This window comes from Ammospiza caudacuta, chromosome 25 (assembly GCF_027887145.1).
Source record: "Ammospiza caudacuta isolate bAmmCau1 chromosome 25, bAmmCau1.pri, whole genome shotgun sequence".
Lineage (NCBI taxonomy): Eukaryota > Metazoa > Chordata > Aves > Passeriformes > Passerellidae > Ammospiza > Ammospiza caudacuta.
Genome location: NC_080617.1, coordinates 6,068,333 through 6,204,257, shown reverse-complemented (window position 1 = coordinate 6,204,257; position 135,925 = coordinate 6,068,333). Strand labels below are relative to the sequence as shown.

General features: G+C 49.7%; 11 protein-coding genes across 13 annotated transcripts; 8 read left to right on the top strand and 3 right to left on the bottom strand.

Annotated features, from left to right (window-relative positions):
• Positions 1-955: 955 nt before the first annotated feature.
• On the top strand, positions 956-26,624 carry KPNA6 (karyopherin subunit alpha 6). Of its 2 annotated transcripts, none has more exons than XM_058819949.1 (14): positions 956-986; positions 11,353-11,462; positions 12,635-12,730; positions 13,575-13,674; positions 13,940-14,034; positions 14,610-14,741; positions 14,910-14,998; positions 16,459-16,558; positions 19,356-19,519; positions 20,935-21,013; positions 21,105-21,230; positions 22,037-22,164; positions 24,372-24,550; positions 26,091-26,624. In XM_058819949.1, exons 1-14 carry the CDS (start codon positions 983-985, stop codon positions 26,273-26,275), a joined length of 1,587 nt encoding a protein of 528 aa, XP_058675932.1. In that variant the 5' UTR covers positions 956-982; the 3' UTR covers positions 26,276-26,624. The 2 variants fall into 2 exon arrangements, with proteins under 2 accessions (XP_058675932.1, XP_058675933.1); XM_058819950.1 differs by lacking the exon at positions 956-986 and adding an exon at positions 10,744-11,018.
• Positions 26,625-28,295: 1,671 nt separating this feature from the next.
• TXLNA (taxilin alpha) lies at positions 28,296-40,405 on the top strand. Of its 2 annotated transcripts, XM_058819951.1 has the most exons (11): positions 28,296-28,465; positions 29,397-29,530; positions 31,368-31,682; positions 33,045-33,136; positions 34,299-34,469; positions 35,718-35,912; positions 37,090-37,209; positions 37,380-37,454; positions 37,780-37,872; positions 38,050-38,145; positions 39,738-40,405. In XM_058819951.1, the coding sequence occupies exons 2-11, from the start codon at positions 29,422-29,424 to the stop codon at positions 40,020-40,022; spliced, it is 1,551 nt and encodes a 516-aa protein (XP_058675934.1). In that variant the 5' UTR covers positions 28,296-28,465; positions 29,397-29,421; the 3' UTR covers positions 40,023-40,405. The 2 variants fall into 2 exon arrangements, with proteins under 2 accessions (XP_058675934.1, XP_058675935.1); XM_058819952.1 differs by lacking the exon at positions 34,299-34,469.
• Positions 40,406-43,932: 3,527 nt separating this feature from the next.
• CCDC28B (coiled-coil domain containing 28B) lies at positions 43,933-46,124 on the top strand. Its single transcript, XM_058819628.1, has 5 exons — positions 43,933-44,151; positions 44,236-44,390; positions 45,368-45,522; positions 45,634-45,888; positions 45,981-46,124. The coding sequence occupies exons 1-5, from the start codon at positions 43,997-43,999 to the stop codon at positions 46,122-46,124; spliced, it is 864 nt and encodes a 287-aa protein (XP_058675611.1). The 5' UTR covers positions 43,933-43,996.
• Positions 46,121-51,898, top strand: IQCC (IQ motif containing C). The gene is made up of 6 exons (XM_058819627.1): positions 46,121-46,286; positions 46,582-47,033; positions 47,119-47,178; positions 48,049-48,298; positions 50,138-50,247; positions 51,690-51,898. Exons 1-6 carry the CDS (start codon positions 46,121-46,123, stop codon positions 51,795-51,797), a joined length of 1,146 nt encoding a protein of 381 aa, XP_058675610.1. The 3' UTR covers positions 51,798-51,898.
• A 2,732-nt stretch (positions 51,899-54,630) lies between these two features.
• Positions 54,631-58,177, bottom strand: TMEM234 (transmembrane protein 234). The gene is made up of 5 exons (XM_058819626.1): positions 58,148-58,177; positions 56,992-57,327; positions 55,639-55,705; positions 55,422-55,514; positions 54,631-54,881 (listed from the first exon to the last, which is right to left on the bottom strand). The coding sequence occupies exons 1-5, from the start codon at positions 58,175-58,177 to the stop codon at positions 54,820-54,822; spliced, it is 588 nt and encodes a 195-aa protein (XP_058675609.1). The 3' UTR covers positions 54,631-54,819.
• A 21-nt stretch (positions 58,178-58,198) lies between these two features.
• On the top strand, positions 58,199-66,143 carry EIF3I (eukaryotic translation initiation factor 3 subunit I). The gene is made up of 11 exons (XM_058819979.1): positions 58,199-58,219; positions 58,441-58,533; positions 58,616-58,703; positions 59,172-59,237; positions 60,804-60,953; positions 62,470-62,597; positions 63,843-63,953; positions 64,229-64,318; positions 64,723-64,796; positions 64,880-64,972; positions 65,789-66,143. The coding sequence occupies exons 1-11, from the start codon at positions 58,217-58,219 to the stop codon at positions 65,868-65,870; spliced, it is 978 nt and encodes a 325-aa protein (XP_058675962.1). The 5' UTR covers positions 58,199-58,216; the 3' UTR covers positions 65,871-66,143.
• Positions 66,144-66,882: 739 nt separating this feature from the next.
• LOC131568071 (myotubularin-related protein 9-like) lies at positions 66,883-74,629 on the bottom strand. The gene is made up of 11 exons (XM_058819946.1): positions 74,349-74,629; positions 73,675-73,865; positions 72,853-72,961; positions 72,542-72,667; positions 72,284-72,457; positions 71,113-71,330; positions 69,186-69,347; positions 68,969-69,110; positions 67,685-67,905; positions 67,411-67,562; positions 66,883-67,102 (listed from the first exon to the last, which is right to left on the bottom strand). Exons 2-11 carry the CDS (start codon positions 73,854-73,856, stop codon positions 66,957-66,959), a joined length of 1,632 nt encoding a protein of 543 aa, XP_058675929.1. The 5' UTR covers positions 73,857-73,865; positions 74,349-74,629; the 3' UTR covers positions 66,883-66,956.
• Positions 74,630-75,615: 986 nt separating this feature from the next.
• FAM167B (family with sequence similarity 167 member B) lies at positions 75,616-77,004 on the top strand. The gene is made up of 2 exons (XM_058819995.1): positions 75,616-75,932; positions 76,672-77,004. Exons 1-2 carry the CDS (start codon positions 75,648-75,650, stop codon positions 76,933-76,935), a joined length of 549 nt encoding a protein of 182 aa, XP_058675978.1. The 5' UTR covers positions 75,616-75,647; the 3' UTR covers positions 76,936-77,004.
• Positions 77,005-79,274: 2,270 nt separating this feature from the next.
• Positions 79,275-94,297, top strand: LCK (LCK proto-oncogene, Src family tyrosine kinase). The gene is made up of 14 exons (XM_058819954.1): positions 79,275-79,364; positions 80,471-80,632; positions 86,539-86,645; positions 86,765-86,846; positions 86,951-87,041; positions 87,133-87,231; positions 87,567-87,670; positions 87,745-87,894; positions 89,136-89,288; positions 90,281-90,460; positions 91,545-91,621; positions 91,722-91,875; positions 92,317-92,448; positions 94,065-94,297. Exons 3-14 carry the CDS (start codon positions 86,544-86,546, stop codon positions 94,265-94,267), a joined length of 1,527 nt encoding a protein of 508 aa, XP_058675937.1. The 5' UTR covers positions 79,275-79,364; positions 80,471-80,632; positions 86,539-86,543; the 3' UTR covers positions 94,268-94,297.
• Positions 94,298-95,479: 1,182 nt separating this feature from the next.
• HDAC1 (histone deacetylase 1) lies at positions 95,480-117,188 on the top strand. The gene is made up of 14 exons (XM_058819959.1): positions 95,480-95,550; positions 102,695-102,807; positions 103,150-103,267; positions 104,659-104,733; positions 106,495-106,633; positions 107,808-107,949; positions 108,923-109,015; positions 109,802-109,910; positions 110,770-110,910; positions 112,539-112,647; positions 112,735-112,865; positions 114,225-114,371; positions 114,572-114,641; positions 116,352-117,188. The coding sequence occupies exons 1-14, from the start codon at positions 95,502-95,504 to the stop codon at positions 116,377-116,379; spliced, it is 1,464 nt and encodes a 487-aa protein (XP_058675942.1). The 5' UTR covers positions 95,480-95,501; the 3' UTR covers positions 116,380-117,188.
• Positions 117,189-130,141: 12,953 nt separating this feature from the next.
• On the bottom strand, positions 130,142-131,780 carry MARCKSL1 (MARCKS like 1). Its single transcript, XM_058819993.1, has 2 exons — positions 131,636-131,780; positions 130,142-130,922 (listed from the first exon to the last, which is right to left on the bottom strand). The coding sequence occupies exons 1-2, from the start codon at positions 131,696-131,698 to the stop codon at positions 130,386-130,388; spliced, it is 600 nt and encodes a 199-aa protein (XP_058675976.1). The 5' UTR covers positions 131,699-131,780; the 3' UTR covers positions 130,142-130,385.
• Between the last annotated feature and the right edge of the window lie 4,145 nt (positions 131,781-135,925).

The following is a 135,925-nucleotide window of genomic DNA, read 5'->3' as shown; positions in this document are numbered from 1 at the left end:
GTCCTCAAACTCTGTCCTTTACTTTTCAGGGCTCTGAGTGACCCCATAAAACCAGCCAGTCCTCAAATTCTGTCCCTACTTTTCAGAACTCTGAGTGGCCCCATAAAACAAGCCAGTCCTCAAACTTTGTCCCCCAGTTTTCAGGGCTCTGAGTGACCCCATAAATCTACCCAGTCCTCAAAGTCTGTCCTTCACTTTTCAGTGCTTCGAATGACCCCATAAAACCAGTCAGTCCTCAAACTCTGCCCCCCAATTTTCGGGGCTCTGAGTGACCCCATAAAACCAGTCAGTCCTCAAACTCTGCCCCCCAATTTTCGGGGCTCTGAGTGACCCCATAAAACCAGCCAGTCCTCAAACTCTGCCCCCCAATTTTTGGGGCTCTGAGTGACCCCATAAAACCCTCAGGGATCTGCCCGGGGCAGTGCTGGGCTGCAGCAGCTCCTCCTTCCTGCAGGCAAGGGAACGGGACACGAGTGACAGGGCAGAGGGGACATGAGAGGGAACACGAGTGACAGGACAGAAGTGACTGAACCCGTGTGAGGGGACATGAGTGACAGGACAGAGGGGAAACGAGGGAAGGAACATGAGTGACAGGACAGAAGTGACAGAACGCGAATGACAAGACATGAGTGACAGGGCACAAATGACAGGACACAAGTGGCAGGACAGAGGTGACAGAACCCGAGTGAGGGGACACGGGTGACAGGACAGAGATGACAGGACACGAGTGAGGGGACACGGGTGACAGGACACGAGTGAGGGGACACGGGTGACAGGACGCGAGTGAGGGGACACGGGTGACAGGACGCGACAGCCCCTGCAGTTCCCCTCCCGCTCGCTGGGGGCGCCCTAGAACCACAGCCGCCCGCTCCGCGCTCACAGCTTTGGGCCCTCGCGGCCGCCGTCCAGCCCGCGCCCCGCCCGCCGCCGCCATATTTTGGCCGCCGCCGCCAGCCCCGGAGCCGCCGCCGCAGCCGCCGCGATGGGTGAGGGCCCCGAGGGGCGGGCGCGGCCCGGGGAGCTCCGGGCACGGCCGAGGGGTTAGGGTGGAGCCGGAGAAGCCGCCCCGAGGTCGAGAAGCGCGCACAGCCCGTCAGCACCGCGCTGCCGCCGCCCTCGCCTCTCACCGGCGTCCCGGGCGCTGCCGGGGCTGAGGGCGGCGGGGCCGGCGCGGCCGCTGAGTCATCCCGGGGCCGCTCCGGGGGCCGGGGGCGTCTCTGGGGACTCCCGGTGAAGGCGGCCCGGGGGTTGTGGCCGCTTCGGGCAGCGCCTTTGGGGAGCTCCGGGGTGGGGCGGGAGCTGCGGGGGGAGCCGGGGTGGGATAGCCCGGGTTTGGGGTGGGGTACCCCGGGTTTGGGGTGCCGGGGTGGGGTACCCCGGGTTTGGGGTGGGGTACCCCGGGTTTGGGGTGCCAGGGTGGGATAGCCCGGGTTTGGGGTGGGGTACCCCGGGTTTGGGGTGCCAGGGTGAGATAGCCCGGGTTTGGGGTGGGGTACCCCGGGTTTGGGGTGCCAGGGTGGGATAGCCCCAGTTTGGGGGTGCCAGGGTGAGATACACCGGGTTTGGGGTGCCAGGGCCCTGGGTTTTGGGGGTGCCAGGGTGGAATACCCCGAGTTTGTGGTCGCCAGGGCTGCATTACCCAGGTTTGGAGGTACCAGGTAGGAACACCCCGAGTTTGGGGGTGCCAGGGTGAGATACCCCGAGTTTGGGGGTGCCAGGGTGAAACAGCCCGGGTTTGATGGTGCCAGGGCTACAGTGCCCAGGTTTTGGGGGTACCAGGTAGCAATACCCCGAGTTTGGGGGTGCCAGGGTGAGATACCCCGAGTTTGGGGATGCCAGGGCTGCATTACCCAGGTTTGGAGGTGCCAGTGTGAGTTACCCTGGATTTGGGGGTGTAAGGGTGAGATAACCCAGGTTTGGGTGTCAGGGCTGTAAGAGCCCAAGTTTGGGGGTGCCAGGGTGAAAAACCCCGGGTTTGGGGGTGCCAGGGTGAAATACCCAGGTTTTGGGGTGTCAGGGCTGCAGTGCCTGGATTTGGGGGTGTCAGGGCTGTAAGAGCCCAAGTTTGGGGGTGCCAGGGTGAAATACCCCGGGTTTGGGGGTGCCAGGGTGAGATACCCCAGGTTTTGGGGTGTCAGGCCTGCAGCCCCCCGGCTCTGGGATGTGAGAGCTGTAAGAGCCCGGTTTTGGGGTGTCACTTTGGGGTGTTTGGGGTCTCACCTGGCTCTCAGGTCCCTGCTCCATTTAAATTCTTCCCCCAATGCTGGATTTCAGTTCTGAGCTCCCCCAGAGCTCGGGGTTCAGGGCAGCACCCCACAAACCTCTCCTGGGTTCTGGGTGATGGGGTTTTTATTAAAACCCCATGCTGAGCCCTCAGTGCCACCCTGGTGTCCCTGTGCCACCCTGGGTGACACCACACCAATGGCATCTGCTGCAGACAGGTCTCTGTCCCCTCGAATAAATCCCAGCTCTGTGTTTCCTCTTCAAAAAATGTTTTAATTCCAGCAGCTTTTAGTTTTGGTTTGCTTGATGTGGGAGGGCCCAGCTCAGGGAGGAAAGGTTGATTTTATTTTATTTATTTATATATTTTTTGAGGATCTTCTGAAAATAAAGATTAAAATGTTTCCGTTTTCCACCTGCAATGTTGTCTTTTAACCAGAGCTGCTTCAGAAGATTAATGGCTTTGAAGTGACAAATTTAGGTTGGATTTTGGGAAGAAATTCTTCATTTTGAGGGGCTGGGATGGATTTCCCAGAAAAGCTGTGGCTGGAATTATCCCAGGCCAGGCCTGGGACAGTGGAAAATGTCCTTGCCCATGGCAGGGGTGGCACTGGAGGAGTTTTTATCTCCTTCCAAACCAGGGAACCTTCAAAAATGCTCTGTAATAATTTAAAAATGATCATTAAAAATCATCTTACTTGTCCAGGAACTTTTCTGCCCCCTCCAAACCCTCCTGTGGTGCTGCAGGAGAAATCAGTGACCAGCTCTGTGTGTGGCTGCTGCCCTGGACAGCTTGGAAAAATTCATTTATGGCGTCAGATGTAAAACCTGGAGTGGCAGCTCTGAGGAGAAAAATGTCCTGAGGCCTGCTGGGAATGTCTGGAAATTCTTGGGGCAGTTTGGTGTGGAGCTGAGAATTTTAGTTTGGTGTGGAGCTGAGAATTTTAGTTTTATGTTGAGCTGAGAATTTTAGTTTTCTGTGGAGCTGAGAATTTTAGTTTTATGTTTTATGTGGAGCTGAGAATTTTAGTTTTATGTGGAGCTGAGAATTTTAGTTTTATGTGGAGCTGAGAATTTTAGTTTTATGTTTTCTGTGGAGCTGAGAATTTTAGTTTTGTGTGGAGCTGAGAACTTTGTGCACAGGAGCTTCCCACCCCATAAGAATTGAATCTCCCCTTGTTTAAATTATCCTCATGTAACTTTATTATTTTTAAACAAGCTAAGGCTGGGGTTTTTTTTCATTATTTCAAGTTAATGATACTTTTGGAAATTATCATCAGTTCATTCAGTTTGCCATGCAAATGACCCCTTTAAATGCCATTTTTAGTGCTGTTTAACCCATGGAGCAGTGGAGTTAATGCTCAATTCTCAATAAAACCCCATGGCTGATGAATTTCCCAGAGAATTGGCTGCTTTGCTTTGTTTGTTTAGTTCAGCACAGCAAACGTGAACTTTGGCAAGGGGGAGAGTTTGATCATTGAAATCCTGCAAGAGTGAAAGTCCTGATTCCTTCAGGCTTTCAGTCCTGCTGAGCTCCAGGTAAATCTGCATAGCAAATCACACAGAACTGCTTGGTTCTGAGGGAAAGCACATGTTGGGAAGGATGGATTTACTGGAATTTCATTTTCCCCTGGATTTACTGGAATTTCATTTTCCTCTGTAATTATCTCTGCTTGCTTTTAATCTGGAACTCTCCTGGCTTGAGTTTGAGTGGATTCAGTTGAAGTTTTTCCCTTTTTTAGGGGCTGTTCTCAGCTCACACTTGTGCCTGATCAGTCAGTTTTGGAGGGAAATCTGAATGGATAAACCAACTAGAAAAGAACTTACAACCCTCAAATTTTGGGATGAAAAAAATCCAGTTAGGAGTGGGAAACTGAGAACTGGACTGAGGAGTTGCTGGGTTAGCAGGGAAGGGACATTCCAAAAAGATTCCTAATCTTGTTTTAACCCTGGGACACAAACCAGCTTGAAGAGAACTTAAAACCCTCAAATTTTGGGATGAAAATATCAAATCAGGAGTAGATTAGAGAACTGGACTGAGGAGTTGCTGGGTTCTGGAGCAGGGATATTCCAAAAGGATTCCTAATCTTGTTTTAACCCTGGGACACAAAGCAGCTTGGAGAGAACTTAAAACCCTCAAGAAAACATAAATCGGGGATAGGAAGCTTTGAGAACTGAACTGAGGAGTTGCTGGATTCCTTTTCCAGCAAGGCAGAGACATTCCAAAAAGATTCCTGAGATCATTTAAAATGATCCTGCTTGTCAGGATCTCACCAGGATCCTTATAATAATATATTACATGTATATATATTATAATATATCTTAATAATCTTGTTTTAACCCTGGGACATCAACCAGCTTGAGGAGAACTTATAAACCCTTAAATATTGGGATGAAATGATAAATCAGGAGTAGAAAGCTTTGAGAACTGGACTGAGGAGTGCTGAGTTCTTTTTCCAACAGGTCAGGGACATTCCAAAAGGATTTCTGATCTTGTTTTAACCCTGGGACACGAACCAGCTTGAGGAGAACTTCAAACCCTCAAAATTTGGGATGAAAAGATAAATCAGGAGTAGGAAACTTTGAGAACTGGACTGAGCAGTGCTGGATTCTGGGGCAGGGATATTTGAAAAGGATTCCTAATTTTGTTTTAACCCTGGGACACGAAGCAGCTTGAGGAGAGCTTAAAGCCCCCAAATTTTGGGATGGACTGAGGAGTTGCTGGATTCCCCAGCAGATCAGGGACATTCCAAAAGATTCCTAATTTTGTTTTAACCCTGAGCGATGAACCAGCTTGAAGAGAACTTAAAACCCTCAAAATTTGGGATGAAAAGATAAATCAAGAGTGGGAAACTTTGAGAACTGAACTGAGGAGTGCTGGATTCTGGGACAGGGATATTTGAAAAGAATTCCTAATCTTGTTTTAACCCTGAGCAACGAACCAGCTTGAAGAGGACTTAAAACCCTCAAGAAAAGATAAATCAGGAGTTGGAAGCTTTGAGAACTGGACTGAGGAGTGCTGGGTTTTTTATCCAGCAGAGTAGGGACATTCCAAAAAGAATCCTAATTTTGTTTTAACCCTGGGACACAAAGCAGCTTGAAGAGAACCTAAAGCCCTCAAGAAATGATAAATCAGGAGTAGGAAACTTTGAGAACTGGACTGAGGAGTGCTGAGTTCTTTTTCCAACAGGTCAGGGACATTCCAAAAGGATTTCTGATCTTGTTTTAACCCTGGGACACGAACCAGCTTGAGGAGAGCTTAAAGCCCGCAGTTTTTGGGATGGAGTGAGCAGTGCTGGATCCCCCAGCAGATCAGGGACATTCCAGAAGATTCCTGATTTTGTTTTAACCCTGAGCGATGAACCAGCTTGAAGAGGACTTCAAACCCTCAAAATTTGGGATGAAAAGATAAATCAGGAGTGGGAAACTTTGAGAACTGGACTGAGGAGTGCTGGGTTTTTTATCCAGCAGAGTAGGGATGTTCCAAAAAGAATCCTAATTTTGTTTTAACCCTGGGACACGAAGCAGCTTGAGGAGAGCTTAAAGCCCGCAGTTTTTGGGATGGACTGAGCAGTGCTGGATCCCCCAGCAGATCAGGGACATTCCAGAAGATTCCTGATTTTGTTGTAGCCCTGGCACAGAGCAGCGAGCTCTGCCTGCCCTGAGCTTCCCCCAGAGAACTTTCTGTCCCTTCCCTGTGAGCGCTGCACATTCCAGGCCGATAGCACATCCCCGCTGCCAGGGGTTATTTAACAGCATTTTTATTTTTGTGTGGCTGTTCTCCTGTTTAGTTTCGTTTGTTGTGTCTTCTGAGCAAACAGAGTGAATTTTTCCTTTTAATTTTTTTTCCTATTAATTCCCTGCAAAAGTCTTGGTGACCCTAAAAAAAGTGATTTTGACTGATTTCCGCTCGAGCTGTTCTTTCACACATTATTTTTATGGAGTTATTCATTTGATTTGTATTTAAGCAGTCCAGATGATTTAGTCTTCTTTTTCTAGGGTTTCAGTTCATTTAATAAATTGATTTTTCTTTCTAGAAGAGTCCTCTGGAGATGTTGATGATGGGAGGATCCTGTGGGATTTCAGGGATTGGAGATAAATGAGGAATGAGGTGAAACTCATTTATTTCAGTTCATCCATTTATTTTACTGCAATTTGTCTACGAGTTTAAATAGTTTAAAATTTATTTTAAAATTTAAAATCAAGTTTAAACTTTTAAAGATTATATTATTTTAATTAAATAAATTAAATAAGTAACTTTTAGACTTTATTTTAAAGTTTAAAATAAGTTAAAATACATTTAAAATCAATTTTTCTAGGAATTTAAATAGTTTAAAATAAAGTTTAATATAAATTTTAAAGTTTATTTTATTTTAATAAAATAAAGTACTTAAATCAATTTTCTTTTATTTTACTTTATTTTGAAGTTTAAAATAAGTTTGAAATAAATTTGTCTAGGAGTTTAAAATAAAATTTAAGCTTTATTTTATTTTAATTAAATAAATAAAATAAATTTTCTTTTATTTTTACTTTATTTTAAAGTTTAAAATAAGTTTAAAATTAATTTGTCTAGGAGTTTAAATAGTTTAAAATAAAGTTGAAAATAAAATTTAACGTTTAAAATTTTCAAGTTTATTTTAATAAAATAAATCTTACGTTATTTTAAAGTTTAAAGTAAAGTTTAAAGTAAGTTTAACTAGGAGTTGAAATAGTTTAAAATAAAGTTTCAAATAAAGTTTAAAGTTTAAAATTTTCAAGTTTATTTTATTTTAATAAAATAAATAAATAAATTGTGTTTTATTCTAAAGTTTAAAATAAGTTTGAAATAAATTGGTCTAGGAGTTTAAATAAAGTTTCAGATAAATTTTAAAGTAAGTTTAAAATTTTAAAAAAATATATTATTATAATAAAATAAATACATTTTGTTTTACGTTAAAATAAAGTTTAAATTTTAAAGTAAGTTTAAAATAAATTTGTCTAGGAATTTAAATAGTTTAAAATAAAGTTTCAAATCAATTTTAAAGTTTAAATTTTTAAATTTCATTTTATTAAATATATAAATGAAATACATTTTATTTTACTTTATTTTAAAGTTTAAAATAAATTTATGTAGGAATTTAAATTATAAATCACCAACTTTATCCCATCCCAAGGGAAGATTTGAGTGAAAGGTCCTTTGGAGGTCCCTGAGATCTGGGGATGTCCCCATGTCCCAGTGGGCAGATTGGTGCTGCTGGAGCTCCTCAGGTGGATTTATTTCCACATTTATTAAATAAATGATTATTTATTAGTGCCAGCCCTGCTGTGGGCTCAGAGCCACCTCGGGAAGGTCCCTGTGGGGCATTCCTGGAATGTCCCCTGGGAAGGGACATTGGGCTCCAGAAGGGCCAGGTCAGGTCTGGCACTGCCTTGGCCCTGACTCAGCTCCCAGCGCTTCACAGGGAAGGAAATGTTGAAATCAAATTTTTCTTGTCTTGAAATAAAAAAAATTCCCCACCCAGGAGCATCCAGAAGCTGTTGGGAGTAACAATTCTGGAATTGTTACTGAAAATACCAGTTTCCTGCTGCAGCTTGTGCTGCATTTACAGGGATTTGATTTGAGTGCTCTGCTGAGCGTTCCAAGTTGAAATTTCACTTCATTTTTTCTTTATCTTAAGTGGGAAATACCTTCTCATCCTCCAGTTTGTGTGGCATCTTGGAATTGTAATTCTTTGGCAGCTGGAGGAATTTTGGAATTTTTTACCCTCAATGAAGACAAAATCCTGTGGTGACTCAGCTGCCAGGGCTTCACAGTGAAGAAAACATAAAAAGCAAATTTTTCTTGTCTTGAAAAAAAAAATTCCCCCCTCAGGAGTATCCAGAAGCTGTTGGAGTAACAATTCTGGAATTCCGGTTTCCTGCTGTTCTTTGTGCTGCATTTACAGGGCTTTGATTTGAGTGCCCTCCTGAGCCTTCCAAGTTAAAATTTCACCTCGTTTTTCGTTTTTTTTAAAGTGGGAAATACCTTCTCATCCTCCAGTTTGTGTGGCAGCTTGGAGTTGTAATTCTTTGACAGCTGGGGGAATATTTTACCCTCAGTGAAGACAAAATCCTGTGGTGACTCAGCTGCCAGCGCTTCACAGTGAAGGAAATGTTGAAATCAAATTTTTCTTGCCTTGAAAAAAAAATAAATTCCCAACCCAGGAGCATCCAGAAGCTGTTGGGAGTAACAATTCTGGAATTCCAGTTTCCTGCTGGAGCTTGTGCTGCATTTACAGTGATTTGATTTGAGTGCTCTGCTGAGCCTTGCAAGTTAAAATTTCACCTCATATTTCCTTTTTTTTAAGTGGGAAATACCTTCTCATCCTCCAGTTTGTGTGGCAGCTTGGAGTTGTAATTCTTTGGCAGCTGGAGGAATTTTTTCCCCTCAGTGAAGACAAAATCCTACAGTGACTCAGCTCCCAGGGCTTCATAGTGAAGGAAGATTTGCTTTCAAGGTTTTCTTGTCTTGAAATAAAAAAAATTCCCCCCTCAGGAGCATCCAGAAGCTGTTGGAGTAACAATTCTGGAATTGTTACTGAAAATACCAGTTTCCTGCTGGAGCTGGTGCTGCATTTACAGGGGTTTGATTTGAGTGCCCTCCTGAGCCTTCAAAATCAAATTTTCTCCTCGTTTGCCTTGTTTTTAAGTGGGAAATACCTTCTCATCCTCCAGTTTGTGTGGCAGCTTGGAATTGTAATTCTTTGGCAGCTGGAGGAATTTTTTTCCCTCAGTGAAGACAAAATCCTGCAGTGACTCAGCTCCCAGGGCTTCACAGTGAAGGAAATGTTGAAATCAAACTTTTCTTGTCTTGAAAAAAAATAAATTCCCAACCCAGGAGCATCCAGAAGCTGTTGGAGTAACAATTCTGGAATTCCAGTTGCCTGCTGGAGCTTGTGCTGCATTTACAGTGATTTGATTTGAGTGCTCTGCTGAGCCTTGCAAGTTAAAATTTCACCTCATATTTCCTTTTTTTTAAAGTGGGAAATACCTTCTCATCCTCCAGTTTGTGTGGCAGCTTGGAGTTGTAATTCTTTGGCAGCTGGAGGAATTTTTTCCCCTCAGTGAAGACAAAATCCTGCAGTGACTCAGCTCCCAGGGCTTCACAGTGAAGGAAATGTTGAAATCAAATTTTTCTTGCCTTGAAAAAAAATAAATTCCCAACCCAGGAGCATCCAGAAGCTGTTGGAGTAACAATTCTGGAATTCCAGTTTCCTGCTGTTCTTTGTGCTACATTTACAGAGATTTGATTTGAGTGCTCTCCTGAGCCACCAAAATCAAATTTTCTCCTCGTTTTCCTTTCTTTTAAGTGGGAAATACCTTCTCATCCTCCAATTTATGAGTGGAGCAGCTTGGGCTTGTAATTCTTTGACAGCTGGAGTGATTTTGGAATTTTTTACCCTCAGTGAAGACAAAATCCTGTGGTGATTCAGCTCCCAGGGCTTCCTGCTGGAGCTGGTGCTGCATTTACAGGGATTTGATTTAAATGCCCTGCTGAACTATCAAAGTCAAAATTTTACCTCATTTTTCCTTTATTTTAAGTGAGAAATACCTTCTCATCTTCCAATTTATGAGTGGGGCAGCTTGGACTTGTAATTCTTTGACAGCTGGAGGAATTTGAGGACAGTCCTACAGTGACTCAGCTCCCTTCAGCAGTGAAGAAAACATTGAAAGTGAATTTTTCTTGTCTTGAAAAAAAAAATTTAAAAAGAGGCAGGCTTGGATTGTGACGAGCAGCCCTAAGGGTTTTGGGGTTTCCCTGCAGGATGAGGGTTATGGGACAAAAAAAAAACCTTAAAGGATGAGGTGCTGAGTGTTCCTGAGCTGGGTTTGGAGGCAGCTGAGCTCTCATGTGTCCCTTGGCTATTTATGGCACTCCTGGGGATCCTGGGCTTCCTCACTTCTCTTCCTCCTCTTCCTCAAAACCACCTTTTAATTGGAGGCTTTGCTTTCCTAAAGGGGGATTAAAATTCTTAATTTGTTTGGAGAACTCAGCTGTCAGCTCTTCCTCTTCCCTGTGGCTGCATGAAATACAAACAAAAACATAACAATGGGGTGGAAATACGAATAAAAACATAACAGTGCTGCTTAAATACATTTCTAAATGAAAGTTGGCACCTGGCTATTGTATGGTCAGCTATAAACTCCTAAAGTCTGTAAATTTCTCTCTTTTTTGGTGTGTTTTTAGCTGGTTTTGGGAAATCAAAGAACTGAAAGTGTTTTGTTTCCTCTCCTGTTAAAATATTTTTTTTTTTCCCAGTTGTTTTCTCTCTTCTTAGTAATGAAAAGCTGGATATTTGTATTTAGGTGTTTTTTTCTTGTGTTGGCTGTGGACTTTTGGGTCTGACACTTGTGCAGTTGATCTTGGAAGGGCTCCAGAGTGGCTGGAGGTTGTTGATAAGTGAGACTGAAACTTTCTGTGAGCCACAGGGCTCAGGGTGCCTCAGGCTTGAAATGAGGAGGAGATAAAACTGCAAACTTCCTCCTTGCAGCTGGGAAAAAAACCCAAAAATATTGCTTTTCAAATGAGTTCTGAAGGAGTAACTCGGTTCAGGGCTTGTTGAGCCTCTGAGGTTTATCCTGAGAAAGGCAAAAATGTGGAAAAATTGTGAGAAATGGGAGAGTTTGGGGAATTCCTGCCAGGCTGGGGCAGTCAGGGGTTGCCGTCCTCAGTTACAGCTTGGCCCTGGCTGCCTTCAGCTGTGCCAGAAATTGGAGTTTCCCTTCCCTGGCTGGGAGGAAGAAAAAACAAACTTGGAGGGAAATTCTGTAGGAATCAGGTTGGAATTGCTGCATTTGTCAGAATGCAATTTGGAATCTGCATTTGTCAGAAATGGGTCAGGTCCTGAACACCTGGTGGGACACAGGGGCTGTCCCTCACTGTAGCTCTGCTCTGGGGTTGTTATAAACTCCTTCATGTTATATATTCCTTAATTTTGCTCTCTGGGAATAAATATCTGTGGAAAATGCTGTGCTGCTAGCAGGGAAATAGGAATTTCTCTGAAAACCAAGGAGTAAATAAAGGTATTCCATCGGTTTATCCCATGGGAAGGACACAGAGAGGCGGTGCAGGAGCCCTGAGGCAGAATTGCAGAATTGCTCCTGTTTTCACAGAAAACTATCGAATGAAGAGCTACAAGAACAAAGCCCTGAACCCCGAGGAGATGCGCAGGAGGAGGGAGGAGGAGGGGATTCAGCTGAGAAAGCAGAAACGGGAGCAGCAGGTAAATCACCCCCTCAGCAGCCTGGGTCAGCCCTAACTGCTGCAATCTTCAGCATCCTGTCCATAAAAGTTTTTGTGGAGTAATTTTTTCTGTTCTGAGATCTTACAGTAGGTAACTCACCCACCTGAGCAGGCTGGGTGAGCCCTAACTGCTGGAACCTGCAAGTTTCTGTGCATTAAACTTTATTTGCAGTCTTTATGTTTTCTTTTTTGACTGAGATCTTGCAGGTAACTCACCCCCCCCTCAGCGAACTGGGTCAGCTTTAACTGCTGGAACCTGCAAGGATCTGTGCATTAAACTTTGTTTGCAGACTTTATTTTTCCTGTTCTGACTGAGATCTTTCAGGTTACTCACCTGGAAAGGCTGGGTCAGCCTTAACTGTTGCAATTTTCAAGGATCTGTGCATTAAAGTTTGTTTGCAATCTTTATTTTATTGTGTTCTGAGATCTTGCAGCAGGTAACTCACCTGGAGACGCTGTGTCAGTCTTAACACAGCAATTTTCAAGGATCTGTGCATTAAACTTCATTTCCAGTCATTTTTTTCTGTTCTAACCGAGATCTTGATTTTTTCTCTTTTTTTTTTTTTCCTCTGGGCCCAGTTCACATAGAAAGCTTCCCAAGCATTTTGTTCTTGGGCTATTCGAGTTGTTTTTTGTTTGGTTTGGGGTTTTTTGGTTTTGTTTTTGGGTTTTTTTTCCACAGATCTTTGATTTTAAACGTGGTGGTGGGTTTATTTTAGCTATAATTAGTAAATGGGATTATTTCCTGGAAAAGCAGGAAGAGCAAGTGCAAGTATGGACTTAACCCTGGGTGCATTTCTTTTTTGGCAGCACGAGGTGATTCCCAAGTGATATCTCTGGAACTAAATATTTCCTTTATTAGCACCTATCCAAGCTACTTTTTTGCCCATTTTTCCTGATTTTGGTCAAGTTCTGCACTTGCCTTCCCTGGTGGCTCAGTGATTTGGATATTTTCATATCTGAGAGCAAGAATTACCATTTAGTTTGTGTGCCAGACCAGCCCTGGGAGTGCAGAGCTGCTATTAATGACCCCTTTTTATTCAGGTTACCTCAGTCCAGGAGGAATCTTGGTTGAGGAACAAGAAAATCGAGTTGTGGAGCCTGTTCATGGTTATTTTCTAATAACAACCCCTGTGTTCTGCTCCCCACCAGCTCTTCAAAAGAAGGAATGTGGAGCTGATCAATGAGGATGACTCCATGTTTGACACTCTCCTGGTGGATTCCTATGTCACTTCCACAACGTGTGGGGTAAGATGCCTTCAAACAGATTTAATTAATTAAATTAAATTTAATTTCATGTTTTGGGGCTCTGCAGAGAATTCCACACAAGCTGTGGCTGCCTCATCCCTGGAATTATCCCAGATTTGATGGGGTTGGAGCACCCTGGGGTAGTGGAAGGTGTCCCTGCCCTTGGAACGGAATTATTTTTAAGCTTCTTCCACCCCAAACCATCCTGGGATTCTGTGCTTGCATGGAACTGCCAAAATCCAGTGGTTTTATTCCCTTATTTTCAAGAATGTTTGTGTAAATTGGTGCTGGCAGCTGGAACAGCCATAAACCCTTGGCTAAAATGCGAAGAGGAGATTTCTTCCTGAGGGGGGAAATTCATTCCTGAGGGGGGAAATTCATTCCTGAGGGGGGAAATTCATTCCTGAGGGGGGAAATTCATTCCTGAGGGGGTAAATTCATTCCTGAGGGGCAAAATTCATTCCTGAAGGGAAAATTCATTCCTGAAGGGAAAATTCATTCCTGAAGGATGCAGAGGGACACCAATGGATCCATGAGCCCAGCAAAGCTCAGACCATGCCAGGAAATCCTCATTCCATTACCCACTTTGGTTTATCAAGGGTTATTTCCAGCTGCAAAATTCTCAAAATCCTCCTCCAGTGTTCTTTTATTCCATTTTATCCCCTCTTTCCCTTTTATCCCATTCCCCCCAGCATTGCAAATGTGAACTGGGGGATTTCTGCTGTGCTGGCATCCCCAGGTTTGAATCTTTGGATTTCTGTTTAAGCCCAAATTGTAGGATGTGATGTCTGGAATAATCCCAGTGTGAAATGAAACAATTTCTGTTTCCTCTGCCTCTTTCCAGGAGGGATTGATCACAGGAGAGATGGTGGAGATGCTTTTCTCAGATGACCCTGACCTCCAGTTAGCAACCACTCAGAAATTCAGGAAATTACTTTCCAAAGGTAAAAATAATTCATTCCTACCCAAGATCCAACAGAGCCTTTTACAGGGATTTGTGCACAAAACTTTGCAGGTTGGGAGAAAAAATGTCCATAATTGAGAAATATGATAATATTTTGTATTACTGATGATTGCCAGTTGTGATTTGTACAGAAAATAATTCTGCCAAGCTGCCCTGATGAGTTCAGCCCAATTTGAGATAATTAAATTAACATTTCAGGTTTGTTAATCCCCTGTTCACTCCCTGACACTGCCTTGTTGTTTCAGAGCCAAATCCTCCAATAGATGAGGTGATAAACACTCAGGGAGTGGTGGAGAGGTTCGTGGAATTCCTGAAAAGAAGTGAAAATTGCACATTACAGGTAAAGGAAATTCTGTTATCAATTCTTCAGGGTGTGGAGCTGTTTATCCTGTGAACCCACAGGTGCTGTGAGGGGAAGCTGATATTTTGAACCCCAAAAATGTGATCTATGGGAGAAGACAAAACTGTAATGCTGTAATGCTCAGGCAAAATAAATAAATTGTAAATTGCTCTGAATTAAATTATTGGAAAAATAATTTAATTCTGACCAAAAAAAAAATTAATTCTGGCAAGAAAATAATTTAATTCTGGCAAAAGAATTAATTTAATTCTGGCAAGAATCACCTAATTCAGCTGATTTTATTATCTATTTTTCTGAATCACGCTTATTTTATTCTTTTATTTTTCTGAATCAGGCTGCTTTTATTTATTTTGCTGAATCAGGCTGGTTTTATTCCTTTATTTTTCTGAATCAGGCTGATTCTATTCCTTTATTTTTCTGAATCAGGCTGCTTTTATTCCTTTATTTTTCTTAATCACACTGATTTTATTCCTTTATTTTTCTTAATCAGGCTGGTTTCATTCCTTTCTTTTTCTGGATCAAGCTGATTTTATTCCCTTTTTCCCTCCTTCCAGTTTGAGGCTGCATGGGCTCTGACAAACATTGCCTCAGGCACCTCCCAACAAACGAAAATCGTCATCGAGGCTGGGGCAGTTCCCATCTTCATAGAGCTCCTAAACTCTGACTTTGAGGATGTTCAGGAGCAGGTAAGATCCCTCCTCACTCTGGGATTTTGAGAACCACAAATTCAAAATGCACTGTTTAAATGGAGTGATCCCAGCTGCCTGGAGATGCAGGAAAATTGCTTTTTCAGCGCACTGCCTGTGTGTCCCTGTCAGAAATTGGGTGCTGAAGCTGTTGGTGTTTCCTTCCAGGCTGTCTGGGCGTTGGGGAACATTGCTGGAGACAGCTCTGTGTGCAGAGATTATGTCCTGAACTGTGCCATTCTCCCTCCCTTGTTAATGTGAGTAGCCATGAGCAGTTCTGTACCAGGGAGCAGGGTTGGAGCTGGGCCATGGATAGGGGATCAAACCTGCTTCAGAAGGGTGGGATTGTGTGGAGAACATTCCTCAAAGATTCCCTGGCAGTGCTGGCATCTCTGGAAATCAAACCTGGTTCAGAGGAGTGGGATTTTGTGGATCACATTCCCTGCAGAGTCCCTGGGAATCAAGACTCTGGTTTTAGGTGAAATTCTGTGGCTAACATTCTTTAGAGATTCCCTGGTAATCAAACCTCAGATTCTGAGTGTGATTCTGTGGATAGCATTCCTGACAGAGTCCCTGGCACTGTGGGATCCCTGAGAATCAAATCTGGTTTAGAGGAGTGGGATTCTGTGCATAATATTCCTGACAGAGTTCCAGGGAATCAATCCTCTGCTTCAGAGGAGTGGGATTTTGTTGATAACATTCCTGACAGAATCCCTGGCACTGTGGGATCTCTGGGAATCAAATCTCTGGTTCTGAGTGAGATTCTGTGGATAACATTCCTTAGAGATTCCCTGGTAATCAAACCTCAGATTCTGGGTGTGATTCTGTGGATAGCATTCCTTACAGAGTCCCTGTCACTCTGGGCTCCCTGGGAATCAAACCTCGGCCTCAGAGGAGTGGGATTGTGTGGAGAACATTCCTTACAGATTCCCTGGCACTGTGGGATCCTTCAGAATCAAATCTGGTTTAGAGGAGTGGGATTCTGTGGATAATATTCCTGGACAGAGTCCCAGGGAATCAATCCTCTTCCTCAGAGGAGTGGGATTTTGTGGAGAACATTCCCTACAGATTTCCTGGCAATGCTGGGATCTTTGGAAATCAAACCTGGTTCAGAGGAGTGGGATTTTGTGGAGAACATTCCTGACAAGAATCCCTGGGAATCAAACCTCTGGTGTTCTGAGTGGGATTTTGTGGATAACATCCCTGACAGATTCCATGGGAATCAAACCTCTGGTTCTGAGTGGGATTTTGTGGATAACATCCCTGACAGATTCCATGGGAATCAAACCTCTGGTTCTGAGTGGGATTCTGTGGATGAAACTCCTTCATGCTGGAGTCACAGGTGGCCCTCAGCTCCTGCTCTCTGCTTGGCTGTGGGTTTTTGGGATTGGAGCAGGATCAGGTCTCTCACACCACCTCCCTCACAGTAATGATAATGTAATTGTGTCAGGCCTGGGCTCTTGTTCTCTGACAAGAATTAATCTTCATCCCACCCTGGAAAAGTGAGGTTTTGTCGCAATATCTGATTTTGCTGCTTGGTGTCAGCCTGACTCCTCACCCCACTGAGCTCAGACTGAGCAGTTTGTGTCACTTGATTTGTGGTGATGACTGGGAATGTTCTCCTGGGCTGAACTGGAGCTAAATATTTTAGTTTTAATTCTTTTGCTTCCCTCTATTCCACATCAAGGCAAATAATCCCTGCTAATTCTGTGTTCAGGCTCCTCACCACGTCCACCAGGCTGACAATGACACGAAATGCTGTGTGGGCCTTGTCAAACCTGTGCAGAGGGAAGAGTCCTCCTCCTGAATTTGAGAAGGTGAGAAGAAATGCTCTGATGGCAGCCAGGAGATGGGGAAAGACCCAACTGGGAGCTTTGGCTGGGTTATTTTGGGCTGTGGAACAGGATGAGGTTTTTCCTGCTGAGGTTTTTCCTGCATATTTCATTTTTCCCAACCTTTCTTCTGCATCCCTCAAATAAGGGACAGGCCCAGGCTTCCCTAGAAAATTTCTCTAAATAATTTCCATATGAACTCTGGAATTTTGAGACTTCAATTACAACCAACAACTATTCTGAGACCTGGAAATGCTAAAAACCAGAATTCCTGTGAGAATTCCTGTCCAGGGAACCTAACTAAAGGTCCTGCTGCCTTTTCAGGTATCTCATCCTCCTTTGGCAACACAAAAATATTTTTAAGAAGTGAAAACATGCTAATTTAAGTGAAATCTCACATATCAAAGCTGGGAAGCCTTTGGTGAGGGCTGAAATCTGAATTGAGTGTAAATATAAACCCACTTATAAATGATTGTGGTGAACACTGAGAGGCAGAAATGGAGCAGAACTCTTTAATAGGAGCTCCTAAAGCTCACTGTAACTTTTCAATGTAATCTAAGTGTAGCAACCAAGCTGAGGTGGCTTCAGTGAGGGATGAAATCTGAATTGAGTGTAAATATAAAGCCATTTTATATTTACATATAATTGAGATTGAAATAATTGAGATGAACTTTGAGAGTCAAACGGAGCAGAACTATTTAATAGCAACTCCCACTGTAACTCCTCAGTGTAAATTAAGTGTAGCAACCAAGCTGAGGTGGCTTTGGAGCTGTGCAAGAAGGGCTCTGTGGCCATGCAGGGCTTGCCCTGAGCAGTGAGCAGGAGCAGGTATCTCATTCTCCTTTGGCAACACAAAAGTATTTTTAAAAAGTGAAAACATGATTTAAATGAAACCTCACATATCAAAGCTGAGAAGCCTGTGGTGAGCAGTGAAATCTGAACAATTATAAATAATTGAGGTGAACATTGAGAGGCAGAAGGAGCTCCCAAAGCTCAGTGTTACTCCTCAGTGTAAATTAGGTGTAGCAACGAAGCCGAGGAGCCTTTGGAGCTGGGCAGGAAGGGATCTGTGGCCATGCAGGAGCAGGTATCACATCCTCCTTTGGCAACACAAAAATGTTTTTTAAAAAGTGAAAACATGATTTAAATGAAACCTCACATATCAAAGCTGAGAGGCCTTTGGTGAGGGGTGAAATCTGAACAATTATAAATAACTGAGGTGAACATAGAGTCAGAAATGGAGCAGAAGGAGCTCCCAAAGCTCAGTGTTACTCCTCAGTGTAATTTAAGTGCAGCAACCAAGCCGAGGTGCCTGTGGAGCTGTGCAAGAAGGGCTCTGTGGCCATGCAGGGCTTGCCCTGAGCAGTGAGCAGGAGCAGGTATCACATCCTCCTTTGCCAACACAAAAGTATTTTTGAAAAGTGAAAACATGATTTAAGTGAGACCTCATATCAAAGCTGAGAAGCCTGTGGTGAGCAGTGAAATGTGAACAATTATAAATAATTGAGGTGAACATTGAGAGGCAGAAGGAGCTCCCAAAGCTCAGTGTTACTCCTCAGTGTAATTTAAGTGCAGCAACCAAGCTGAGGTGCCTTTGGAGCTGGGCAGGAAGGGATCTGTGGCCATGCAGGAGCAGGTATCACATCCTCCTTTGGCAACACAAAAATGTTTTTTAAAAAGTGAAAACATGATTTAAATGAAACCTCTCACAAAGCTGAGAGGCCTTTGGTGAGGGGTGAAATCTGAACAATTATAAATAATTGAGGTGAACATTGAGAGGCAGAAGGAGCTCCCAAAGCTCAGTGTTACTCCTCAGTGTAAATTAGGTGTAGCAACGAAGCTGAGGAGCCTTTGGAGCTGGGCAGGAAGGGATCTGTGGCCATGCAGGAGCAGGTATCACATCCTCCTTTGGCAACACAAAAATGTTTTTTAAAAAGTGAAAACATGATTTAAATGAAACCTCACATATCAAAGCTGAGAGGCCTTTGGTGAGCAGTGAAATGTGAACAATTATAAATAATTGAGGTGAACATTGAGAGGCAGAAGGAGCTCCCAAAGCTCAGTGTTACTCCTCAGTGTAATTTAAGTGCAGCAACCAAGCCGAGGAGCCTTTGGAGCTGTGCAGGGAGGGATCTGTGGCCATGCAGGGCTTGCCCTGAGCAGTGAGCAGGAGCAGGTATCACATCCTCCTTTGCCAACACAAAAGTATTTTTGAAAAGTGAAAACATGATTTAAGTGAGACCTCATATCAAAGCTGAGAAGCCTGTGGTGAGCAGTGAAATGTGAACAATTATAAATAATTGAGGTGAACATTGAGAGGCAGAAGGAGCTCCCAAAGCTCAGTGTTACTCCTCAGTGTAATTTAAGTGCAGCAACCAAGCCGAGGTGCCTTTGGAGCTGGGCAGGAAGGGATCTGTGGCCATGCAGGAGCAGGTATCACATCCTCCTTTGGCAACACAAAAATGTTTTTTAAAAAGTGAAAACATGATTTAAATGAAACCTCTCACAAAGCTGAGAGGCCTTTGGTGAGGGGTGAAATCTGAACAATTATAAATAATTGAGGTGAACATTGAGAGGCAGAAGGAGCTCCCAAAGCTCAGTGTTACTCCTCAGTGTAATTTAAGTGCAGCAACCAAGCCGAGGTGCCTTTGGAGCTGTGCAGGAAGGGATCTGTGGCCATGCAGGGCTTGCCCTGAGCAGTGAGCAGGAGCAGGGGGTATTGTCCTGCAGCTGTGGAGCTCCTGGCCTGCTGACTAACCCTGGGTGGTGGCTGTTGTTGCAGGTGTCCCCCTGCCTGCCAGTGTTGTCCCGATTGTTGTTCAACAGTGACTCTGACCTGCTGGCCGACGCCTGCTGGGCTCTGTCCTACCTGTCTGATGGTCCCAACGAGAAGATCCAGGCTGTGGTGGACTCTGGGGTCTGCAGGAGGCTGGTGGAGCTCTTAATGTGAGTGACAATCCATCTAAATCCCATCAAACACGGGATCCAGGCACCTGAGCTGGCCCACGAGGGTCTGGAGCAGGTTCACAGCTGGGATTTGCTGGTTTGGCTTCCTCAGCTGAAGATTTTCCACTATGAAAAGATACCTGTGTTGGTCTCAGCATCTGCCCCAAAAATTACAAATTCACTGTTAAAACAAACATTATGTCTACAAATTCATTGATAAAGCAAACATATCCCTATAAATTTCTGACTTGACTTCCTGAGCTGAAGATTTTCTAGTTCTGCTCTACACTATGAAAAGATATCTGTGTTGGTCTCAACATCTGCCCCAAAAATTACAAATCATTGATAAAACACATATTATCCCTATAAATTTCTGAAATTCAACCAATTTTTGAGTGTGGGCCAACTGCACAGACAACTGGGAAGAACATTTTCCTTTCCCAGATTTCCTCAATGATTGCAGAGTGTTGTGTGCTCTCAAACTTCAAATGGAAGCCTGTCACTGAGTGACAATCCATCTAAATCCATCTGAATCCCACCAAACCTCCCCTGCTCACAGGATCCAGGCACCTGAGCTGGCCCAGGAGGGTCTGGAGCAGGTTCACAGCTGGGATTTGCTGGTTTGGCTTCCTGAGCTGAAGATTTTCTAGTTCTGCTCTGCTCCATGAAAAGATATCTGTGTTGGTCTCAGCATCTGCCCCAACAACTACAAATCATTGATAAAACAAATATTATCCCTATAAATTTCTGAAATTCAGCCAATTTTTGAGTGTGGGCCAACTGCACAGACAAGTGAGAAGAGCTTTCTCCTTGCCCAGATTTCCTTAAAGATTGCAGAGTGTTTTGTGCTTTGAAATTTCAAATGGAAGCCTGGTTATGAGGGAAATCAAAAACAGTGGCTACGAGAAATCAGCTTGGCTTTGTTTCTCCAGAATCTCTGTGGAAAAGGAGAGGGGTGGAATTTGAATTGAGTGTAAATATAAAGCCAACTTAGAAATAATTAAGATTAACTTTGAGAGTCAAATGGAGCAGAACTCTTTAATAGGAGCAGGATCCAAAGGATCAAACAATATCCAGGTGCTGCAGCTTTGTTTTCAGTGGCTTTATGCTGTGTTCTGTGTGCCAGGGGATGGAATCCTAAGGAAATCCTGCAGATGGGATCTTGGGGAGGGAACATGGTGAATATCCCAGTGATCTGATGGAGCTGGGTTTGTCTCTGCACACTTTTCCTGCAGGCACAACGATTACAAAATGGTTTTGTTTTCAGTGGCTTTATGCTCAGCTCACCCTGTGTTTTGTGTGGCAGGGGATAAAATCCTAAGGAAATCACACAGATGGGATCGTGGGGAGGGATCATGGTGAATATCCCAGTGGTCTGATGGAGCTGGGTTTGTCTCTGCACACTTTTCCTGCAGGCACAACGATTACAAAGTGGCCTCTCCAGCTCTGAGAGCAGTTGGCAACATCGTGACAGGGGATGACATCCAGACCCAGGTGAGAGGAGAGGAATTAATAATTAATTCCCTGCAGGGAGTGCAGTGCCTGCCACTGCTGATCTCACCTGTGCTTGCTTTTCCCCCCAAAGGTCATTCTAAACTGCTCAGCCCTGCCTTGCCTCCTCCATTTATTGAGCAGTCCCAAGGAATCCATCAGGAAAGAGGCGTGCTGGACCATATCCAACATCACAGCAGGGAACAGAGCACAAATCCAGGTACAGTCTTCTCCAGCCTGCATGCAGTGATCCCACATTCCAGGCTCAGCATTAAGGATTTGCAGCTTTTCCCTTTTTCTGACCCTTAGAGGCCGGATTGGTTCACTTCTCTTACTCTGCAGCCAAATGAGCTAAAAAATGGGAATAAAATTGGGAATGGCAGCAGCACATGGACTGAACCCCAGAGGCTGGATCATTGGAATTAGAGGAGATCCAGCTCCTAATTGTCCATCTTCAATCCCTTGGAAGAGCTGGAGCTCCTTGAGGTTTAATTACTGAGCAGAGATTTCAGAATTCCCCCAGTGTTGCTGCAATTCCAGGGTGCTGGTTATGGAATATCTGCTTTTAATAGGATTTGGCTGAGGAATAAACCACAGCAATCCCTTCAGCTTGGGAAGTTCTTCACATGGGGACATGGAAATGAAGGTTTCTGTCAGGAAGCCTTTTGGGATAATAAAATTGGGAATGACAGCAGCACATGGGCTGAACCCCACAGGCTGGATCATTGGAATTAGAGGAGATCCAGCCCCTGTTTGTCCATCTTCAATCCCTTGGAAGAGCTGGAGCTCCTTGAGTTTTAATTGTCCTTTTCCTGACCTCCACAAGCAGAGCTTTGAGCATTGCTGCAATTTCAGAATTTGTCTGCTGTGGTTATAGAATATGTGCTTCTAATAGGATTTGGCTGAGGAATAAACCCTTCAGCTTGGGAATTTCTTCACGTGGGGCTATGGAAATGCAGGTTTCTTTCAGGAAGCCTTTTGGGAAGTGCTGCCAATGCCAAGGCCTGTCCTGCCCTCTCTTGCCAGGCAGTGATTGATGCCAACATTTTCCCGGTGCTGATCGAGATCCTGCAGAAGGCGGAATTCCGGACCAGGAAAGAGGCGGCCTGGGCCATCACCAACGCCACCTCAGGAGGGACCCCCGAGCAGATCAGGTACTCCTGAGCCCCTCCTCACCTCCTGGGAGCAGGGCAGGTACTCCTGAGCCCCTCCTCACCTCCTGGGAGCAGATCAGGTACTCCTGAGCCCCTCCTCACTGCCTGGGAGCAGATCAGGTACTCCTGAGCCCCTCCTCACCTCCTGGGAGCAGGGGAGGTACTCCTGAGCCCCTCCTCACCTCCTGGGAGCAGATCAGGTACTCCTGAGCCTCTCCTCACCTCCTGGGAGCAGATCAGGTACTCCTGAGCCTCTCCTCACCTCCTGGGAGCAGATCAGGTACTCCTGAGCCTCTCCTCACTGCCTGGGAGCAGATCAGGTACTCCTGAGCCCCTCCTCACCTCCTGGGAGCAGATCAGGTACTCCTGAGCCTCTCCTCACCTCCTGGGAGCAGGGGAGGTACTCCTGAGCCCCTCCTCACCTCCTGGGAGCAGGGGAGGTACTCCTGAGCCCCTCCTCACCTCCTGGGAGCAGATCAGGTACTCCTGAGCCTCTCCTCACCTCCTGGGAGCAGATCAGGTACTCCTGAGCCCCTCCTCACTGCCTGGGAGCAGGGGAGGTACTCCTGAACACCTCCTGGGAGCAGGGCAGGTACTCCTGAGCCCCTCCTCACCTCCTGGGAGCAGATCAGGTACTCCTGAGCCCCTCCTCACTGCCTGGGAGCAGATCAGGTACTCCTGAGCCCCTCCTCACTGCCTGGGAGCAGATCAGGTACTCCTGAGCCTCTCCTCACTGCCTGGGAGCAGATCAGGTACTCCTGAGCCCCTCCTCACCTCCTGGGAGCAGATCAGGTACTCCTGAGCCCCTCCTCACCTCCTGGGAGCAGATCAGGTACTCCTGAGCCTCTCCTCACTGCCTGGGAGCAGATCAGGTACTCCTGAGCCCCTCCTCACTGCCTGGGAGCAGATCAGGTACTCCTGAGCCTCTCCTCACTGCCTGGGAGCAGATCAGGTACTCCTGAGCCTCTCCTCACTGCCTGGGAGCAGGGGAGGTACTCCTGAGCCTCTCCTCACCTCCTGGGAGCTTTGCCTGCAGGGGAATTGCCAGGCAAAGCAGGGATTTGGAGGGAATCCAGAGAGTAATTGAGCCAGGCAGAGCTGGGTTGTAATTTGTGATTTCCTTCTGGATGAGGATAATTTAATCCCAAATTTTCTCCATCCCTCTTTGGGTAGTTGAGGCTAAATATCTAAATTTAGTGACAGGTTAAATTCCAGTGTGGGCCTAATTTGAGCAGCACCCAGATTTCAGAAGGGGTAGTTGAGTAGTTTAGGTAGTTGAAGCTAAATGTCCAAATTTAATGACAGGTTAAGGTCAAGTGTGGACTTGACTTAATTTGAGCAGCACCTGGATTTCAGAAGGGGTAGTTGAGGCTAAATATCTAGATTTAAAGACAAGTTAAATTCCAGTGTGGGCTTAATTTGAGCAGCACCTGGATTTCACATGTGGCAGTTGGATAGTTGAGGATTTGGGTAGTTGAGGCTAAATGTCCAAATTTAATGACAGGTTAAATTCCAGTGTGGATTTGACTTAATTTAAGCAGCACCTGGATTTCAGAAGGGGTAGTTGAGGCTAAATGACCAAATTTAATGGCAGATAAAATTCCAATGTAGGCTTAATTTGAGCAGCACCCAGATTTCAGAAGTGGCACTTGGGCAGTTGAGGATTTGGGTAGTTGAGGCTAAATGTCCAAATTTAATGACAGGTTAAATAAATTCCAGTGTGGACTTAATTTGAGCAGCACCTGGATTTCAGAAGGGGTAGTTGAGGCTAAATGTCTAAATTTATTGACAGATTAAATTCCAGTGTGGATTTGACTTAATTTAAGCAGCACCTGGATTTCAGAAGGGGTAGTTGAGGCTAAATGTCCAAATTTAATGACAGGTTAAATTCCAGTGTGGATTTGACTTAATTTAAGCAGCACCTGGATTTCAGAAGGGGTAGTTGTGGCTAAATGTCCAAATTTAGTGACAGGTTAGATTCCAGTGTGGGCTTAATTTGAGCAGCACCTGGATTTCAAGTGGCTCCTTTCCTTAGAAAAAAAAATAAATCTGAAAATAGGGTTGCATGCAATGCAAATAAACGGATCAAAATGAACCTTTAAGGTAAATTTCTGGATTTTAGTTGGACTCATCTCCTGTGCTTTCCCATGGAGCAAAGGTGATTCTCCTGGGCAGGCAGTGATGCTGGTGCTGCTCTCCCCCTGCAGGTACCTGGTGAATTTGGGTTGTATCAAGCCCCTGTGTGACCTGCTGACTGTCATGGACTCCAAGATTGTTCTGGTGGCACTCAACGGGCTGGAGAACATCCTGAGGCTGGGAGAGCAGGAGGCCAACCAGAGTGGGACTGGGATCAACCCCTACTGCAGCCTCATTGAGGAGGCCTATGGTAGGTGGGGTTTTGGGTGATTTTCTGCTCTCTCCAAGGGTTTATTGTATTCCAAAATAGCCAATATTTGTCCCAAAATCTTTTCAAACTCATGTAGTGGGTGAGGAGAAAATACCTGGAAGTAAAAACTCTGGCCTGGAGTCCAAGCTGAAATCTGTGGCTTGCACCAGGTGGGAATATGAGCCAGAAAAGAGCTGAGCTAAGTAAAAGTGACAGCACTGGGTCTAAAATTGCTCTGACTGTACCCAGATTTACACTTTCAATCCAGGGAGACTTCTCCCTGGAGTGACTTAATTTGGTGCTGATGGATTTATTTTTTTTTTTTGTTCCTCCTCAATGCTTTGAGGAGGAACAAGTTCCTATTTTGGTCTGGAGCTCCCTGGGAGCTGGCAGTGGCTGCTGTGCCCTCTCATTGCTCTGAGTGTCCTGGTTCTGCCTGCAAGGACAATTCCTGGAGTCCCTCAGGGTGCAGTGTGTGTGTGCTGGGATGTTTGGTGTTCTCCCTGCAAGGACAATTCCTGCAATCCCTCAGGGTGCAGTGTGTGTGTGCTTGGATGTTTTCTGTGCTCACTGCAAGGACAATTCCTGCAATCCCTCAGGGTGCAGTGTGTGTGTGCTGGGATGTTTTCTGTGCTCACTGCAAGGACAATTCCTGCAATCCCTCAGGGTGCAGTGTGTGTGTGCTGGGATGTTTGGTGTTCTCCCTGCAAGGACAATTCCTGCAATCCCTCAGGGTGCAGTGTGAGTGTGCTGGGATGTTTTCTGTGCTCACTGCAAGGACAATTCCTGCAATCCCTCAGGGTGCAGTGTGTGTGTGCTGGGATGTTTTCTGTGCTCACTGCAAGGACAATTCCTGCAATCCCTCAGGGTGCAGTGTGTGTGTGCTGGGATGTTTTCTGTGCTCACTGCAAGGACAATCCCTCAGGGGGGCTCGGAGGTCCTGGGATGTTGCCAGAAGTGTCTGGTGGCTGGACTTTGATCCTGCACAGGAGACAACACCTGTATGAGGACGGGAGGGTTTCACTGGGTAAATGGTGAAGGGATAAGTTAATTAGAGAGTGAAACACAGGGTTTAGGATTTCTGTACAGGGGGGTCTAGAGAAGTAAGATGGAGGAATTTGGGCGTGTCCTGTCCTTCTTCTTCTTGGCCTCCATCTTCTGTGGTGGTGGCACTTTGGGATTGGTTCTTGCTAAAAGTGCACTGGTTAATAAGGGTGAAAGGTATTGGGGAAAAATGATAAATATTGTATACGTAGTTTTGAGTATAAAGATAAGTGACTGCCCCGGGGGCTCTCAGTGTGCTCATGGCTGACATGCTGTGCTCTGTCGGGCTGAGAGAAAATCTTTTAGATAAAAAACTAATAAACACTGAAGACTGAGAAAACACCTGAAGCCTCTCCTCGTCCTTTGGAGCGCGAGCTGCCCAAGGCCATCCCGAGCCTTTCCAGGCCATAAAACAGCCGAGACAGCCACAGAACGCTAACAAGAGGACAGACAGCGAATTTCTTTCTCTCATCCCATTCCATTTTCTCCTCCCCAGGTCTGGATAAGATGGAGTTCCTGCAGAGCCACGAGAACCAGGAGATTTACCAGAAAGCCTTTGACCTGATCGAGCACTACTTTGGGGTGGAGGAGGACGCGGCCGTGGCGCCCCAGGTGGACGAGAACCAGCAGCAATACATCTTCCAGCAGGCTGAGGCTCCCATGGAAGGGTTCCAGCTATAATCCTGGGGGAAAAAACTCAAACAACCCCCCAAAAAACCCACCACAAACTCTCTGGAAGGTTTGGGAGAGCAGCTGCTGGTCCTGCCTGGGAAGGTTGGACACACACTGCACCTGTGTAGGAAAACTCTGCAAAAAGCCAAGAGCTCCTGGAGAGAAGGGGAATTTCTGCTCCTGGTTCCTTTGGGTGCTGCTCACCTTGGCTTTGGAGGCAGGAAGGACACTGAGGTGACACGTGGCACCTCTTGGTGGCTTCTTCTTTGTGGTGGTGTCTCCCCAGTGCAGATTTGACCTCGTTGGGTGAGGACACAGAGAGGAGGGAGCTGTTCTGGCCACAGTAATTCTGCAAAACCTGGCTTGATCTATTTAAATTTCCTTTTTTATTTTTTTCCTTTTTTTTTCTTTTTTTTTTTTTTTTTTTTTTTTTTTTTTTTTTTTTTTTTTTTTTTTTTTTTTTTTTTGCACATGTTACTCTTTATTATAGACTCTTTAAATATGCCAAGAGCAACAATTTAGCCCTGGCCTTCCTCCTTCAGGTGGACAGTCCTGGTGAAGCCAGGGCCAGTTCCCTGATGAAAAATACTGAAAATGGACAGAAAAAAATGAGAAGTTCTCTCACTGCTGGGAAGTTTGGGGTTTTTTTCTGCTGCTTCCCTTTGTCTAGATTTTTTTGTTTGATTTTTTTTTTCTTTTTTTTTGAAGAACTGCTAGTGGTATTTCCAAGGATTAAAAACAAAAACAAAAAAAAAAAAAAGCAACAAGAGCCCAAAGATGGGAACTGGGGTGGATTTTTTTGGAGCAGGAAGCACAGCTGCTGTTGCACAGGTTTGGTTTGCATTGTACTGACTGAAATGCTGAAACCCACCTTCATCTTTACTTGAAATACTTTATTTGCCATGAGAAACATGGGCTGAATTTTGGGGTTTCCCTGCCTTGGGGTGGTTTGGGGTGGAGGAAAATCCCAGTGCTGATGGGAGCTCCAGCAGCACCAGGTTTTCAGGTTTACCTCCTGCTCACACTCAGCTAAATGCACATTTCCCTTCCAAAACCAACAAATTTCTGTATTTTTTATATTCTAGATAGGGAGATATTTGTCTAATTGGGCCACAGAGAGAATTCTGTATGAAATTGCTGTGATTGCTGTAGATGAGCACTGTGAGGCAGGCACACCTGCAAACCCCCGGGGCTCGGCGCTGCCCCCGCCGCTGCTCCCGGTGCTCACGGAGCTCCCCGAGCCCTCACGGCGCTTTTTGGGTCACTTTGCCACGATTTCGGTCAAAGCCCCGCTTCTGGGGTGTCCCTTGTTGTGGAACGAATAAATGCACCTGTGCAGGTGTCCGGCTGGGCTGTGCTGTACCGGGGCTGATCGGTGACCTTGCGGGGGCTCCCGGTGCCCGCTAACGGGGGCGTGCTGGGAATTGTAGTTTCCGGGGTGGGCGTGCGCAGGGCATGCTGGGAGTTGTAGGCCACGCTTTTCCCTCCTCCTCTAACCCCTTCCCTTCTTCCTCTTCCTCCTCATCTCCTTTTTCTTCCAGAGCGGGGCGGGAATTGTCCTCAGGGCCGCCATGCGCGAGGCATGCCGGGAGTTGTAGGCCGCGGTTTCCCTTCTTTCCCATCTTCTTCTTTCCCAACCGCGGGGCATGGCGGTAGTTATAGGATAGAATTTCCTTCCTCCTTCCCTTCCTCCTCCTCTTCCTTCCTCATCCTCTTCTCCTTCCAGTCCTACAGAGCTGCAGTTCCTGTGCTGGGTCCCCGCGCTGAGCATGCCGGGAGCCGTAGTTCCTATGCCCGCTCTGTCGCGGAGCATGCCGGGACCTGTAGTTGCTATGGGGAACCCCCGCGCTGAGCATGCCGGGAGCTGTAGTTGCTATGGGGACCCCCGCGCTGAGCATGCCGGGAGCTGTAGTCCCCTCAGCGCCTCCCGCCGCGCTTGCCGCGTCTCCCCGGTGCTTCCCGGCAGCCCCCGCGCGGCGGGCGCTGATTGGGCGGCGGCTCGGGCGGGCGCAGGCGCGGCCGTTGGAGGCCCCGGGCCGAGCCGCTCCCTCAGCGCCGGTACCGCCGGAACCGCCACAACCGCCGCCACAGCGGCACCGGCCGGGCACCGGCACCCAGCGCCCCGCCGATGCGCCGGGCCCCCGTTGGCTGAGGAGCGAGGCGATACCTGCGTCAGACCGCCGGCGCTGACGTCACGGGGTGCGCGCGTGACGTCACGGCGGTTCGGGGAGGGGGCAGCGCGGGGCCGCTTTAACGGGGGGGCGGAGGCGGGAGCTGGGCCGCGCCCGGGGCTATAACGGGACTGGGGGTCGTTGGAACGCGGGCAGCGGGGGCTGGGCTAGGCTGGGGCTGCCGGTGCCGAGCGAGCCATGGGCCGGGGGCTCCCGGGGCTGCGGGGCTGGGTCACCGCCGAACCCCGTTATCCCCCCGTACCCCGGTTATTATCACCTCCGTACCCCGGTTATTATCGCCCCCGTATCCCGGTTATCGCCCCCATATCCTGGTTATTATCACCCCTGTATCCCTGTTATTATCGGCCCCCGCTTCTCGCCCCCGTGGCCGGTTCTGGCCCCGGTGCAGCAGCAGCAGCGGAAAAGCAGCGCCCGGGGCGCGGGGCAGGTGCCGGTGAAGGCGAAGGGCGCTGCCCCGGACACCCACACGTGGGTGCTGCCCCGGGCCGGGCTCTGGCGCCGCTGTGCCCGCGGGTTTGCCTTCCCGGAGCCCCGGTAACTCCCGGTATAACCGGGGACTCTTCTCTCCCTCGGGACCGGCAGCATCAGCACCCCCAGCTCCTCATTAGGAGGATAAAGGGAAGGCTGAGAACATCCAAACCCCTCCGGGGATGAGGATGAGCTGGGATTTCAGGCAGGGAATTCAGCAGGAATTGAGCTCTGTGTTGTGCCAGCTCTGATTTCTGGGTCAGGTTTGAAATCCCAGATTTGGGAAGGACAGAAAGGGTTGAGGGGGATATTCCCAGTGGGACAATTCTGTTATCTGTGGGTTGGGAGATTCCACCAGGAATTATCCTGACACAACTGAGAATCAAGAGATGCTTTCCTCAGCACTGAGCTGCTCCTGACTCCTAAAATCCTGCAGATGTCCTCAAAACCTCTCCCTTGTGTCTCTGCAGAGCCTGAGAGGGTGCAAAGGCTGTGATGAAGAACCAGGGAGTGGAGGCCAAGGCAGCTCCACGTCCTTCCAGAACGAGCAGCGGGATGGGGCTGGAAGAGGGAGACTCACCAGAGGCTGCAGCTCCCCCAGAAGGTGGGGAGAAAATCCTGGGGTTCCAGCCCAGAAAATCCTGGTTTTCCAGCCCAGAAAATCCTGGGTTTCCAGACCAGGAAATCTAGGTTTTCCAGGACAGAAAATCCTGGGTTTTCTGGGAAAAAAAAAATGTGGTTTTTCAAGGGCAGGAAATCCTGGGCTTCCAGGCCAGAAAATCATGGATTTCCTGGGCATAAAGTTGTGGTTTTTCAAGGCCAGAAAATCCTGGTTTTCCGGGCAGAAAATCCTGGTTTTCCAGGCAGAAAATTATGATTTTTCAAGGGTAGGAAATACTGGTTTTCCTGGGCAGAGAATCCTGGTTTCCCTGACAAAAAAATCCTGGGCTTCCAGGCCAGAAAATCCTGGTTTTCCTGAGCAGAAAATCCTGGGTTTCCAGGGCAGAGAATCTTGCTTTTTCTAGGCCAGAAATTCCTGGTTTTCTAGGGCAGAAAATCCTGGGTTTCTTGGGCAAAAAAATCCAGGTTTTTCTGGCCAGAAAATCCTGTATTTCCAGGCCAGAAAGTCCTGGTTTTCCAGATCAGAAAATCCAGGTTTTCCTGAGCAGAAAGTCCTGGTTTCCCTGGCCAGGAAATTCTGGGTTTCCAGGGCAGAAAATCCAGGTTTTCTTGGGCAGAGAATCCTGGGTTTCCAGTGCAAAAAAATCATGGTTTTCTAGGCCAGACAATCCTGGTTTTCCAAGGCAGAAAATCCTGGGCTTCCAGGCCAGAAAATCCTGGATTTCCAGGACAGAAAATCCTGGTTTTCTAGGCTAGAAAATCCCGTTTTTCCAGGCAGAAAATCCTGGTTTTCCAGGGCAGAAAAACCTTGTTTTTTCCCTATTTCTGTGTGTGTGCATCCTGGAGGAGCTCCCCTCTGCCTGCTGCCAGGATCCAGGATTCTGCCTGCTCCATCCCTGTTTGATCCCAGCTGCTCCTACCCAGGTTTCAAATCCATTCTCATGCTAAAAATCCCAGCCCTGGATCTTCCAGTTCCTATGGGGGGGAAAAGCTCACACACAACCTGCTTTCCTTCAAATAAAAAATAGGAGAGAGGGGGGAATTCTCCCTCTTGACAGATGTCAGGGGCTTGGTCATGCTCTGCTGATCAAAGGAGAGGCTGGTGGGAATGGAACAAAGCAATTTATCCAGCCAGGAAAAAGCTCCCATTCCCTGCAGGGTGAGAGGAGGGGGGAAAACCTCAATTTATAGGAATGTGCCCCCTTGATGGAGTGACAAAACTGTCTTTTTGTCCCCTTAAAAAGGAAATAAGCTCAGAAATTTCTGTCTTTAATTACATAAAAAGAAATCTCATAGGACCTAGGGGATTTCACCTCAAATTTAAGGATGGACAGTTGGACAGGAGGCAAAAATTGTCTGAGCAATTTACTAGAAAAAGAAGAGAATAAATAAAGTAATTGTTTTTGTGAGGTGTTCTGCCTGGAGCAAGAACCTCTTGCACCTGGCTGGGTTTTTCTCTGTAAAGATTTTTTTTTATTTTACCTTTTATTAAATCTGGTTTTTCCCCTATTTCTGTATCCCTGGAGGAGTTCCCTTCTGCCTGCTGCCAGGATGTTCTAGCTGCTCTTTGCCAGGTTTCAAATCCATTCTCACACTAAAAAGCCCCCCCAAAAAAAAAGAAAAAAGAGGAGAGAGGAGGGAATTCTGCCTTTTGACAGATGTCAGAGACTTGGTTTCTAACACTCCCACAGAAACCACCCCTGCTGATTTTATACCTCCAAAGGTAGCTGAACTATTTTGGGTGTGATATAAACCTCCAAGAGGAGAATAAATCAATTAATAATTTTTTTTTTTTTGTTGGTTTTTTTTTCCCCTCCCAGCTCCCCAGGAAGATCCCAAATCCTCTCGCGACGTCTCGGAGGAGCTGAGCCGGCAGCTGGAGGACATCCTGAGCACCTACTGTGTGGATGCCAGCCAGGAGAACCCAGGGGAGGATGGGGGGCACGGGGAGCCCCCCGAGGAGCCCGACAAGGGCCGCAGTGACTCCCCCAGGAACGGGGAGCAGGAGCCGGGGGGCCCCGAGATCAACGGGGACAAGGAGAACTCCAAGGGCAGCGAGGAGTTCCGGCCTGGGGAGGAGGCTGGGGACAGGGACCAGAAGAAAGCTCAGGAGAAGAAGAAGGCCAAGGGTTTAGGTGAGAGATTTTCAACTCCTGAGGGGTTTAGATGAGAGATTTCCTGCTCCCCCAAGGGTTTCGGGGGGAGATTTTCAACTCCACAGGGGTTTAGGTGAAAGACTTCCTGTTCCTCAGGGGAAAAGGAAATTTAGGGGAAGGATTCCCTGCTCCTCAAAGGTTTAGATGAAGGAGTCTCTGCTCCCCAAGGGTTTAAATAAGGGATTCCCAGATCCCTAAGGGTTTAGGGGAGGGATTCCCAGGTCCCCGAGCATTATGGGGAAGGATTCCCATCTCCCCAGGAGTTTAGGCAAAGGATTCCCAGCTCCCCAAGTGTTATGGGGAAGGATTCCCAGCTCCCCAAGGGTTTAGGTGAGAGATTTCCAACTCCCCAGGGGTTTAGGTAAAGGATTCCCAGCTCCCAAGGGTTTAGGGGAAGGATTCCCAGCTCCCCAGGAGTTTAGGTAAAGGATTTCCTGCTCCCCAAGGGTTTAGGTAAAGGATTCCCAGCTCCCCAAGTGTTATGGGGAAGGATTCCCAGCTCCCCAAGGGTTTAGATAAGGAATTTCCTGCTCCCTAAGGGTTTAGATAAAGGATTCCCAGCTCCCCAAGGGTTATGGGGAAGAATTCCCAGCTCCCCAGAAGTTTAGGCAAAGGATTCCCATCTCCCCAAGGGTTATGGGGAAGGATTCTCTGCTCCCCAGGGCTTTAGATAAGGGATTTCCTGCTCCACAAGGCTTTAACTGAAGGATTCCCATCTCCCCAGGGGTTATGGGGAAGGATTCCCTGCTTCCTAAGGGTTTAGCTGAAGGATTCCCAGCTCCTCATGGGTTTAGATGAAGGATTCTCTGCCCCCCCAAGGGTTTAGGTGAGGGATTTCCTGCTCCCCAGGGATTTAGGGGAAGAGTTCCCAGCTCCCCAAGGGTTTAGGTGAGAGATTTCCAACTCCCCAGGGGTTTAGGTAAAGGATTCCCAGCTCCCCAGGGGTTTAGGTGAGGAATTCCCTGCTCCAGCTGTGCCCAATGATACCAGTGCATGGATAAATGGATTTTATCCATTTAAAATGGATAAAATTTGGGATAAGTGGATTTTATCCACTGGGGGAAGTCAGAGCCTTGGATGGGTTTGGGAAGATCCTCCTGTTTTGTTCTGGACCCAGTGCAGCCTCTGAATTCTGTGGGTTTCTCTTCTGCTGGGCACAGCCCAGGGATGGTTTTCCCCTCCAAAATTTTCAACAAAATCCACCTGCTCCATGGGAGATCCTGGGGAGATCCTGGGAACCTGCTCAGCCCCTCCTTTTTCCACCTTTCCATTCCAGATCTGTGTGTAAACCCATTTTTATCCCATTTATTGCACCATTCCCATTCCATGTCCCCTTTCCAGGCAAGGAAATCACTTTGCTGATGCAGACCCTGAACACCCTGAGCACGTCAGAGGAGAAACTGGCAGCTCTGTGCAAGAAATACGCTGAGCTGGTGAGTGCTGGGGCTGGGGGAGGCAGAGGGCCCTTGGGGAGGGACATTCCAGGGTCACACTGGGGCTTTGTGGTGTCCTGGGATCCCTGCAGGGCTGGATCCCTGCCCAGGAGAGCCTGGGTGGTGCTGGCTGAAGTCTGGTGGTGTTTGTGGAAGGAATTTTGGCAAATCTGGGTGTAAGAGCTCAGTTTCAGCCTGATCCCACATTTAACCAGAGGCAAGGTGGAATTCCAAGCATGGATGGAGGTTTGGGGCTGCCTGTGCATGTCCAAAGTGCCCCATCTGTGGCATTTCCCTGTGCTGGGGGAACGTGGAGCTCCTTCCAATTCCAGCAGGGTGGGAATTGAGGAAGAAGAAAATCCCTTGGGCTCTGTGTCACTGCTGCTCTGTCCTGAGGTGTCACAAAGCTGCTGGCCTTGGGGCACAGCCAGATGGTGTCTCCTCAGGGGGGGAAATGGTGTCCCCTCAGGAGGGTAAATGGGGTCCCTTCAGGAAGGAAGATGGTGTCCCCTCAGCAGGGAAGGTGGTGTCCCCTCAGATGTCCCCTCATGGGGGTAGATGGTGTCCCCTCATGAGGGTAAATGGTGTCCCCTCAGATGTCCCCTCATGAGGGTAGATGGTGTCCCCTTGGGAGGGCTGATGGTGTCCCCTCATGAGGGTAAATGGTGTCTCCTCAGGGGCAGATGGTGTCCCCTCAGGAAGGAAGATGGTGTCCCCTCAGGGGGGAAAATGGTGTCCCCTCAGGTGTCCCCTCAGGGCGGTGGATGGTGTCCCCTCACAGGGCAGATGGTGTCCCTTGGCGGGGAAGATGCTGTCCCCTCAGCAGGGAAGGTGGTGTCCCCTCATGGGGGCAGATGGTGTCCCCTCGGGAGGGCTGATGGTGTCCCCTCAGGTGTCCCCTCATGAGGGTTAATGGTGTCTCCTTGGGAGGGAAAATGGCGTCCCCTCAGGAAGGAAGATGGTGTCCCCTCAGGGGGGGAATTGTGTCCCCTCAGGTGTCTCCTCAGGAGGGTGGATGGTATCCCCTCACAGGGCAGATGGTGTCCCCTCAGGAGGGAAGGTGGTGTCCCCTCAGGTGTCCCCTCAGGAGGGCTGATGGTGTCCCCCTGAGGCGGGGACGCCTCTGCCCTGCTGCCCCTCAGCCTGTGCTCCCCTGTGGCAGCTGGAGGAGCACAGGACCTCGCAGAAGCAGATGAGGATGCTGCAGAAGAAGCAGAGCCAGCTGGTGCAGGAGAAGGATCACCTGCAGAGCGAGCACAGCAAGGCCATCCTGGCGCGCAGCAAACTGGAGAGCCTGTGCCGGGAGCTGCAGCGGCACAACCGCACCCTCAAGGTGCTCCATGATCCTTCCCCACCCCTGGAACCCTCCCCAGGAGCCACCTGGGCACCCTCACCCCTCTGGGACAGGGGTTGGGGTCTGGGGTTGGGCCTGCAGTGTCTGAGTTGTTGTTTCAGGGTTTGTGCCCTGAAGGGAGGGAAGGGGGAGAACCCAGAATCCTTTCCTGAGGGATGGAAGGAGTCATGGGGGGCTGAATTCATTGGGAACATCATTTTAGGAAGTTTTCCTGATGGATATAAGGAATTATGGGAGGCTGAAGGTGTTGGGAATATCATTTTGGGAAGATTTCCTGAGGGATATAAGGACATAATTTTGGGGAATTTTTCTTATAGATATAAGGAATAATGGGAGTCTGGATAGGTTGGGAACATAACTTCGGGAAGTTTTTCTTTTGGCAATAAGGAATAATGGGAGGCTGAATGGGTTGCAAACATCATTTAGGGAAGTTTTCCTGATGGATATAAGGAATCATAGCAGGCTGAATGGGTTGGGAACATAATTTTGGGAAAATTTCCTAATGGATGTAAGAACATCATTTTGGGAAGTTTTCCTGATGGATATAAGGACATAATTTTGGGAAGTTTTCCTGAGAGATACAAGGAATAATGGAGGCTGAATGCATTGGGAACATTTAGGGAAGTTTTCCTTATGGATGTAAGAACATAATTTTGGGAAGTTTTTGTTATGGAAATAAGGAAAAATGGGAGGCTGAATTCATTTGGAACATCATTTGGGGAAGTTTTCCTGAGGGATATAAGGAGTAATGAGAGGCTGAATGGGTTAGAATCATTTAGGGAAGTTTTCCTCATGAATGTAAGGAATAATGCAAGTCTGAATAAGTTGGAAACATCATTTTGGGAAGTTTTTCTGAGGGATAGAAGGAATAATGGGAGGATGGATAAATTTGGAACATAATTTTGGGAAGTTTTTCTTATGGGTATCAGGAATAACAGGAGGCTGAATGAGTTGTGAACATCATTTTGGGAAGATTTTCTGATGGCTATAAGGACATAATTTTGGGAGGTTTTTCTTATGGGTATAATGAGCAATTTTGGGAAGTTTCCCTGATGGAAATAAGGAGTAAAGGGAGGCTGAATGGGTTGGGAACACAATTTTAGGAAGGTTTGGTGGTGGACATAAGGACATCATTTTGGGATGGATATAAGGAATAATGGCAATCTGAATAAGTTGGAAACACAATTTTGGGAAGCTCCTCCCTTACCTGTCCCATCCCTGCTGCAGGAGGAGGGCGTGCAGCGTGCCAGGGAGGAGGAGGAGAAGAGGAAGGAGGTGACCTCTCACTTCCAGGTGACCCTGAACGACATCCAGCTGCAGATGGAGCAGCACAACGAGCGCAACTCGAAGCTGCGCCAGGAGAACATGGAGCTGGCCGAGAGGCTCAAGAAGCTCATCGAGCAGTACGAGCTCAGGGAGGAGGTGGGTCAGCTTCTCCCACACCTCTGCTGGCCACAGGGGCTCTGGGATACAGAAAACTTCTTTTTCTTAGCTTGGGCAGTCAGCAGAGTCAGGGTTCTTTTGTGTTTATTGCTTATTGTTTCTTATTTTTAACATTATTTTTCTGGCTCGCCCTAGGTCTGTCTGGCAGGGTTGAGGCACACTGTTTCCCTCGCTGCTTGTCTTTATACTAAAAACTACATGTTACTTAAACATGTAGTTTAAATACACTACAATATTTACAATTACTTCCCAATACCTATTACCTATGTTAGACAGTGAATTTCTACTCTAAACCAATCCAAAAGTGCCACCATCACAGCAGAAGATGGAGGCCAAGAAGAAGGAGAAAGGCTGCCCAGATTCCTCCATCTTGCCCCCTGAACCCCCATTCTAAAAACACCAAAACATCTATTTTTCACCCTGTGATAAATTCACTGTCATTCTACTTGAACTCTCTTGACTTGTAGTTCTTCGTATAAAGGTGGGAATTGTTTTTTCCAAGGGCTAAATGAAAGGCACAGGGGTCTGGGGCTCTGTGCCAAGGTCTCTGAGCCCCCTGGGCAGGGTTTGGAGCCCTTTGGGGCAGGCAGAGGAATTTCCTGCATCCTGACACTTTTGTTTTCAAGGTTACTTGTTATTTCTTGTTTATAACATTCTTTTTCTGACTTGCCCTAGTCTGTTTGCAGGTCAGGTTGAGGCACACTGGTGTTATCTTTTTATACTAAAAACTACATGTACAATATTTAAAATTACTTCCCAATACCTATCAGCTATATTAGACAGTGAGCTTCTACTCTAAACCAATCTAAAAGTGCCACCATCACAGCAGAAGATGGAGGCCAAGAAGAAGAAGGAGAAAGAAGAACCTAAGTGTGTCCAGTCTATTTTGCTTCTTGAACTCTCATTCTAAAAACTTCAAAAATCTATTTTTCACTCTGTGATTAACTATTATTCTACTTAAACTCTCTTGACTTGTAATTCTTCATATAAAGGTGGGAATTGTGCTTTTCTAAGAGCTAAAATGGAAGGCACAGGTGGTTTTGACTCTGGGGCAGGGGCTGGAGCCCTTTAGGGCAGGCAGAGGAATTTCCTGGTCAGCACTGGGAGCTTTTCCTGCTGCTCTGGGTGTGCCCTGAGCTCTGCTGTCGCCCTGCAGCACATTGACAAGGTGTTCAAGCACAAGGAGCTGCAGCAGCAGCTGGTGGATGCCAAACTGCAGCAGGCCCAGGAGATGCTGAAGGAGGCAGAGGAGAGGCACCAGCGGGAGAAGGATTTTGTAAGTGTTGGAGCAGCTGATTGAGGCACTTTTGGGGTCTCAGTCTGGGTCCCTGGGTGTTATCCCAGATGTTGGCATGTCCAGGAGCCAGGCTGGAGCTCTGCTGAGCTCCTTGTGCCTCTCCTGAGCAGGAGAGCATCCCCAGATAATTCTTTGCCCTCCTTCCCCAGCTGCTGAAGGAAGCTGTGGAATCCCAGAGGATGTGTGAGCTGATGAAGCAGCAGGAGACCCACCTCAAGCAGCAGGTGAGTTCCCTGCTCAGCTTATTTTGTTTGGGGATTTCCCTCCCTCCCTCCCTGAACAACCCAAAGTTCTTTAATCTGGAAAACAGGAGCAGCATCCTTGCTGGGTTTGGTTTTATGAGCTGAGCCTTTGTTCAGGGGCTGTTTCCCAGTGCTGGGAGCAGTCATGGGATCAGCCAGGAGGAGTTTGTGGAGCTCTCTGCTCTCAGGATGTTTCCCTGGGACAGAATTTGCCTTTGGCAGAGCAGCTCCTGCTGTTTGTCCTTGTGCCAGGGCAGGGCTCTCCCCTCTGCAGCCCTGCTGCCATCAGCTCCCTGTCTCTCCACAGCTGGCTCTGTACACTGAGAAGTTTGAGGAGTTCCAGAACACCCTTTCCAAAAGCAGTGAAGTGTTCACAACGTTCAAACAGGAGATGGAGAAGGTGGGTGATGCTTTTTTCCCCCAGCTCCAAATTTCAGTTCATTTTAAGTCTACACCCAAAATGTGGGGTGACACATGAGGACCTGTGGGATGTCACTGCACTGCTCTCCCTGGGGTTGGTTTATTTTGATTCCTGTGGGGATCAGGACATTTTGTGACTCGATTTGTGATTCTGTAGATGACCAAGAAAATCAAGAAGCTGGAGAAGGAGACCACCATGTACCGCTCCCGCTGGGAGAGCAGCAACAAGGCCCTGCTGGAGATGGCAGAGGAGGTGAGGGGAGGCTGGGGGGCAGCTGGGGAAGGTGGCTGGGGACAGGACAGGCCCTGCCTGGGTGCTCTGTGAGTGCAGAGGGAGGAGGAGGAAGCTCCTGGGTGCTGTGGGCGTTGAGGGTTTGCTTGGTTTCCCCAGAATCAGTCATGGAATGGTTTGGGTTGAAAGGGACCTTAAAGTTCATCCTATTCCAGCCCCTGCCATGGGCAAGGATACCTTAAATTATCCCAGGTTTCTCCTGGGATAAGTGTCCTGGGATAAGCCTGGCCTTGGACACTTCCAGGGATGGAGCAGCCCCAGCTTGTCTGGGCACCCTGTGCAAGGGCCTTACACCCTCACAGGGAGGAATTCCATCCCAGTATCCCACCTAACCCTGCCCTCCCTGCACTTCAAACCTGTCCCTGTTCTCTCCTATCCTCTGCCATGGGCAGAGACACCTTCAATTATCCCAGGTTTCTCCAAGCCTGGCCTTGGACACTTCCAGGGATCCACAGCTTCTCTGGACACCCTGTGCCAGGGCTTTACACCTTCACAGGGAGGAATTCCATCCCAATATCCCACCTAACCCTGCTCTCCCTGCACTTCAAACCTGTTCCTGTTCCCTCCTGTCCCTTTGGGGTTCCACATCTCCCTCTGTGCCTCTCTCCCTGCAGGACAAGGAGTGGGAGCACCCTGTGCAAGGGCCTTACACCCTCACAGGGAGGAATTCCATCCCAATATCCCACCTAACCCTGATCTCCCTGCATCCCTGTTCTCTCCTATCCCTTTGGGGTTCCATCTCTCCCTCTGTGCCTCTCTCCTGCAGAAAACCCTGCGGGACAAACAAGGAGCTGGAGCACGCTGTCCCACCCCACAGGCAGGAATTCCATGCCAATATCCCACCTAACCCTGCCCTCCCTGCACTTCAAACCTGTTCCTGTTCTCTCCTGTCCCTCTGGGGTTCCAGCTCTCCCTGCAGAAAACCCTGCAGGACAAGGAGCTGGAGCACCCTGTGCCACCCCACAGGCAGGAATTTCACCCCAATATCTCACCTAACTCCATCCTCCCTGCATTTCAAACCTGTCCCTGTTCTCTCCTATCCCTTTGGGGTTCCAGCTCTCCCTCTGTGCGTCTCTCCCTGTGGGACAAACAGCTGGAGCACCCTGTGCCACCCTCACAGGGAGGAATTCCATCCCAATATCCCACCTAACCCCACCCTCCCTGCATTTCAAACCCGTCCCTGTTCTCTCCTATCCCCCTGGGGTTCCACCTCTCTCTCTGCCTCTCTCCTGCAGAAAACCCTGCGGGACAAGGAGCTGGAGCACCCTGTGCCACCCCACTGGGAGGAATTTCACCCCAATATCCCACCTAACTCTATCCTCCCTGCATTTCAAACCCATCCCTATCCCCTCCTATCCCTCTGGGGTTCCAGCTCTCCCTCTGTGCCTCTCCCTGCGGGACAAGGAGCTGGAGCACCCTGTGCCACCCTCACAGGGAGGAATTCCATCCCAATATCCCACCTAACCCTGCTCTCCCTGCATTTCAAACCCATCCCTATCCCCTCCTATCTCTCTGGGGTTCCATCTCTCTCCCTCTGTGCCTCTCCCCTGCAGAAAACCCTGCGGGACAAGGAGCTGGAGGGGCTGCAGGTGAAGATCCAGCGCCTGGAGAAGCTGTGCCGCGCGCTGCAGACGGAGCGCAACGACCTCAACAAGAAGGTGCAGGACCTGTGTGCCCACACAGAGCTGCTGGAGCCCCTGAAGGAGCCACCACGGGACAGCTCTGAGGCTGCTGCAGATCCCCCGAGCCCAGGAAAGGCCCCACAGAGCCCGGATCCCACAGGAAGCCTGGCAGAACTGAGCACGGGGCAGAGCGGGACTGAGCAGGGCACTGACTGAGCCCCAGCTGGGTGAGGGAGGGGGACCTGGGAGCTGCTTTAGATTCCACTCTCCCTGTCCTGGGCCAGCTGGGAGAGGACAGGACACAGCCCTCCTGGGCATGGGAGATTTCCTAGTTTAGGTTTTTTGAGGGATTTTTTTTAAGATTTTATATATATATATACATATATATATATATATATAAGATATATTAAAATGTGCAGGGCAACACTTTATATCTATGGAAAGAAGCAGAAGGGCCCAGCTCCCTGCCTGTGTGAATATTGAAAATCTGGAGCCTCAGCTGATTGTCCCTCTCACTAAAGGACCTGGGGACAGGCACAGGGACAAGGGACACGCCTCCACCACCACAAGGACTCCACTCTGGAGTGACAGCAGAGCTGGGAGAATTCTAGAACATTCCCAGCACTGGAATCTCCCTCTTCCCCCTGCCAGGCAGGAGGAGCTCCTGGTCTGGCCCTGCTCGTGTGTGAGCTGAGGGCACCAGAGGCCATTCCCTGCTCTCCATGGGCTCTGTGTCTGCACTGGGGACCAGGAGAAGCAGCAAAAGGAGGTGCCTGGTCCCTCCCTTGGGAATTTTTTGCTCTTGCCAGGCCCTGCCAATCTCAAAATCGCCTTATAATTCACAGTTGCCTCTTTGCTGAACGCACACGTGCACAAAGTGTATTAAACAGTTATCCCAAAGGTCTCATTCCCAAGTGTTGGCATCGTTGTGCACAGGGACTGGGGAGGTGCCCCCCAGCCCTGGAGGCATCCACAGAGCTGGGACTGCAGGAGGATCCAACCTCGGAGGTATGTGAGCCCCTGGAGCTGCTGCAGGAGGATCCAACCTCAGAGCTGTGTGAGCTCCTGGAGCTGCTGCAGGAGGATCCAACCTCAGAGCTCAGTGAGCTCCTGGAGCTGCTGCAGGAGGATCCAACCTCAGAGCTGTGTGAGCTCCTGGAGCTGCTGCAGGAGGATCAAACCTCGGAGCTGTGTGAGCCCCTGGAGCTGCTGCAGGAGGATCCAACCTCGGAGCTGTGTGAGCCCCTGGAGCTGCTGCAGGAGGATCAAACCTCAGAGCTGTGTGAGCTCCATGAGCTGTGTGAGCTCCATGAGCTGTGTGAGCCCCTGGAGCTGCTGCAGGAGGATCAAACCTCAGAGCTCTGTGAGCTCCTCAAGCTGCTGCTCCATCCAGGATCAGCTCCTGGGGCTGCTTCTGCTGTCCCAGCCCCATTTCCCCTTTTCCTCCCTGCTTGAAGAGCATCTCCCCAGTGCTGCCTCACCCCTGGGGCCTGCATGTGCTGGGAGGGAGTTTAGGGACAGCTGTGGCACCTGCTGGCACCGGGTTTTGGGATTTTCCTTGGTTTGTCAGGACTTTGTCTCGTCGCTGATCTTTGGAAGATCAGGCTCGCTTGGAACCTCGCTGCAGCTTCAGTTTGTGACAGACTTCACTCCCAGCATTGCCTTTGTGGTGCTGGAGCTGATCCCCACCCTGGATGCACCCAGTGGATTCTTTTGGGATTCTCTTCTGGCACCACAGCTGCTCTCACACCTCCCTCCATGAAGGACTTCCCTCCACATCTCCTTTTTCTCCAGATCTGAGGAGGGCAGCATGGACAGAGCCCTGCTGGACACGCCCTGGGACAGTCCCTGGAGCTGTGGTGGCTTTGTCTTCCAGCCCTGCTGGTTCCTCTGGGATGATCCATGAATGTAACCCAGCCAGGCTGAGCAGGGCTGCTGCTGACATCTGGACTGCAGAAAAAGCAAAACCCCTTAGAAATTCACCAAATCCCCTTTTTTTCTGTCTTTTCCCTGTTAAGGTACAGAAACCTCCTGTGTGTATCCTGTATCCAATAGAAACACTCCCAACCTCGCTGCTGCCTCCGGTGTCTCTCTGTTCTTTACCAGGGGGTGGAGATTTTGGGTGTGGGGTGGCTCTGTGGGACACAAATTCCCTATGCCCTGTCAGAGTGTCACCATGCAATTTGCAAAAGCTGTAACCCTCACAGAGTAACGCCAAACCTCTTCAGAAGGGTGCAAGCATCTGTCCTTGTTCTTTACCCACAGTTTTGTACCCCTCACATTCATGCAGGGCACCTGTGTGCCCTCTGTGCCCTTTGGTCAGCACAGCTGGGCACTCTGTGGCTCACCTGCTGCTCACAGTGGGGCTCCTTGGGGGGCAGCTCCACTGCTATCCCCACAAACTGAACCTACACACAGTCCCCAAAGCCCACAAACTGTTCCTCCACACAGCCCCCAATCCCCACAAACAACCTACACACAGTCCCCAAACCCCACAAACTCTTCCTACACACAGCCCCCAATCCTTACAAGCTGTGTTCCTACACGTAGCCCCACTGCTATCCTCACAAACTGCGTACCCCACTCCCAATCCCCATAAACTGTTCCTACTCACATCTCCACTCCCAATGACCCCAAACTACCTACACACAGCTCCCAAACCCCACAAACTGTGTTCCTACACACAGCCCCACTCCCAATCCCCACAAACCGTGTACCCCAATCCCCACAAGCTCTGTTCCTACACACAGCCCTTGTCCCAAACCCCACAAACTCCCCCTGCCGTGTCCCAGAGCTCTGCTCCTCCTTTCCCCGGCAATGAGCTGGGGACAGGCAGGGAGGGATTGCACACTTCTCCTGCCGTGTGGATGGGATGTCCCTGCTCAGGTGTCCCCAGTGTCACCTGGCGTGTCCCTCTCCGGGACGCTGCAGCCACCAAGAGCCACCAGCCCTGAGGGTCCCGGCTCTGGGGGCACCAACCGGGCTGGTCCCTTTGTGCCCCCAGCGGCTCCAGAATGTCCAGGATGGGTTAAAAATCCTGCCGGGATTTACAGCAGCAGCCGCGCTCGGGCTGGGAGGGGGGGACGGACGGGATTTGTTAATCCCGGCTCTGCGCTAGGGCTGGAGGCCCTTCCCGGCTGCTCCGGCAGTGACGGATCCCGCGGTGCGGCGGGGACACCGGAGGGGACTCGGGGTAAAACCCGCGGGGACACCGGAGGGGCGGGAGGGGGCGGCGGGAACGAACCGGGGGCTGGGGAGCGGATCCCGCCCCGTTCCCGATCTGCGGGATGCTGATCCCGGGGCTGATCCCGGGGCCGATCCCGGGGCCGATCCCGGGGCCGATCCCGGGGCCGATCCCGGGTCACGTCCGCGGATCCTGCGGAGGGAAAGGGAACTCCCGGAGGAAGTTCCCTTTCCCTTTAAATGCAAATCCCGGCTGTGCAATCGGTGTCCATCGGGCGGGGGGCGTCCGGTGGGCCCGGGGTGTCCGGTGGGCTCGGGGTGTCCCTCGGGGTGTCCCTCGGGGTGTCCATCGGGTCCCGGAGGCCGGAGCGGGCCTGGCTCAGGTCAGTCTCGGCCGTGGCGCTCCGGACGGCGGCCAAAGGGGACAAAGGGGACAAAGAGGCTCCGAACCGGAGCTGCCCGGTCCTGGCACCGCGCGGGGCTCGGGGGGGCCGGCGGGACAAAGGGGTGACGGTCCCCATGCGGTCCCTGTGCTCCGCTCTCCCCGGGGTGTTTCGGGGCCGAAATCCTCCTTTCCATCTCGCCGGGGCCCGGCCGGAGCTGCGGCTGCGGTTCAGGCCCCGGCCGAGCTCCTGCGGGGATGCTCCGGGCGCGGAGCCCCCCGGGAACGGGCACCGAGCTCCTGCTCCGGTCCTGCCGCCGCCAGCGAGCCCCGGGGCGGTCGGGGTGCCCGTGGGTGTCACTCCTTAACACGGGGGGTCCCGGTGGCCCTGGCCGTGTCCCCTTCTATCCTGGGTGTCCCCGACCCTCTCCGTTGTCCCCGGGGGTCCCGGTGCCCCTGGATGTGTCCGCTTGTCCCGGGGCTCCCCCAGCCCCTCCGCCGTGCCCCGGGCATCCTCATCCTCTCCCCGTTATCTCCGTGCAGGGAAGGAGCCTCCACACGCCGTGTCCGCCGCACGCCCGGTCCCGGTCCTGATCCCGGTCCTGGTCCCGGTGCCATCGGCGCCATGGAGGAGCGCAGGAAGAAGCGGAGCCCGCAGAGCTGCCTGGCCCAGCCGCCGCCCGCCGGGGCCCCGCGGCCGCTGCCCCCGAGCAAGAGCGCGTCCTTCGCGCTGCCGCTGCCCGCGCTGCCCTCGCCCCGCCAGCGGCCGCGGCCCCGCCGGTCAGTGCGGCCCGGGGGCACCGGGAGCGGTGCCGGTACCGGTGCCGGTACCGATGCCGGTGCTGACGCCCCGTTCCCCGGCAGGGCCAGCAAGGAGCGGGCGCGGGCGGGCGCCGGGGGCTCCCGGGGGGCGCCGCTCCAGCACAGCTTCCTCACGGATGTGTCCGACGTGTGCGAGATGGAGCGCGGGCTGCTCAGCCTCCTCAGCGACTTCCACTCGGGAAAGCTGCAGGCGTTCGGTCAGGGACGGGGGGGGGGATCCATGGGATGGGATCCATGGGATGGGATCCATGGGATTTGATCCATGGGATGGGGTGGATGGGATCCATGGGATGGGATCCATGGGATTTGATCCATGGGATGGGGTGGATGGGATCCATGGGATGGGATCCATGGGATTTGATCCATGGGATGGGGTGGATGGGATCCATGGGATGGGATCCATGGGATTTGATCCATGGGATGGGGTGGATGGGATCCATGGGATGGGAAGGGATGGGATGGGATGGATGAGATGGGATCCATGGGATGGTTTAGGATGAGATGGGATCCATGGGATAGGATGGGATGGGATCTATGGAATGGGATCCATGGGATGGGATGGGGTGGGATGGTTTGGGATAGGATTTGTTCCATGGGATGAGATGGGATCCATGAGATGGCATGGGATCCATGAGATGGCATGGGATCCATGGAATGGGATGGGATTTGATCCATGGGATGGGACGAGGTGGGATGGCATCGGATGGGATCCATGAGATGGGGTCCATGGGTGAGGATGGGATGGTTTGGGATGGGATGGGATGGGATGGGATTTGATCCATGGGATGGGATCTATGGAATGGGATCCATGAGGTGGGATGGGATGGTTTTGGATGGGATTTGATCCATGGGATGGGATCCATGAGGTGGAATAGGCATGGGGAAGGAGCAAACTGAGGAATTTTGGGGCTGGGGAATTTTGGATCCACAGGGAAGAGGTGGCATGGGGAAAATGTTGGATCCAAGGGAAGGAATGGGATGGATGGATGGATGGATGGATGGATGGATGGATGGATAGATGGATGGATGGATGGATGGATGGATGGATGGTGGATGGATGATGGATGGATGCATCAGGGGCAGGCTGGGTGCTGGGATTGGTCCACAGGGAAGGTGCTCTGGGGCTGTGCTGGACGCTCCCCAGGGATGTTCTGGAAGGTTCTGGTGCCCCCAGGGAAGGAGTGCTCCTTCGAGCAGCTGGAGCACGTGCGGGAGATGCAGGAGAAGCTGGCGCGGCTGCACTTCGGGCTGGACGTGTGCGTGGAGGAGCTCCCTGAGGAGCAGAAGAAGGCGGCGGCTGACAGGAACCTGGACCAGCTGCTGGCACACGTGAGTGGCACCTGTGACACCCTGTGACACCCCTGTCACCCCTGTCCCTTGCCAGGCCTGGCACAGCCTGGCATCCCCTCTGCTCCCTCAGCTCTGCCTTTGCTCCCACAGCTGGAAGAGCTCAGCAGCTCCATGTATCCTTGGCTGGTGACAGTGACAGTGACAGTGGCAGAGGTGACAGTGGCAGGGGTGGCAGTGATGGTGGTGATGGGTGGCAATCGCAATGGTGGCAGTGGTGACGGTGATGACAATGATGGCACTGCCCGTGATGGCACTGACAAGGGTGGCACTGGCAGCGATGACAGTGGCCGTGGTGGCAGCGACTGTGGCAGTGGTGACTGTGGCAGGGGTGGCAGTGATGGCGGTGTGGGTGACAATGGCAATGGTGGCAGTGACAGTGGTGGCAGTGACACCGGTGACAGTGACGGTGCTGGCGCTTCCCCTTGACCCGCTCTCAGACAGAAGCTGCACCTGGCCGAGAGCTCGGACCCCGAGGACGCGGGGCCCTGACCCCGGCCCTGTCCCCGTCCCCGCCGTCCCCGGGAGCCCCGCGCGGGCGCGGCGCTGTCCCCGCCATGGCGGCGGCGGTCGCGGCCCGATGACGGCAGCAGGCGGCGCCGGGGCCATGGCGGCCGCGCCGCGCCCGCGGGCCGGGGCTGAGGCTGAGACCGAGGAGCGGCGGCGGCTCCTGCGCTCCGTGACGCGGCTGCAGGTGCGGGACCGGCCCGGGGGAACGGCGGGGAGCCGGGAAGGGACGGGGAAAGGCGGGTGGGGCCTTTGAGGGGGGCACTTCGGGATGAAACCCCTGGGGTGGCACATCTGGAGAGGGCTGAGAGCGCACCCCGGGCGGGCAGGCACCTCCATGAGGGCACCTCGGGGCGGGCACCTCCGTGAGGGCACCTCAGGGCGGGCGCCTCCGTGAGGGCACCTCAGGGCGGGCAGCTCCGTGAGGGCGTCCCCGGGCGGGCAGCTCCGTGAGGGCACCCCTGGGCACGGGCGATGAGATGGTTTCGGTGCCGGTGCCCGGTTGGGTTCGGTGCCGGTTCCGGTTGGGTTCAGTGCCGGTGGCGGTGCCCGGTTGGGTTCGGTGCCGGTGCCCGGTTGGGTTCAGTGCCGGTACCGGTGCCCGGTTGGGTTCGGTGCCGGTGCCCGGCTGGGTTCGGTGCCGGTGCCCGGTTGGGTTCGGTGAGGGTACCGGTGCCCGGTTGGGTTCGGTGCCGGTGCCCGGCTGGGTTCGGTGGCGGTGCCGGTGCCCGGTTGGGTTCGATGCCGGTGCCCGGCTGGGTTCGGTGCCGGTGCCCGGTTGGGTTCGGTGCCGGTGCCCGGTTGGGCTCGGTCCCGCTCAGCGCTGCCCCCGGCCGTGCCAGGCCTGTGCCAGGGGGTTCCTGCTGCGGCGGCGCCTGCGGAGCGTGCGGGCGGAGTTCGAGGCCGCGGTGCTGGAGATCGAGGGCGACCTGAGGCAGCTGCGCTGGAGCGGCCGCGTCCTGCAGCGGCCGCGCTTCGGCGCCGAGGTCCGTGAGCAGCGGGGCACCGGGAGCGGTACCGGGAGCGGGGCTGTGCCCGGTGGCAGCGCTGACCCCGTGCCCCTGCCCGCAGGACGCTCCCGGCCCTGCCCCCGCAGGATTTGGCGCTCCCGGTGCAGCCCGGCCTGCCCAGGTGAGTGAGTGAGCCCAGGACAGGTTGGGATGGCTCAAACCAGAGCAGCAGAGCCGTTTTTTTTGTTTTAAATATATTTTATTTTGTGTATATTAATATTTTCTTTGATATTTCTTTGGTTTTTGATACTTTTTATATATTATACATTATATATAATATATAATATATACTATATTATATATAGTATATAATATATATTATCTATTATATATTATCTATTATCATCTATTATATATTATATAATATATATTATATATTGTATTATAATATTATATAGATAATATATATATGATATAATATATTATAATATATAATATATAATATATAATATATAATATATATATTTCCTCTTTTATATTTTCTTTGGTATGTTTAAATTTATTTACCTTTTCTTTTATATATTTTCTTTTGTTTAATATTTTCTTTTACATATCTTCTTTTAATATATTCTTTCATATTTCTTTATATTTTCTCTTATACATCTTTTATTTTAATACTTTCATTGATATTTTCTTTGATATTTTCTTTTATGTTTCTTTTATATTTCTTTATATTTTCTTTTATATTTCTTTATATTCCTTTTTTTTCTTCCTATTTTCTTCCTGTTTATTTTTTCTTAATATTTTTTTTGATATTTTATGTTTCTTTTATATTTCTTTTACATTCTCTTATATTTCTTTATGTTTTCTTTCATATTCCTTTTTTCCTTCCTATTTTCTTCCTATTCATCTTCATTTTTTCCTCCCATTCCTCTCATGTATTTTTTTACGCTCTCTTGATTTTTTAAAAATATTTTCTCGTCTTTTTCACTCTCATTGTATTGGGATTTTTTTTTTTTTTCTCTTTTCCTTTATTTTTTTTTTTTTTCAGCACTCTCCAGGAAAACCTTTGGATCCAGGGGAGGCTGCAGAGAACAAAAAAAGAAAAAAATGGGGCAAGTTAAATCCTGGTGGAGCAGAGCGGGGTGGGAACATCCCCCCCTCAACCCCAAACCCCAAAAACCCCAAAACCACCCCAAACCCCCCAGATTTGGGGTGTGGTGCTGCTGAAAGCCCTGAGGAGGAAGAGGAGGGAGCCCTGGAGTGGGACAGTGACAGCAGCGAGCTGGGAGCCAGCACAGGTGAGGGACACGAATATTTTGGGAATATTTTGGGAATGTTGGAGAAGCCCCCTCAGGGCTGAATTTTGGGTTTTTCCCAATTTTTTGCAGGAATCCCAGAGGAGCTGCAGGGCCTGAATTTTGGTTTTTTCCCCATTTTTTTGCAGGAATCCCAGAGGAGCTGCAGGAGCAGCCAGCACATGACTGAATTTTGATTTTTTCCCCATTTTTTTGCAGAAATGCCAGAGGAACTGCAGGATCAGCCAGCACATGACTGAATTTTGATTTTTTCCCCCTTTTTTTTGCAGAAATCCCAGAGGAGCTGCAGGATCAGCCCCTACATGACTGAATTTTGTTTTTTTCCCCATTTTTTGCAGGAATCCCAGAGGAGCTGCAGGATCAGCCCTCACAGAGCTGAATTTTGATTTTTCCCCAATTTTTTTGCAGGAATCCCAGAGGAACTGCAGGAGCTGCCCCGACATGACTGAATTTTGATTTTTTCCCCCTTTTTTTTGCAGAAATCCCAGAGGAGCTGCAGGATCAGCCCCTACATGACTGAATTTTGATTTTTTCCCCATTTTTTGCAGGAATCCCAGAGGAGCTGCAGGATCAGCCCTCACAGAGCTGAATTTTGATTTTTCCCCAATTTTTTTGCAGGAATCCCAGAGGAACTGCAGGATCATCCCCTACATGACTGAATTTTGATTTTTTCCCCTTTTTTTTTGCAGAAATCCCAGAGGAGCTGCAGGATCAGCCAGCACATGACTGAATTTTGATTTTTTCCCCATTTTTTTGCAGAAATCCCAGAGGAGCTGCAGGATCATCCCCTACATGACTGAATTTTGATTTTTCCCCATTTTTTTTTGCAGAAATCCCAGAGGAGCTGCAGGAGCAGCCAGCACATGACTGAATTTTGATTTTTTCCCATTTTTTTTTGCAGGAATCCCAGAGGAGCTGCAGGGGCTGCCCCGACATGACTGAATTTTGATTTTTTCCCCATTTTTTGCAGGAATCCCAGAGGAGCTGCAGGATCAGCCCCTACATGACTGAATTTTGATTTTTTCCCCATTTTTTTTTTGCAGGAATCCCAGAGGAGCTGCAGGATCAGCCCCTACATGACTGAATTTTGATTTTTTCCCCTTTTTTTTTGCAGGAATCCCAGAGGACCTGCAGGATCAGCCCTCACAGAGCTGAATTTTGATTTTTTCCCCATTTTTTGCAGAAATCCCAGAGGAACTGCAGGATCAGCCCCTACATGACTGAATTTTGATTTTTTCCCCATTTTTTTTTTTTTGCAGGAATCCCAGAGGAGCTGCAGGATCAGCCCTCACAGAGCTGAATTTTGATTTTTCCCCAATTTTTTTGCAGGAATCCCAGAGGAACTGCAGGAGCTGCCCCGACATGACTGAATTTTGATTTTTTCCCCCTTTTTTTTGCAGAAATCCCAGAGGAGCTGCAGGATCAGCCCCTACATGACTGAATTTTGATTTTTTCCCCATTTTTTGCAGGAATCCCAGAGGAGCTGCAGGGGCTGCCCCGACATGACTGAATTTTGATTTTTTCCCCATTTTTTGCAGGAATCCCAGAGGAGCTGCAGGGGCTGCCCCGACATGACTGAATTTTGATTTTTTCCCCATTTTTTTTGCAGGAATCCCAGAGGAGCTGCAGGATCAGCCCTCACAGAGCTGAATTTTGATTTTTCCCCAATTTTTTTGCAGGAATCCCAGAGGAACTGCAGGATCATCCCCTACATGACTGAATTTTGATTTTTTCCCCCTTTTTTTTGCAGAAATCCCAGAGGAGCTGCAGGATCAGCCCCTACATGACTGAATTTTGATTTTTTCCCCATTTTTTTTGCAGGAATCCCAGAGGAGCTGCAGGGGCTGCCCCGCTGGGAGCTGCAGGCCCTCAGGACTCGGCTGCTGCTGGAGCTGCTGTGGGTCCAACAGGCCATTGCCAGCAGGAAACAGGTGAGGAATGGGGATTGAAAAGGAAATATGGAGGAAAATCAAAGAAAATATAAAGGAAATATCAAAGAAAATATAAGGGAAAATATATAAAAAAAATTCAGAAATATCAAGGGAAGTATAAAGGAAAATATAAAAACAATAGAAAGGAATAGCATGGGAAATATAAAGGAAAATATTAAAATATAAGGAATATTAAAGAAAATATGAAGGAGATATCAAAGAAAATATAAAGGAAAATATTAAAATATAAGGAATATTAAAGAAAATATGAAGGAGGTATCAAAGAAAATATAAAGGAAAATATTAAAACATAAGGAATATTAAAGAAAATATGAAGGAGGTATCAAAGAAAATATAAAGGAAAATATTAAAACATAAGGAATATTAAAGAAAATATGAAGGAGATATCAAAGAAAATATAAAGGAAATATTTTAAAAAGTAAAGGAATATAAAGGAAAATATTTTAAAAAATAGAAAGGAATATCAAGGAAAATATAAAGGAAAAGATAAAATAGAAATATCCAAGAATATATAAAAGAAAATGTAAAGGAATAGAAAGGAAAATATTAAAATTATATAAAGCAATATAAAAGAAAATATAAAGGAAATATAAAAGAAAGTATAAAGGAATATGATAGAAAATATAAAGAAATATCAAGGAAAATATAAAGGAAAATACTTTAAAAATATAAAGGAATATAAAATATAAAAGAAAATATAAAAATAGAAATGAATATCAAATTATGAAGGAAATATCAAAGAAAATAGAAATGAATATAAAATATAAAAGAAAATATAAAAATAGAAAGGAATATCAAAATATGAAGGAAATACAAAAGAAAATATAAAGGAATATAAAGGAAAATATTACAGAAAATATTAAAAAATTAAAAGAATATCAAAGAAAATATAAAGGAAAATATAAAATAAAATAGAAATATCAAAGAAAATATAAAAATATAAAGGAATATCAAAGAAAATAGAAAATATAAAGGAATAGAAAAGAAATATTAAGGGAATATAAAAGAAAATATAAAGAAATCTAAAAAATAAAGTATCAAATCTATATCAAAGGAATAAAAAATATAAAGGAAATATTAAGAAAATAAAATATAATGGAAATATATCAAAGAAAATAGAAAGGAAATATAAATAAAAATATAAAGTAGAAAATATAAATAAAAAGAAATATCAAAGACAATAGAAAAGGAAATAGAAATTAGAAAATAAAATAGAAAATAGAAAATATAAAGAAATATCAAAGGCAATAGAAAAGGAAGTAGAAAAGAAAATATAAAATAAAATAGAAAATAGAAAGAAATATCAAAGACAATAGAAAAGGAAATAGAAAATATAAAGAGATCTAAAAGAAAATATAAACAAATAGATGGGAAACACAAAGCAATGCAAGCAATGCACATCGGGCTGTGTCTCCCCGCAGTTCCTGCTGCTGAAGCAGAAGTTGGGAGTTGCTGCCCCTCCCAGCAGCATCCCCGAGTTCCTGGCCTGCTCTGGAGAGGCCCTGGGGCTGCAGCAGCCGCAGCTCTGATGGCACAGGGACAGCTGGGGGTGCCTCACCCCGGGAAATGGAGCTGAATCCTGCTGGGGGTGTTGGGTGTGAGCAGCACTGAGCAGCAGCAGCCATGGGAGTGTCCTGGAGGGATCCTTCCCTTCCCTTCCCTTCCCTTCCCTTCCCTTCCCTTCCCTTCCCTTCCCTTCCCTTCCCTTCCCTTCCCTTCCCAAACCTTCCCAAACCTTCCCAAACCTTCCCAAACCTTCCCAAACCTTCCCAAACCTTCCCAAACCTTCCCTTCCCTTCCCAAACCTTCCCTTCCCAAACCTTCCCAAACCTTCCCTTCCCTTCCCTTCCCTTCCCTTCCCTTCCCTTCCCTTCCCTTCCCTTCCCTTCCCTTCCCTTCCCTTCCTTCCCTTCCCTTCCCTTCCCTTCCCTTCCCTTCCCTTCCCTTCCCTTCCCTTCCCTTCCCTTCCCTTCCCTTCCCTTCCCTTCCCAAACCTTCCCAAACCTTCCCTTCCCTTCCCAAACCTTCCCAAACCTTCCCAAACCTTCCCTTCCCTTCCCAAACCTTCCCTTCCCAAACCTTCCCAAACCTTCCCTTCCCTTCCCTTCCCTTCCCTTCCCTTCCCTTCCCTTCCCTTCCCTTCCCTTCCCTTCCCTTCCCTTCCCTTCCCTTCCCTTCCCTTCCCTTCCCTTCCCTTCCCTTCCCTTCCCTTCCCTTCCCTTCCCTTCCCTTCCCTTCCCTTCCCTTCCCTTCCCTTCCCTTCCCTTCCCTTCCCTTCCCTTCCCTTCCCTAACCTTCCCTAACCTTCCCTTCCCAAACCTTCCCAAACCTTCCCAAACCTTCCCTTCCCAAACCTTCCCTTCCCAAACCTTCCCAAACCTTCCCAAACCTTCCCACCCCACCCCACCCCACCCCATCCCATCCCACCCCATCCCACCCCATGGATCCCATCCCACCCCATCCCATGGATCCCATCCCATCCCATCCCACCCGACCCCATGGATCCCATCCCATCCCACCCCATGGATCCCATCCCATCCCACCCCATCCCACCCCATCCCATCCCACCCCACCCCATCCCATGGATCCCATCCCACCCCATCCCATGGATCCCATCCCATCCCATGGATCCCACCCCATCCCAGGGGATCCTGCTGGGGCTGAGCTGGATGATCCAGGTGGGACAGGAGGGTTGGCGCTCCCAGCAGGGGCTGTGGAGGAGCTGGAGCTGCAGGAAGGAGCTCTGCCCACAGAACTGGGGGGATTCCGTGTGGGAGTTGGGGTCTGGGGTGGCTCTGCACTGTCCTGGGTGTCCCAGGGGGGTTTTGGGAGTGCAGAGTGGGGAGGGAGGGCAATCCCCTGATCCTTGGGGTGAGGCTCATTCTGCCTCTGGGAATTCTCTCCTGGACAAAGGAGCTGGTGCTTTGGCAATTCCTTCAGCTCAGGGACACCCCAAATCCCTCAGAAAGGGACATGCAGGGACATCCCAGATCCTTCAGAAAGGGACATCCCTTGGGGACATCCCAGATCCTTCGGAAAGACACATCCAGGGACATCCCAAGTCCCTCAGAAAAGGACAAAGGGACATCCCAGGGACATCCAGAGACATCCCAGGTCCCTCAGAAAGGGACATCCCAGGGGTCATCTGAGATCCCTCAGAAAGGGACATCCAGGGACATCCCAGGTCCCTCAAAGGGACGTCCCAGGGACATCCCAGGTCCCTCAGAAAAGGACAAAGGGACATCCCAGGTCCATCAGAAAGGGACATCCAGGGACATCCTAGATCCCTCACAAAGGGACATCCCAGGAGACATCCCAGGGACATTCAGGGACATCCCAGGTCCCTCACAAAGGGACATCCAGGGACATCCCAGGGACATTCAGGGACATCCCAGATCCCTCAGAAAGGGACATCCCAGGGGGACATCCAGGGACATCCCAGGTTCCCTCAGGGACTTTCCCCCACACTGGTGCTGTTCTCCCCTGCCCCAACCCCACAGCAGATGTGGATCCTTCTGCTCTGGAATTCTGGAATTCTTTTTATTTTTTGAGAATAAAAAAAATCTTTTCCTGATGCTGAAGCTGTTCCTGCCTGGCTCACTGGTTTCTCCTGGTGTCTCCATGGCTGAGGGAAGGGTGGCCAGGACAGGACAGGAGCTTTGGGACTTCCCAAATTGTGACAGGGAGGTGACAGCACCTGGACAGGGGTGGGACACGAGCTGCTGATCCAGGAATCCTGGTGGGAACCTGGATCAGATCCTGGGGGATAAATCCTGCAGGATCGGAGAGCCCTGAGGATGCACAGGAGGGTTTGGGGTGCTCAGGAGGCCGCTCAGGAGGTTTAGGGTTGTCACAAGGGTTTGGGGTGGCTGGAAAGGTTTGGGATTCTCAGAAGGGTTTGGGATTGATTGTCAGAAGGGTTTAGGGGAACTGGAAGAAGTTGGTTTGGGCTTGGCAAAAGGGTTTGGGCTCAGTGAGGGGCTGCTTGGAAGGGTTTAGGGTGGCTGGAAGGATTTGGGATCAGTGAGGTTGAAGGGTTTGGGGTGCCCAGGAGGCTTTAGGGTGCTCAGAAGGGTGTGGGGTGGGCAGAAGGGTTTAGGATAACTGGAAGAATTTGGTTTGGGCTTGGCAGAAGGGTTTGGGCTCAGTGAGGGGCTGCTTGGAAGGGTTTAGAGGTGGCCAGAAGGTTTTGGGGTGCTCAGGAGGGTTTGGGGTGGTCAGGAGGGTTTGGGATCAGTGAGTGGCTGCTTGGAAGGGTTTAGGAGTGCTCAGAAGGGTTTAGGGGTGCTCAGAAGGGTTTGGACTAATCAAAAACTCCCATCAGTGCCAGGAGGTCACACTGGATAATTTATTAACCCTTTCTTACCCCCCTTCAGTGCTGTCCAAGTTTGGTCACTGTGGCCTTCAAAGAGGCACCAAAATCCCCTTAAGGCACAAAGCTGGCTGCTGTCCCTGCAGTGGGGAGTGCAATCCATGGGATTTGTTTGGGATCCATCCCAAAACACCTTCCAAGGTGAGCCCTGGATCATCCTCTGCTGTTCTGCTGCTGCCTCAGGCCCCAGCCAGGCACAGGGACACCCCCAGCATGGTGAGCAGCATTCCTGCCACAGCTCCTGGGGGGGGAACAAATCCAGGATCAGCAAATGGGGACAAACCGGGAATCTGCCCCAAACAACGACCTCCAGCTCCTGCAGTTTGAAATTCCCCAATTTCCTGCTTTTTCCTGACCACCTGAGCAGGGCACGGTGACTTTTGGGCCACTCCTTTTCCATGGTGGGCATTTTACTGAGGGAAATTTAAATCCTTTTAGCTTTAAACAGACAATTCTGGCTTTAAATTCACCAGTCCTGCCCAAAAATCTATTTCAATTCCTTTTCCCTTTTCAATGGGATAAAAAATCCCATTGAAATGGGAATTTTCCATTCTCATTTCAATTCCCTGCAGCCAAAGCTGCTCTGACCCAGTTCAAGCCTTGTGGGGTGTTTGGTGTCTTCAGGTTAGATTGTAAATTAAATTATACATTAAAATCAAATCTCCCACATGAAAAATCAAATCCCCCCACATTATAAATGAAATCCCCCATATTAGAAATTAAATTTTACATTAAAAATCAAATCATCTCAATCCAATAAAAGCTGGAAGTGGGGACTCACTTTTGCCCCCAATGTCCTCTCCCAGGATTTTCCCAGTCACCAAGGTCACAACCAAAGCCAGGGAGTTGCAGAGTGGCACTGCCAGGGACAGGTCTGAAACGTGAGATCCAAGTGCAGAAATTTGATTTGTTTGGGATTATTCCAAGGGATCTTCTTGCTGTTTGGCTGAGCCACAAAATCCCATCAAAGCACCCCAAAAAAAGCAGCAGGATCTGACCTGTGGAGGCCAAGGTGAGGTAGAAGAGCAGAGATCCAGCCTGGTTGAGCAGGAAGGGCACCAGGTACTGCAGGAGAACACAGAGCTGCCTGAGGTTCCAAACTGGTTTCAATCCTGGAGGTTTTTCCCATTCCCAGGGCTCTGGTTTTGGTGTCTCTGGTTTCCCTCCCTGCAGGTGGTGCTGGAGGAGGGCAGGAGCCCCTGGATGTGACCAAACCTCCACCAGGACTGGCAAATTCCAGGCCAGGTTGGTTCTTTTCCCTCTGGCAGGGAAAATCCTGGCCCAGAGCAGCCCAGGGATTGATCTTCCCTTTCCTTTGGGAAGTGGCGGTGCTGGAGAAACCCTGGAGCTCTTTTTTTTCTTTTGTTTTTGAGGATTCTGTGGTGCAGGACACCTGGGAGAGGTGGGAATTCTGCAGGAATAACCCCCTGAGCGTGGGGAATTGTGGATATTGGGGTTTCAGCAAGGATACCAAATTTTCAGCAGAGTTTTCTTTATCTCTTGATGTCCTGGTCCTTTTATTGTTATTTTATTATTCAGATAAGACAGTCCACAAATACATTGAATTAACAGAGCTATTTTACATTATTATCTGAGTTAGTTCCACAAATAAAATATTTAACAGCACATAGTTTGTACTTTAATAGTATGAGAAGCTCTAAGCTATATTTATCATATTATTATTTAAATAAACTACTTGGTGCATACAAAACCTGATATATTATATTATATTATATTATATTATATTATATTATATTATATTATATTATATTATATTATATTATATTATACTATATTATATTATATTATGTTGTTATGTCATATTATATTATATTATATTATATTATATTTTCATTATGTTACATATAACTGCTTTACATTAATTATATAATAATATATAAATATACATTATATATTAATTAAATTAATTAATTAATATTATTTAATATTAATAAACTATATATAATGTAATATATATACTATATACTACAAATATAATATAATATAATATAATATAATATAATATAATATAATATAATATAATATAATATAATATAATATAATATAATATAATATAATATATAGACTATATATAATACAATATGTACAATATATATAATACATATAATATATATTATATTACATTATTATGTTACTATATTATAGTATAGTATAGTGTATTTATTATATTTATTATATTTATTGTACCAAAAAGCAGTTAAAAGGGATTACAAGCTGCACTATATCAGGATCTCTGTGATTACCAATAACTTGCAGAAGCCAACATACCAATGACAAAGAAGCCATTAATGATATTTATAATTTATAATTAATGCCAGGCGGGCTCTCACCTGCCAGTTGAGGCTGAGGAATCGCAGCTCCGCCAGCAGCTGCCGCAGGCGGCCCCGGCCCCGCTGCTGCTCCATGCCCGCGGCTGCGGCCCTCAGGAACGGGCCGGTCCCGCCCCAGAGCGCGGCCACCAGCGCCAGGGCCAGCGCCTGCCCTGCGGGGAACGGCGGGGTCAGAGCCGGGAGCCAGCCCGGCCTCAGCCCCGGGAACAGCGGGGTCAGAGCCGGGAGCCAGCCCAGGGCCAGCGCCTGCCCTGCGGGGAACGGCGGGGTCAGAGCCGGCAGCCAGCCCGGCCTCAGCCCCGGGAACAGCGGGGTCAGAGCCGGCAGCCAGCCCGGCTTCAGCCCCGGGAACAGCGGGGTCAGAGCCGGGAGCCAGCCCGGCTTCAGCCCCCTTGATGCCTTCAGTTTTAGGTTTTATATTTTCCATACTCTGCAGTGCCTTAGTGTGTGACTCTGAACTTAATATGAAGTGTTTTAGCAAGGTCTCCTCACAGCTCGGTCACACAGAACAATCCTTTTCCTCTCCTCAGTCCCACAGCACAATCCTTTTCCAGCCCCAGAACCAAGGACACCGCTGCAGCCTCAGCCCCCAAAAGTGCAAACAGGGAATGGAGGGGAACAAACTGGGAGGGTGGGACTGCAGAACCTGAGCTGGAATTGGACACTGAAGCCCATATGGAAATGGACCAAAACTTATAAAAGTGTGAAAACTCGTGACTTGGGGTCTATCTTGGGTGTAGCCACAGCCGGGCTCTTGTACGGCCCAAGGTGTATCAATTAAAGGTCTTTTAACAAATGCCTGCTTTATTCTTTAACTCTGTCCAGCCTCTGTTCCAGAGAGCCTCTCCAGGCATCACCCTCAGCACCGGGCAGTGCCCGGGGCCCGGCCGGATGAGCCCGGAGCAGCCCGGGCCGGTGCCAGCTGTCCTTGCCCGCGGGACCGGCTGATCCCCAAATTCCTTCCCCATTCCACGTCCCCGTCCTGCCACAAGAGCCCGACCCTCCCTCCTCGCACCCCCTCAGCCCTCCCAGCCACGTTTCCCCTTCCCATCCAAACCCTCCCCGCGCCGCCATCGCTCCCTCCTCACCCGCGATCGCCATGGCAACGCCGTGACACTTCCTGCTTTCCCGGAAGCCCCTCTGTTACCATGGATACCGGGACGTATTTCCGGCGCGCCGCCGCCATCCCGGAAGTGCCGCCCCGTGAGGCCTCAGCGTGGCCGCCATGGTGAGAGCGGGATGGCCGCGGGCTCGGAGCCGCGAGTTTCGGTGCCACCGATGATTCACCGGCTCCGCACCCTCGGTCCGAGGCTCCTGGGCGCGGCGGCTTGGCTTGGCTTGGCTTGGCTTGGCTTGGCCGACCCCCCGCGTCCCAGGAGCCTCGGACCGGGGGCCGCGCTCGCCCCCCCCCATCCTCACCCTCATTAATTATTTAATCATTAATTACAGAAGCCCATCCTGCTGCAAGGCCATGAGCGCTCCATCACTCAGATCAAATACAACCGCGAGGGAGACCTGCTGTTCACCGTGGCCAAGGATCCCGTGAGTGCTCCCCACCCGCGCTAATTAACCGTCCATTAATTAATCCTTAATTTTAATTAATTTTTTGCCCCCTTCCTCGCAGATTGTCAATGTTTGGTATTCGGTGAACGGCGAGAGGTTGGGGACCTACAATGGGCACACGGGAGCTGTGTGGTGTGTGGATGCTGACTGTATCCTTTGATCCCCAAACCGGTTTTATTTCATGTTTTAGTGGCTGAATCATCGCCGGTGCTTCCTCCCGGCTGCTTCTCATCCTCCTCTCCAAGAGCAGCATTTAAATTCTTCTGCTGCCTCTTCTTTTCCTTTTTTTTTTTGGGTGTTTTCCCATTTGAAATAACATCCCAATGGATATCTGGGTTTGTCGTGCCTTTTGCTGCTTCTCTGGGTATTTGGGAAGGTTTTCCACAGGCAGCAGAGATAAAAGTGTGGAAAAATTGTTTAAATGTAAGAACCTGAACCTTTTCTTTTAAATTTCATGAGGGAATTATGGGATTTTGCCATGGGAACACTTGGGCTCTGTGTTGCCTTCCCTGGGGGAGGTTTTGCCCCCCCAAAAAATCCCTTTTTGGGTTCAGAACCGTTCTGTGAGTGCCCTGGCAGGGGAATTTGGGGCTGATTTTCCCTTAATGGAGGCCCAGGGGACACCAGGCACGTCCTGACCGGCTCTGCAGACAACAGCTGCCGCCTGTGGGACTGTGAGACAGGTGAGAGCACCCCAAACTCCCTTTGGGGACACACCTGGGACAGTCCTGGGACATCCCTGGGCCTGGGGACATTGCTGGGACACTGCTGGGACTCCTCCCCTCCCCTGTTAAAATCTGAGGCTGCCCCAAGCAAGGCTGGAAGTGACCCCTCAGCGCAGGGTGTGGAACTGAATCCGTTCCTAAATTGCCTTCCAGAGCATTCCAGGGTTCTATTCCAGGCTGTTTTTAATGAGGGAATCACTTCCCAGCTCCCTGAAAATTCCTTTTCCCTTTTAAAATTTGAGGCTCCTCTGAGCGAGGCTGGAAGTGACACCTCAGCACAGGGTGTGGAACTGAATCCACTCCTAAATTCACTTCCCACCTAAAACATTTCAGGATTCCATTCCATGTTATTTTTAATGAGGAAGTCATTTCCCAGCTCCCTGAAAATTCCTCTTCTCTTCCACTGTTAAAATCTGAGGTTCCCCCAGCAAGGCTGGAAGTGACACCTCAGTGCAGGGTGTGGAGCTGAATTCATTCTTTAATTCCCACCCAGAGCATTCCAGGATTTTATTCCATGATCTCCCAGTTTGTTTTTAATGAGGGGATCATTTCCCAGCTCCCTGAAAATTCCTCTTCCCCTCCTCTTGTTAAAATCTGAAATTCCCCTGAGTGAGGCTGGAATTGTCACAGCACAGAGATGTGGAACTGAATCCACTCCTAAATTCCCACCCAGATCATTCCAGGTTCCATTCCAGGGTTCCATTCTATTCCAGCACCTTCTCCCAACGAGGATGGGTGTTTTTAATGAGGGAATCTCTTCCCAGAACTTTGAAAATTCCTCTTCCCCTCCCATGTTAAAATTTCAGGCTTCCCCCAGCAAGGCTGGAAGTGACACCTCAGTGCAGGGATGTGGAACTGAATTCACTTCTTAATTCCCACCCAGAGCATTCCAGGATTTTATTCCATGCTCTCCAGGCTGTTTTTAATGAGGGGATCATTTCCCAGCTCACTGAAAATTCCTCTTCCCCTCCCCTTTTTAAAATTTGAGGTTCCCCTGAGCGAGGCTGGAATTGTCACAGCACAGAGATGTGGAACTGAATCCACTCCTAAATTCCCACCCAGATCATTCCAGGTTCCATTCCAGGGTTCCATTCTATTCCAGCACCTTCTCCTAATGAGCGTGGGTGTTTTGAAGGATGGAATCATTTCCCAGCTCCCTGAAAACTCATTTTCCCCATCTCTGTTAAAATCTAAGGCTCTCCTGAGTGAGGCTGGAATTGACACAGAGCAGGGATCTGTTACTGAATCCATTCCTAAATTCCCACCCAGAACATTTCAGGGTTCTATTCCATGATATTTTTAATGAGGAGAACATTTCCCAGCTCCCTGAAAATCCCTCTTTCCCTGTTGAAATCTGAGGCCGCCCTGAGCAAGTCTGGAATTGTCACAGCACAGAGACCTGGAACTGAATCCATCCCTTAATTCCCCCCCAGATCATTCCAGCTTCCATTCCAGCTTCCATTCCATGCTCTCCCAGGCTGTTTTTAATGATGAAATCCCTTTTTCCCCTGCTCTGCCCCCCAGGGAAGCAGCTGGCCCTGGTGAAGACCAGCTCAGCCGTGAGGACGTGTGGCTTCGACTTTGGAGGGAACATCATCATGTTCTCCACGGACAAGCAGATGGGCTACCAGTGCTTTGTGAGCTTCTTCGACCTCAGGGACCCCAGCCAGATTGGTGAGGGGCCAGGGGAGCCCCTCTGGGGTCCCACTGGGGCTTTTGGGGTTAAATCTCATGGGCAGGGATTCCTTTCCCCAGCCCAAGTTGCTCGAACCTGGAATATTTTCAGGGATGGAGCAGAGAAGCTTCCCTAAAAAATCTCTTTTGTGGATGGTTTGGAGTGGTTGGAGGTGATCACTTCAGCAAGGACACAATTCCTTCATCCCCTTCCTTATGGGATTTCAAAATGCTGCCCTGGAAATCTGAGCTCCATAAATAAAAATCCACCCTTGAAATCCTGGAAAGTCCCAAATCCAGCTGAGCAGGGATTCCTTCCCCTAGCCCAAGTTGCTCTAACCTGGAACATTTCCAGGGATGGAGCAGAGGGGATGATTCCCTAAAAAATCTCTTTTCTGGATGATTTGGGGTGGTTGGGGGATGATCACATCAGCAAGGACACAATTCCTTCATCCCCTTCCTTATGGGATTTCAAAATGCTGCCCTGGAAATCTGAGCTCCACAAATAAAAATCCACCTTGAAATGCTGGAAAACCCCAAATCCAGCTCAGCAGGGATTCCTTTCCCTATCCCAAGTTGCTCTAACCTGACCTGGAATATTTTCAGGGGTGGAGCAGAGAAACTTCCCTAAGAAATCTCTTTGCTGCATGATTTGGAGTTGTTGTGAGATGATCACATCAGCAAGGACACAATTCCTTCATCCCTTCCTTATGGGATTCTAAAATGCTGCCCCTGAACTCCCTGGAAATCTGAGCTCCAGAAATTAAAATCACCAAGGAATCCACCTTGAAATGCTGGAAAATCCACCCCCCTTCCCTATGGGATTTCAAAATGCTGTCCCTGGAAATCTGAGCTCCATAAATAAAAATCCACCCTTGAAATCCTGGAAAATCCCAAATCCAGCTGAGCAGGGGACATAAAAGGATAAATCTTAATTTTATAGGGGATTATAAAGCTCTCTTTTACCACAATTCCTTCATTGCCTTCCTTATGGGATTCCAAAATGCAGCCTCTGAGCCCCCTGGAAATCTGAGCTCCATAAATAAAAGCTACCAAGGAATCCACCTTGAAATGCTGGAAAATCCCAAATCCAAGCTGAGCATGGGACATAAAAGGATAAATCTTAATTTTATAGGGGATTATAAAGCTCCCTTTTACCTCAGGAGCATTGGGAATAGGGAAGAGCCAATTTGTGGGAATGCTGCAGCAGGGAGTTCATCCTGAATTCCTGCTCTTGAAAATTGAATTTCCCTAAAAAAATCTCCTTGCTGAGAGTGCTTGGGGGTGATTTTTTTCCCTAAAAAAATATCTTTGCTGGGAGGGGAGTGATCACATAAGCAAGGACACAATTCCTTCCCTCTTTGTTATGGGATTCCAAAATGCTGCCATGGAAATCTGAGCTCCATAAATAAAAATCCACCTTGAAATGCTGGAAAATCCCAAATGCAGGCTGGGCAGAGGGCACAGAGGGCTCAGAGGTGGCTCTGGGTGCCGATTTCCCCTTTCCCTCCCCCAGAGAACAACGAGCCCTACATGAAGATTCCCTGCAGTGACTCCAAGATCACCAGCGCCGTGTGGGGCCCCCTTGGGGAGTTCATCATTGCTGGCCATGAGAACGGGGAGCTCAACCAGTTCAGTGCCAAGGTAGGGCCTGGGACAGCCTGGGCAGCATTCCTGGGGGGATCAGGGCTGGGATGGGGGATTTGGGGGCTCCAAACAGCAGCTCCAGCAAGGATCATTGAGATATGGGGGTGCTCTGAGCGAGGCTGGAGTTGGCACAGAGCAGGGTGTGGAACTGAATCTGTTCCTAAATTTCCTTCCAGCCCAGAGCATTCCAGGTTTTACTCCATGAGCTCTTCTGTTCCATGTTTATTTTAATGGGTGAATCACTTCTCTGCTCCCTGAAAATCCCTCTTCCCTTCTCTTGTTAAAATCTGGGGCTCCCCTGAGCGAAGCTGGAAGTGACACCTCAGCACAGGGACATGGAAATGAATCCATTCTTAAATTCCCTTCCTACCCAAAGCATTCCAGGATTCCATTCCATGTTCTTTTAAGTTGTTTTTAATGAGGGAATCACTTCCCAGCTCCATGAAAATTCCCCTCCCCTGTTAAAATTTGAGGCTACTCCAGGTGAGGCTGGAAGTGATGCAGAGCAGGGACATGGAACTGAATCCTTTCCTAAATTCCCTCCCAGTGCATTTCTGTTCTGGGGGTTCTGTTCCTTGTTCTCCCAGGATTTTATTCCATTATCTCCCAAATTATTTTTAATGAGGAAAACATTTCCCAGCTCCCTGAAAATTCCTCTTCCTCTCCCCTGTTAAAATCTGAGGCTCCCCCAAGCAAGTCTGGAAGTGACACCTCAGCACAGGGTGTGGAACTGAATCCGCTCCTAAATTCCCTCCCAAAGCATTCCAGGGTTCTATTCCATGTTCTCCCAAGATGTTTTTAATGAGGGAATCACTTCCCAGCTCACTGAAAATTCCTCTTCCCTGCTCTGTTAAAATCTGAGGCTCCTCGGAGCGAGGCTGGAATTGACACAGAGCAGGGACCTGGAACTGAATCCATTCCTAAATTCCCACCCTGATCATTCCAGGTTCCATTCCAGGCTGTTTTTAATGAGGGAATCACTTCCAGGATTCCATTCCATGTTATTTGTAATGAGGGAATCCCTTCCCAGCTCCCTGAGAACTCCTTTTCCCCTCCTTTGTTAAAATTTGAGGCTGCCCCAAGCAAGTCTGGAAGTGACACCTCAGCACAGGGTGTGGAACTGAATCCATTCCTAAATTCCCTTCCCACCCAAAGCATTCCAGGATTTTATTCCATGATCTCCCAGGCTGTTTTTAGTGAGGAATCCCTTCCCACCTCCCTGAAAACTCTTTTTCCCTCCAGTCAGGGGAGCAGCTCTCCAATATCAAGGAGCACACCAAGCAAATCAATGACATCCAGACCTCCAGGGACATGACCATGTTCATCACTGCTTCCAAGGATAACACAGCCAAGGTGAGCTTTGTCTGCACTTTTCCTGCCAGGATCTCTCCTCAGAGGGGGGTTCTGCTCCTTGAGAATGTTCAGTGAGAAAGAAAATGAACAGCCAAGCATGGAAAGTGAAATATTTTGGTATTTCCGTAGAACATTTGCAGTTCAGATTCTGGAAGGTGGAAGATTTCCCTTTTTGGGGGAATATTTTTGGGATTTGAGCTTGGAGAGGGAACATCCATGCAGGTGAGGCCCAGCAGCTGGAGGAAATGAATTAATTTATCATTTTTCCCTCATAGCTCTTTGACTGCACATCCCTGGAGCACCTGAAGACGTTCAGGACGGAGCGGCCGGTGAACTCTGCTGCCCTGTCCCCCATTTTTGATCATGTAAGGATGAGCTCCCTGAGGCTCTCACTGATCCTGGCACTCCTGCAGTGTGGCTGTTCCCAGTCCAGCCCAAAACCAACACTCTGGAATAAGGAATAAACCTGGGGAATTTTTGCTGGGTCAGGCCCTGGGAGCAAAGTTTGGTGTGCTCTGATGGAAAGTGCCAGGGAGGTGGGAATTCCTCAGGGGGTTGGAGGCTGCTGGTGGATTTGTGGGATTATTGGGAAGTGCTGGAGGCTGTCACCACCTCTGGAGGTGTCCAGGGAACCTCTGGACCTGGCACTCACTGGTCTAAACTGGTTTTAAGGTGGGGATCAATGTTGGAGGTTTTTCCCAACCCCAAATCCCAGAGGGAAGCACTGAAGGGCTCTGTCTGTGATTTCTCTGGTTTCCTTCCCCTGCAGGTGGTGCTGGGAGGAGGGCAGGAGGCCATGGATGTGACCACAACCTCCACCAGGATTGGCAAATTCGAGGCCAGGTTGGTCCTTTTTTGTTGTTTTTGAGGATTCTGTGCTTTTGTCCCTCTTGGGTTTGTGACAATTTCCATCTTCCTCCTCCCAGGTTCTTCCACTTGGCTTTTGAGGAGGAGTTTGGCAGAGTCAAGGGGCACTTTGGGCCCATCAACAGCGTGGCCTTCCACCCTGATGGGAAGAGGTGAGAGCCTTGCAGTGTCCCCAGTGCCACTTTTGAACTGGGATATGACCAGACTCAGGGTGGGAGTGGAACCAGGCCCTGAATTCTCCCGTTCTGAGCCAGCCCAGGGAGTCACCCACACCCTGCCCCACACTTGGGCCACGTTCCTGAATTTTTTTCCACTTTGTGGTTCCTGTATCAGTTTCAGGAGTGGATGGGGAGGCCAAACTTCCCATTTTTGCTGCCAGCAGCATTCCTGACTCTGCCATTCCTGACTGACTCTGCCATTCCTGACTGACTCTGCCATTCCTGACTGACTCTGCCATTCCTGACTCTGCCATTCCTGACTGACTCTGCCATTCCTGACTGACTCTGCCATTCCTGACTGACTCTGCCATTCCTGACTGACTCTGCCATTCCTGACTGACTCTGCCATTCCTGACTCTGCCATTCCTGACTCTGCCATTCCTGACTCTGCCATTCCTGACTCTGCCATTCCTGACTGACTCTGCCATTCCTGACTCTGCCATTCCTGACTGACTCTGCCATTCCTCCCTGCAGCTACAGCTCAGTGTCCCCAGTGCACCCAGTTCCACTTTTGAACTGGGATATGAGCAGACTGAGGTGATTTCTGTGCTGGGAGTGGAACCAGCCCCTGAATTCTCCCATTCCCAGCCTAGGGAGTCACTCACACCCTGCCCCACATCCCTGATATTTTTTCCCACTTTGTGATTCCTGTATCAGTTTCAGGAGTGGATGGGGAGGCCAAACTTCCTATTTTTGCTGTCAGCAGCATTCCTGAGTTTCTCATTCCTGATTTTCTCTTTCCTCCTGCAGTTACAGCAGTGGGGGTGAGGATGGCTACGTCCGCATCCACTACTTCGACCCCCAGTACTTCGAGTTCGAGTTTGAAGCCTGAAGGAGGAATTTCCTTCACTTCTCCTCTTCTTTTCCCTTCTCCAAGCCCTTGCCCAGGGCTCCAGGAAGGGCCTGAAGTTGTTTTTGGCAGCGATTTTGGGGGTTTGGGAGGTTGGGGAAGTGGGAACTCTCCAGTGGTTTTTACTGGGATAAGAGTGAGGGGAACTGGAGTTGGCTGCCTGCCCTGCTGGGCATATTTATAAACCAGGGGGAGGGGAAAAAAAGAGGAAATAAATAGAAATCTTTTCTAAACACAAAGAAAAGCACCTCTGTGGGGTTTTTTTAGGTTGATTTTTCCCTATCTGGATCAAAATTAACCCAAGGACTTTGTTTTGCCAGCTCTGTTGTCATTTGTTCCACACCCATGGAGCAGTGCTGCTCCTCCTGGGACCTCTGCCCATCCATGAACTCCTTCCCAGGGAGGCTCCACAGCCTCAGCCCTGCCCTCAAGTGTGAAAAAGCTGCAAATTCAGCAGCCAGGAATTGTTTTGCACACGCCTGGCCCCGCTGCTCTGTCTGCTGGGCTGACCCTGAGCCAACTCCTCTCATGGAACAGACATTGCAGATATTTCCTTTTCCTGCCCTGGGAGCTCCTGTGCAGATCCTCACCCTCACACCCTCCTGGCTCTTTTATTTTTTCCTCTTTCCTTCCTCAAAACTGGGCTCAAGGGCAGAATTCCCAGACTGGCTCTGGGCCCAGAGCTGCTGGCACGACAGAGGCTGCAGCCTTGGGGATTTTAGGGGGGAGGATATTGGTTTTGTGTGTCCTGTTGGGGTTTTTTTTTGTGATCTTTTGGGGTTTTTTTGGTGTGATGGTTGGGTTTTTTCGGTGTGATCTGCTGGGGTTTTTCTGTATGATTTGTTGGGTTTTTTCTGTGTGATCTGCTGCCCTTCATCTCCAGAACCATCCACGGGCCCTGCTGCAATCCCAGTGAGAAGGAGCAGCTTCCTTATGGAAGAGCAGGACACAGGCCAAGGCTGGGAGAGAAATTTACTGAAACAAGCTCAGGGTGGGCAGCTGGAGGCTGGGACAGCTCTGTCCATGGGGTCTGTGTCCTGCACAGCCCTTCCATGGCACCATCCAGTGTCACCTTGTCCCCAGCTTCCCATTTTCTGTCCCAGCTGGGGGCTCAGGGAGGGGCTGGCTCTGCCTTTTTTCATGCACCAACCTCTGGATCTGCCCCCAGGCCTCCTCCAGGTGCTGGGAAGGACGAATCCAGCGCAGGAAAAAACCTGGGAGGGAGAAAGGGCTGAGAGTGAGCTGAGCCCTGTCAGAGAGGGAAAAACACAAAAGGAAAAAACCTGGCAGGGAGAAAGGGCTGGGAGTGAGCTCAGCTCTGTTAGAGAGGGAAAAACACAGAACTGAGGGACAAAACCTGGGAGAGAGAAAGAGCTGGAGGTGAGCTGAGCCCTATCAGAGAGGGAAAAATAGCACCAAAGGAAAAAACCTGGCAGGGAGAAAGAGCTGAGGGTGAGCTCAGCCCTGTCAGAGAGGGAAAGGCAGAACAACTGAGGGTGGGTTTTGGGAGGATCCCGCTCACCCTGCCACAGCTGGATGCTCTGAGGCTCCACAGAGGGCCAGATCACCAAGGGGTTGTGTGAGTACAGAGGGTTCAGGTACTTGTGCTTCTCCTCGGGCTGCTCCAGCCATGCCCACAGCGAGTGCGTGCTTTCCTTCACCTTACACAGGCTCCTGTGGGGGCACAGGTGGGGACACATCGCAGTCCCCAGCGGGGTTTGGTGTCCCCTGAGCCGTGACAGGAGGGGTTTGGTGTCCCCTGAGCCGTGACAGGAGGGGTTTGTCCCCACACCCACCTCTCCCTCTCGTTATTGCACAGGAAGGTGCCGTAGGCCGAGGCGTAGGCGTTGTCAAAGAGGGTGAGCAGCAGCTGCTCCCCGAATTCCAGCGACAGGGGGAACTGCCGGCTCAGCTGCCACACGCAGTCGAGGAAGAGGAGGAAAACCGGAGCCTCCTGCTTGCCCCGGGCGTGGGAGGAGGCGGAGCGGGCGCAGCGCAGCTGGAAGGGGTGCCCGGCCTGTGGGAGCGCCATGGTGACCCCGAGTGAGGCACCCGGCCTGTGGGACCGCCATGGTGACCCTGGGTGAGGCACCTGGCCTGTGGGACCCCCAGAGTGAGGCACCCGGCATGTAGGACCTCCATGGTGACCCATGGTGAGGCACCCGGCCTGTGGGACCCCCAGAGTGAGGCACCCGGCCTGTAGGACCTCCATGGTGACCCAGGGTGAGGCACCCGGCCTGTGGGACCGCCATGGTGACCCATGGTGAGGCACCTGGCCTGTGGGACCACCATGGTGAGGCACCCAGCCTGTGGGACCACCATGGTGAGGCACCCAGCCTGTGGGACCACCATGGTGAGGCACCGGGCCTGTGGGACCACCATGGTGATCCCGAGTGAGGCACCCGGCCAGGCTGGGACCGCCATGGTGAGGCACCCGGCCTGTGGGACTGCCATGGGGGCCCAGGGTGAGGCACCCAGCCAGGCTGGGACCCCCACCTGGAGCAGACCCCATGGATCTGACCAGAGCTCCATGGAGGATTGAGATTTAACTGTAGGAGCTGCTGAGTCAGGGTGAGACAGCGAAATAAGCTCCTGTCTCTGACCCCCTGCCCCTTGGCCTTATCTTTGTAACCTCACACTATCCTTAACCCTTACTATTTTATAAGTTTGGATCCCCCTATATCCTATAAAAGGGGCTGTTTTAGCCCTTTTGATAGAAGAAGAGCTCTGGAACCCTTCACAGACCGCCCAATAAACCATTGGTGTGGAACACCAGGACCTTCCTTCTCCTCTCTCCTCCTTCTCCTCTCTCACGTCTGCTGCAGCCTCAGCCAAAGGAACCCAGCAAGCAAGCAAAGACCTGAGATCCTAAGAGAGATGATGATCACTAAAGACCTGAGATCCTGGGAGAGCTGAGAATCACCAAAGAGCTGAAATCACCGAGCTTGCTCAGGGTAGGCCTGCGGCGGCTGTGAGGGCACTCTGTCTCCCTGAGGGACTGAGCTCCCGGACCTGCATTGCTCGATAGTCAGGCCAAGATCGAGGCTTTGTTGTACCCACCCTGCTCAGAAATGCCTCACCTGGATCCATTCCCGCTCCAGCAGCCCCTGGAAGCCCTGCAGGGTGCGGCAGGCGGGGTCCAGGATGAGCTGGGCCAGCGCTGTCACCAGCAGCGTGGTGTCTGTCCCCTCAGCGCCGTGCACCAGCACCGTGCAGCCCTCCCTGCGGGCCAGCCGGGGTTTGGGTCACATTGGGGACTCAGAAAGGGACAAGGTGGGCGAGGCGCTGCCCCCTCACCTGTCCAGGCACTGGGCAGCCAGGCAGGCCGTGCTCAGGGCGGCCTTGACGTGGCTGAGCCAGCGGCTGCTGTCCAGGCGGCACAGCCAGCGCTCCATGGTCACAGTGGGGTCAGCGCACAGCTCCGCCAGCCTGGAGAAACTGTCCTGCAGCACACGGCCCCTGGGGACACGGGGGACACTGTCACACACAGGGATCACTGTCACACAGGGGGGACACTGTCACACACAGGGGACACAGTCACACACGGGGGACACTGTCACACAGGGGACACTGCACAGCTCCGCCAGCCTGGAGAAACTGTCCTGCAGCACACGGCCCCTGGGGACACGGGGGACACTGTCACACACGGGGGACACTGTCACACACAGGGATCACTGTCACACACAGGGGACACTGTCACACACGGGGGACACTGTCACACACAGGGATCACTGTCACACACGGGGGACACTGTCACACACAGGGGACACTGTCACACACGGGGGACACTGTCACACAGGGGACACTGCACAGCTCCGCCAGCCTGGAGAAACTGTCCTGCAGCACACGGCCCCTGGGGACACGGGGGACACTGTCACACACGGGGGACACTGTCACACACAGGGGACACAGTCACACACGGGGAACACTGTCACACACAGGGGACACTGTCACACACGGGGGACACTGTCACACACAGGGATCACTGTCACACAGGGGACACTGTCACACACAGGGGACACAGTCACACACGGGGAACACTGTCACACACAGGGATCACTGTCACACATGGGGGACACTGTCACACACAGGGATCACTGTCACACACGGGGGACACTGTCACACACAGGGATCACTGTCACACACGGGGGACACTGTCACACACAGGGGACACTGTCACACACGGGGGACACTGCACAGCTCCACCAGCCTGCAGAAACCATCCTGCAATGGGCAGCCCCTGGGAGACACGGGGGACACGGTGGCACTGTCACACAGGGGACAGTGTCCCAGGATGAAGGAGGAATTGAGAATCTGACCCCGTGTTCCCAGAAGGCTGATTTATTATTGTATTGTATTGTAGAATTTATATTTTATAGTATGTATTTATAGTATATTTTATTTTACAGTATATTTTATATTACATTATATTTTACATTACATTACATTTTTATTTCATACTTATTTTACATGTTATATTTTATTTTATATTTTGTATCATAGTTTGTTATATTTTACGTTATATATTATATTAGGTATTACATTATGTTCGATATTATGCATTATATTTTGTATTATAGATTATAATGCATTATGTATTATTTTATTATATAATATCGTATTATGCAATATTATATAATACAATAATATTTATATTTTATATCTATATTATATATAGATATTTTATATTCCTGTTATATAGCTAGAAGATAGTTATATATTTATAAAATATAGTTGTATATTATATTATATTATATTATATATATTATATTATATATTATATTATATTATATTATATTATATCATATCATATTATATTTATTATATTATATTTATTATATTTATTATATATTAATATATTATATTATATATTATTATATTATATTATATTATATTATATTATATTATATTATATTAATTATATTTATTATATTTATTATATTTATTATATTATTGTATTATATTTATTATATTTATTATATTTATTATATTTATTATATTATATATTGTACATTATATGAATCTATACTAAACTATCCTAAAGAATAGAGAGAGGATACTTACAGAAGGCTTATCAAGAATGACAATGCAAGCTGGTGACTCCTCACATCCTCCACACATCTGGCCGTGATTTGCCATGAATTTAAAACCATCCCCAGCCCGTATCCCAAAGCAGCACAGCAGGAGAAGGGAATTGCCCGGAATTTGGCAGCACCGCCCTCACCTGTCCAGGGCGCGGTGCAGCCGCCTCCAGCCGGGGTAGGCGGATTTGTGCTCGGTGCCGCCGCCGCTGATCCGCGCCTGCTTGGCCGCCTGCGCCGAGCGCGTGTCCAGGACAAAACCGAGCCCGGCCCCGGCCAGGATCGCCCCCAGCAGCTGCTCGTCCTCACGGCTGCGCCGCCGGTTCGGGCCCGTCAGCGGCTGGCTGCTGCGGAGCAGGGCCTGGGCACGGGGGAGAGAGGGTGCCAGGGTGGCCTCCGAGAGCCTGAAGGGGCTCCAGGAGAGCTGCAGCGGGATTTGGGGTAAGGAATTGAGGATGGCGCAGCTGGGACTGTCCAGCCTGGAGGAGAGAGGGCTTCAGGAGAGCTGGAGAGGGGTTTGGGATAACGGATTGGGGAATGGCACAGCTGGGAATGTCCAGTCTGGAGAGCAGAAGGCTCCAGGGTAACCTTAGAGAGCCTGAAGGGGCTCCAGGAGAGCTGGAGAGGGATTTGGGATAAGGGATTGAGGGACAGGACACAGGGAATGTCCACCTGGAGGAGAGAGGGCTCCAGGAGAGCTGGAGAGGGATTGGGAGACAGGACAGCTGGCAATGTCCACCTGGAGAGGACAAGGCTCCAGGGTAACCTTAGAGAGCCTAAAGGGGTTCTAGGAGGGCTGGAGCGGGATTTGGGGTAAGGAATTGAGGATGGCGCAGCTGGGAATGTCCAGCCTGGAGGAGAGAGGGCTTCAGGAGAGCTGGAGATGGATTTGGGATAAGGGATTGCACATCTGGGAATATCCAGGCTGGAGGAGAGAGGGCTCCAGGGTGACCTTAGAGAGCCTGAAGGGGCTCCAGGATGGCTGGAGAGGGATTTGGGACAAAGGATTGAGGGACAGGATACAGGGAATGGCTTCCCACTGGCAGGGGGCAGGGCTGGATGGGATTTTGGGAAGGAATTCTTTCCTGGGAGGGGCTGGAATGGCTTTCCCAGAGCAGCTGAGGCTGGCACTGGATGCCTGGCAGTGCCCAAGGCCAGGCTGGCACACCCTGGGACGGCAGAGGTGTCCCTGCCATGGCATGGCTGGCACTGGATGAGCTTTAAATCCCTTCCCACCCAATTCTGGAGCCTTCTGCCGATGGAATCCCCCTTCTGAGAGGCCGGGGGGCGGGCAGAGGGGCAGCCCGGACTCACGGTGCCGTTTTTGGGGTGGAAGTAGCTGAGGACGGGGAAGCGCCCGCCCTGGCGGAACCGCGCCGCCCTGGCCACGGTGTCATCGGGCACGGCCGCGGGCACCACCACGGCGGGCGGGTACGAGGGGCAGGCGCTGAAATCGCCGTTCACGGTGCTCAGCCGCCACCGGCTCGTCTGGGGGAGAGGCGACAGCAGCGACATCAGCCACAGAGCCAGCAGGGCCCGGGGAAGGCGGCGGGTCCGCCCGGGCGGGCTCACCTGCGATGCCACCCGCTGGAAGTGGCACTCGGGGACACGCAGGTGCCAGCCCTGCTGGAGCTGCAGGCTCGGCGGGCGGTAGAAGAACGGGTACAGCATCATCACCGAGTCCACCGAGGAGAGAGCCTGCTCGGGGACACCGGGGCTGCTCGGGGACACCGGGGCTGGCGCTGTCCCCGTGTGCCCAGCCGTGTGCCGGCGCAGTGTTTACCCAGTTAATGCCGAACCCAGAGCAAACACAGCAGCGCTTTTCGCACCCTTTCGAGGTCGGCAGCGCTTTTCCAACCCTTTCTTGCCCGGCTGGGTCTCACCTCGATGGAGCTGGCGATGTTCAGACACTGCTCCATGCCCGGGATCTCCAGCTGCAGCACCTGCAGGTCCTTGCAGCGCAGCGTGATGGTGCCCGAGGAGCCGCAGACCCTGCGGGAGGGGTCAGGGCTGGCTTGGGGACAGCCAGGGATGGCTTGGGGACAGTCAGAGCTAGTCTGGGGACAACCAGGGCTGGTTTGGGGACAGTCAGGGCTGGTTTGGGGATGGTCAGGGCTGGCCTGGGGACAGTCAGGGCTGGTTTGGGGACAGTCAGGGCTGGCTTGGGGACATTCAGAGCTGGCTTGGGGACATTCAGAGCTGGCTTGAGGACAGTCAGGGCTGGCTTGGGGACATTCAGAGCTGGTTTGGGGACATTCAGAGCTGGTTTGGGGACAGTCAGGGCTGGCTGGGGGACAGACAGGGCTGGCTGGGGGACATTCAGAGCTGGTTTGGGGACAGTCAGGGCTGGCTCGGGGACAGCCAGGGCTGGCTTGGGGACACACAGCGAGAGCACCGAGCCGTCCGAGGGCCGTGCCGGATTTGTGACTCTCATCTGCCACCGCAGCCGGGACAGAGCGAGGTGACAAAGCCAAAAAAGCCAAACCTGGTGTCCCGCAGGGAGCCGCCACTCGGAGGGGGTTGGTACCAGCCTAAATTCTGCACTCTGAGGAGGAGGAGGAGGAGAGGAGGCAACGCCCGCTCTGCCTCCCCCAGGAGGAAGAGGAAGGACGCGATGCCCGCGATGCCCGGGTGCAGCGCGGTGCCCAAAGGGACAGAGGGTGGCACGGTGACAAGGACAGGGACAGCCTTGGGGACATGCCCACCTTTTCTCCACGGCGTCCACGTTGCGGATGAGCAGCCAGAGCTCCAGCTCGCCGCGGGGGCAGGACGAGAGCAGCAGGTGGTGGCTGGTGATGCACAGCGTGCCCCGCACCGCGGGCAGCCCCTGTCGCGACAGCAGCACGTCCTCCACTGTCGCCGTCTTGATCAGCTCCGAGAACTCCATGGGCGCCGCCTGGGCCCGGCCGGGGAGGGAGGAAAGGGAAAAGAAATTAAAAAAAAAAAAAAGAAAAAAGAAAAAAAAGAAAGAAAAAAAAAAAAAAGAGGAAATCCTGCGGCTCTGGGCCCGCCTGGAAACCCCTGCCCTGCGCGACACGCGGCGCGCTGTCCCCTCTCCGTGGTGGCATTGTCACCTCCAGCGCGCGGCAGTGCCATATGGCGCTGGGGAAACTGAGGCACGGCGGGCTGTGCTGGGGGGGATTTTGGGGGGGAGTTTTGGGATCGCAGGGAGCGGCTCCCGCTCCTTCCCCGCCCCGCTGGGCTGGACCCGTTACTGACCCCGACACCACCCGGCTGGCAGGGTCCCCACGGGCTCTGCTGTCCCCAAAGCCACCCCCGGGGCTGGGGACAGGGCAGGAGAGGAGGAGGAGGAGGAGGAGGAGGAGGAGGGGGGCTGGATTGGTGGCGGTGCTGCTGCCCCGGGCACCCCTCTGCTTACCTGCTCGGGCCGGGTGGCAGGTGGGGACCGGGGGGGTGACAAACAGGGACAAACCGGGACCTGGGGAGACAAGCCGGGACAAGCAGGGACTTCGGGGGACAAGCAGGGAGGGACCTGGGGGGGACAAGCCAGGACCTGGGGGGACAATCAAGGTGCGAGCAGGGGACCTCAGAGCGCCAACAGGGACCTGCCGGCCATAAGGAGAGGAGTTTTTGGGGCGCGGACGGGAATTTTAGGGGATTTGGGGGGACAAGGAAGAGCTCAGGGAGCAGGGAGGGGATTGGGGGTGCAAGGAGGGACCCCGGGGTGGCAGCGGGGGAGCTCGGGGTGCTCGGGCGGGGGTTTGGGGGTGCGGAGGGGCAGTTGAGGCACTCGGGCTGGAACGGGGGGTGGCGATGTCCCCGCACGGCCCGGCCCGGCCCGGCCCGGCTGGCGGATGTCGGGTTTAAGGTGGCCCGGGCAGGAGGGAGGCGGCGATGCCCAGGGTGGGTTTGGGACTGGGTTTGGGGTCGGGTTTGGGGTCCCTGCGTGCGGTGCCGCAGCGAGGGGACACAGGGGGTGGCATGGGAGGGGACACGGGTGGGGACAACGGGAATGGGGAGCAGAGCGGGGGGACCACAAGGAGGATTTTGGGGATACTCTGGGGGGCTTGGAGGGGATGAGGGTGGGCAGGTGAGACCCCCGAGCCACCCGCGCTGTCCCTGGAGCCCTGCGGGCACGGGGAGGTGACGCGGGACAGACCCGGACGCGGCTCCACCTTAAGGTCCCGTCCGGGTGCGGGACCCCGGCTGCCCCCCCGGGCACCCCCCCCGGTTCTTTTTTTTCCTTCCTCGGGTTTTTTTTGGGCCCCCCCAAGACGCGGGGAGGGGCGGCTGGGACCGGGGATAACTCATTAAATCATTAAATCATCATTAAATCATTGCCGCTCCTCAGCGCCCGGTGACGGCTCCGTCCGGGAACGGGGAGGCTCCTCCCGGGCGGAGACAATGATGTTAGAAAAGAAAAGAAAAGAAAAAAAAAAATAAAGCAAAGTTAAAAAAAAAAAAACAAAAAAAACCAAAAAAAACTAACAAAAAGAAAAACAACGCAAGAAGCCAAAAATACTCCTCTAGATAAGGAAATTCATAAGGAAATTCCTGCCCATCGGATTTGACCTCGAGGAGCGGATAAATAGCCGGGAACCGGGAGCAGCTGGGGAGGGAGTGGGGCAGGGTGGTCGCGGGCAGGGCGGGGGCTTCATCCACCCGTGGGCGCAGAAATCAGCGCGGTTTTGGGCTCCGGCCTCTGTTTTGTCCCACCATGGCTCTGAGCCAGCTGAAATTCAAGGAACTGGGCGAGGAGGAGCCCACCTGGGAGCAGGAGAACCTGGAGAGCCTCAAGGCGCTGGCGGCCAAGCTGAAGCTGCAGACGCGCCGACCCTCGTACCTGGAGTGGGAGGCGCGGGTGAGGGGGCAGCGCTGGGGCACCCCCGGGGGCACCCCCGGGCCAGGGCAGAGCCCCCCCAACCCCCGGGAGCGGCAGCCGGGGGGCGTTTGTGGCTTTGCCACCCTGGAGGCGGCTCTGGAGTGGCTCAGGACGGAGCTGGTGAGTGGGACAGGGACAGGGAGCGGTGGGGACACCGCGGGGTGAGGGACTCTGGGTTCCTCTGCCAGCCTTGCTGGGTGGGCACGGATTGGATTTTGTGGCTCTGGGGTGCCACAGCTCTGTCCCTGACCCCTCACGGCACCGGCTTTGCCACCGTGGAGGTGGCGCTGGAGTGGCACGGGGACAGGGAGTGGTGGGGACACCGGGCCCGACTGCCCGACCCCACTTGGGCACGGCTGGGTTGGGGGGTCTGGGCATCTCTGCCAACCCTGCTGGGTGTGCAGGGATTGGATTTTCCCGAGGGTTTTGTGGCTCTGGGGTGCCACAGCTCTGCCCCTGACCCCTCATGGCACCGGCTTTGCCACCGTGGAGGTGGTCCTGGAGTGGCTCAGGACGGAGCTGGTGAGTGGCACAGGGAAAAGTGGGGACACTGGGCACGACAGGGCGAGGGGGTCTGGGCATCTCTGCCAACCCTGCTGGGTGTGCAGGGATTGGATTTTCCCGAAGTTTTTGTGGCTCTGGGGTGCCACAGCTCTGCCAGGGTGGCGGCCTTGTGGCGGTCACCCCCTTGTCACCCCCTCCCGCCGCTCTGGGGGTGGCACAGAGGGCACGATCTCAGCCGTGCCCGTGCCCAGCCCGGCACCGCGGGCGCACCGCGGGGTTTGCGCCCTGGCCGAGCGCCATCCCCGCTGCCCGGGCACCGATCCCGCTGCTCCACGGCCGTTCCCTGTCCCCCCAGCGGGAGATGCAGGCCCTGGACCAGCGGCTGGCGCAGCAGCTGATGCGGCTGCGGGCGCGGCTGCACCGGCTCAAGGTGGAGCAGGCCTGCCACCAGCACAAGGAGATGCTGGACGACGCCACCTTCGGCCTCGAGGGCTGCGAGGAGGACTCGGATCTGCTGTGCACCATCCCGCCCAAGGCCGCCTTCCTGCTCTCCACGCCGCTCAAGCACATCGGGGTCACCCGCATGAACATCAACTCCCGCCGCTTCTCGCTGTGCTGAGCCCGGGCCACCCGGCGCCTTTGGGGACCGAGGGACTCGGGCAGGAGGTGACGCAGGGCGGTGGCACGGGGGTGTCACCATCCCCATGGGCATGGGAGTATCACGATCCCTGTGAGGCACCAGAGTGTCACCATCCCCATGGGTGTCACCATCTCCAGGGCATCGGGGATGTCACCATCCCCCCTGGGGTAGGGGAATCTCACCATCCCTGTGGCGCACAGGAGCGTCACCATCCCCATGGGTGTCACCATTGCCCCCAGGGTATGGCAATGTCACCATCTCCATGGGTGTCACCATCCCCACTGGCATGGTAAGGTCACCATCCCCACGGGTGTCACCATCCCCAAGGCATGGGAATGTCATCATTGCCCCATGGGCACGGCAATGTCACCATCCCCACTGGCACCAGAATGTCACCATCCCCATGGGTGTCACCATTGCCCCCAGGGTATGGCAATGTCACCATCTCCATGGGTGTCACCATCCCCACTGGCATGGGAATGTCATCATTGCCCCATGGGCATGGCAATGTCACCATCCCCAGTGGCACCAGAATGTCACCATCTCCATGGGTGTCACCATCTCCGTAGGCACGGGAATGTCACCATCGCCTCCAGGGCCTGGCAATGTCACCATCCCCACTGGCATGGTAATGTCACTATCCCCATGGATGTCACCATCCCCACGGGCACAGGAATGTCACCATCCCCACCGGTGTCACCATCACCATGGGCACAGCAATGTCACCATCACTCAGGGGCATGGGAATGTCACCATCCCCACTGGGACACGGGAATGTCACCATCCCCATGGATGTCACCATTCCCCCATGGGCATGGGACTGTCACCATCCCCATGGGTGTCACCATCCTCAGGGCATTGGGGATGTCACCATCCCCTCATGGGCACAGGAGTGTCACCATCCCTGAGGGGCACGGGAATATCACCATCACCTCTAGGGCATGGGAATGTCACCATCCCCATGGCACTGTGAGTGTCACCATCCCTACAGGCACAGGAGTGTCACCATCCCCATGGGTGTCACCATCCCCCCCAGGCATGGCAGTGTCACCATCCCCGAGGGCACAGGAGTGTCACCATCCCCCCGGGGCATTCTGGGGCCTGTCCCCGGGGGTGTCGGGGTTCAGGCCGGTGGGCAATGTGGGGTTCGGGCTCTGAGGTGCAATAAAAGCAGCTGAGGCTCAGAGCCGATGGCTTTTCCTTATCGGCGCCTCCAGACGTGACTGCCGCCCTTTTTCCGTGCCGGTGACACCTCCAGGTGCCACTCGGGGATGCGACATCCACAGACCGCGGGTGAACAGCGCCAGGGGAGCCTTGGGGATCATTTTGATCATTTTGGGGGCTGTTCCTCCCTGCAGGGACACGAGCAGAGCCCGAACGTGTCCCCGAGGTGCCACATCCCCCCCGCTCTGTCACCTCTGCGCTTCCTGCCTGCGCCTGCGGCTTCCCGCCCCATCAAAGCAGCCAGCACAATGTCACAATGTCGCTGTGGTTCGGAGCTGGCCCCAAAACAGCGCTGCCACCCCCCGGGGGCACCGCGGGTCCCCTCCGGTCCGGTCCTTGTCACCGCGGCTCTCAGGGCAGCCGTGGCACGGTGGTGACACGGCGGTGACACGGTGGTGACAGCCCGAGGGGGCTCTGAGCAGTGTCCCACAGCATACAGGGGACATTGAGGCACGTGGAGGAGGGTGGCAGTGCCAGGAGGGGACACTGGGGTGGGGCAGGGACGGCCAGGCTGGCACAGAGGGGACAGAATGGGGACAGAGCAGGGATAGAGGGGACGGCACAGGGACAGAGGGGACAATGCAGGGACAGAGAGGGGACAGCACAGGGACAGAGGGGACAATGCAGGGACAGTGTAGGGACAGAGAGGGGACAGCACAGGGACAGAGGGGACAATGCAGGGATAGAGCAGGGACAGAGGGGACAGTACAGGGACAGCTCAGGGACAGTGCAGGGATGGAGCAGGGACAGCACAGGGACAGCACAGGGACAGCACAGGGACAGAGGGGGACAGAGGGGCGCTGGCAGCAGGTGCCACCCCCTCAGTGTGCCCTGCCGGGGGCCCGGCGGTGGCAGGAAGCCATCGGGGTTTGTCACTCGTTCTCTTGCGGTCGGGGGCGAGCTGAGAGCGGCTCCGGGCTCCTCTCGGCTCCGCTCATGCGGCGGAAGCCGGAGCGAGGCGGGGACAGCGGCGGCGCGGCCGGGCCGGGGGCGCTGCTCCCCAAAACACCCGGGGGGCTCCGAGCCCCAAAACACCCGGGGGGCTCCGAGCCCCAAAACACCCGGGGGGCTCCGCTCTGCGCCCCAAAAGGATCGAAGGACTCCGCTTTGCTCCCCACCCGGCTCCAGGGGAATCATCTCTGCACCCCAAAAGATCCGGGGGACTCCGCTCTGCACCCCACAAGGTTCGAGGGGATCCTCTCCGCATCCCAAAAGGTTCCAGGGGCTCCTCTCTGCACCCCAAAACACGCGGGGGGCTCCGCTTTGCACCCCAAAAGGCTCGGGGAACTCTGCTTTGCACCCCGCAAGGCTTGGGGGCGTCCTCTCTGCACCCCAAAAGGATCGGGGGATCCTCTCTGCACCCCAAAAGGCTCGAAGGGATCCTCTCCGCACCCCACAACGCTTCAGGGACTCTGCTCTGCTCCCACAAGGTTCTGGGGGCTCCTCTCTACACCCCAAAAGGCTCGGGGAGATCCTCTCTGCACCCCAAAACACCCGGGGGGCTCCGCTCTGCTCCTCAAAGGGCTTGGGGGGCTCCTCTCTGCACCCCATGAAACTTGGGTGACTCCATTCTGCACCCTGTAAGGCTCGGGGCACTCCGATTTGCACCCCAAAAGGATCGGGGGGATCCTCTTTGCACCCTAAAAGGCTCGGGGGCCTCTGCTTTGCACCCCAAAAGGCTCGGGGAACTCTGCCTTTCACCCCACAAGGCTTGGGGGCATCCTCTCTGCACCCCAAAAGGATCGGGGGGATCCTCTCTGCACCTCAAAAGGATCAGGGGGATCCTCTCTGCACCCCAAAAGGCTCGAAGGGATCCTCTCCGCACCCCACATCGCTTCAGGGACTCTGCTCTGCTCCCCACAAGGTTCTGGGGGCTCCTCTTTGTACCCCACAAAGTTCGGGAGCCTCCTCCTTGCACCCCACAAGGCTTTGGGGGATCCTCTTCGCACCCCATAAGGCTCGGGGGGGCTCCTCTCGGCACTTCACAAGGCTTGAGGGACTTCGCTTTGCACCCCGAAAGGCTCGGGAGGCTCCTCTTTGCATCCCTCCCGGCTTGGGGGGGATCCTCTCTGCACCCCAAAAGGCTCGGGGGGCTCTGCTTTGCACCCCAAAAGGACCGGGGGGCTCCGCACAAGGTTTGAAGGACTCCCCTCTGCTCTCCATACGGATCCGGGTGCTCCTCTCCGCACCCCAAAAGGATCGGGGGGCTCCCCTTTACACCCCAAAAGGATCGGGGGGCTCCCCTTTACACCCCAAAAGGACCGACGGACTCCCCTTTACACCCCAAAAGGATCGGGGGGCTCCCCTTTACACCCCAAAAGGATCGGGGGGCTCCCCTTTACACCCCAAAAGGATCGGGGGCTCCTGCCGGGCTGCCGAGGATGAGGAGGATGTGACGGGCAGGACATGGCTCAGTGACAGCGGCCGCTCCTCGCCCTCCCCGCGGCACCAGGTGAGAGCTGGGCAGGTTTGGGGGGCACCCGGGGGGTTTGGGGGGCACCCGGGGGTGGGGGGGATGGCAATGGGGGTTCGGGTTCGCTCCGAGCCGGGCTGGGCTCTGCCTCCCGCTGGGACATCCCTGGGGACACAGCGGCGCTGTCCCCGTGTCCCCTGCCCGCCTCGGGGCCCTGCCAGGGCACGGTGCCCCCCAAAACCCCATCTCCAGTTTTATCCCCAGGGCTGTGCCCGAGGGACGGGCAGCAGCTCGGTGCCAGTGTCGCAAGGTTGGTGCCCAGTCTGGGGTTCATGTGCTCAGAAATTCCCATTTTTGGTGCCCGATTTGGGGCTTCAGGCACTCAAAAGTTCCCGTGTTTGGGGCACAATTCCCATTTTTGGGGCCAAATTTGGAGCTACAGGCTCGCAGAAATTCCCATTTTTGGTGCCCAGTTCGGGAAACTCCCATTTTTGGTGCCCAATTTTGGGCTTCAGGTGCTCAGAAATTCCCATTTTATGTCCCAAATTTGGAGTTTCAGGCTCTCAGAAGTTCCGATTTACGGTGGCCTGTTTGGGGCTTCAGGCTCTCAGAAATTCCCATTTTTGGTGCTAAATTTGGGACATTCTCATTTTTGGTGCCCAATTTCCATTTGTGGTGCCCAATAAATTTGGGGCTTCAGGCGTTCAGAAATTCCCATTTTTGGTGCCCAACTTTGGATTTCAGGCGCTGAGAAATTCCCATTTTTACTGCCCAATTCCCATTTTTACTGCCCAGTTGGGGCTTCAGGCTCTCAGAAATTCCCATTTTTGGTGCCCAATTTGGGACTTCAGATGCTCAAAAATTCCCATTTTTGGTGTCCAATTTGGGACTTCAGGCTCTCAAAAATTCCCATTTTTGGTGCCCAATTTGGGGCTTCAGGTCCTCAGAAATTCCCATTTTTGGAGCCCAATTTGGGGCTTCAGGGCTCAGCAATTCTCATTTTTGGTGCCCAATTTGTGGCTTCAGGCTCTCAGAAATTCCCATTTTTGGGACCCGGTTTGGAGCTTCGGGTGCTCAGAAATTCCCATTTTTTTGTGCCAAATTCCCATTTCTGGTGCCCAGTTTGGAGCTTCGGGCGCTCAGAAATTCCCATTTTTGGTGCCCAATTCCCACTTTTGGTGCCCGATTTGGGTTTCAGGCGCTCAGAATTTCCCATTTTTGCTGCAGTGTCACCCTTGGGGACACGGCCCTGGTGGCCCTGCCAGGCTGTGCCATCCCTGGCTGCCCATCCAGAGGGCTCACATCTGGCTCACATCTGGCTCGGGGTGCCACCAGCCATGGGGACAGCTCAGATTTCACCTCCTCACCCTGGTGACAACGGTGACAAACCAGCAGCGCCACATGGACGGAAAGGGACAGCACAGGACAGGACAGGGACCCCAAACCCAGATTAAAAAACCCCAAAATTTGGGCGCACACCTGGCACAGCCACGCCGTGCCAGCACAAAGAAATTCAGTTGCACCAACAAAACAAAAAACCAACTTCAAACACTCTTTTTTGGGGTTTTTTTTTGGTTTTTTTTTTTTCTCGTGAAACGGCTGCTGGGTGGAAATTACGCTGTGGCTTGGGGCTGGGAGAGAAAAAAAGCACAATAGCAGCACCTCCCTGCTCAGCATGGGAGGAAAAAACAGAAAAACAGCTCCTGGAGGGGTTTGAGGGGCTCTGGGCAGCTCCTCAGGGGGTGGAATTGGGAATTCTCAGCTGTTCTTTAGCTCTGGGTGAGAAATGTGGGCACTTTGATGCTGTTCTGGTCCTAAAAGCTGAGTTTAAGTTGGGTTCTGCTCAAAAAAGGCCTCAAAATGTTGGTGAATTTTGGATTTTTTTGGTCTCTTGGCTACCTGGCTGAAATGTGGGCATTTTGATGCTGTTCTGGTCCTAAAAGCTGAGTTTAAGTTGGGCTCTGCTCAAAAAAGGCCTCAAAATATTGGTGAATTTTGGATTTTTTTTTTTGCTTTTCTGGTTACCTGGATGAGATGTGGGCACTTTGCTGCTGTTTTGGTCGATAAAAGCTGAGCCTGAGCTGGGTCCTGCTCAAAAAAAAAACCTCAAAATGTTGGTGAATTTTGGATTTTTCGCTCTTCTGGCTGCCTGGCTGAGATGAGGTAGATCTTGGTGCTGCTGGGAGTGGTAAGGGAAGAGTCTGAAAAAGGGACCCCAAACCCATCTTAGGGACCCCAAACCCTCTCTGGGGACCCCGAAACCTCTCTGGGGACCCCAAACACTCCTTAAGGACCCCAAACCCTTCTTAGGAACCCCAAACCTTCCTTAAGGACCCCAAAGCCTCCTTAGAGACCCCAAACCCTCCTCAGGGACCCCAAACCATCCTTGGGGACCCCAAACTCTCCTTAAGGACCCCAAACCCTCTTTAAGAACCCCAAACCCTTCTTGGGGAGCCCAAACCCTCCCTGGGGACCCCAAACCTTCTCTAGGGAGCCCAAACCCTCTTTAAGGACCCCAAATCCTTCTTAGGAACCCCAGACTCTCCTTAGGGACCCCAAACCCTTCTTAGGAACCTTAAACCCTCTCTGGGGACCCCAAAGACTCCTTAAGGAGCCCAAACCCTTCCTGGGGACCCCAAACCCTCTTTAAGAACCCCAAACCCTTCTTGGGGAGCCCAAACCATCCCTGGGGACCCCAAACCTTCTCTAGGGAGCCCAAACCCTCTTTAGGGACCCCAAACCCTTCTTGGGGACCCCAAAACATCTCTGGGCACCCCAAACCCTTCTTGGGGAGCCCAAACCCTTCTTGGGGACCCCAAATCCCCCTGGGCACCCCAAACCCTTCTTGGGGAGCCCAAACCATTCCTGGGGACCCCAAACCTTCTCTAGGGAGTCCAAACCCTCTTTAGGGACCCCAAACCCTTCTTAGGAACCCCAAACCCCCTATGGGCACCCCAAACCCTTCTTGGGGAGCCCAAACCATCCCTGGGGACTCCAAACCTTCTCTAGGGACCCCAAACCCTTCTTAGGAACCCCAAACCCTTCTTAGGAACCCCAAACCCTCCTCAGGGACCCCAAACACTCCTTGGACCGCCCAAACCCCCCCTGGGGACCCCAAATTCTCACTGGCTGCCAGGTCAGGGGGGCACAGCGGGGGCTGTGACACACCTGGGCTGGCTGGAGGTGACAAAACCCTGCGGAAGTCCCAGCTGGGACCAATCCCGGCCCCGTGGGCGTGGGGGATTCTGCAGAAGAGACTTTTCCGGGGCCCCACGAGCCGCTGCCGGGGTTTGTGGCGTGCTCAGCGTTTTGGGAAGGCCAGAGGTGCCCAGAATTGTGCCATGCTCAGCGTTCTCACCCAGAGGTGCCCAGAATTGTGCCATGCTCAGTGCTCTCACCCAGAGGTGCCCACGGGGTTTGTGCCATGCTCAGTGTTCTCACCCAGAGGTGCCCAGAATTGTGCCATGCTCAGTGTTCTCCCCCGGAGGTGCCCACGGGGTTTGTGCCACATTCAGTGTTCTCAGGAATGGGTGCCCAGGTTTGTGCCACTCTCAGTGTTCTCACCCAGAGGTGCCCGTGGGGTTTGTGCCACGCTCAGGACTCTCAGGAATGCCCATGGGGTTTGTGCCATGCTCAGAGCTCTCAGCAAGGCCAGAGGTGCCCACAGGGTTTGTGCCATGCTCAGTGTTCTCACCTGGAGGTGCCCACGGGGTTTGTGCCATGCTCAGTGTTCTCACCCGGAGGTGCCCACGGGGTTTGTGCCATGCTCAGTGTTCTCACCTGGAGGTGCCCACGGGGTTTGTGCCATGCTCGGGGCTCTCAGGAATGCCAGAAGTGCCCAGATTTGTGCCACTCTCAGTGTTCTCACCCGGAGGGGCCCATAGGGTTTGTGCCACGCTCAGCACTCTCAGGAATGCCAGAGGTGCCCACAGGGTTTGTGCCATGCTCAGCGTTCTCACCCGGAGGTGCCCACGGGCTTTGTGCCATGCTCAGTGTTTTTAGGAATGCCAAAGGTGCCTGGGTTTGTGCCATGCTCAGCACTCTCAGCAAGGCCAGAAGTGCCCAGATTTGTGCCACTCTCAGTGTTTTTAGGAAGGCCAAAGGTGCCCGGGTTTGTGCCACACTCAGCATTCTCAAGAACGCCAAAAGTGCCCACAGTGTTTGTGCCACACTCAGCGTTTTTGGGAAGGCCAGAGGTGCCCGTGGGGTTTGTGCCACGTTCAGCACTCTCAGGAATGCCCACAGGGTTTGTGCCATGCTCAGGGCTCTCAGGAATCCCAGAAGTGCCCAGATTTGTGCCACTCTCAGTGTTCTTACCCGGAGGTGCCCACAGGATTTGTGCCATGCTCAGTGTTTTTAGGAATGCCAAAGGTGCCCGGGTTTGTGCCATGCTCAGCACTCTCAGCAAGGCCAGAAGTGCCCAGATTTGTGCCACTCTCAGTGTTTTTGGGAAGGCCAAAGGTGCCCGGGTTTGTGCCACACTCAGCATTCTCAAGAACGCCAAAAGTGCCCACAGTGTTTGTGCCACACTCAGCGTTTTTGGGAAGGCCAGAGGTGCCCGTGGGGTTTGTGCCACGTTCAGCACTCTCAGGAATGCCCACAGGGTTTGTGCCATGCTCAGGGCTCTCAGGAATCCCAGAAGTGCCCAGATTTGTGCCACTCTCAGTGTTCTTACCCGGAGGTGCCCACAGGATTTGTGCCATGCTCAGTGTTTTTAGGAATGCCAAAGGTGCCCGGGTTTGTGCCATGCTCAGCACTCTCAGCAAGGCCAGAAGTGCCCAGATTTGTGCCACTCTCAGTGTTTTTGGGAAGGCCAAAGGTGCCCGGGTTTGTGCCACACTCAGTGTTTTTGGGAATCCCAGAGGTGCCCATGGGGTTTGTGCCACGCTCAGCACTCTCAGCAATGCCAGAAGTGCCCACGAGGTTTGTGCCATGCTCAGTGTTTTAAGGAATGCCAAAGGTGCCCAGATTTGTGCCATGCTCAGCATTTTTGGGAAGGCCAGAGGTGCCCATGGATTTTATGCCACACTCAGCACTCTCAGGAAAGCCAGAGGTGCCCACGGGGTTTGTGCCACTCTCAGCGTTTTTGGGAAGGCCAGAGGTGCCCGTGGGGTTTGCAGATCTTCTCACAAAGGTGCCCACACCCTGGTGGCACTGTAGGCACACCGGTGTCACCATGGCTGAGCCTCGAGGGTGCTGCAGGATTGGGGGCTCAGGAACATGCCCGGTGCAGCAGGAACGGGGCTGGGTGTGCAGAGAATGGGAATTTGTAGGAAAAGGAGTTTGGATGTGCCCACATCCACCTGCGAGGGGATTTTAGGGTCGGGGAGGTGCTTGCCCAGCCAGAGCTCGTTAACGGCGAGCTGCAGGAGTGTGCTAATTAATTGCTAATGGGATGTTAATGAGGAGGTTGTTATGTGCAGGGAGAGCAGAGGGATCAGCCCCAGAGCAGCACGGCGGGGAGGAACTGGCACAGAGGAGCCTCAGGCTGGGCACTAATTGCCTTCAGTGGTTTAATTAACGGAGGCAGGATAAATTAGGAGGAAATAATGGCTGGTGAGGGAGTCAGGGAATGTCCCTGGGATGGATGGATGGATGGATGGATGGATGGATGGATGGATGGATGGATGGATGGATGGATGATGGATGGATGGATGGATGGATGGATGGATGGATGGATGGATGGATGATGGATGGATGGATGGATGGATGGATGGATGGATGGATGATGGATGGATGGATGGATGGATGGATGATGGATGGATGGATGGATGGATGGATGGATGGATGGATGATGGATGGATGGATGGATGGATGGATGATGGATGGATGGATGGATGGATGGATGGATTATGGATGGATGGATGATGGATGGAATGAGGATGCACTGGATCATGAGGAGAGCCAGCAATGGAGTTGTCCTGTGTCACTCGTGTCCCCCACAGCCACCATGGGCTGCTGCTGCAGCTCGGACTATGATGAGGACTGGATCGAGAACATCGACATCTGTGAGCACTGCAACTACCCCATCGAGCCCGACAGCAAGCGCCAGGTGAGCAGGGGTGACAGACCCCAATCCCCGTGCCCAAACACCCCCAGAGGTGCCCAAACACCCCCAGAGGTGCCCAAGCCCCACAAACTGGGGGCTCACCAGCTCCTGTCCCCTGGCAGAGGCTGATCCGCAACGGCTCCGAGGTGCGAGACCCCCTGGTGTCCTACGAGTCCTCGTCACCTCCGTGCTCCCCCATGCAAGGTGAGGCATGGCTGTGGCCTGGGGAGGGCTCTGCCACCCCCAGAGTGGTCACTGCCACCCCCAGAGCGGTCACTGCCACCCTGTCCCTGCTCTTGTCCCCACAGACAAGCTGGTGGTGGCCCTGTACAACTACGAGCCCAAGCACGACGGGGACCTGGGGCTGCGCAAGGGGGAGAAGCTGCGAGTGCTGCAAGAGTGAGGAACCCCAGAGGGGCTGGGGGGGTCTCACTGAGGGCCTGGGGGGCTCATTGAGGGTCTGGGGTCTCACTGAGCTCTGTTCCTGCAGGAACGGGGAGTGGTGGAAGGCGCAGTCACTCACCACGGGCCAGGAGGGGCTGATCCCACACAACTTCGTGGCCTTGGTGAACAGCCTGGAGCCCGAGCCGTGAGTGGGGAGGGAGAGGGTGATGGATGGATGGATGGATGGATGGATGGATGGATGGATGGATGGATCCATGGATCCATGGATGAAAGGATGGGTGGATCCATGGATGGATGATGGATGGATAGATGGATCCATGGATGGATGGATCCAGGCATGGATAGATAGATGGATCCACGGATGGATGGATCCATGGAGGGATGGATGATGGATGGATCGATGCATGATGGATGGATGGATGCGTCCTGGCGGGATCTGGTCTCTGGGAAGGACCCCACAGCACCTCACAAATCCCCAGTGCTGGTTCCTCTGTGCCCTGACCCTGTCCCGTTCCCCAGGTGGTTCTTCAAGAACATCAGCCGCAAGGATGCCGAGCGGCAGCTCCTGGCCTCGGGCAACACCCACGGCTCCTTCCTCATCCGCGAGAGCGAGACCTCCAAAGGTGCCACCCGCGGGTCCCTGGGGCGCGGGGTCCACGGGAGGGCTCGGGGGTCCCACGCGTGTCCCTGTCCCCAGGCTCGTACTCGCTGTCCGTGCGGGACCTGGACGAGAGCCAGGGAGAGACGGTGAAGCACTACAAGATCCGGAACCTGGACAACGGCGGCTTCTACATCTCCCCCCGCGCCCCCTTCGGCAGCCTCAAGGAGCTGGTGCAGCACTACACACGTGGGAACGGGGAGAGGGAACGGGGATGGGATGGGATGGGATGGGATGGGATGGGATGGGATGGGATGGGATGGGATGGGATGGGATGGCAGGATGATATGGGACAAGATGAAATGGGAATGGAAGAGAATTGGATGGGGTGGGATGGAATGGAATTGGAATGGAAGAGGATGGGATAAAATGGGAATAGGAGAGAATAAGGGGGGATGGTACAGGATGGGATGGGAATGGCACCAAACAGGATGGAATGGGATAGGAAAGTTGTGGGATGGGAAGGGCGTGGGATGAGACAGGACAGGATGGGATGGGACAGGGTGTTATGGGACAAGATGAAATGGGAATGGGGCAGAATTGGATGGAGTAGAACACAATGGAATAGGAATGGGATGGAATAGGATGGCACCAAACAGGAGGGAATGATATAGGATGGGATAAGAAAGTTGTGGGATGGGACAGGACAAGATGGAATGGGACAGCATGATATGGGACAAGATGAAATGGGAATGGGACAAGATCAGATGGGATGGGATAGAGACAGGATGGGATGGGACAAGATGAAATGGGAATAGAAGAGAATTGGATGGGGTGGAACACGATGGGATGGGATGGGATGGAACAGTTGTGGGATGGAACAGGACAGGATGGAATGGGGCAGAGTGTTATGGGATGAAATTAAGGGGGAATGGGAGAGAATTGGATGGAGTAGAACATGATGAAATGGGAATGGGATGGGATGGGGTGGGATGGGATAGGATTGGAGGGGATGGCACCAAACAGGATGGAATGGGATAAGATGGGATAGGAAAGTTGTGGGATGGGACAGGACAGGATGGAATGAGGCGGGGTGTTATGGGACAAGATGAAATGGGAATGGGATGGGATAGGGACAGGATGGGATGGGACAGGACAATATGGGACAAGATGAAATGGGAATGGAGGAGAATTGGATGGAGTGGAACACCATGGGATGGGAATGGGAATGGGATGAGGATGGGATGGGATGCAATAGGAAAGTTGTGGGATGGGATGGGAAGGGAGTGGGATGAGACAGGACAGGATGGAATGGGGCAGGGTAATGGGACAAGATGAAATGGAAATGGAAGAGAAGAGAATTGAATGGGGTGGGACGGGATGGGATGGGACAGGATGGGATGAGCAGGACCCGCTGCTCCTGGTGCCCCAGCCCAGCCCTGGCTGTGCCGGGCGCCGGCGCTGGCCCAGCTCTGCCTCCCCGTGCCCAGGCAGCTCCGACGGGCTGTGCTGCCGCCTGGGCAAGCCGTGCCAGACGCAGAAGCCGCAGAAGCCGTGGTGGCAGGACGAGTGGGAGGTGCCGCGGGAGTCGCTGAAGCTGGTGGAGAAGCTCGGAGCAGGGCAGTTCGGAGAGGTCTGGATGGGTGAGTGAGGGGGAAACTGAGGCACCAGGGTGAGCAGCGGGATCCTCCAGCCGGGATCTCCCACTCCGGACGATTCCAAGGTGTACATTTCACTTAAAATGGATTTCTACTCTAGAAAATTTCTACTCTGCAGTTTTCAAATCACAGACTTACTCAAAGATGTACATTTTGCTTAAATCCAAATGGATTTCTACCCTAGAAAATTTCTACTCTGTAGTTTTCAAACTACAGACTTGACGTAACTCAAAGATATATATTTCACTTAAATCCAAATGGATCTCCACTCTAGAAAATTTCTGCTCTGTGGTTTTCAAACTACAGACTTAAAGATGGACATTTCACCTAAATCAAAATGGATTTCTACTCAAGAAAATTTCTAAATTTCTACTCTAGTTTTCAAAGTACAGACTTCACTCAAAGATGCACATTTCACTTAAATAAAAATGGATTTCCACTCTAGAAAATCTCTACTCTGTAGTTTTCAAACTGCAGACTTAAAGATGGACATTTCACCTAAATCAAAATTAATTTTTCCTCTAGAAAATTTCTACTCTATAGTTTTCAGACTTAACTCAAAGATGTAAATTTCACTTAAATCAAAACGGATTTCTGCTCTGGAAAATTTCTAAATTTCTACTCTATAGTTTTCAAACTACAGACTTAATTCAAAGATACACATTTCACTTAAATAAAAATGGATTTCTACTCTAGAAAATTTCTACTGTGCAGTTTTCAAACTACAGGCTTAAAGATGCACATTTCACTTAAATCAAAATGGATTTCTACTCTTGAAAATTTCTAGAGTATAAATCCAATTCTAGTTTTCAAACTACAGACTTAACTCAAAGATGGACATTTCACCTAAATCAAAACGGGCCTCTACTCTAGAAAATTTCTACTGTGCAGTTTTCAAACTACAGACTTAAAGGTGTACATTTTCGTTTACATCAAAATGGATGCCTACTCTAGAAAATTCCTACTCTCCCCCCAAGGTCTGTACAACGGGCACACCAAGGTGGCAGTGAAGTGCCTCAAGGCTGGCAGCATGTCCCCCAGCGCCTTCCTGGCCGAGGCCAACCTGATGAAGAAGCTGCAGCACGCGCGGCTGGTGCGGCTCTACGCCGTGGTCACCAAGGAGCCCATCTACATCATCACCGAGTTCATGGAGAAGGGTGAGGCCACCCCGGGGGGCTCCAGGTGCTGCCTCGTCCTCGGGGATGTGGCCATGGAGGTCTGGGGGTTTAAGGTTGGGAAAGGTCTTTGGGATAAAGCTCATGCTGGGGAAAATTCCCATTTAAACTGGCAGAGTTGATGTGTGCTGGGCATTGTCCTGAGAAGGGTGACAGAGCCTGGGGTGGTCCCAGCCACCCAAAATGGGTCATGGGCATTGTCCTGGCAGGGGTGACCAATCTTAGGGAGGTCCCTGTGGCCCAAATTGGGTCCTAGGCAGTGTCCTGGCAATGGTGACAGAACCTGGGATGGTCCCTGTGGCACAAAATGGGTCATGGGCATTGTCCTGGCAGTGGTGACAGAGCCTGGGGTGGTCCCTGTGGCCCAAATTGGGTTCTGGGCATTGTCCTGACAAGGGGTGACCAATCTTAGGGGGGGGTCTTATGGCCCAAATTGGGTTCTGGGCATTGTCCTGGGAAGGGTGACAGAGGCTGAGGTGGTCCCTGTGGCCCAAAATGTATCCTGGGCATTGTCCTGGCAAGGGTGACCAATCTTAGGGGGACGTTGTGGCCCAAATTGGGTTCTGGGCATTGTCTTGGAAGGAATGACCAACCCCAGGGTGGTCCCTGCAACATGTGGGTGACCCAAAGTGGGTCTTGGGCATTGTCCTGGCAATGGTGACCAAGCCTAGGCTGGTCCCTAAAACCTGGGGGTGGCCCAGTTTAAGTCCTGGGCATTGTCCTGGCACGGGTGACAGAGCCTGGGGTGGTCCCTGCCACCCAAAATGGGTCTTGGGCATTGTCCTGGCTGGGATGACCAACCCAGGGTGGTCCCTACAACATGTGGGTGACTCAAAGTATGTCCTGAGCATTGTCCTGGAAGGGGTGGCCAAGCCTGGACTGGTCCCCAAAACCTGGGGTGACCCAAACTGAGTCCTGGGCATTATCCAGGAAGGAATGACCAAGACTGGGGTGGTCTCTGCCACCCAAATTGTGTTCTGGGCATTGGCCACATTCCCAGAGTTTTTTGGGGGGACAGTGTCCTTGTGACCCCCCCAGGAGCTGAGAACTGCTGCTTTCATCTCAGGCAGCCTCGTGGATTTCCTCAAGACCTCGGAAGGAGTCAAGCTCAGCATCAACAAACTCCTGGACATGGCAGCTCAGGTGAGGGGGGAGCAGAGAGCTGGGGATGGAGCTGGGAGAGCTCTGCGGGGCTGGAGCCATTAATTAACGACAGCAATTAATTAATAATCCCAAACCCCAGATCGCTGAAGGCATGGCTTTCATCGAGGCCAAGAATTACATCCACAGGGACCTGAGGGCCGCCAACATCCTGGTGTCGGACACTCTGTGCTGCAAAATCGCCGATTTCGGGCTGGCCCGGCTCATCGAGGACAACGAGTACACGGCTCGGGAGGGTGAGCCCGCCCTGCCAGGGGTCGCAGGGCTTGGGGACATCGGGACAGGGACCCTGGAGCTCCGGGGAGCTGCCACAGGGCTTGGGGACATGGGGACAGGGACCCTGGAGCTCCGGGGCAGCGGGACAGGGACCCTGGAGCTCCGGGGAGCTGCCACAGGGCTTGGGGACATCGGGACAGGGACCCTGGAGCTCCGGGGAGCTTGGGGACAGCGGGACGGGGACCCTGGAGCTCCGGAGAGCGGTTCAAGGATGTTTTTCCCTTTTCCATCTCGCTCCCCGCAGCTGGAGCGGGGCTCCTGCTTTGTGTGGCTGCCACCAAAGCCAGGCCGTCCCCAGGCAGCGACAGAGCCCGGCTGGGGACAGTCCCCGGGATTAACGCCGCGATTGCAGCTCAGCCAGGGCTCTTCATCCCCTCCCTTCCCTTTTCTCCGCTTTCCAGGAGCCAAATTCCCCATTAAGTGGACGGCGCCCGAGGCCATCAACTACGGCACGTTCACCATTAAGTCGGACGTGTGGTCCTTCGGCATCCTGCTCACCGAGATCGTCACCTACGGCCGCATCCCCTACCCAGGTCGGGGTCCCGGGGCGGCTGCGGGGCTGGCACGCCCTCGCTGTGTCTGTGTGTCTGTCTGTGGGTGTGTCTGTGTGTCTGTCTGTGGGTGTGGCTGTGGGTGTGTGTCTGTGTGCGAACATGCAGCGCTGCACGCACGCCGCTGCCAGCCTGGCTCGCTGCCCAAAGGGGCTGCACCGGGCACCTGGGGAGGGGTTCGGGGGGTGGGAGGTGCCCCCCATGCGGGGTTCGGGAGGGTGGGGTGGCAGCTGTGACCCAAAGTGGGTCCTGGGCATTGTCCTCGCAGGAATGACCAAGCCTGGAGTGGTCCCTGTGGCCCAAAATGGGTCCTGGGTGTTGTCCTGGCAAGGGTGGCTGAGCCTGGGGTGCTCCCTAAAACTCGGGGTGACCTAAACTGGGTCCTGGGCATTGTCCTGGCAGGGGTGACCAATCTTAGGGGGGGTCCCTGCCACCCAAACTTGGTCCTGCACATTGTCCTGGCAGGAATAACCAATCCTGGAGTGGTCCCTGTGATCCAAAATGGGTTCTGGGTGTTGTCCTGGCAAGGGTGACAGAGCCTGGGGTGGTCCCTGTGACCCAGATTGGGTCCTGGGCATTGTCCTGGCAGGAATGACCAGTCCTGGAGTGGTCCCTGTGATCCAAAATGGGTTCTGGGTGTTGTCCTGGCAAGGGTGACTGAGCCTGGAGTGGTCCTTGCCACCCAAATTGGGTCCTGGGCATTGTCCTGGCAGGAATGACCAGTCCTGGGGTGGTCCCTAAAACCTGGGGTGACCCAAACTTGGTCCTGGGCATTGTCCTGGCAGGAATAACCAATCCTGGAGTGGTCCCTGTGATCCAAAATGGGTTCTGGGTGTCGTCCTAGAAAGGGTGACTGAGCCTGGAGTGCTCCCTAAAACCTGGGATGATCCAGCTTGAGTCCTGAGCATTTTCCTGGCCAGGGTGACCAAGCCTGGGGTGCTCCCTAAAACTTGGGGTGACCCAAAATGGGTCCTGGGCATTGTCCTGGCAAGGGTGACAGACCCCAGGGTGGTCTCTGCCACCCAAAATGGGTCCTGGGTGTTGTCCTGGCAAGGGGGACAGAGCCTGGGGTGGTCCCTGTGACCCAGATTGGGTCCTGGGCATTGTCCTGGCAGGAATGACCAATCCTGGAGTGGTCCCTGTGACCCAAAATGGGTCCTGGGTGTTGTTCTGGCAAGGGTGGCTGAGCCTGGGGTTCTCCCTAAAACCTGAGGTGATCCAGCTTGAGTCCTGGGCATTATCCTGGCAGGAATGGCTGAGCCTGGGGTGGTCCCTGCCACCCAAAGTGGGTCCTGGGCATTGTCCTGACAGGAATGACCAAGCCTAGGGTGGTCCCTAAAACCTGGGGTGACCCAAAATGAGTCCTGGGCATTGTCCTGGCAAAGGTGACTGAGCCTGGGGTGGCACCCAACACCACGACGGGGGTGACCCAACCTAGGTCCTGGCAGGGGTGACCAACACCAGGGTGGTCTCTGTGACATTGAGGTGACCCAAACTGGGTCCTGGACATTGTCCTGGCAGGTATGACCAACCCCAGGATGTCACCTCCACCACGGGGGTGACCCACCCTGACCCCCACACCGTTCCCCTCCCTGCAGGCATGACGAACCCCGAGGTGATCCAGAACCTGGAGCGGGGGTACCGCATGCCGCAGCCCGAGCAGTGCCCGCCCGAGCTGTACGAGCTGATGAGGCAGTGCTGGAAGGAGAGCCCCGAGGAGCGCCCCACCTTCGACTTCCTCAGGAGCGTCCTCGAGGACTTCTTCACCGCCACCGAGGGCCAGTACCAGCAGCAGCCCTGAGCCTTGGGGGTCCCCACAGACCCCATGGACACCGCCCCGGCCTGGGGGTGAACTCTGTGAACATTTGCAGCGCTCCAGAGCTTGGGAGCAGCAGATTTGACTCTTTCAGGAGGGGCTGAGCAGACCCACAAGGGCTGAGGGATGGCACAGGGTGCCCACCCTGCTGTCCCTGCCCTTCCTGGGGCTCATGCAGGCCCCAGCCCCTCAGAGCTCCCCTCAGCCCGCTCTGTGCCCCCTTCACCCCCTGGGGATGGTCAGAGCAGACTCCACCAAATCCTAAGGAATGGCAGAGGTGCCCAGAGGGTGCCCACCCTGCTGTCCTTGCTCTTCCCAGGGGTATATCCAGGCTCTGGCCCCTCAGGGCTCCCATCACGGCCCCAGCCCCTCAGGGCTCCCCTCAGCCCGCTCTGCGCCCCCTTCACCTCCCGGTAATACCCAGAGCGGACCCCCAAGCGCTGAGGGATGGCAGAGGTGCCCAGAGGGTGCCCACCCTCCTGTCCGGAGCCCACCCTGCTGTCCCTGCCCTTCCCTGGGGCACATTCTGGCCCCAGCCCCTCAGGGCCCCCCTCACCCCTCAGTGATGGCAGGAGCCCCCCCAGCAGCGCTGCCCACTGCACCCCCCGGCTGTGGGACGCTCCCTCTCCCCCCCAAGGTGTTTGCAGCACCTCTCCCACAATAATTTTGGGGAAATAAAGGCGTTTGCAGCGGCGGGGGCCTCACAGGGCCGGGCTGCCATGGGGAGGGGGATGTGGGGTGATGCCCGCGGCGCACGGACCCCATTGGGGTTACACGGACCCCACTCGCACCAACACACCCCGAGGAGCCCCGGGGACCCCCCGGGACCCCCCTGACCCCACCGGAGCCCTGGGAGCCCCCCCAGACCCTCCCTCGCCCACCCCCTGCCCTGGGGTCCCCCCTCCCCAGGGATGGTTGAGCCCCCCTCAACCCCCCCACTCAGGGAATGGTTCCTCCCCGCCCACCTGGACCCCCCTCGGCGATGGTACATCCTCCCCCCCCTGTTCTCCGCACAGTGGTACAGCCCAAGCTCCCCCGGCGCTCAGCCTAACTTGCTAGGCGCCGCTGCGGCTTGCGATTGGTCAGCGGGCGGGAGGGGGCGGAACGGAGAGCTGCGATTGGACAGAACAGCGCGGGAGGCGGGGCCGCGGGCCCGGGGCGGGCAGGGTTGGTTGCGCGGCGCGGCGGCGGGTCGGGCGCTGTGAGGGGAGGCAGGAAAATGGCGCTGACGCAGGGCACGAAGCGCAAAGTCTGCTACTACTACGATGGTGAGGGGCTGCGGGCACCCGCCGGGGCCGCCGAGCCACGGGGGAGCCGTCCTGGAGCGGGGGGGAGCGGGGGGCTGAGGGGGCGGGGTTGAGGGGTGAGGGGAGAATGGGGGGGGTGGGTGTGAGGGGTCGCTGAGGGGGAACGGGGAGGGGGATGAGGGCAGTGGGGTCACTGAGGGAGGATGGGGGTGCTGGGGGTGGGATAAGAGGGGGGGAATGGGGGATCTTTGGGGTCATGGAGGTGAGGGGGGGTTTAAAGGATGTGGGGATGGGTATTGGGGGTGTTGATGGGCAGGGGTGTGAGATCGGGGGTGTTGTGGGGTTTCTAATGGGGTTGAGGGGTGTAGGAAGCGTGTGGGGAGAACTGGGGGGGAGAATGGGGTGAGGGAGGAAGATGGGGGGTGGGATGGGGAAATTGGGAGATTTAGGGCAAGATGAGGGGATTTGGAGGAAGATCTGGGGGAAGATCAGGGGAGTGAGGAAATGTGGGGATCTGGGGGAAGATCAGGGCAATGGGATGAGGAAATGTAGGGATTTGGAGGATTGGGGAAAGTTCGGGGGATGAGGAAATGTGAGGATTTTGGGATTGGGGGAAGATCAGGGAATGGGGAAATTGGGGAGATCTGGAGGAAGATCAAGAGGGTGGGATGGGGAAATGGAATTTGGAGGAAGATCAGGGGAATGGAGAAATGTGCGGATTTGGGGGAAGATCAGGGGAATGGAGAAATTTGCGGATTTGGGGGAAGATCAGGGCAATGGGATGAGGAAATGTAGGGATTTGGAAGATTGGGGAAAGTTCAGGGGATGAGGAAATGTGAGGATTTTGGGATTTGGGGGAAGATCAGAGGAGTGGGATGGGGAAATGGGAGGATTTGGGAAATTGGGGGGAAGAACAGGCGGATGAGGGAATGTGGAGATCTGGGAATTTAGGGGCAGATCGGGGGTCGGGTGGGATGGGGAAATGTTGGGATTTTGGGATTGGGGGAAGATCAGGGAATGGGGAAATTGGGGGGATCTGGAGGAAGATCAAGAGGGTGGGATGGGGAAATGGGATTTGGAAGAAGATCAGGGGAAGGGAGAATTGTGGGGATTTGGGGGAAGATCAGAGGGGTGGGATGGGGAAATGGGATCTGGGGATTTGGGGGAAGATCAGGGGGATGAGGAAATGTTGGGGTTTTGGAAATTGGGGGAAGATCAGGGAGATGGGGAAATGGGATTAGGGGGGTGGGATGGGGAAATGGGATTTGGGGGAAGATCTGGGGGATGGAGAAATGTGAGGATTTGGGGATTTGGGGGAAGATCAGGGAAATGGGGAAATGGGATTAGGGGGAAGATCAGGGGGGTGGGATGGGGAAATGGGATTTGGAGGAAGATCAGGGGAATGGAGAAATGTGAGGATTTGGGGATTTGGGGGAAGATCAGGGAAATGGGGAAATGGGATTTGGAGGAAGATCAGGGGAATGGAGAAATGTGAGGATTTGGGGGAAGATCAGAGAGGTGAGATGGGGAAATGGGATCTGGGGATTTGGGGGAAGATCAGGGGGATGAGGAAATGTTGGGGTTTTGGAAATTGGGGGAAGATCAGGGAGATGGGGAAATGAGATTAGGGGGAAGATCGGGGGGTGGGATGGGGAAATGTTGGGATTTTGGGATTGGGGGAAGATCAGGGAATGGGGAAATTGGGGGGATCTGGAGGAAGATCAAGAGGGTGGGATGGGGAAATGGGATTTGGAGGAAGATCAGGGGAATGGAGAATTGTGGGGATTTGGGGGAAGATCAGGGAGATGGGGAAGTGGGATTTGGGGGAAGATGGAGAAATGTGAGGATTTGGGGATTTGGGGGAAGATCAGAGGGGTGAGATGGGGAAATGGGATCTGGGGATTTGGGGGAAGATCAGGGGGATGAGGAAGTGTTGGGGTTTTGGAAATTGGGGGAAGATCAGGGAGATGGGGAAATGGGATTAGGGGGAAGATCAGGGGGGTGGGATGGGGAAATGGGATTTGGAGGAAGATGGAGAAATGTGAGGATTTGGGGATTTGGGGGAAGATCAGGGAAACGGGAGGATTTTAGAGGCTGGGGGAAGATCAGGGCGTGCTGCAGGAGATTTTGGGGAGGGCTCTGAGGAGGATCAGCCCCTCCTGGCGCAGCGTTTTGGGGTCAGGAGGGACAAAAAGGATTTGGGAGCCGGGCTGGGGGTGGGTACAGGAACCTCCTTCAGCTCTGGCTGCTTTTGGGGCTGCCTGAGCAGCAGAAAAACCCCAAACCCTTCCCCAAAGCCTTCCCTGGGTGTCCTGTGGGCTCCCAGTCCCGCCCCTCTCCCTTCCCTGCTCCCCTGTGTCCCAGCCCTTGTGCAATTCTCTGAAATCAAATAAAATCTTCTTGCTGCTTCTTCCCTCTCTAAGGAAGTGCAGGAGGCTTTTCCAAATCCTATCCTATTTTTCCCCTCTAAAAATGTGATTTTCCCCTCCAAAAATGTGATTTTCCCCTCTAAAAATGTGATTTTCCCCTCTAAAAATGTGATTTTTTCCCCTCTAAAAATGTGATTTTTTTTCTCTCTAAAATATTATTTTTCCCTCTAAAAATGTAATTTTTCCCCTCTAAAAATGTGATTTTTTTCCCCTCTAAAAATGTGATTTTCCCCTCCAAAAATGTGATTTTCCCCTCTAAAAATGTGATTTTTTTCTCTCTAAAATGTGATTTTTTTTCTCTCTAAAATATTATTTTTTCCTCTAAAAATGTGATTTTCCCCTCTAAAATTGTGATTTTTTTTCCCATCTAAAATGTAATTTTTTTCTTCTAAAAATGTGATTTTTTCCCCTCTAAAAATGTGATTTTCCCCTCTAAAAATGTGATTTTTTTCTCTCTAAAATATTATTTTTTCCTCTAAAAATGTGATTTCCCCCTCTAAAATTGTGATTTTTTTTCCCATCTAAAATGTAATTTTTTTCTTCTAAAAATATGATTTTTTTCCTCTAAAAATGTGATTTTTTCCCCTCTAAAAATGTGATTTTTTTCTCTCTAAAATATTATTTTTTCCTCTAAAAATGTGATTTCCCCCTCTAAAATTGTGATTTTTTTTCCCATCTAAAATGTAGTTTTTTTCTTCTAAAAATATGATTTTTTTTCCTCTAAAATGAGATTTTTTTCCCTCTAAAAATGTGATTTTTTCCCTCTAAAAATATGATTTTTTTCCCTCTAAAATGTGTTTTTTTCCCCTCAACTGTGAGATTTTCAGCCCTGCTGGTTTCTGATTTTTAAAGGCATTTAATTCCATCTGAAATCTGAAATAAGAAATAATAAGATGAATATGAAATATGAAATAAGAGCATTTGTTTTGTTTGAAATGCTGCTGCTGCCCTGCAGGTCTTTGCTGCACAAAAATGTCACAAATTTGGCTTCCACCTTTTGTGGTGAGGTTTTTTAAAAAATTTGTTAATTTTAGTGCCTTTTAAATCTTTAAATTTTATTTATTAAAAAAAAAAAAATAAGGTTTTTTGCTTTTAAATTTTTAAATGGGGATTTTTAAAAGCTTCACTTAGTTCTGTGCTTCTATTTCCTCTGCAGAGCCTCAAATATTTCTTGAAAGTTCCTCAGATTTTTGATTTTTGAGGTGGTAAAATCCATCCCTGAAAACTGGCAAAATTTCAGAGAATTGAATTCTTTTCAATGGGAAAAAAATGTATTTTTTCTAATTAATCTATTTTCTCTGCAGAGCCTCAAATATCTTCTAAAAGTTCCCCAAATTTTTGATTTTGAGGTGGAAAAATCCATCCCTGAAAGCGGCAGCGTGGATTGGCAAAATTTCAGAAAATTGAATTATTTTCAATGGGAAAAATATATTTAATTAAAAAAAATATTTAATTTAAAAAATATATTTAATTTAAAAATATATTTAATTTTAAAAAAATCAGGGATCCACAGGGAATATGAGCTCAGGTTTAACCCATTTAAAATGGGGATTTTTAAAAGCTTCACTGAGTTCTGTTTTCTCCTCAGAGCCTCAAATGTTTCTTGAAAGTTCCTCAAATTTTTGATTTTTGAGGTGGAAAAATCCATCCCTGAAAGTGGCAGTGGATTGGCAAAATTTCAGAAAATTGAATTATTCTCAAATATCTCCTGAAAGTTCCCCAAATTTTTGATTTTGAGGTGGTAAAACCCATCCCTGAAAGTGGCAGCGGGGATTGGCAAAATTTCAGAAAATTGAATTATTTTCAGTGGGGAAAAAACTAATTTAATTTAAAAAAATTGTATTTATTGAAAGAACAACCAGGTAAATTCCAGCAGGTTTGCCTGGGTGGGGGATTTGCAATTCTGCCATCTTTTGAAAATAGATCCACTGAAAATCCTGAAAATTTCCAGAGGAGGAAAAGCTGCTTGTGCTGATGAAATATTAATTTAAATATTAATTTAAATCTTAATTTAAATATTAATTTTGCTCTCTGAGTCCCTGGCCAGCCCGGATTGGAGCAGGAGCAGCTTGCTCTGCTTGCCCAGGAAAATGAGCCTGGGGACAGAGAGATTCCTGCTCCCTGCAGCCAAATGTGGCATCTGCAAGGGAAATTTTGGGGAATTGCAGGGAAAGGAGGTGGGGTAAAAATCCCATTTTTAGTTTGGAGCAGGAAATCCATGTGGGGAGGTGATTTTGGTCCTAGAAAAGAATTGCTGAGGGATTGGGAGGGATAAAAAGGGGTGAAAAGAGGAGTGTGAGAGCAGGCACTGACCCCAAAGCTGGGGAACAGCCTGGGACTGACCCTAAATCTGGGGAACAGCCCTGGGACAGACCCCAAATCTGGGAAAACAGCCCTGGGACTGACCCTAAATCTGGGAAAACAGCCCTGGGACTGACCCTAAATCTGGGAGACATCCTTGGGACTGACCCCAAATCTGGGAAAACATCCCTGGGACAGACCCCAAATCTGGGAAAACATCCCTGGGACTGACCCCAAATCTGGGAAAACATCCCTGGGACAGACCCCAAATCTGGGAAAACATCCCTGGGACTGACCCCAAATCTGGGAAACAGCCTGGGACTGACCCCAAAGCTGGGAAACAGCCTGGGACTGACCCCAAAGCTGGGAAAACAGCCCTGGGACTGATCCCAAAGCTGGGAAAACAGCCCTGGGACTGATCCCAAATCTGGGAAACAGCCCTGGGACTGACCCCAAAGCTGGAAAACAGCCTGGGACTGACCCCAAAGCTGGGAAAACAGCCCTGGGACTGATCCCAAAGCTGGGGAACAGCCCTGGGACTGATCCCAAAGCTCGGAGACGTCCTTGGCACTGAGCCTTGGGCTCCTCTGACCCCAAATCTGGGAAAACATCCCTGGGACTGACCCCAAAGCTGGGGAACAGCCTGGGACTGACCCCAAAGCTGGGAAAACATCCCTGGGACTGACCCCAAAGCTGGAAAACAGCCTGGGACTGACCCCAAATCTGGGAAAACAGCCTGGGACTGACCCCAAAGCTGGGAGACATCCCTGGGACTGACCCCAAAGCTGGGAGACATCCCTGGGACTGACCCCAATTTGGGGAGAACATCCCTGGCACTGACCCTGAGCTCCTCTGACCCCAAATCTGGGAGATGCCTCCTCTGCACAGCCATGGAATGGTTTGGGTTGGGACGTGATCCAGCAGCAAGGATCCAATTCCAGCCCCTTTCCAAAGGCAGGGACACCTTCCACTGGTGGCATTCCAAATTCCCTGTCTGAAATTTGAGAGTGAGCCCTGAATCCATGGATCCAGCAGCACTGATCCAATCCCAGCCCCTTTCTAAGGAAATGTCCCTTTGTGGGGACATCCAGCGTCCAACCCTTGGGCTGGAGCTTTGTGGATCCCCCAAAAACCCCAGGGAGGGGCTGGAGCTTCACCTCAGGCTCTGTCCCTGTTTTAATCTCTCTGTCCCTGTTTTAATCCCTGCTGGATTTTTGGACACCTTGCACTGGTGGCATTCCAAATTCCTGTCTCAAATTTGAGGATGGACCCTGAATCCATGGAGGTCCCTGTGCCAATCTTGGAGATCTTCCTTTGCCACAGCCATGGAATGGTTTGGGTTGGGAGATGATCCAGCAGCACTGATCCAATTCCAGCCCCTTTCCAAGGACTGGTGGCATTCCAAATTCTCTTTTCTCAAATTTGAGGATGGAATTCCAAATTTGTCTCAGATTTCTGGAGGAGCCCTGAATCCATGGATATCCCTGTGCCAATCTTGGAGATTCTTCCTCTCTACTGCCACAGCCATGGAATGGTTTGGGGTTGGGTTGGGCCATAATCCAGCCTCAAGGATCCAATTCCAGCCCCTTTCCAAGGACTGGTGGCATTGCAAATTCCTGTCTCAAATTTGAGGATGGACCCTGAATCCATGGATTTCCCTGTGCCAGTCTTGGAGATTCCTCCTCTACTCCCACATCCATGGAATAGTTTAGGCTGGGAGATGATCCAGCATCAATGATCCAAATTTCAGCCCTTTTCCAAGGGCAGGGACACCTTCCACTGGTGGCATTGCAAATTCCCTGTCTGAAATTTGAGGATGAACCCATAATCCATGGATATCCCTGTGCCAATCCTGGAGATTCTGTGGCCATGGAATGATTTGGGTTGGGAGATGATCCAGCAGCACTGGATCCAATTCCAGCTCCTTTCCAATTCCAGCCCCTTTCCACTGGTGGCATTGCAAATTCCCTGTCTCAAGTTTGAGGGTGGCATTGCACATTCCCTGTCTCAAATTTCAGTATGAACCCTGAATCCATGGATTTCCCTGTGCCAGTCTTGGAGATCTTCCTTTGCCACAGCCCTGGAATGGTTTGGGTTGGGAGCCCTGGAATGGTTTGGGTTGGGAGCCCTGGAATGGTTTGGGTTGGGAGCCATGGAATGGTTTGGGTTGGGAGCCCTGGAATGGTTTGGGTTGGGAGATGATCCAGCAGCACTGACCCAATTCCAGCTCCTTTCCACTGGTGGCATTCCAAATTCCCTGTCTCAAGTTTGAGGGTGGCATCGCAAATTCCCTGTCTCAAATTTCAGTATGAACCCTAAATCCATGGGTTTCCCTGGTGGGAAATCCCAGCCACTGCTGGATGAGAAATAAATCCCAGAGGAGCTGATGGTTCCCTGTGCAGGAATTGCTGACACAAACTCCTTTCTGCTTGCAGGGGATGTTGGGAATTATTATTATGGCCAAGGACATCCCATGAAACCCCACAGGATCCGCATGACCCACAACCTGCTGCTCAACTATGGGCTCTACAGGAAGATGGAGATCTATGTAAGCTCATTATTTCATGCCATAATTGATGTTTTAGACTTTAATTGTGGAGCTTTTCTCTGAGAGGAAAGGAATAAACCCCACTCAGTTGTTTTTATGTATTTCTGGTTTTTCTCTGTGGTGAAGTGAGGGGTTCTGTGCTTCAGAGAGGCTTTGCAGACTGCAAAACTGATTTTTATCCTTGAAATTCAATTTATTTCCACATCTCCCTATGTAACTCACCAACAATGCCATTTTTCCCTTTCGAATTCAGATTTTTCCCAGTTCCTGGGGGAAAATGTGGGACTGGAAATGGGAACTGGGGAGGGAATAAATCCCAAAGCTGTGTTGGTGTCCTTGCAGCGTCCCCACAAGGCCAATGCAGAGGAGATGACCAAGTACCACAGTGATGATTACATCAAATTCCTCAGGTCCATCCGCCCTGACAACATGTCTGAGTACAGCAAGCAGATGCAGAGATGTGAGTGAAAACCTGGGATTTTATCCCAAACTTCTATCAGCTTTCATTCTCCTGACTTTGCTTTTTTTGGGATTTTTCTGATGAATAAAGAACTCAAAACCAAGTCCCACTCTCAAGCTAAAGGGGCTGAGTGAAATCCTTTGACCTGGTTGTGTTTTGGGGTTTTTTTGTTGCCTAAATTCCTTTCCTGGCTTGGAGATGACAGAATTTTCCCATTTCTGACCTGTGTGGATTTTGTGTCAGTGCTCATCTTCAGCCAGAAGAGTTGGTTTAAAACCAGCAAAATAAAAAACCCCCAAAACCCAAATTTGTTGGTTTAAAACCAGCAAATTAAAAAAATCCCGAAACCCAAATTTGTTGGTTTTAAACCAGCAAATTAAAAAAATCCCAAAACCCAAATTTGTTGGTTTAAAACTAGCAAATTTAAAACCAGAAATTAAAAAAAAAACCCCAACCCCAAATTTGTTGCTTTAAAACCAGCAAATTTAAAACCAGAAATTAAAAAGCCCCAAATCCTCAATTCTACCCCAAATCTGAAGGATTTTCAGGGCAGTGGCAGCCTGGAAAGGGGCAGGGTGAGACATTCATCAATATCTGATGATTTTGTGGGTTAATTTCTTAACCTCTCCAATCCATGGAAAATCTCTTTAATGATACAAAACCCTGGATTTGGTGTCTCAGCCACTCTGAATGATGTTTTTATGGCAAAATAAATTTCTAACAACCAGTGGGGAGAGCTCAAGCTTCATTTAAAGAACATTTCACTCTTGGAAAGCCCCTGAGAGCTGAAGGGGACAGATATTTCTGCACAAGGTTTGTGATTAATACACATTGAAAGCCTTCCCCCAGCCCATGATATCCTTTAATCCACCAAATGACAGCCAGCAAAAATGGAATTTTTACCCAAAGTGACCTGTTTACCCCTGGAGCAGCCACAGCTCATGAACACTCAGCTCTCTCTGGTGCTCAGGGTTTTCTGTGCTGGTTTTATTCCTGAAAAAGCCAAAATGTGAAAATGAAACATGCAAAGGACAGAGCTTTTCAACAAAACCTGCTGGAATGGGAATGAGCAGTCTCTAATTCCATTTTTGCATGCCAGAGCAAAATCAAAGGGCCTGAAGTTTAATTTCTTGTAATGAGTGATTATTTTTAATAGTGGAATTAATTACAGCAAGAATTGATTGAGGCTGAAACTCCAGTTGTGCTGAGAACCCAGAGCTGTGTGATGTGAAGTCAAAGGAGTGTGCAAAGTGTCAGCCACACATTTCCATTGCATCATTTGATCTCAGCATTTTGTTTAACACTTCTGGCCATTTCACAAATCCAAATGTTGCTGTAAAATTCTGATTTTATTGCTTTTATTTTAATAATTCTTTTCCATTCTCTTCTAGTTAATGTAGGGGAGGACTGCCCTGTGTTTGATGGGCTCTTTGAGTTCTGTCAGCTCTCTGCTGGAGGCTCTGTTGGTGAGATCACAAATTTTTTGTATTTTTTATTGTGTTTTATATTCTGTATCTGTTGCTGATTTAATAATGAAATCCAAGCTTTGCCTGTTGAATCCTTTTCCATTTATTAATCATTATTTTAGGTTACCTCACTGAAGGAATGAGTGGCTTTGTAACAACAGCAATGAGTTAAAACAAAAAATAAGAGTTAAAACAAAACCACAACATAAAAAAAAAAAAAATCCAACCTGAGCTTTACATTTAAATAAAAGTTGTAAAAGTCTCACCCTGAGCAGGCACAACCTGAAAAGGAAAAACCAGGCTGGTTTAGGTGCTGTTTTTTAAAAAACCACCAACTCTGGACATGAGGCAAAGCAGAAACTGCGAGGTTTGAGAGCTGGAACATTGAAATGTTTTTTTATTTTCTCACAGCAGAGCTGTTTGTGTGCACAGCCCGAGAGCTCTGTGGCTGCTGCTGCCACAGTGACACCTCCAGCCTGGATTTCCTGTGCCTGCAGCAGCTGCTGAGGCAGCTCTGTGCTCTCTCTGCTCCCAGGGCTGCACAATTCCACTCAATTTCTGATTTTTGGGATCCTGGCAGGTTGCAGGACGTGCAGAAAGTTGGTGGGAGGGGCTGGGGGAGGAGAATTCCTCTGGGTGCATTTTCACTCCATGAGCTGAGCATAGCTCAGCTCAAGCCTTGCTCTGTTCAGGGCTCTGAGAAAGCAGAGTGACCCCAGCTGGGTGCTGGTTTGTGGGGTTTTCCTGCTCTGAGGGAAAAGGGGGAAGGGATGAGAAATATTTCCTATTTGGTTTATGGGGGCATCCAGGATCAAACCCTTTTTTTCCCAGTCAAAACTGGGAAAAAAGATGAGAAATATTTGCCATTTCCCTTTGATTTCTGGGGACATCCAGAGTCAGACCCTGCAGCAGGAGCCCCCAAAAACCCCAGGGAGGAGCTGGAGCTTCCCCTCAGGCTCTGTTTGAGGTTTTTCCCTCCTGCTTTAACCTGTGTGGGATTTCCTCCTCAAACCTTGCTCTGCTCTGAGAAATCCAGATTGTCTCGAGTGATACCCCAGCTGGGTTTGTGGGATTTTCCTGCTCTGAGGGAAAAGTGGGAAGGGATAAGAAATATTTCCCATTTCTCCTTGATTTTTGGAGGCACCCTGGAGTGGGAGCCCCCAAAAACCCCAGGGAGGAGCTGGAGCTTCAGCCTCAGTCTCTGAGTTTTTTCCCTCCTGCCTTAATTTCTTGTAATTGGGATTTCCTCCTGTGTGGGATTTCCTCCTCAAACCTTGCTCTGTTCTGAGAAACCCAGATTGTCTCCAATGTGACCTCAGCTGGGGACTGGGGGTTTTCCTGCTCTGAGGCAAAAGTGGGAAGGGATGAGAAATATTCCCATTTTCCCTTGATTTGTAGGGACACCCTGGAGCGGGAACCCCCCAAAAACCCCTGGGAGGAGCTGGAGCTTCCCCTCAGGCTCTGTTTGAGGTTTTTCCCTCCTGCTTTAACCTGTGTGGGATTTCCTCCTCAAACCTTGCTCTGTTCAGGGCTCTGAGAAACCCAGATTATTTCCAGTGTGACCCCAGCTGGGTTTGTGGGATTTTCCTGCTCTGAGGCAAAAATGGGAAGGGATAAGAAATATTTCCTATTTTCTCTTTTTTTGTGGGAACACCCTGGAGCGGGAGCCCCCCAAAACCCCAGGGAGGAGCTGGAGCTTCACCCCAGGCTCTATTTGAGGTTTTCCCTCCTGCCTTAACCCGTGTGGGATTTGTCCCCCAGCCAGTGCAGTGAAGCTGAACAAGCAGCAGACAGACATTGCAGTGAACTGGGCTGGAGGGCTCCACCACGCCAAGAAATCAGAAGCTTCTGGGTTCTGCTACGTCAACGACATCGTGCTGGCCATCCTGGAGCTCCTCAAGTACGGGCAGCCCTTGGCCTCCTCTTCCTCACTGCTCATCCTCAGCATTTTTCATTTATTCTGGGGTTTTTCTGGTTTTTTGAGCTCTGATCCCCTCTTTCCCAAAGGGATTTGGGGGGAAAAAAATCCTAAATTTTTTGGGAATGTAATATGTAATATATAATATGTAATATATAATATGTAATATATAATATGTAATATGTAATATATAATGTGTAATATATAATATGTAATATATAATATGTAATATATAATATATACTACATATTATATAATACATAATATATAATACATATTATATAATACATAATATATAGCATATAACATATATAACATATAACACATATAATATATAATACATGGTATATATTATATACAATATAATATAATATAATATAAGCCATGACATTATGTAATATGATCTATAATATATAATAATATATAATATATATGTTATAATGTGATATAATGTAATATATTATAATATATATAATATATACTACAATATAACATAATATCCTATAATATTACCTAGCATAATATTTAGAAGAATATATAATAATTTATATTATAATATATCATATATATTATATAATATATAATATGTAATATATAATAATTATAATACTGATTATTATATAAATATCTACTTTATTAGAAATAATTCAAATATTTTTACTATTATTTTAAATATAATATTTATAATAGTGTGATAGATATTATATAAATTATATTCTATTTATTGCAAACTAATTAAATTCTAAATTGGGGATTATAAATCAATCCCAACTCCTCAGGCCCCCCCTGAAATAAAAGAGGGAATTTGGAATGCCACCAGTGCAGGGGGCAGAGGATTTGTGCAACTTTTTAGATGTCACATTTTTCTGCTGCTGTTCTTTGTCCCACCCATGGCTGTGTGACAGCTCCTGGCTGCAGGCAAACCTCACTGTGGGAGGCTTGGGCAGAAAAATGTGCATAAAAATCTGCATAAAAATGTGCATAAAAATCTGCATAAAAATGCTCTTTATTGGCTGACTCTGAAACAAACTCAGCAGCAAAAATCACTTTATTTTCTGTCCCACTGCTGTCCCTTCCCCTGTAGATCCTGACCTGAATTCCCTGCTCTGGAGTCACTTTTTCCTTAAAATAAATCCAAAATTCTGATTTTTTCCAGGTACCACCAGCGAGTGCTGTACATTGACATCGACATCCACCACGGGGATGGGGTGGAGGAGGCTTTTTACACCACAGACAGGGTCATGACCGTGTCCTTCCACAAATATGGAGAATATTTCCCAGGAACTGGGGACCTGAGGGTGAGAGCCACCAAATTCCCAGGAAATCTGGGATTTTTTTCCAGCTTTTTGGGGGTTTTTTTTCAGTTTTTTGGGGGGCTTTTCCACCCTGACACCCATTTTCTGAGGGCAAAGGTATGGATGATCATTTTTTAAAGCCAAATCTTTGCTCTCAGTCTCTCTGGTGGGGTTTTGCTCACAAAAATGACTCCAAATGTGACATTTTGGTCACTTTGCAGCCCCAACTTGGTGACACCAGCTCTTGGTGAAGGTTTCTGAGGGAGTGGAGTTTTATTGGCACTTCCTGCCGTGACTCAGAGTGTCACCTGTGACTGTGACATTACCAGAACTTCTGTTCTCAGGGGTGAAAGGTTCTTTACTTATTCTTAAGGGATTTTTACAAGAATTGTGATTTTTTTAATCTAAATCTTCTCATCTTTCACTTGGGATTTGTATTTTTTCAGCCCTACTATGAGCTTGCTGCTGCACCATAAATGAAATAACTATTTTTATAAACCACTTGGCTATGAGTGTGATGAAAACATTAAAATATATAATATTTTAGTGTAGAATATTTTATTTTTATTTGAAAGTAGAATTCAGTGACTGAATAAAATCTTTCACTTGGGATTTGTATTTTTTCAGCCCTACCAAGATCTTGGTGCTGCACCATAAATGAAATAACTATTTTTAATAAACCACTTGTCTCTGAGAGTGATAAAATATTAAAATATATAATCTTTTAGTGCTGAATATTTTATTTTTATTTGTTTTTATTTATTTTATTTTGATTTGAAAGTAGAATTCAGTGACTGAATAAATTCAGCGACTGCTCTGCCCAGCCCAGCGCGCTGCTGTTCATGTCTGCAGTAAATGGTTAATATTTAACAATATTAATTGCTCTGGATTTGACTGGGTTCCAAGCTTCCTTTCCCAGTTTGGGGCAGGATTTTTGGGTTTTTGGTGAGCTCTGTTCTGCTCTCCCACCCCACAGGACATTGGGGCAGGCAAAGGGAAATACTACGCTGTGAATTACCCGCTGCGCGACGGCATCGACGACGAGTCCTACGAAGCCATTTTCAAACCTGTGAGTGGAACCTCCTCTGCTCAGGGATCCTCTGTGGTGCCACTTTGTCCTCAGGGCCATTTTTTAGGGGATTTTATTGAGTTTTTGTGGGATTTTTTTTTTTAATGGGACAAGATTCACCAAGGGATCTGTTCTCACTGAGCAGTCGGGCTCTGTGTGGGAGCTCCTGGGTGTGAGAGAAACCAGTGTTGGCTGGGGATGGGATTGTGGTGGAGATGGAATTGTGCTGGGGATTGTGCTGGGAATGGTGCTGGGGATGGAATTGTGGTGGGAATTGTGCTGGGAATGGTGCAGGGATTGGAATTGTGCTGGGAATTGTGGTTGGAATTGTGCTGGGGGTGGAATTGTGCTGGGGATTGTGCTGGGGGTGGAATTGTAATGGGGATGGAATTGTGATGGAGAAGGAATTGTGCTGGGAATTCTCATGGGGATGGAATTGTGCTGGGATTGGAATTGTGATGGGAATTGTGCTGAGAATGGAATTGTGCTGGGAATGGAATTTGCTGGGAATTCTGATGGGAATTGTGCTGGGGATGGAATTGTGCTGGGGATGGAATTGTGCTGGGAAAAGCCCAGAGCTGAGCAGGGTCCATGAGCTCTCCATGAGGAGCATGTAGGGTTTCAATGCAAGGATTGAGCCCCCCTGGTTTGTGGGGACATCCAGAGTCAAAGCCTTGGGGCTGGAGCTTTGTGGATCCCCCAAAAATGGCTCCATGTGCCTGGCTGTCACTGTGCTGCTGTGACAGTGGCCTGTGGGCAGGGAGGTGACAGAGCTTTTGTTTTTAGGTGATCTCCAAGGTGATGGAGACGTTCCAGCCCAGCGCTGTTGTCCTGCAGTGTGGCTCTGATTCCCTGTCTGGGGACAGGCTGGGCTGCTTCAACCTCACCATCAAAGGTAGGAGCTGAACTGCTCAGCAGGAATTCCATGGGAAAGCTGGCATGTTGGGAAGGATGAAAGTTTGACAGGAAAGTCTCACAGATATGTGTGCTTAGCAGAAAGATTGTGAAATGTAGAGTTTGATGAAGGAATAGAGATGGAAGCAAGTTTTGATCTAGAAGAAAAGAATTGCTGAGCCATTACTGGATAACCAAGGAGGCAGAGGGTGTGTTAGTGAGAAGGGGTTTTTATGGATAAACTCACCTCAAACAAGGAGATGTTTTTACCAAGCAAGAAGGTAGGGCAGGCAAACAAGCCTGCTGATGTGGCAAGTAGAAAAAAGGTCTCAGAATTTTCCACTGCAAGAAAACTGAAAAACAGCTTCTAGCTTAAACTTTTAGTGATTGGAGAACAATAACTTGAATATGGTAATTACAGTAGTTATGATAGGCTATAGATAAAAGTTAAGGTATAGATTGGTTCTGCTGTGTTGAGATGCTCAGCAAAGAAAAGTAGAGAATGCATTGTAACCAAAAGAAAAGTAAATAATGCATTGTAACCAAAAGAAAAGTATAGAATGCACTGTAACCAAACCCAAAGGGTCTCCAGGCCTGCCTGCAGCTGGAGCTGACAGCTGTGGGCACAGCTCTGTCACCCATAAACCTGGACTGCTGTAACAGATACAATAAACTGCATTTTGGAGAGCCCTTGGAGTCCCACATCTCTCATTTGAGCTCTGACAGTGGCGCCCAACGTGGGGCAGCATTAGTAAGGGCCTGAATGAGGGATGCAGGACTCCAGGCCTGCCTGCAGTCCCTCATTTCAGCTCTTACACTGACATTTATACCATGAATGTGACCTTTTTTTTGCACTGCAGGCCATGCCAAGTGTGTGGAGTTTGTGAAGAGCTTTAACCTGCCCATGCTGATGCTGGGAGGAGGGGGGTACACAATCAGGAACGTGGCTCGCTGCTGGACCTACGAGACTGCTGTGGCTCTGGACACTGAGATCCCCAATGGTAAAACCCCCTGGGGCAGGGCTGGGTTCACTGATACCCCCTGTGTCAGTTTGGAAAGGCAGGAGGCTGCTGAGGAGGGCAGGAGCATCCCCTGAAATGGAGAAAATTAACCCCCTCCCTCCAAATTGCTATAAATTTTAAATTAAGGGGCTCTCAGCAAAAAAATATGGGAGCAGGAAATAACAGTTCTTTAATAGGGAAGAAAATAAAAAGATAAAATAAACAATTAAGTAAATTAAACCAACACTGGCAGAGTCAGAACCCAACCCGACACCCTGTGGGTCAGGCTGTTGGCAGCAGTGCCATTGGAATTGTGGCTCAGCCCTCCTGCAGTGTCAGGGCTGGTTCTGCTGGAGCAGGGATCCTGCAGAAAGGTGCAGTCTCTGCCTCTGAAGATCCAGGGGCAGAGGCAGCTGCTGTTCCTCTGGGAAATCCAGTAGTGAAAAGCCCTGCTGGTGTTCCAGAATCTCCAGATTATATCCGGGTAGGAATGTTTGAAATCTCCAGATTCTATCCAGGTAGGAATGTTTGAAATCTCAGATTATATCCAGGTAGGAATGTTTGAAATCTCAGATTATATCCTGGTAGGAATGTTTGAAATCTCTAGATTATATCCTGGTAGGAATGTTTGAAATCTCCAGGTTATATCCGGGTAGGAATGTTTGAAATCTCAGATTGTATCCAGGTAGGAATGTTTGGAATCTCTAGATTATATCCAGGTGGGAATGTTTGAAATCTCCAGATTATATCCAGGTAGGAATGTTTGAAATCTCCAGATTATATCCGGGTAGGAATGTTTGAAATCTCAGATTGTATCCAGGTAGGAATGCTTGGCTCCTCCCCCTGGGCTCACATCTCCCAATGGGATGCTGCAGTTCTTATCAGCCATGCAGTGACATTCCATAGCCTCTTATCAACAGATGTCCCCCCAGAGGGAGTAGTGATTGTGATAACTCAGAGAGAGATAAGGAAAGCTGCCCACTTGATAAAAGACAACTGCCATCCAGATGGTAACAGAATCCATTCTGCCTTTAAATCTGGAACATCTCCAAGAGCTCAGGTGTAGAATTTGCAGCCAACCCCAAGAAGGGAAGAGATGAGAAAAGATTCTCATTCTTGACTCCATGTTTCAGAACGCCGATTTATTATTTTATGATATATATTATATTAAAAGAAAATTATATGCTAAAACTATACTAAAGAATAGAAGAAAGGATTTCATGGGAAGGAAAGGAAAGGAAAGGAAAGGAAAGGAAAGGAAAGGAAAGGAAAGGAAAGGAAAGGAAAGGAAAGGAAAGGAAAGGAAAAAGGAAAGGAAAAAGGAAAGGAAAAAGAAAGGATGATAATAAAATCTTGTGACTGACCAGCTGACTGTGATTGGCCATTAATTAGAAACACCCACATGAGACCAATCCCAGATTTACCTGTTGCATTCCACAGCAGCAGATAATGAATGTTTACATTTCATTTCTGAGGCCTCTCAGCTTCTCAGGAGAAAAAGATCCTAAGGAAAGGATTTTTTATAAAACATGTCTGTGACACTCAGGGACATGCACGATCCCTTTTGGATTCCCAGTGCTGTGTCCTGCTGATAACCTGCTGTTAATTACCATTAATTTCCCCCTCAGAACTTCCATACAACGACTACTTTGAGTACTTTGGGCCAGACTTCAAGCTGCACATCAGCCCCTCCAACATGACCAACCAGAACACCAACGAATACCTGGAGAAAATCAAGTGAGCACTGGGGGAAGGACCCTTCCAGGGGGCCTGGTGGCCTTGGTGGCCCCTGGTGACAAAGTGTCCTTCCCTGGCTGGCTCTAGGCAGAGGCTCTTTGAGAACCTGAGGATGCTCCCTCACGCTCCTGGGGTGCAGATGCAGCCGATTCCTGAGGATGCTGTGCAGGAGGACAGCGGGGATGAGGAGGAGGATGATCCTGAAAAACGCATCTCCAGTAGGTGCTGGGGTGGGATTGTGGTGGGAATTGGGCTGGGGATGGGATTGTGCTGGGGATGGAATGGTGCTGGAATTGTGCTGGGGATGGGATTGTGCTGGGGATGGGATTGTGCTGGGGATGAGATTGTGATGGGAATGGTGCTGGGGATGGAATTTGCTGGGAATTCTGATGGGAATTGTGCTGTGAATGGAATTGTGCTGGGGATTGTGCTGGGATTGTGCTGGGGATGGAATTGTGCTGGGAATGGTGCTGGGGATGGAATTGTGATGGGAATGGTGCTGGGAATGGGATTGTGCTGGGAATGGTGATGGGGATGGAATTTGCTGGGAATTCTGATGGGAATTGTGCTGGGAATGGAATTGTGCTGGGGATTGTGCTGGGATTGTGCTGGGGATGGTGCTGGAAATTCTGATGGGAATGGAATTGTGCTGGGGATTGTGCTGGGATGGGATTGTGATGGGAATTCTGATAGGGATTATGGTGGGAATGGGATTGTGCTGGGGATGGAATTGTGCTGGGAATTCTGATGGGAATTCTGCTGAAGATGGAATTGTGTTGGGAATGGAATTGTGCTGGAAATTATGGTGGGAATTGTGCTGGGGATGAAATTGTCCTGGGAATTCTGATGGGGTTGGAATTGTGCTGGGGATGGAATTGTGATGGGAATTCTGATGGGGTTGGAATTGTGCTGGGGTTGGAATTGTGCTGGGGATGGAATTGTGCTGGGGATGGAATTGTGCTGGGAAAAGCCCAGAGCTGAGCAGGGTCCATGAGCTCTCCATGAGGAGCCTGTAGGGTTTCAGTGCAAGGATTGAGCCCCCCTGGTTTGTGGGGACATCCAGAGTCAAAGCCTCGGGGCTGGAGCTTTGTGGGTCCCCCAAAATCCCCAGGGAGGGGCTGGAGCTTCACCTCAGGCTCTGTCCCAGGATTTGCACCCTCTCTGCTTTGAATCCATCCCCAGCTCCTGCTGGGTTTTGTAGGACAGGGCGCTGCAGGATCTCTCCTGGCTGGTGATTTCCATAGTAGGATAAACTTTGGTTTTCAAGGGAGAATTCCAGCAGTTCTGGGGGCTGGGCAGGATCCTTGGCAGAATCCTGGGTGTGAAAAATGGAATTTTCTGTCCAGCTTGGGGTCTGGCACACAGATTTGGCAGTGTCAGCTCTGGCCATCCCACTGTGCCTAATCCCAGTTGTCCACACGATTTTGGAGCAGGTGGGAAGGGATGAGCCCACAGATTCATCAGGTACCACAAAAATCACTTTTATCACAGCCCAATCCTGATTTCTGTGAGCTCCACTCAGACAATTAATGCTGGGAACCTCCTGAGGCTTGAAAATCTGTGCTCTCCCTTTTCAGTCAGAAACTCCAACAAGAGAATCTCCTGTGATGAGGAATTCTCTGACTCCGAGGACGAGGGCGAGGGCGGCCGCAAGAACGTGGCCAACTTCAAAAAAGCCAAACGTGTGAAGGCAGAGGAGGAGAAGGAGGAGGAGGAGAAGAAAGGTGAGCCCAGGGCTGCCCCCTCCTGCCTGCAATTTTACCTCCTCTGTGGCTTTTCATTAATTTTTTCCTCCTCTGTGTCTTTTAATTAATTTTTTCCTCCTCTGTGTCTTTTAATTAATTTTTTCCTCCTCTCTGGCTTTCATTGAATTTTTTCCTCCTCTGTGTGGCTTTCATTGAATTTTGATTTTTTTTTTCTCCAGATGAGAAAGAAGAGGAAAAAGCAAAAGAGGAAAAAGCAGCAGCAGCAACAGCAGCAGCAGAACCCAAAGGGTAAACCTGGCACTGCCCATGCCCAGGGGTTTGGGAGCTGAGCCTGGCACTGCCCATGCCCAGGGGGTTTGGGAGCTGAGCCTGGCACTGCCCATGCCCAGGGGACTGGGGAGCTCAGCCTGGCACTGCCCATGCCCAGGGGACTGGGGAGCTGAGCCTGGCACTGCCCATGCCCAGGGGACTGGGGAGCTGAGCCTGGCACTGCCCATGCCCAGGGGGTTTGGGAGCTGAGCCTGGCACTGCCCATGCCCAGGGGGTTTGGGGGCATTGAGCCTGGCACTGCCCATGCCCAGGGGTTTTGGGAGCTGAGCCTGGCACTGACCATGCACAGGGGTTTTGGGAGCTGAGCCTGGCACTGCCCATGCCCAGTGGACTGGGGAGCTGAGCCTGGCACTGCCCATGCCCAGGGGATTGGGGAGCTCAGCCTGGCACTGCCCATGCCCAGGGGTTTGGGAGCTGAGCCTGGCACTGCCCATGCCCAGGGGTTTTGGGAGCTGAGCCTGGCACTGACCATGCACAGGGGTTTTGGGAGCTGAGCCTGGCACTGCCCATGCCCAGTGGACTGGGGAGCTGAGCCTGGCACTGCCCATGCCCAGGGGATTGGGGAGCTCAGCCTGGCACTGCCCATGCCCAGGGGTTTGGGAGCTGAGCCTGGCACTGCCCATGCCCAGGGGATTTGGGAGCTCATCCTGGCACTGCCCATGCCCAGGGGTTTGGGAGCTGAGCCTGGCACTGCCCATGCCCAGGGGTTTGGGAGCTGAGCCTGGCACTGCCCATGCCCAGGGGTTTGGGAGCTGAGCCTGGCACTGCCCATGCCCAGGGGGTTTGGGGGCATTGAAGAGCTGATGTGACAATTTGGGTGGCACTTGGAGTGAATTTGTCACAAATTCCTCATTGGAAGTTTGCAGGTGTTGAGAGGGCTGAAAAATCAAAATATTGCCCTTTCTTTCAGAGATACACATATATATATAAAAATATATATAAAATATATTTAATATAATTAATAATGTTTAAATTATAAATTAATATTAATGACATTAATATTCATTAAATAAATTCATTGAATTAAAATAATTAAATTCATTGAATTAAAAGTAATGAAATTAATAATATATTTAAATCATATGATTTAATATATTATTAATTATAATATTATATATTATATATTTATTATATTACGTTATATTATGTATTATGTATTGTATTATATTATATTGTATTGTATTATGTTATATTGTATTATGTTATATTATGTTATATTATATTATGTTACATTACATTATGTTACATTATATTATATTACATTATATTATATTACATTATATTATATATAATTTATATAATTATATGAATATTTTATATATTTATATTATATATTGTATATTATAATGCTATAATACAATATATAATATTATATCTATTGTATATATAATAATGTAATATAATGTAATATAATACTAATATAATATAATATAATATAATATAATATAATATAATATAATATAATATAATATAATATAATATAATATATATTATATTATATTATATTTTAATTTAATAGATTGTTAAAATAATCATCTTAATATATTTAAATTAAATTAAATTTTAGCTGAAAATGAACCCAATAAGCCACACTTTTAACCCTTGTTGTTACACCCAAACCCAAATTATTGATTTAATCCAAATCTTTCTCTTTTTTTGCTTCCCCAGGGTGAAGGAGGAGACAAAATCCACCTGAGAGGCTGCAGCTGCCCTGCCTGCCGTGGGTTTAACCCCAGGATTTCTATTTTATAGATGTTTTCTGTATATATTTCTATATAATTGTACAAATGACTGGAGAACTGTAAATTATTCCTTGCTGACCAGGGACTTTCACCCTTTGCCTTCCACTCCCCTCCTTGGTGTGGCTCCAAAAAACACAAAAATCACTTCCACCCCTTCCCTTCCTCTGAAATAACCTTGCAAAAAAAATAATTTAAGTAGAAGTAGTGTCTGCATTTCAGGTTAGGTGGAAAATGGCCATCAATTCTTGCTTTTTCCTTGATTTTTTCTCTTTTTTTTTGGGGTGTTTTTAATGGGACAATTCCCAAATGAAGCCTGGGAGAGACTTTTGTGGTTTCCAGTTGGATTCCACCACAAGAAAAAACAAAATAACAAAATCCTGCCACTTCTCAGGGTCACAACTGTGCAGTTCTTGAACAGAGTTGGTTCCTCCTGCAGCAAACTTGGGCAAAGAGATGAAGCAGCTGAAAAGAAACCTGAAAAATCCATTTTTTTTTCTTGTATTTTTGGTTTATTTTTAAAGGAAATCAGCCCCAGATCTGGAAAATATAAAATTATAAAATAAAAATCAGATTTCCAAGATCTGCATCCAGGGAGTGTCCAGCATTTGCATGGATGGGATGGGATTTTTTACCTGGTTTTATTCCCCTCTCTAAGTGGGGAGAAAATTCCTCCTTTTTGGCTTAATTTTCTTCTGAAATCCCAAAAATCGCCTCAAATCCAGCCCAGAGCCCAGCTGACATCTTTTCTTCAAGTGTGTCCCTAAAAAAACCAAATTTTTCCTGATTTTTTCCTGATTATTTTCCTGATTTTTCCCTCATTTTTTCCTCATTTTTCCCTGATTTTTTTTCCACATTTTGTCCTCATTTTTCCCCTGATTTTTTCCTGATTATTTTCCTGATTATTTTCCTGATTATTTCCAGATTATTCCCTGATAATTTTCCTCATTTTTTCCTCATTTTTTCCCTCAAATTTTCCTGATTTTTTCCTGATTATTTTCCTGATTTTTCCCTCATTTTTTCCTCATTTTTCCCTGATTTTTTTCCACATTTTGTCCTCATTTTTCCCCTGATTTTTTCCTGATTATTTACCTGATTATTTCCTGATTATTTTCCTGATTATTTCCTGATTTTTCCCTGATAATTTTCCTCATTTTTTCCCTCAATTTTTCTTGATTTTTTCCTGATTATTTTCCTGATTTTTCCCTCATTTTTTCCTCATTTTTCCCTGATTTTTTTCCTCATTTTTCCCTGATTTTTCCCTGATTTTTTCCTGATTATTTTCCTGATTATTTCCTGATTTTTCCCTGATAATTTTCCTCATTTTTTCCTCATTTTTTCCCTGATTTTTTTCCTGATTATTTTCCTGATTATTTTCCTGATTTTTCCTCATTTTTTCCTCATTTTTCCCTGATTTTTCCCTGATTTTTTTGCCACATTTTGTCCTCATTTTCCCCCTGATTTTTTCCTGATTATTTACCTGATAATTTCCTGATTATTTTCCTGATTATTTCCAGATTATTCCCTGATAATTTTCCTCATTTTTTCCTCATTTTTTCCCTCAAATTTTCCTGATTTTTTCCTGATTATTTTCCTGATTTTTCCCTCATTTTTTCCTCATTTTTCCCTGATTTTTTTTCCACATTTTGTCCTCATTTTTCCCCTGATTTTTTCCTGATTATTTACCTGATTATTTCCTGATTATTTTCCTGATTATTTCCTGATTTTTCCCTGATAATTTTCCTCATTTTTTCCCTCAATTTTTCTTGATTTTTTCCTGATTATTTTCCTGATTTTTCCCTCATTTTTTCCTCATTTTTCCCTGATTTTTTTCCTCATTTTTCCCTGATTTTTCCCTGATTTTTTCCTGATTATTTTCCTGATTATTTCCTGATTTTTCCCTGATAATTTTCCTCATTTTTTCCTCATTTTTTCCCTGATTTTTTTCCTGATTATTTTCCTGATTATTTTCCTGATTTTTCCTCATTTTTTCCTCATTTTTCCCTGATTTTTCCCTGATTTTTTTGCCACATTTTGTCCTCATTTTCCCCCTGATTTTTTCCTGATTATTTACCTGATTATTTCCTGATTATTTTCCTGATTTTTCCCTCATTTTTTCCTCATTTTTCCCTGATTTTTTTTCCACATTTTGTCCTCATTTTTCCCCTGATTTTTTCCTGATTATTTTCCTGATTATTTCCTGATTATTTTCCTGATTATTTTCCTGATTTTTCCCTCATTTTTTCCTCATTTTTCCCTGATTTTTTTTCCACATTTTGTCCTCATTTTTCCCCTGATTTTTTCCTGATTATTTTCCTGATTATTTTCCTGATTATTTCCAGATTATTCCCTGATAATTTTCCTCATTTTTTCCTCATTTTTTCCCTCAAATTTTCCTGATTTTTTCCTGATTATTTTCCTGATTTTTCCCTCATTTTTTCCTCATTTTTCCCTGATTTTTTTCCACATTTTGTCCTCATTTTTCCCCTGATTTTTTCCTGATTATTTACCTGATTATTTCCTGATTATTTTCCTGATTATTTCCTGATTTTTCCCTGATAATTTTCCTCATTTTTTCCCTCAATTTTTCTTGATTTTTTCCTGATTATTTTCCTGATTTTTCCCTCATTTTTTCCTCATTTTTCCCTGATTTTTTTCCTCATTTTTCCCTGATTTTTCCCTGATTTTTTCCTGATTATTTTCCTGATTATTTCCTGATTTTTCCCTGATAATTTTCCTCATTTTTTCCTCATTTTTTCCCTGATTTTTTTCCTGATTATTTTCCTGATTATTTTCCTGATTTTTCCTCATTTTTTCCTCATTTTTCCCTGATTTTTCCCTGATTTTTTTGCCACATTTTGTCCTCATTTTCCCCCTGATTTTTTCCTGATTATTTACCTGATAATTTCCTGATTATTTTCCTGATTATTTCCAGATTATTCCCTGATAATTTTCCTCATTTTTTCCTCATTTTTTCCCTCAAATTTTCCTGATTTTTTCCTGATTATTTTCCTGATTTTTCCCTCATTTTTTCCTCATTTTTCCCTGATTTTTTTTCCACATTTTGTCCTCATTTTTCCCCTGATTTTTTCCTGATTATTTACCTGATTATTTCCTGATTATTTTCCTGATTATTTCCTGATTTTTCCCTGATAATTTTCCTCATTTTTTCCCTCAATTTTTCTTGATTTTTTCCTGATTATTTTCCTGATTTTTCCCTCATTTTTTCCTCATTTTTCCCTGATTTTTTTCCTCATTTTTCCCTGATTTTTCCCTGATTTTTTCCTGATTATTTTCCTGATTATTTCCTGATTTTTCCCTGATAATTTTCCTCATTTTTTCCTCATTTTTTCCCTGATTTTTTTCCTGATTATTTTCCTGATTATTTTCCTGATTTTTCCTCATTTTTTCCTCATTTTTCCCTGATTTTTCCCTGATTTTTTTGCCACATTTTGTCCTCATTTTCCCCCTGATTTTTTCCTGATTATTTACCTGATTATTTCCTGATTATTTTCCTGATTTTTCCCTCATTTTTTCCTCATTTTTCCCTGATTTTTTTTCCACATTTTGTCCTCATTTTTCCCCTGATTTTTTCCTGATTATTTTCCTGATTATTTCCTGATTATTTTCCTGATTATTTCCTGATTTTTCCCTGATAATTTTCCTCATTTTTTCCCTCAATTTTTCTTGATTTTTTCCTGATTTTTTTCCTGATTTTTTCCTGATTTTTTCCTGATTTTTTTCCTCATTTTTCCTGATTTTCCCCTGATTTTTTTCCACATTTTGTCCTCATTTTTCCCCTGATTTTTTCCTGATTATTTTCCTGATTATTTCCAGATTATTTTCCTGATTATTTCCAGATTATTCCCTAATAATTTTCCTCATTTTTTCCCTCAATTTTTCCTGATTTTTTCCTGATTATTTTCCTGATTTTTCCCTCATTTTTTCCTCATTTTTCCCTGATTTTTTTTCCACATTTTGTCCTCATTTTTCCCCTGATTTTTTCCTGATTATTTACCTGATAATTTCCTGATTATTTTCCTGATTATTTCCTGATTTTTCCCTGATAATTTTCCTCATTTTTTCCCTCAATTTTTCTTGATTTTTTCCTGATTATTTTCCTGATTTTTCCCTCATTTTTTCCTCATTTTTCCCTGATTTTTTTTCCACATTTTGTCCTCATTTTTCCCCTGATTTTTTTCCTGATTATTTACCTGATTATTTCCTGATTATTTCCTGATTTTTCCCTGATAATTTTCCTCATTTTTTCCTAATTTTTTCCCTCAATTTTTCTTGATTTTTTCCTGATTTTTTCCTGATTTTTTTCCTGATTTTTTCCTCAATTTTTCCTGATTTTTCCCTGATTTTTTTCCACATTTTGTCCTCATTTTTCCCCTGATTTTTTCCTGATTATTTTCCTGATTATTTTCCTGATTATTTCCTGATTATTCCCTGATAATTTTCCTCATTTTTTCCTCATTTTTTCCCTCAATTTTTCCTGATTTTTTCCTGATTATTTTCCTGAATTTCCCTCATTTTTTCCTCATTTTTCCCTGATTTTTTCCTGATTATTTACCTGATTATTTCCTGATTTTTCCCTGATAATTTTCCTCATTTTTTCCTCATTTTTTCCCTGATTTTTTTCCTGATTATTTTCCTGATTATTTTCCTGATTTTCCCTCATTTTTTCCTCATTTTTCCCTGATTTTTTTGCCACATTTTGTCCTCATTTTCCCCCTGATTTTTTCCTGATTATTTACCTGATTATTTCCTGATTATTTTCCTGATTATTTCCTGATTTTTCCCTGATAATTTTCCTCATTTTTTCCTCATTTTTTCCCTCAATTTTTCTTGATTTTTTTCCTGATTATTTTCCTTATTTTTTTTCCTAATTTTTTTCCCTCATTTTTCCTGATTTTTCCCTGATTTTTTTTCCACATTTTTCCCCTGATTTTTTCCTGATTATTTTCCTGATTATTTTCCTGATTATTTCCTGATTATTCCCTGATAATTTTCCTCATTTTTCCTCATTTTTTCCCTCAATTTTTCTTGATTTTTTTTTCCTGATTATTTTCCTGATTTTTCCCTCATTTTTTCCTCATTTTTCCCTGATTTTTTTTTCCACATTTTGTCCTCATTTTTCCCCTGATTTTTTCCTGATTATTTACCTGATTATTTCCTCATTTTTTCCTCATTTTTCCTGATTATTTTCCTGATTTTTCCTCATTTTTTTCCTCATTTTTCCCTGATTTTTCCCTGATTTTTTCCACATTTTGTCCTTATTTTTCCCCTGATTTTTTCCTGATTATTTACCTGATTATTTCCTCATTTTTCCTGATTATTTTCCTGATTTTTCCTCATTTTTCCCTGATTATTCCCTGATTTTTTCCCACATTTTGTCCTCATTTTTCCCCTGATTTTTTCCTGATTATTTACCTGATTATTTCCTGATTTTTCCCTGATAATTTTCCTCATTTTTTCCTCATTTTTTCCTCATTTTTTTTCCCTCAATTTTTCTTGATTTTTTTCCTGATTATTTTCCTGATTTTTCCCTCATTTTTTCCTCATTTTTCCCTGATTTTTCCCTGATTTTTTTCCACATTTTGTCCTCATTTTCCCCCTGATTTTTTCCTGATTATTTACCTGATTATTTCCTGATTATTTTCCTGATTATTTTCCTGATTTTTCCTCATTTTTTCCCTGATTTTTTCCTCATTTTTCCCCTGATTTTTTTCCTGATTATTTACCTGATTATTTCCTCATTTTTTCCTCATTTTTCCTGATTATTTTCCTGATTATTTCCTGGTTTTTCCCTGATAATTTTCCTCATTTTTTCCTCATTTTTCACTGATTTTTCCCTGATTTTTTTCCACATTTTGTCCTCCTTTCCCCACTGATTTTTTCCTGATTATTTTCCTGATTATTTCCTGATTTTTCCCTGATAATTTTCCTCATTTTTTCCCTGATTTTTTTCCACATTTTGTCCTCATTTTCCCCCTGATTTTTTTCCTGATTATTTACCTGATTATTTCCTCATTTTTTCCTCATTTTCCCCTGATTTTTCCCTTTTTTCCACATTTTGTCCTCATTTTCCCCCTGATTTTTTTCCTGATTATTTACCTGATTATTTCCTCATTTTTTCCTCATTTTCCCCTGATTTTTCCCTTTTTTCCACATTTTGTCCTCATTTTCCCCCTGATTTTTTCCTGATTATTTCCTGATTTTTCCCTGATAATTTTCATCACTTTTTCCTCATTTTCTCCCTGAATTTTTCTTGATTTTTTCCCTGATTTTTTTCCCTGATTTTTTCCTCATTTTTCCTGATTATTTTCCCGATTTTTTCCTCATTTTCACCCAAGTTTCCATCTGAATTTCCCTCCCAAAGCCAGTAAATAAATCCCAACACTTTTTTATCCTGCTGGAACAGCAGATGGGGCTCTGAGCATTTCGCAGCTCCTTCCTCCCACCATCCTCACCCTCACATCTCCTTTCTCTCCTTTCCTACAGCATGGAATGCAAAAAACCCAATTTTTATGGGGTAAAAACTCAAATTTTTGAATTTTTTTCCCTTTTTTTCACTGCTGCTCTCCTTTCTCAGGGGGATCCCTGTGCAATTCTGGAATTTTACAATTCCAGAGGATTTTTTTTTTTTGCACCCTCCCACGGGAGCACTGCTGAGGTTTCAACTCCAATAATGCTGCTAAAACTTCCCCCAGCTTCTTTTGCAAAGGGTTTATTTTTTTAATTCCTCCTTTTTCTCCCTTTTTTCCCCCTTCTCACGTGGAGTTTTTTAGTCTCTTTGGGGTCTGAGTGAGGTTTTTACTCTGAATTTTCAGTGTTTTTATGTGAAACAAGAGAGAGATCAGTGTAACTTTGTGTCTGGGCAAGGTGGGAGGGAAAAAAATCTACTGTGGTTTTTTAAAGAAGCGTTTATTTTGAATTTTCAGAACCTTTGTAATAAAACTGCTCCATTTCTATGCTTGGTCTCTTTTTTCCTTAATTCATTCATTAATTTTCAGAGGGGTTTTTTTTTGGATTTCATTGTGATCCCAACAAAAAAATTAGAGGTGGAATTAAGATTTGAAAAATTAAGCATTAATAATTAATTAAGCTAAGAAAAATAAGGCATTAATAATTAATTAGATTAAAAAATAAGGCTTTCCTTTTTAATATTATATATATATCATATATAAAATATATAATATATAATATATATACTATATATACTATATTGTGTATATAGTATATATAATATATAGTATATTAAATATATATTATGTTATATATAATATATATTATGATATATATAATATAATATATAATAATATAATATATTATATATATTATATATAAAAATAACATAATATGTACAATGATATATATTATATATAATAAATATATAATATATAATATATAATATATATTAATTATATATGATAATATATTTAATAATATATATTATATATTATATATTATAATATATAATATATATAATATATTATATATATTATATATAATATATATTATATATTATATTCGTATATTCTATTATATATTTTTATATTTTATATAATAACATATTTTACATTTTTATATATTTTATATATAAATACTTATTTTTATATTTATATTATATATATATATATAATATATTATTCCCTCCTCCTTTGAGGAATGTTGGTTTAATTCCATCCACCAAAACATTTCATTTATTTATTTATTTATTTATCCTACACTTGAAAAACTCCTGGAATCTCTTTTGGAAATTGTTATTTCCTTTATAAATTATTTGGGATTTTATTTTTAAAAAATCTCCCTCTGTCTTGAAAAATGAACTCAAAACCTGATGGATTTTGGGGATTTTTGGGTTTTTTGGGTGATTTTATTCCAAGTTTCCAGCTGGGTCCTCACCCCTGACCCTTTGTGGAGCAATTTGGGAATAAAATGATGGGAAATTATGGATTTAATTCATCTTTGGGCTGAATTTAAATGGTTTTATCCACAATCCAAGGGGATAAAATTAATTTATTTAATTATGACCAGCTCCATTGTGGAGCTGAGTGTTCATCACACCTGAAATGGCCACAAAACCCCAAATTTGCTCTTTTTGGAGTAAAAAAAAAGCAGATTTTGTGTGTGCTGGAGCAGCCCCCTCCTCCCTGTCGTGAAATCCTCCCCTTTTGGGACAAAACCTCTGGAATTCCAATGGGATCTCCCTGAATTTCCTTTTCCAGCGTTCCCGAAATGGCTGCCAGGCTGCAGCTCTGCCACGCGCTCCCAAATCCTTCAAAACTGGGTAAAAATTCAATTTATTTCACACTTCTGCTCAAAGAAACGGATCCATTTGGGAAGCAGATCCTTGATTTTGGGTCCCTTGCATAAAACATGGAATTTTGGGGTATTCCCACTCACCTTGAGCCCAGATCCTCTCAAATCCCAATTTCCCTTCAGATTTTGGTTTTAAAAAACCCATTTATTGCATTCTACTCAAATAAATGAATCCCATCAGGAAGCAAATCCCTGATTTTCGTTTCCCTGCATCAAAAATGGAATTTTTTTGGTATTTCCACCTACCTCAAGCCCAGATCCTCCCAAATCCCACTTTGCTCTCAAAGTTGGGTAAGAAATCCATTTATTTGACCCCTCTGCTCAGAGGAATGAATCCATTTGGGAAACAAATCCCTGATTTTGGTTCCCTTTCATAAAAAATGGCATTTTTGGACATTCCCACCTACCTGCAGCCTGGATACTCCTAAATCCCAAATCCCCTTCAAAATGGGGTCAAAAAATCCATTTATTTCAACCTTCTGCTCAAATAAATGAAACCCATGAGGAAACAAATCCCTGATTTTCGTTTCCCTGCATCAAATATGGAATTTTTTTGGTATTTCCACCTACCTCAAGCCCGGATGCTCCCAAATCCCAATTTCCTTTCAAAATTGGGTAAAAAACCCATTTATTTCACTCTTCTACTCATAGAAATCAATCCCATTGGGAATCAGATCCCGGATTTTGGATCCCTTGCACAAAAAATGGAATTTTTATGGATATTCCCACTTACCTTGAGGCTCGAGAGGAGCCCGGATGCTCCCAAATCCCCTTCAAATCTGGGTTAAAAAAATCCATTTATTGCACCCGTCTGCTCAAAGAAATGAATCCATTTGAGGAACAGATCCCTGATTTTGGTTTCCTTGAACAAAACACGAAATTTTTGGATATTCCCACCTGCCTTGAGCCAAGATGCTCCCAAATTCCGATTTCCTTTCAAAATTGGGTTAAAACCTCATTTATTTCACCCCTCTGCTGAAATAAATGAATTAATTTGAGGAGCAGATCCTTGATTTTCGTTCCCTTGCAAAAAAAAATTGGAATTTTTGGACATTCCCACCTACCTGGAGGCTTGGGAAGAGCCCAGAGGCTCCCAAATCCCAATTTCCCTTCAAAATTGGGTTAAAAAATCATTTATTTCACACTTCTACTCCAATAACTGGATGCATTTGGGAAGCAGATCCTTGATTTTGGTTCCCTTGCATTAAAAATGGAATTTTTGGACATTCCCGCCTACCTGCAGCCCGGATACTCCTAAATCCCAAATCCCCCTCAAAATGGGGTCAAAAAATCCATTTATTTCACCCTTCTGCTCAAATAAATGAAACCCATGAGGAAACAAATCCTTCATTTTGGTTTCCTTGCACAAAAAATGGAATTTTTGGACATTCCCACCTACCTGGAGCCTGGATACTCCCAAATCCCAATTTCCCTTCAAAATGGGGTCAAAAACCCCATTTATTTCACCCTTCTGCTCAAATAAATGAATCCCTTTGGGAAGCAGATCCCTGATTTTGGCTTCCTGGCATAAAAAAATGGAATTTTTGGGTATTCCCACCCACTGTGATGCTTGGGAAGAGCCCAGAGGCTCCCAAATCCCAATTTCCCTTCAAAATTGGGTAAAAAACCCATTTATTTCACTCTTCTGCTCAAATAAATGAATCCCATGAGGAAACAAATCCTTCATTTTGGCTTTTTCTTGCACAAAAAAATGGAATTTTTGGACATTCCCACCGACCTCAAGCCCAGATCCTCCCAAATCCCACTTTGCTCTCAAAGTTGGGTAAAAACCCCATTTATTTGACCCCTCTGCTCAAATAACTGCATGTATTTGGGAAACAAATCCCTGATTTTGGTTCCCTTTCATAAAAAATGGCATTTTTGGACATTCCCACCTACCTGGAGCCCGGATACTCCTAAATCCCAATTTCCCTTCAAAATTGGGTAAAAAATCCATTTATTTCACTCTTCTGCTCAAATAAATGAAACCCATGAGGAAACAAATCCCTGATTTTGGTTTCCTTGCACAAAAAAATGGAATTTTTGGACATTCCCACCTACCTGAAGCCCAGATCCTCCCAAATCCCACTTTGCTCTCAAAGTTGGGTAAAAAACCCATTTATTTGACCCCTCTGCTCAGAGGAATGAATCCATTTGGGAAACAAATCCCTGATTTTGATTCCCTTGCATAAAACATGGAATTTTAGGATATTCCCACCTACCTCAAGCCCGGATGCTTTCAAATCCCAGTTTGCCTTCAAAACGGAGTTTAAAAACCCATTTATTTCACCCTTCTGCTCAAATAAATGAATCCCACGAGGAAACAAATCCCTGATTTTGGTTTCCTTGCACAAAAAAAATGGAATTTTTGGACATTCCCACCGACCTCAAGCCCAGCTGCTCCTTCCCTTTGCCACGGTGCAAACAACGCTTTGAAATTTATTTTATTTTTGCTTTTCTCCCACCAAACCATCAGGATCAGGGGCTGGGGCTGGGAAAATTGGGAGCAAAGGCACGAAATGGAGGAGCTGCCATGGAAAAGAATGGAAAGGAGCAGATTCCAGGGGTAAATCCAGGTGACAGCAGCAGGGACAGAGGCTCCATTGTCGCCTCCTCCTTGTCCCTTTGTTCGGGATTTTTTTTTGCTCCCAGCCCTCGCCTTTTGTGCTCCTTTCAACCCACAGCAGCTAATCCCACTCTTTAAAAAAAAAAAAAATATAAATTAAAAGAAATCAGGATTTAAATTGGGAATTTCATGCTGAGTAAAACCCCCATAATAATAATAGTAATATAATAATAATAATAATAATAATAATAATAATAATAATAATAATAATAATAATAATAATAATAATAATAATAATAATAATAATGTAATATAATAGTAATATAATAATAGTAATATACTAATAGTAATAATAATAGTAATAATAATTATTTTCATTAAGAAAATGAAATTTTTAAATTTTTTTCCTAGGAAAATTAATTTTTTAAAAATTTATTAACAATAATTTAATTATTTTCATTAAGAAAATGAAAAAAAAATTTTTTTCAATTTTTTTCTAGGAAAATTGAATTTTTAAAATTTTTTTAACGGGGAAATAAAATAAAAATAGAGGGGTTGGGAGGAGGAGAGGTGCAGAGCAGGCAGCTGAGCAGGGATGGGTTGGGAAAGTCCTTTGTGGTTGCATCTGCTGCCGGTCAATTAACAGCGAGCGCTGATTAAAGGCAGCAGCTGCTGGGCTAAATCAGCAACTGCCAGGACAAGAAGGACTCGAGCTCTCCCGAAAAGGGGTCACCATTTATTCCTTTCAAACGTTACAGCTTTTGTTTGGTGGTTTGGTTGGGTTTTTTTAAAGTTTTTTTTGTCCTTTCTTTTTTTTTTTTTTGTAATTTTTTTTTACAAGTTAGAAAATTGCAAATCAAGCGGTTTTTTTTTTTTTTTTGTTTTTTTTTTTTAGCCATTAAAAAAATTATTTACAGAGAAAAAAAAAAAGAAATGAAGAAATAAACAAGGTTGGCTTCACATTTTACAGCTGGTAGGGCCCCCTGTGACCACCCCACAACCTAAAATTATCCCTTAAAGCAGAATTAAACACAGCGCACTTACAAGCTTTATGGTTTTAAGCCAATAGAAGACATTATAAAAAAACTAACCAGATTAGCTTTTGGAAACCATCGATTTCTAGAGAAAAAAAAAAAAAAAAAAAAAGCAAAAAAAAAAAAGCACGAAATACTCGAAATGAAAAGCCAGAACCGGGAATGTGAACTGAGGAACAAAGAGAAAAATAAAAGGGAAAAAAATAATGAAAAAATAAATGAAAAATCCCATGGAACAGTCAGTGGGAGCGGGAGGAGAGGGGACAGTCTGGAGGCTGCAGAGATCCAGGGCAGGATTTGGGTTCTCAAACTGTAACTCCAGTGGCGTCCGGGACAAATCTTCCTCCCCGCTTGGTTGATTTTGTTGTTATTGTCGGTTTTTTTCCATTTTTCAAAGAATTCAGCTCAAACTACTCCAAGTGGCGGCGGTGGAGGGAATCCAAACCAGCGTTTTCTACGGGGAAGGGGGGAGAGAGAGAAAGAGAAAAACGCAGCGAGGGTGGGTGGGGAGGGAGCGCGGGGCGTGCGGTCAGCCCGGGGTGCGGGACGGTCCCGGGGAGAACGGGGGCGGTGAGAGAGACCCCGGGGAGAACGATCAGCGATCCGGGTGGTGTGAGAGCCCCCGGCAAGAACGGAGGGCGGTGAGAGAGCCCCCGGTGATGGAGATCCGGGGTGGTGTGAGAGCCCCCGGTGATGGAGATCCGGGACCGGGGTTGGTGTGAGAGCCCCCGGTGATGGAGATCCGGGGTGGTGTGAGAGCCCCCGGTGATGGAGATCCGGGACCGGGGTTGGTGCGAGAGCCCCCGGTGATGGAGATCCGGGACCGGGGTTGGTGTGAGAGCCCCCGGTGATGGAGATCCGGGACCGGGGTTGGTGCGAGAGCCCCCGGTGATGGAGATCCGGGACCGGGGTTGGTGTGAGAGCCCCCGGTGATGGAGATCCGGGGTGGTGTGAGAGCCCCCGGTGATGGAGATCCGGGGTGGTGCGAGAGCCCCCGGTGATGGAGATCCGGGACCCGGCTTGGTGTGAGAGCCCCCGGTGATGGAGATCCGGGTTGGTGTGAGAGCCCCCGGTGATGGAGATCCGGGTTGGTGTGAGAGCCCCCGGTGATGGAGATCCGGGTTGGTGTGAGAGCCCCCGGTAAGAACGATCCAGGCTGCTCGGGGATGGTCTAAGAGCCCCCGGTGAGGACGGAGGGTGGCGTGAGAGCCCCCGGTGAGGACGCTCCGGGCTCCGGGCTGCTCGGGGGGGATCAGGGGCGATGTGAGAGCCCCCGGTGAGGGTCCTGGGCAGTGTGAGAGTCCCCGGGCTGCTCGGAGAGGCTTGGGGTCGATGTGAGAGCCCCCGGTGATGGCGATCAACGATCCGGGCTGCTCGGGGAGGGTCCTGGGCAGTGTGAGAGTCCCCGGTGAGGACGGAGGGCGGTGCTAGAGCTCCCGGTGAGGGCGATCCGGGGATCCGGGCTGCTCGGGGGGAGATCGGAGTCGGTGTGAGAGCCCCCGGTAAGGACGATCCAGGCGGCTCGGGGAGGGTCGAGGACGGTGAGAGCTCCCGGTGAGGGCGATCAGTGATACGGGGCTGCTCAGGGAGGGTCGAGGGTGGTGTGAGAGCCCCCGGTGAGGACGACCCGGGCTGCTCGGGGATGGTTTCAGAGGCCCCGTGAGGACGGAGGGTGGCGTGAGAGCCCCCGGTGAGGGCGATCCGGGCTGCTTGGGGAGGATCGAGGGCAGTGTGAGAGTCCCCAAGCTGCTCGGAAAAGGGTCGAGGGTGATCCAGGCTGCTCAGGGAGGGTTGAGGACGGTGAGAGCGATCCGGGGATCCGGGCTGCTCGGGGAGGGTCGATGCGAGAGCCCCCGGTAAGAACGATCCAGGCTGTTCAGGGAGGGTCGAGGGTGATCCGGGCTGCTCGGGGAGGGTCAGGGCGGTGAGAGTCCCCAGTGATGACAATCCGGGGATCCGGGCTTCTCGGGGAGGGTCAGGGTCGGTGTCAGAGTCCCCGGGGATGTCCCCGCTGAGGACGATGCCCGAGCGGTCTCTACTCCTCCTTCTGCTCCTCCGGGCTCGCCGCGGGCTCCGGCCCCGCTCCTTTCGAGGGCTCCTCGGCTTTGGCGGTGTCTCCGTGGCTCTCCCCTCCCTGCTGCTGCTGTTTCTTCTCCTCCTCCTCCTCCTCCCGGCTGCCCGCGGCTTCTCCGCCCTCCTGCCCCTCCTCGGGGGGCGCCGAGGGCTGCAGCCCCCCGGGCGGGCTCTCCTCGCTGCCGCCCCGCTCCTCGGTGGGCGACGAGCCCGAGGAGTCCCCGGCCTCCTTCTTGTTCTTGCGGAAGGAGATCCCGCTCAGCTTGAAGGGTTTCTTGAAGGAGAATTTCTTCTTCTTTTTAGGGGCGTCCTCCTTGGGGGTCGCGGCCCCTTCTTCGCCCTCGGCGGCGGCCGGGGCGGGCTCGATGCTGTCGGCGCCCCCCGTTTCGCCCTCGATCTCCTCCTTGGGGGGTTCCGCCGAGCCGTTCCCGTTCTGGGGGGCAGCCTCGACCCCCGCCTTGGGCGTCATGTCCCCGTTGGAGATGACATGGCCGTTCTCCTGCGGGGGGGGAGCGCGTCAGGCACCGCCGGGACCCCCGAGCCCCCTCCCCAAATCCCCCGCACGCCACAAAGGGCGCCCCAAGGGAAAACGGGGGGCACCGAGCACGGGGGGATCCAATGGGGGCACCGAGCACGGGGGGATCCACCGAGGAAAACGAGGGGAACCGAGCGCGGGGGGATCCAATGGGGGGCACCGAGCACGGGGGGATTCACCGGGGAAAACGAGGAGAATCCACCGGGAATGGGGGGAACCGAGCATGGGGGGGATCCCCCGGGAGAAAGGAGACGGGGACACCGAGCACGGGGACAAGCGGGGTTTGCAGCCGGTGGAAACGGGGAGCACGGGGCACAGAGCGGGGCTCCCCCGAGGAAAGGAGCCACAAAAAGGGGGTGCAAAGACCCCGGGTTGGGGTCTCACGGGGGGATCCGCTCGGTGTGGGGGGGGCCCAGCTCGCCACCACCGGGCGGCGCCCGCGCTCCACTCGCGGTACCGGGGCGCGGCGGCGGACGGGACCCGCCCGGTGCCGGGGGGAGCCCGGGGCGCGGCGCGGGCGGTGCCGCATCCCCCGGTACCCGCGGGGCTGCAGAGTCCCCCCGCGGGGCTGCAGGGATCCCCCGGCTCCATCGCCGCGCCCTCCCCGCCGCGCTTTGTCCGCGCCGCCGCCCGTCCCGGCGGAGCGCGCGCAGCCCCCCGGTGCCCCCGGTACGCACCTGCCCGTTGGCCTTGGCGGTGTCGGGGTCGCCGCCCGCCGCCTTGGAGCCCTGGCTGCCCATGGTGCGGCCTCGGGGAGCTGCCGGCCCCGCCGCGGCGGCTGCGCTGGGCGGGAGTGGGGCGAGCCCCCCGCCGGCCGCTGATAAGGCGAGGGGCGGGGGCGGGACGGGGCCGAGCCCGCCCCGGGGGCGGGGGGAGAGCGATGGAGCCGCCGCCCCGCCCGCCCCGGGGGGTTCTGGCCCGAGCCGAGCCCCCTGCCCGCGTGTGCGGCCCCGGGGGTCGGGGCGGGGGGGGTGCGGTGGGGTGGGGGTACCCCCGTGTCTGGGCGGGGTCTCACGGCAGCTCCGTCACCCCCGCGGCGCTGCTCGCCCGTCCCTGACAGCTTTGGGGTTCAATTCACCCCATCCCTGTCACCCTCGGGGTGCTGCTCCCCCCAAGCCCGGAACCCCTGGGTGCCCCTGCCCCAATCACCAACACCCGTGCAGTGCCCGTGCCCCCAGCCCTGTCACCCTTGGGGTGCTGCCCTGTCACCTTTGGGGCGCTCTCACCCTGTCCCTGTCACCATTAGGGTGCTGCTCACCCAGGCCTGTCACCCTCGGGGTGCTGATCACCCCATCTCTGTCACACTTGGGGTGCTGCTTGCCCATCCCTGTCACCCTTGGGGTGCTGCCCTGTCACCCCTGGGGTGCTGTCACCCCATTCCTGTCACCTTCGGGGTGCTGCTCACCCCATCCCTGACAGCGTTGGGGTCCTGTTCACCCCATCCCTGTCACCCTTGGGGTGCTCTCACCCCATCCCTGTCACCCCTGGGGTCCTGCTCAACCCCATCCCTGTCACCTTCGGGGTGCTCTCACCCCATCTCTGTCACACTTGGGGTGCTCTCACCCCATTCCTGTCACCTTTGGGGTGCTCTCACCCAGCCCTGTCACCTTTAGGGTCCTGTTCGCCCCGTCCTTGTTACCCTTGGGGTGCTGCTCACCCCATTCCTGTCACCTTTGGGGTGCTGCTCACCCCATCCCTGTCACCCCTGGGACGGTCCCACGGTGCCACTTGGCCCCCTCCTGTCCCCCCCAGGACTGTCCTGGTGCTGTCACCCCATGGTTCTGTCACCCCAGGGTGTCTCATCCCGGGTTTTTGCTCATTCCAGGGTCCTGCTCATCCCAGCCCCATCATCCCTGGGGTGTCCTGCTGTGGGACAGGCTGTGTCACCCTGTGTCACTGCCCTGAGCAGCCTGGCACACGCACAGCGAGGTTTTCCCCCTCTGGGTGATTCCTTCTCTCTGATTTCCCGGAATAGGAGAGCTGAGGGGAAAGGAAAATGGAATAAAACTCGCGGGCTGTTTGCACTGGATCCCTGCCAGGACCCAGCAGTGCCATTCACTCCCTGCAGCACCCAGCCCGTGCTGCATTCACTGAGAGCTCCCCAAATCCCTTTTTTCCCATTCCCATCCACCAACACTCCCTGAGGACACCCCCCAAGTTCCAAACCCCGAGCTCTGCACTTTCCCTGCACTTTCCCCTGCTCCCACCAGGGCTGGCAGCACCCCCTGTCCCCTGTCCCCAGCTGTGCCACCAGCCCCGCAGCATCCAAGGCCAGGCTGAGAGGGGAAAACAATGTCCCGCTGTGTGTGCAGCACCAACAAGGTCATGTTTTGTCTCTGGCCTCCCTCCCTCCCTCCCTGCACGCTGCTCACGCCCGGCAGAGCCAAATTGCTGTTAATTAAAACAGGCGGCATCCTCCTGATTGACTTTTGGGTGCCAGTTGATAAAGAGCCCTTGGCGGGCTGCCGGGCTGGCCCTGAGGGCTCCGAGTGTCCCCACGGGAGCGGGGCAGGGTGTTCCCTGCTGGGAACAGAGCTTGGGGATGTTCCTGGCTCTGGGAGAGTGGGGCGTTGTGGGCACACGGTGTTTGTTCACAATCACAGCCCCAGGCTGGTGTTCCTGGGGGAGGGAAAAGGGCTGGGGAGAACTTGCTGGTGTACAGGAGCTGTTCAGCCTTGGGAGATACCCACGGTGAATTCACGCTTCTCTTCCCACCTTTATTTCATTATGGAATGCAAACAGGCCTTGTGCTGCTGTGCCATCCCATCCCATCCCATCCCATGGTGTTCCACCCCATCCAAATCTCTTCCATTCCCATTTCATCTTGTCCCACATCATCCTGTCCATCCCATCCCATCCCTATCCCATCCCATTCCATCCTGTCCCTGTGCCATCCCCATTTCATCACGTCCCATAACACCCTGCCCCATCCCATCCCCTCCTATCCCATTCCATCGTGTCCCACCCCATCCAATTCTCTTCCATTCCCATTTCATCTTGTACCCTATTGTTCTGTCCCTATCCCATCCCATCCCATCTCCATTTCATCTTGTCCCATCCCATCCCACCCCATCCCATCCCGTGGATCCTCTCCTGTGAGGGCTGTGGTTATAAATAACCAACTCCCTGTGGATCCTCCCCTTCCAGGGCACATCTCTGTCCTTCCATGTCTGTCCTTCCAGCCCCCTCTGTCCGTCTGTCCTTCCCTGCTCCTCCCTGCCCGGATCTGCTGCCCCTGGAGCTCCGGGGCTGGCCCTGGCTGTCCCCAGGCACATCCACGGCTGCTTTCCCTGCTCCTGCCTTTTCCATCTTCCAGCTTTCTCAGTCTTCCCAGCTCCCAGCTTTCCCAACTCCCAATTTTCCCTGCTCCCAGCTTTTCCATCTTCCAGCTTTCCCAGTTTTTCCATCTCCTAATTTTTCCGTCTCCCAGATTTTCCAGCTTTCCCAGCTCCCAGTTTTCCAGTTTTCCCAGCTCCCACCTTTCCCAATTCCCAGTTTTTCCTAGGTCCCAGCTTTCCCAGCTTTTCTAGATCCCAATTTTCCCAGCTCCCAGCTTTCCTAACACCCAGTTTTTCCAGCTCCCAGTTTTCCCTGCTCACAGCTTTTCCAGCTCCCAGCTTTTCCAATTCCCAGCTTTCCCATCTCCCTGCTTTTCCCATTTTCCCAATTCCCAGTTTACCCACCTTCCCCAGCTCCCAGTTTTCCCTGCTCCCAATATTTCTCTCCCACCTTCTCCAGCTCCCACCTTTCCCACCTTTTCCAGCTCCCAGTTTTCCCAGCTCTCAGCTTTCCCAGCTTTCCCATCTTTTTACAATTTTCCCAGCTTTTACAATTTTCCCAGCTCCCAGTTTTCCCAATTCCCAGTTTTCCCAGTTCCCACCTTTTCCAGCTCCCAGTTTTCCCAGCTTTCCCAGCTCCCAGCTTTTACAATTCTCCCAGCTCGAAGCTTTCCCCATTCCCAGTTTTCCCCAGTTCCCACCTTTTCCAGCTCCCAGTTTTCCCAGCTTTTACAATTTTCCCAGCTCCCAGCTTTCCCAATTCCCAGTTTTTCCCAGTTCCCACCTTTTCCAGCTCCCAATTTTCCCAGCTTTTACAATTTTCCCAGCTCCCAGCTTTCCCCATTCCCAGTTTTTCCCTGCTCCCCCCTTTCCCCCCTCCCCGTGTCCCTGGGGACATTCGGTGACACCGGCGTGGAGCACACGGGACCCACCAGAAACCAGAAATCACCAAACTCGCCCCCAAACCAGCACCACCAACCCCTCCCAGTGCAAACCAGCGCCCACCAGTCCCACCCCGGGTCCCACCCCTGCCCCGCTGCCTCCTCCAGGCACCCGGGGATGCTCCAAACCCATGAGGAGCTTGGGAATTTGCAGACAGACAGACAGACAGACAGACAGACGGACAGATTAGGGTCTGCCTGCTCCTCCGGCAGATGGACAGGCAGACAAATCTCTGCTGCTCCTCTCGGATGTTGTTTTCCACTTTCCAGACCTACTTAGAGCGCGGCTGATCATTAATTTATGGGGCGTGGGGGAGCTGCAGGGCAGAGCTGGGAGCTCCGGGGAGGGACCGAACCTGGCCCGAATTCCCCCGTTCCTTAACGAGCAATTAGGGTAATTAATTATTCATGATCCAGGCTCATCCTCGGCGGGATTTTATCCCGAGTTAAAGGAGCCCGGCCGGGGCGAGCGGCAGCGCTGGGAATGAAAGCAGAGGGATTTCCACGTTGATTTATAAATAGCGAGGGAATTGAACTAATTAGAGAGAATTCCAGCAGGGGAGAGTTTGGGGGGGAGGGATGGGGGAGGATTCTGCCAGCAGGGCAGGGATGGGGACAGCGCTTGGGGACAGCCCAGACTTGATTTAGGGTTTGGGGGTGTTCTCCTGTAGGGTCTGGGGGCTGCAATGATGGGGACAGCCCTTGGGGACAGCCCAGAGCTGAGTTAGGGTCTGGGGGCTGCTCCTAT

What these genes read in the sequence shown, in the direction of transcription:
- TXLNA (XM_058819951.1), top strand. Translation starts at nt 29,422, where the DNA reads ATGAAGAACCAGGGAGTGGAGGCCAAGGCAGCTCCACGTCCTTCCAGA. An exon ending in GGCACAACCGCACCCTCAAG is followed by an intron (nt 34,470 to 35,717) that starts GTGCTCCATGAT and finishes TCCCTGCTGCAG; the next exon opens with GAGGAGGGCGTGCAGCGTGC. An exon ending in ACCAGCGGGAGAAGGATTTT is followed by an intron (nt 37,210 to 37,379) that starts GTAAGTGTTGGA and finishes CTCCTTCCCCAG; the next exon opens with CTGCTGAAGGAAGCTGTGGA.
- MARCKSL1 (XM_058819993.1), bottom strand. Translation starts at nt 131,698, where the DNA reads ATGGGCAGCCAGGGCTCCAAGGCGGCGGGCGGCGACCCCGACACCGCC. An exon ending in CCGCCAAGGCCAACGGGCAG is followed by an intron (nt 130,923 to 131,635) that starts GTGCGTACCGGG and finishes CCCCCCCCGCAG; the next exon opens with GAGAACGGCCATGTCATCTC.
- TMEM234 (XM_058819626.1), bottom strand. Translation starts at nt 58,177, where the DNA reads ATGGCGGCGGCGCGCCGGAAATACGTCCCG. An exon ending in CGCGCCGGAAATACGTCCCG is followed by an intron (nt 57,328 to 58,147) that starts GTATCCATGGTA and finishes CCGGGGCTGAAG; the next exon opens with CCGGGCTGGCTGCCGGCTCT. An exon ending in CCTCACCTTGGCCTCCACAG is followed by an intron (nt 55,515 to 55,638) that starts GTCAGATCCTGC and finishes CTCACGTTTCAG; the next exon opens with ACCTGTCCCTGGCAGTGCCA.
- KPNA6 (XM_058819949.1), top strand. An exon ending in AGCAGAAACGGGAGCAGCAG is followed by an intron (nt 11,463 to 12,634) that starts GTAAATCACCCC and finishes GCTCCCCACCAG; the next exon opens with CTCTTCAAAAGAAGGAATGT. An exon ending in GGGACCCCCGAGCAGATCAG is followed by an intron (nt 22,165 to 24,371) that starts GTACTCCTGAGC and finishes CTCCCCCTGCAG; the next exon opens with GTACCTGGTGAATTTGGGTT.
- EIF3I (XM_058819979.1), top strand. An exon ending in GTGGTGTGTGGATGCTGACT is followed by an intron (nt 58,704 to 59,171) that starts GTATCCTTTGAT and finishes ATGGAGGCCCAG; the next exon opens with GGGACACCAGGCACGTCCTG. An exon ending in TTCCACCCTGATGGGAAGAG is followed by an intron (nt 64,973 to 65,788) that starts GTGAGAGCCTTG and finishes TTCCTCCTGCAG; the next exon opens with TTACAGCAGTGGGGGTGAGG.
- FAM167B (XM_058819995.1), top strand. Translation starts at nt 75,648, where the DNA reads ATGGCTCTGAGCCAGCTGAAATTCAAGGAACTGGGCGAGGAGGAGCCC. An exon ending in AGTGGCTCAGGACGGAGCTG is followed by an intron (nt 75,933 to 76,671) that starts GTGAGTGGGACA and finishes CTGTCCCCCCAG; the next exon opens with CGGGAGATGCAGGCCCTGGA.
- HDAC1 (XM_058819959.1), top strand. Translation starts at nt 95,502, where the DNA reads ATGGCGCTGACGCAGGGCACGAAGCGCAAAGTCTGCTACTACTACGAT. An exon ending in AGTCTGCTACTACTACGATG is followed by an intron (nt 95,551 to 102,694) that starts GTGAGGGGCTGC and finishes TTCTGCTTGCAG; the next exon opens with GGGATGTTGGGAATTATTAT. An exon ending in GGAGGAGGAGGAGAAGAAAG is followed by an intron (nt 114,372 to 114,571) that starts GTGAGCCCAGGG and finishes TTTTTTCTCCAG; the next exon opens with ATGAGAAAGAAGAGGAAAAA.
- LCK (XM_058819954.1), top strand. Translation starts at nt 86,544, where the DNA reads ATGGGCTGCTGCTGCAGCTCGGACTATGATGAGGACTGGATCGAGAAC. An exon ending in GTTCGGAGAGGTCTGGATGG is followed by an intron (nt 89,289 to 90,280) that starts GTGAGTGAGGGG and finishes TCTCCCCCCAAG; the next exon opens with GTCTGTACAACGGGCACACC. An exon ending in CACCGAGTTCATGGAGAAGG is followed by an intron (nt 90,461 to 91,544) that starts GTGAGGCCACCC and finishes CTTTCATCTCAG; the next exon opens with GCAGCCTCGTGGATTTCCTC.
- CCDC28B (XM_058819628.1), top strand. Translation starts at nt 43,997, where the DNA reads ATGGAGGAGCGCAGGAAGAAGCGGAGCCCGCAGAGCTGCCTGGCCCAG. An exon ending in GGGAAAGCTGCAGGCGTTCG is followed by an intron (nt 44,391 to 45,367) that starts GTCAGGGACGGG and finishes TGGTGCCCCCAG; the next exon opens with GGAAGGAGTGCTCCTTCGAG. An exon ending in TGGACCAGCTGCTGGCACAC is followed by an intron (nt 45,523 to 45,633) that starts GTGAGTGGCACC and finishes TTGCTCCCACAG; the next exon opens with CTGGAAGAGCTCAGCAGCTC.
- LOC131568071 (XM_058819946.1), bottom strand. Translation starts at nt 73,856, where the DNA reads ATGGAGTTCTCGGAGCTGATCAAGACGGCGACAGTGGAGGACGTGCTG. An exon ending in TCCAGCGGGTGGCATCGCAG is followed by an intron (nt 72,458 to 72,541) that starts GTGAGCCCGCCC and finishes CCTCTCCCCCAG; the next exon opens with ACGAGCCGGTGGCGGCTGAG. An exon ending in TGGAGCGGGAATGGATCCAG is followed by an intron (nt 67,906 to 68,968) that starts GTGAGGCATTTC and finishes GCGCTCCCACAG; the next exon opens with GCCGGGCACCCCTTCCAGCT.
- IQCC (XM_058819627.1), top strand. Translation starts at nt 46,121, where the DNA reads ATGACGGCAGCAGGCGGCGCCGGGGCCATGGCGGCCGCGCCGCGCCCG. An exon ending in CCGGGAAGGGACGGGGAAAG is followed by an intron (nt 46,287 to 46,581) that starts GCGGGTGGGGCC and finishes GGTTGGGTTCAG; the next exon opens with TGCCGGTGGCGGTGCCCGGT. An exon ending in CGAGCTGGGAGCCAGCACAG is followed by an intron (nt 48,299 to 50,137) that starts GTGAGGGACACG and finishes TTTTTTTTGCAG; the next exon opens with GAATCCCAGAGGAGCTGCAG.